Consider the following 144,179-nt stretch of genomic DNA (forward strand, 5'->3'; position numbering starts at 1 on the left):
GCAATGGAAAGATTTTCCTACCCTCGTGGTCAGCGAGTGTCGACTGTGGATACAACTCCAGTTCATACACTCGCTGAACATGAGGGTAGAGTGTACCAGCAGAGGGCAGGTGTCTGTATACAAAGAGTTTAGTTGGCACACCAAGAGGCTAACGAATAAGAATGGGTACTACTCTGAGCAAAATGCCAAAAAAGCGTGGATCTCGGCTTGACACTAACTGCGGCACACAGTATCTATTTTACTGACAAAGGGGTACTAAATCGTTACTTTCAGCTACCTAACTAAACTAAATATTCTTCCCGGCTTGCTTTTTAGGAAAATCTCTAAATTTGCAAGAACTACGAAGACAACGGCTAAAAAAAAAAAAAAAGCAATGGCAAAACCAGCAATCGAATTTGCCTGCTCTCCAGTAGCACGACATCTATGGCAGGCAGACCTGCAGATTGAGCAAGCAGTTTAAAAAACAGAGTATGTCCTATGTATAATTTTTTTTATGCTGCAAAGCAAGCGCTGGAAGGAGGTTTCACGACATTAACGAAATTTCTTGCAATCAGTTGAGAACAAATTACAGCAGTGAACTCCTTGCTCCTGGCATAACGTTTTAGTGTTGCCCATGGAAACTCACATAAATTTGTAAATAAAAACAAAAAAGACTAACCTTCATAAAAAAAAATCTAACTGTGGCAAAGAAAAGTTACCTTGAACAAAACATGTATAATACAGTTGTACAGCGTCCATTTGTGTGCTTAACCAATTTTGAGGCAAATCGGCGACAATGAAAAGAAGACGTTTGAGTACAATTAAGGGAAAGACAGAAAGGATGCATACCTACAACAAAAAAAATTTAGAACGACCACGGGCAGGAAACTTTGGTGAGGCTCTCGGAGCGACTCCCTGATATGGGCCTGCGCAGACCAGAGAACAAGATCGGTCAGAGCTTGCAGCCGTAAGGTGCTTCATACCATGAAGTTACAGAAGCGGGTGCAATTGGAAGCAAAGTGCATTTCATTTCTCTGAAAAACGAAGAGTTTAATAGCTCGTATGCATTCATAAGGTGATACAGTCATGAATGCACAGACTTTTCAATGCAGTGCTATATCACCAACTTGTTAACCATGCCGGGCAACACTAAAAACTGAGAGCATTATTTTAAAGTATCTCAGCTTAAAGTTAACCACGACAGAAGCTTCAAGCCATCCTTGCAAATTCAGTGCACAAAGCAAGCCATGTGACCTTCTAGTTGGACGCCATGGTACGTCTAGCTTATAATCATGTGTCATGCTATTTTAGCTGCAATGGCTTGTAGTGTCAAAAGTGGTCCAGCTTAAAGAGACTAAAAGTATAGACGTTTATGAGTGGGGCCCTCACCTAGTCTGCAGCTACATTGCGAAATAGGACGTTCCAACCGGGATGTTTGCTGCCTGTAACCACACGATCAGCTTGTGCCCAGCGATTGTTCCGAGCTGAATAGATATCCTCGACAGTGCCATTATTTGACAAGCATTTCTATGAATGTTAAACATGATTGACTTACAGAGAGACTCCACCTCAACGACTAATGACTTGGGATACCTAACTGAATACTGATATATCAACTAAATGCAAAACAATTACCTGGCAAGCATTAAATTTTTCAAGAGGCTGGGTCGACTCTGCATTAAGTTGAAGGAGTCGATGCGTAATAGGACAATACAAACAAAAATATGCCTTAGAATTCCTTTTGCACCCCCAAAATGATGTGTTTTTGAAGGTAAGGTACACAATGTTCTTGATTTAGAAAGTGCCTCAGCTGTACAAATGCATATGCAATAAGGGCACTTGCCAAGCCTATTCTACTCAGCTCTGTGCAGGTTAAGCTAAGTTAGAGTATAGAAGTACACGCTCACTGACACCATCAGAAAGGCAGGGAGAAGTCTCCGTTGTTCCACCTCCAGCCCGTCTGCTGCCTTCGATGACGTTTCAGCGCCTGATGAGCCTGGAGCGAGCACATCTGTCCAAAGCGGGGTGAAAAGCACAAGCACGTGCTGGAGCACGCCCAGCCATTCTCTTTTTGTCATCGGCTATACTACATATTTTTAGTAAGACATATTTTTAAGTGAGGAAAAGTACTGCAAATATGCAGTCCACCTTAAAGATAACAACAGTTGCCATTCACCATTTTCCAAGTAAGTGCTCCCACCTATCGTAACATCTACACATATGGTACGTGAGTAGGTTCAGGACTGAGAGGCTAGAAAACGAAGCACTCACAAGGCTTGTCTGGCCCTTCCAACCATGCGGGTACATTCGTTGCAAGTTCCCGATTTGTAGACAAAATGATTTAGAATGAGCAAATCTTGTCTACGCCCGAGGTAGAACATTGAATTGCGATTCCCCCATATTGTGCGAACCATCCTTCAAACTGCGGTACCACCTGCAAATGAACTATGTTGTGCTGCGGCACGCATCCATGCTGCCTGCTTCAGAGGAGAACCACTGCTCCTGTTGAAGACGACATCCCACAGTGTACAGGCAACAATGTTTAACGAACTAAAACAAAATTGATATCATTCAATAGACACAGATAGGCTCACAAAGTGTCGACACCATGATTGTTGTTGTTGGTTTTACTCTTGCATACAAACAAAAGTGACTTTCTCTCTCCTCCGATGTACAGTAAAACCCCCTTATCTTGGTGGCCCCTATTTCTTCTCGAATCGGTCACAGAGGACATAATCACAGCCACTGAATTCCGCAAAATTAAAGGCCACGAAAATTAAAGGGTCGCCAACATTAAGGGGTTTACTGTTCTTCTGAGTGTCACATGATGTTAACATTTCAAGGAGGCTGAAGGTATTGCTTTAAGAAAAAATTGACCTATGAAAAAAAATGTCCTTCTCCAGGTTAGGCACACCGAGGTTCTTTTGCACTACCTATAAGGCGGCAAGTTTGTTTCGGCAGAGCTTTTGGTAAAACGGAGTCACAAAAGCAGTTATACTTGGCGTCAACTATTTTGTGCTGCATTATTAAGCTAGAGTAAATTCCACAGTGTTTCGGCACAGCGCTGTTTGTTGCGAGAGCATATGTGGTTTATTGCTGCATCCCATTTGCATGATCTAGAGACACTAGCGCTGACAGAGTTGGAGCACTCCAAATATTAACAGCCGACTGTAGAAGCATTGAGAGATGCACACATGCAAACTGTGCATTACTTAAAGGTGGATTCGAGCAAAGGTAAAAACAATATCTATACTTACGGCGGCCATACTTGCCTTTCCCAAGACGACCACTTTTCCCTCGGTAGCACCATCCAGTAAGAAGCACCAGCAACACGCCCATGAGACGCCGCCGACTCCTGGATTGAATGACGACCCGCCTGAGGTCTTGGAAGGAGATCCGGAACACTGCTTTAGGTCAGATGTTGTATCTGGTGGGGCAGGGACTAAAAGTAAAAATTAACAAATTTATATGAGGCGCTACATTCCTATAGGATAGCAGTATTTTTTTTAGGCCAGTGCGTTTTAATTAAACACAAATGGTTGGTTTATATGATGAACCAGCAGCCCCTATTTTGCTTAAATGTAACGCAGTGTCTAACGTTACGTCCGACGGAACCCGAAATAAAAATTAAAGTTACGCCCAACGTAACTGTCAAGCATTCGAGTTACGTCCGACGTAACCCAAAATAAAAATTAAAGTTAACATATTTACTCGAAAATAGGTCGAAGCCTATTTGTTGGACCCACCGAAAATAAAAAAAATAAATAGTTCAAATATATGTCGACCTTTTTTTTATTTTTAAAAACGGGGGAAATTTTGGGCAAAAGAAACAAACCTTTATTTACATCACTCTCAGCTAAATCACGGGGCGATGGCAAAAACTTAATCACCGTCAGAACTTCTGGACATGTCATCGTCGTCCGAAGCTTCGTCAGCTTGGTAGACATCCTCGCAAATTCGCAACAATACTTCACTGACACCGTGGTAAAATGGCGACAAGAAGAAACGAAACAAGGTGCGAAGCGACGAAAGACGAACTACAAAGACGCAAGCAAAGCCGCCGTGTCGCCATGAGCAACACGCGAGCCGAGCCGCCTCAAACAAAAGTAACTCCTTTTTTTTTTTTTTTTTTTTTTTTGTGCGCGTTTGCGAGGATGGAGGGCAAAATGCATGGCGCATCGCGTTTCTTTCCTTCCCCGTTGCCCAGCAAGGGGAACGGTAGTGGCTAGAGGCGCGATGGCGAAACCAGGCGAAACAACGCGATGGCGAAACAACCACCTGCCGCCGCGGTTGTTTTCGTGCACCAAAAGCGTTTTGAAACAAGAAGCGGCGCGGCTCTACGGCAACTCCGGCTCGGTGACCCGATAGCTCCATGCCTCCGGTAGGGTCGCAAAATTTGGTCGCGAATGTAGGTCAAAAGTCCTTAATCGCAATTTCCAAAAAAAAAAAAAAAAAAAAAAAAAGGTCGATTTATATTTGAATGAACACGGTAGTCAGCCGCGCGACGAGACACACATTATGACAGCGATTGTTGCGAGCGACCAAGGCGATGAGCGACGTTTTGAGAAGCCCAAGAACCGAGTGGCGCAAGCAGCGAGAGTGAGAAATCTTCGTCGCTCGGCGCCGGCACTCGTAGCTTCTCGCCGTCGCTCGTCTCGTTGATCGCTATATTGCTTACATGCCGTTCAGAAAGGCGCTCTAAGTGCTTACCATTGCATTGGGACCAGCCTCGCATCCAACCGTAACCAGTCTTGACTTTTTTTTTAAAGCCGCCGAGGTAGAAGTTAACATCGTACATACATGCGTCGTTTTCAAGCATGGCTCCTCGTTCATTGCTCGATTTATATTTTCCGTAAATGACAAACCGCAATGAAGCACAATTATTCTAGTTCAAAATTGTTACGAACACTTGGCACGCATGCTTACACTGTAGCGCACCTAACGTAATTTAAAAGTAGAACGAAAACGGGACGAGATTCGCTTACCGCTTCACGGAGACAGACGTCTTCGGATCCTAGGCCTGACGGCCGAACTGGGAAGTCGCCTGCGGTCCGGCGATCGGACGAGTCGAGCCGGCCTGACACAGGTTGACCACGCCTGGTTGAACTATGAGAGGCGCCGTCCAGTTGAGAGCCAGAGACGCAGTAGAAACGGACCGTAAAACATCTGTCCCCCAAAACGCAGAACGAGCCAGCGATGCCAAAACCGCCAAAACCACTACGTCGCCATCTCCGCGACGACCGGAAGCGTGGAAGCCGGAAAGTCAGAAAAGGCGCGACAGCGGAAGCCACCGGGCGGAAGCTTTACGTTTCGGTTTCGCTTTTCTCCGACGCCGGGTTTGCGGCTGGTAGCGACGACGCGAGGGGCCACGAAAAGACGCCGAGTTGGCCGAGTACGAGTCACGGCCCACGATACGAGCAACGGGCCGTTTGCCGCTGTCGACCGGCGATGCGGTATCCGCGGCTTGGTGTCACGATCGGTTTGTTGCCGTGCACGCTGACTCAAAGCTCGAAGTTACGCAGTTCCGTTCCGGCACCAGCCGCACCACTTTTTCCGGTGCATCGCACGTGGAGGCCTTTCGACGCATTTAGTGACCGTAAAGATGGTGCCCGCTGTCTTCGGTGCTGTAGAAGAAGTTGCGAGACGGAAGAAGCATCGAAACCAAGGCGTTTAGGACTCCAGGCCGGGCCGCCGGTTCACTCTGAACGAGAGGCGACATGTGTGCGCACGCTTTGAGGAAGCCTCCGCGTTTCGCCGCGCCAGAACTCGCCGATCGCGACCGTACCCCGAGTCCGAGAGGCTCTTGCGCAGCCGGCAACGGCACCGAGGTAGGAGCTGCTCGTTCTGCGCTACCATGCAGTGCTCAACAGTGCTCGGGGCTCTCGGTGTCGTTCGTGCTTGCACCGATGTCTTTGTGACCCCTTCGGACACGCAAGTCGTACTTCGCAAAGGTTTGGACGGGGCCGCCCACACCGAGCAGCTCCGCTATATTCCGCTTAGTTATGATCACAATAAAAGCTTGCGTTTGTTCTCGGGAAAAAAATTGCGGGACCGCTCTCCGCGCCGCCGACGAGATTGGCCGCCTCCATGTTCTCAGCTGTTCACTCGCTCCCGCAGCGAGCGCCTTCCGATAATCCTCCCCGTTCCAAAATGCGATGCGATCTCCGTTTACATGGGCTGAATGAATGCGCACTCGACATTTCGATCCACCTCTGTCTAGCGACTTTAAGGGCTCATTCACACTGGAAGCGGATCCGCGTTCGCAAGGCGGTTGCGAACGCGGTTGTATAAGGATTCAGTACAATTGCACGCGCGCACGACGACATCAAATGCGCGTGCAATTGCACTGGATCTTTATACAACCGCTTTCGCAACCGCTTCGCGAACGCGGATCCGCTTCCTGTGTGAATGGGGGGTTATGCGATGCGCTTTGCGTATTATGCCGTTTACATGACCGCATATGGAATGCGGCAACTGGATTCAATACGACTAAGTCGCATTCATGTAAACGCGGCTTATGTTCTTTTTCGACATGTATGGTGTATGTAACGATACCGGTGGTAAACGATGGACGTTATGTTGGAAGATGGCGGTCGTCTCTCTGCATGTATGATCTGGATATAACGGTGGTGGTGTGGTATAAGCGTTTTTTGTTGGAAAGATGGCGGTCGCCTACGTCATCGGCCGCAAAATCATACCAGCACACCGAATCATATCGGCAAGCAAACTGGCTGCCAGTATAGACGGACCCGGAGCCATAGCGGTGCCGGTATCTCCAGTTATGCAGAAAGCAGAACCAAACTAGCTGCATACATAATAACAAGAAATTATACTGGTGTCAGACCAGAACTGTACAAGCAGCAGGTTTGTTTCTTGTACGTTTTTCCAATAGGGATACCCCGAGTCCGAGAGGCTCTTGCGCAGCCGGGAACGGCACCGAGGTAGGAGCTGCTCGTTCTGCGCTACCATGCAGTACTCAACAGTGCTCGGGGCTCTCGGTGTCGTTCGTGCTTGCACCGATGTCTTTGTGACCCCTTCGGACACGCAAGTCGTACTTCGCAAAGGTTTGGACGGGGCCGCCCACACCGAGCAGCTCCGCTATATTCTGCTTAGTTATGATCACAATAAAAGCTTGCGTTTGTTCTCGGGAAAAAAATTGCGGGACCGCTCTCCGCGCCGCCGACGAGATTGGCCGCCTCCATGTTCTCAGCTGTTCACTCGCTCCCGCAGCGAGCGCCTTCCGATAATCCTCCCCGTTCCAAAATGCGATCCGATCTCCGTTTACATGGGCTGAATGAATGCGCACTCGACATCTCGATCCACCTCTGTCTAGCGACTTTAATGCGATGCGCTTTGCGCATTATGCCGTTTACATGACCGCATATGGAATGCGGCAACTAAATTCAATACGACTAAGGGCCGGTTGCACCAACGCCGCTTACCTTAACCCAAAGCGGCACTTTCCTAAGCCGGCTTAGCGCCCTAAACCGAGCTTAGGTAAGCACGGGTTTAAATTCCGGTTGCACCAACGTTAAGCCGGCTTTGCAGACGCGCCCCTAGCTAAACGCTGGATTTGCGTAGGGAATCTAGGGACAAACAGAGCAAACTAGGGAACGCTCAGAGCGACGAATACGATTGGCGGAGAGAAATCACGTGATGCAAAAAAAAAAAAAAAAAAAAAAAACTGCCGTAGTAGTTGTTGGCGTCTGCTTTTCGCTGTATTTCTTCGGTGAGTAACAAATTAAAGGTCTCCAAATTCAATCATTTTTTCGTTTAACTTTCAATAACAGAAGTCAAAGCTTTAAATAAACACGAATGCTCTTTACATCTGTGATTGTGTGTTTAATATCGGTTGATAACAGGATATTTTGACAGTGGTAGTAGTTTTCGTGCTCACATTTTGAGGCGAAGGACCCATCGGGGCCCCAAATCTCACCGAACGCGAGAAGGACACTCTACTCGCTACATCGCTGAAGACAAAACATCATGGATATAAGTAGGCAGGTAAGATGACTACTAAAACCAAGTCAAGCCTGAGACCGATGAAGTTCAAAACAGTGACGAACTCGCCACGGCAGCTGCGAAAATGCCCGGAAATCGTCGAATAGAAGTCGTCGAGAGGTCAGGTCACGAGACTTTGCATCGACGGTACTGGTTGCTATCAGCAAGGTGACAGAACTGCACTGTACCGTCGTTGAACATCCGCTGCAGCCTCAAACGGACTTCAGTTTCACACTGTCGAGTTCAGAAAAAAAAAAAAAAAGCTCCGACTAGTACATTACATTGTGCCGATAAGAACGGTCGTCTCTTCGCATCACCTGCCCCAGCCTGCCCCGATACAGCAATGCACGAATCTAACATAGTAGTCGTTACGATTTGTCGTCGCCACGAATGAAAGATATAAAGCAAAATATTCCTAAAAAATCGCGATCACCAAAAAAGTTACGGAGGACACAACAAGGCGCAACTTTCAACTGAATTTTATTGAAAACGTGTTCCGGTATATAGTCTCAACCATCGTCACAATGACAACAAACGACAAAAGTAAAGGGAAAACACCATCACAGAGCACAACTCGGAAACAACAGTATCTCGTTCTCGGGAAACGAATGAAAGATATAAAGCAAAGTATATAAAAAAAATGCGATCACCAAAAAAGTTACAGTTATGGAACGATACAGTTTTCTGAAGCCAAGATTCTACTCGCGAGATAAGGAAAATTCACTGAAGATTGTCTCAAAACTCAGAAAACGAAAGAAATTGAATTTTCGCTGTTTTATTACTTAAAAGCGCCGCAATCTAATGCAAACGGCAGAGGTGTCGACAATCAGCTGATCGCCGAGATCATGTACTGCCACTATTCAACGCGCTGATCAGATTGAAGGATACGCGCTGCAAGTGTAGATAAACAAGGTGGTAATTAACAATACGTTACAGCTATGCGAAAATTAGTAAGTACATACGATTAAGCTCGTTGACAGAAGAACCAACGGGAATACAGACGTGAGCCCCACAGCTCCGTACGTTTCTCGGTTAGGGCTAACACGCCCTGAAAGTGGAGAGCCAACTTGAAAACAGGGGTCGATCAACACTTCACGCGACAATATTTTGCATCCTTGTCACAATCGAAAGTCATTTTGACGAAACTTTCACGCTCATGTAGCCTAAAACACTTTGCACAACCAATTTCGTCCACCGCGTCGACCGTGACAAACCAGCCGCCATGTTTTTAATCCAGGATTAAGAAACAACCAGAAGCAAAGCGCCCAATGTTGAGCGCTTAAGTTAAGCGTAGTTTAGTGCTAGGTTTAGCGATAAGCGAGTTTGGTGCAACCGAACGAAACCGAAACTAAGCTTAAGTTCCCGGCTAAGCTCCGCTTTGCGCTAAGCGACGTTGGTGCAACCGGCCCTAAGTCGCATTCGTGTAAACGCGGCTTATGTTCTTTTTCGACATGTATGGTGTATGTAACGATACCGGTGGTAAACGATGGACGTTTTGTTGGAAGATGGCGGTCGTCTCTCTGCATGTATGATCTGGATATAACGGTGGTGGTGTGGTATAAGCGTTTTTTGTTGGAAAGATGGCGGTCGCCTACGTCCACTTCCGCAAAATCATACCAGCACACCGAATCATATCGGCAAGCAAACTGGCTGCCAGTATAGACAGACCCGGAGCCATAGCGGTGCCGGTATCTCCAGTTATGCAGAAAGCCGAACCAAACTAGCTGCATACGTAATAACAAGAAAGTATGGTGGTGTCATACCCGAACTGTACAAGCAGCAGGTTTGTTTCTTGTACGTTTTTCCAATAGGGTATAGACAATATACACATATGCTTCGTCTTTCTTAAAACATGTATTTACAAAAGAAATTAAGAGTTCATATGCTTATACTAAAAGAAAGAAGAAAACTTAGTTAAATAAATGGAAGAAAGGGGAACGCAACAGTCACCATGTCTTTGAACAACGCGCAACAGCGGGTCTCGTGTCTGGAGCTGTCGTTGTCGGCCCAGGGTTGTGGCTGGCGGTCAGGAGGGGGAGCGGTTGGCTTCCGTCGATGACCAATGGAGTCACGGTACCACGTGCTCTGGCAGTAGGAAACCGGGCAGCGTAGATTTCTATGGGCTGCCCTCGCTGGGATAAGGCTGCTGGTCAGACAGCAGGAGCGAGGGGCCGATTGCTCTGGCCGATGGTGTCTTTCGGATCAGTGCTTCGCACGCTCTCCGTGCACGCACTCCCCATCTCTTCTCTTCTTTGTCGTCTTCCTTTGTCCCTTCGAGCCGATCCATAGGTTGACACAGCCTTTTTCTTTGGCACACTAAGTCACATCATCACCATATGCCTTTAATAAAAAATAAAAATAAAACGGGCACGACTCTTTCTAACCAATTGTGTACTGACATCGGAGAGAAAAGGGAGCAGAGGAGTGGGCTGGGGCATATATATAGGTACCGGGAAAGTTTGCAGTTGAGTGGAGCAGCGAGTCTAAGATTTCTTCACACTGCTGCCTGCGGTGCGGCTCTCGGGTATACTATAAACAGTCTTTCTTTTTTCCTATATTTGGTCTATTCTTGACAGGCATTTGGGCTCCGATCTTTTTTGTGGCTATTTAGGCGACCCTCGCACAAGTTTAAATGGTATTCTGACGTCCAAGTCCGTAATGAAGAAAGCTCACCGCTAAAAAAGTATCAGTAAAAAACTCAGCGAGGGAATACTCAGCGCAATTTTATCCGATGCAGAGCTTTCCCGTCTTTTGACGGGTACAGGCAAACCTCTTCTGGAAATCTGTGACGTACAAAATAAAAAAAAAAACTAATGAAGCTAGGTCAGCTGCTCTGTTTGCTTGTTTGTTTTTTCTCGAAAATGCACGCTACAGATACGTCTTTTTTTTTTTTTTTGGTTGTAAGTTTTTTTGTAATATATACTGGTTTGTCACACGCGAAAATTTCTTCGACTTATTTCGCAATGTCATTGCTGAATTCCGCGGCATAAATCCCTGTCAATTTTACATGAAACACGCGATGCCCGAACAAGTGGTCGGTCCGGTCGAGTCGCCGCGCTGTCGAGTCGCGCGCTCTAACGTCGCGCTCTCTAAAGTCGCGGCGCTCTACTGTCGGCGCTCTAATGTCGTGCGCTCTTGTGTCGTGCGCCCTAGTGTTATACAGCCCAAGACTCAGGACTCGAGCAGGAATCTCGCTCTCCTTTGTGTGACCCCATGAGACTGTATTGCTGCCTTTGCTGGGGTTCATCTAGCGGAAGTACCTATACAAAAAGTAGAAGAAACATATGTGCATCACACTCATTATTCACAAGAAAACTTGTCAACATCCAAAACGACCCATGAAGAAAATTATGCGATAAATGTTTCGGCAACGTTTGCCGAGTCACCGATCGTGGCCAATGTTTCATTGCAAGTTCAATTGTTGGTGAACAGTTATAGGGCATATTACAAACAAACTGCAATTTGGTTTTGTATGAAACTACAACACACAAAACGGCACTCTAATATAGTATGTTGAGGTATCTTTGAACAAAATTCAGGGTGCATGGTGCCTCCTTTAAATACCTGATGTTGAACATGAAATATGTGCACCAAGGAGTGAGCGAACAGTGACTTCCAATTTGTTTGTCTCAAGAACCTGCGACATGTCGAAAAGTAGTGCAATGTTTAGAAGGTCGACTCGAAGCGTGCAGCCAAGATGAAAAAGCAAGATGTAACGATTATCAAAATAAGATCACACCAAAGAGGCTTCGTTGTAGTGAGACAATCTACAATCTAGGCACAGTAATCGGAAGTTAACCGACGTACAGCCGCGATTCACTTTGTGTTGACTGAGGTGAAACATGGCCGACGGGAAGATAAAAAAAAAACGCGTGCCATTTCTTTGACACCATTCGCTATGCGCAGCCAATAGCAGGGCAGCTGGGCGGAGTCACGAAAATCTCACTCACTCGCTAGCGTTACTCAACTTTGATTGGCCCCAGTCGGCACCGCAGATCAGTGGTCGGCACTCATCGTCTCCCCCAGAGGAAAAAAGTACTCGCACAGAGCGGAGTGTCGATCGCGGCTTCCGTAAAGAGAAGCTCCCGTAACACTTCGGCGACTCGTGAGCTTCAAACAACGCCTCTCCGAACGAGCCCGCACATCCAATCCGTCGAACGGTTGCGGCGGCAAGCGCTCCGGAGGCCAGGGGGCTAGAGACTGAATGTCCGAAAGAGACGCGGCGACCTGGTTTCTACGTCAACCTTATTTCGCACATGAGATAATAAGATAGTGAAGCTAGCCGAGTGTGAGCACTGACTGACGTTACGTTGGACTACAGGCAGTTGATATGACATTTGCAACAGAGCACAACTAGCGGCTTTCAACAGGGAACACGTGGGTTCAAATAAGCTGCGATTTCAAAACTCCATGTCTGCTTTCTGTCCTTGGGTGTTTATTTTAATCCGTGTATACCAAGCCACTCAACGCTGCAAGTAATCAAGTCGTGTGTATGTACCTTTCGAAGCGATTGAATGTGTGTTGGTTTTGCTTGGAGCCCACGAGCAAAGAGCGCGACGAACTGTCATCCGTCGGTCGCACGTCGAGGTGCGCCCACTGCGCAGTGAGCATGCTCGGCCAGGTTCGGCGGCTCGGCTGGCTCGGCCACGGCGCAGGCTTGTTCCCTTCCAAATTCGAGCTGGCGCGCGCGCGGGTTGACGATGGAAATTCATCTTCTCAAAAAACGAAACGAGGCTAGAACGTAACGTTTGATGGCGCAAATGCACACATTTTTCAAGTTGTTTTTTTCCAGTATGAATCTCGCGAAACAGGCGACGAAGAGTGGTGGGTGAAATGTGCTCGCATGCTGTCGTGGATCTTATGTACGACGTAGGATTACCCAGAAAGGTGGGTCAATATCGATAAATGTGAGCGTAACAAGCAACTACATGCACGTGACCTGTCAAACCTGTTCACCCTCATTATTTTACCGCGTGAACCGGCATTGTCACGTATCGCGTTCGATATGGGTCCCAACACCGGTAACCTCGTATTGTATATCTTGTTCGATGTTGTGTCCAACACCGATAACTTCGTATTGTATAACGTGTTCGATGTTGTATTCCACCATCGGTAACTTCGTATTGATATCGTATTCGATGTTGTGTCCCAACACCGATAGTTTCTTATTGTATTGCGGCAGGCACGTAGCCAGGATTCTGATTCGGGGGGGGGGGGGGGGCGCCCATGACAAAATGCTCTATAAGGGGGAGGGGGAGAGGAGGCCCCAGCAAAATCAAAGATTTCGGGGGGGGGGGGGGGGAGCAGGGGCCCCATGCTACCCCCCCTCCCCTTCCCCCATAGCTACGTGCCTGTATTGCGATGTTGTGTTGCAACATCGAATTGTATCGCGGTACGTTGAGTTTATCGTTTGCCAATCAACTTTTGTTGCATTACAACAACTGCAATAAACATTTGTTGGAAAACAATCGCTCCAACGAGCACGTCGTTATTGGGCTTTTTCAAAAGGGTCATGATGCAGTAGTGTCTTTAGCTACAGCAGTTGTATTTTTAGAATGTACTTAAACGAACTTCAAGAAAGCTGAAACGGGCGTTTGCTCCAGAGTTCATTCACGCGTGCATGTCAGAGCTTGCTGGACGAAAACTAAAAGTAATGGTAACTATAGCGTCTTTCAAAAAAAAAAAAAGCAATTTTACGCCAGTGCATAGAGTTTATCGGACGTCGTGAAAGGAGAGTCTTCAATCCGCTGACGAGGCTGGATGGAGGAAGGGCTTGCAACGTAAACCGCGCCGCGTTCGGGACGAAAAAACAAACGTTTAATCCATTTTTAGTCGAGAAAATAGACAGACGCATTACACAGCCTAACCAACACGCTGTTTACAAACGAGTCCACTATCACGTGACCTTCAGAGTGTATCCAACCGCTCGATAAGAGTCAGGTGCTTTGTGGGCCGCGCCGACGTTTGCGCTGCTGCGAGGAGGTGAGGAAAAAAATGTCGACCGTCTGCAAGCGCCTCCGCCCTGTCCGCCGGCTTTCTTCCTTCCTACGCGCGGTGCTCGTATTCGCGTGAAACGTTAAAGGGGCACTGAAGTCATTTTTGAAAAAAAGTCGTTTTTGATTTTATATTGTTTAAAGAGTGTTGTTTGCCGAATTTACAAAGTCCTATATTACAAAACCGCCTATTCATCTCAGGGCAAGATAAAAAATGAAAGCCGTTTACAACTCCCAGTAACGCCGAATTAGAGCGCAGCTCTTGAGGAGGAGGATGGAAGGGTACTGAGGGAAAGGTGACTCCCTGAGGTCACGTGACATTAGGCCCCGGGGGGTGTCACTTGACCTCAGGGGGTGTTACGTAAGGGTAACTCTCATAACCCTCGTGACCCTCGTAAGGGTAACCCTTTTGAGGGTAACTAACCCTCGGAACGCTCGTTAGGGTAAAGCTGGTGACCCTCGTGAGGGTAACCCTCGTGAGAGTAACCCTCGCAACCCTGACGAGGGTAAACACCGTGACGTCATTATGGGAAACTACCCATAATGCAACGCGCGGTTACGCCGCTTGCATGCAAGCTTTGCATGCGCGTTGCATGCGCGTTGCATGCAACGCGTGGTTACGCCGACAGCGACGCCGACGCCGACGCCGCTCAAGCCGGAAACGGGCGCTAAAGAGCTGCGCTCTAAAACATGCGGACTCTTTTTTTCTCCCGGACTGCACTGTGTGGACCAACGAAAACCCTACAATACGCGCAGATTCCATATGATTTCATCATAACTCGTCTCGAAGAGAGTCTGATAGGTACGCATTCGGATAAGACTCCTCTTTTTCTCCGCGGTCGAAACCATCGCTTGCAACTCGCCGACAAGCGCGCTTCGTCGACCACTTCACTGGGAAGAAATTTCTTCCGAAAAGGGCATGTCGCGATCTTTGAACACGCTTTTAACGAAGAAATAAACTACGGACGATTGTAATTTTGGATTTGTTGGAATGTTTAGAGCGTTTATATTGAGTTGTCAGCACAAAAAGACGATTTCAGAATTGACTTTAGTGCCCGAGCGCTTCCGCCGCGGTTCATCGTCGTATAGGTGCAACGAATTATAGTTTCTAATCATGCGCCTTCCCCGAAATAATGATTGTTTCGGTGTCTCGAGTGTCCCAACCTACTGCTATATCAACTGGGGCACTAATCTGAACACTTGGCAAAAAAAGTCGGCGAGAAATTCGGCGGATATGATTGGCCGGTGCCAAGGTCAAGCGCGGCGTTGGCCCAATCGCGGCCTCCACATTTCTTGCCGACGTTTTCGCCAAGTGTGCAAGCTTAGGGCCCCTGGGTTATGATGAACTCGCCGATAGATCGCTCGACGTTGTATAAGCAAATATGCGCTCAGATAATGACGGCAAGGTGGCAGCGATAAAGTGGTTTAACGCAACTGGTACGGACAATGGTTGGCGATAAGACATACAATGCGTTCGGCAGATGTAACGGACACGCTAATTACCTTCCTTTATATCGGAAGCGTCCAATATAAAGCTGGCGGTCTTCCAACGCTATTCACTGTTTTGTGGACACCGGGAACGCTTGGGTCAAACATGGCCGACTCTGTGTCGCTCCTCCTTGGAACCGTCGTTTTGCTCGCCCTGGTAAGTTCTTTCCCCCCCCCCCCCTCCCCCCCAGTTTGTTGGCTCGACAATACCCACAAGTTCAACGGGGGGCACTCCCTTGTGGCACTTTTTCTTCTGATCTATACGATTACGACGCAAGCCCCAAAACCTCTGAAGCCGCGCTCACACTGCTAATACGTTATACAAAAAAAAAAGAAAGAAACAAAAAGTCAGTGTGCAGACATTTTTTGGGCGTATTTCTTCCTTGTCTGACGTTAGTGTCGTACAAAAACTGTCCTCAGACATTTTCCAAGTTTGCACGAAGCACAGGTGCTTCGAGGATGCTTGGGGCGTGTCCGCAGATATTTCGGTCATAATGTCTGCGGAGAAACTCCGTGTCCTTTTATGATGTATAAGCAGTGCGACTGCAGCTTCAGTTGGTTGCTGCGAGGGAATGGTAAAGGTAAGGGCGTCGCGAACCTGCCGGGTTCGAGACCAGGTTTGAGTATTTCGAACTTACGAGTTGGACGAAAGTTCGAAGAAAGTTTGACGAAAGTTCGACCGAAGTTCGACTAAAGTTCGGCCGAAGTTCGACTTTTTGTGCGCATGCGCGAAGATTTGAAAACGTACTGAGTCCGCTTGGCGGAGGGGAAGTGTGATATTTGAGACGTATATTGTTTTAATTGAATAAACTAAAGAACTAAAAGTACATACGTTCGCTCGTGTATGGCGTAAACATTTTATAAATTATAAACTAGTAAACAAGCACATTTTTTTTCCGAAATTCGCAATTTTTTAGTGTCGAAGTCGGGTATCACTGTCCATAAGTCAAACTTTGTCATGTCGTTTAGCACCTTAAGCTGTAATGCAAAAAAAAAACAAAAACAACAACATCAAAAAACACGTTTAATCGAAGGAACAGACACAGGAGGGAACGCTAACGCTAGCTGGTTTATTTCTCAAGCACCACATTTCTCAAGCACCACAGAGCCACTCTCAACCGTCTTCTACGCAGAGATCTCCTTCGTTGAAAGCGAAGCAAACTGTCGCTTTTCGAAATGGTCGAAGGTTCGGCGAGCCAGTCAAGTCTCAGTTTCGAAAAAAAAAGTTCGCGACCTTCCTATAGTTATAAGTTCGATTTGCGAGTCTTCTCATCCAAAAGCTTGTCCAAATGCCAGTGGTTTTCGCGTACGACACTACAGAGTGACACTGAGGACAGGTCCAATACTTTTTATAAGCATTGTGTGTTAATCGTAGAGGGCTTCACACACCGCTTAGTTTTTGTGACTAGCGACAACCACCAAAACCGAAACAAACCAAGATATATGCATACGTAGAAAGAAAAAGAGAAGGAAAGATATGTGATGTTTGCGTCGAATTCGACGCGGGCGTGTTGTGAATAAAAAAAAAAAAGAAAAAGAAAAAGAAGACCAGTGGCAGCAAGCTTGATTTTGCTGCACGCAGCTTAGGTTGGCCCCTTCCATAATCCCATTGTAGGCAGTACACATTTTTTCTTTTATTCCACAAAGTTAGTTTGCTCTTTAATTACATGATTGAATACTGTAGACGAGTTTTTTTTTCTTTCCCTGATTATTGGGTAATGCATTAAATGTGTCCTTTTCTCTGTTCACAGGCAATGCAGCAAACCGGTAAGCTTGCATGTTTATTTTGTGAAAAAAAAAAAAAAAGAAAAGCTCGACGCTATTTATTTATTTATTTATTTATTTATTTCAAATACCCTCAGGGCCACGAGGGCACTGCAGAGGGGAGGGGGCAATAGGTATATAAAAGGTAAAAAACAACAAATTCTACGAATGCAAATTCTGTACAACACTAAAATATATAACCGGCCCATGATTTCAATGAGACACGTTTAAGTGGAATGAAATACGAATAAGGGCGCAGGTGAACTGGCGAATATTATGCAATATAAAAAAACCGGAGATACGGAAACAAAAGGGACGGACGCAACATCGGACACAGGAGCTGTATCCGAGAGAAACACCGTCTCGGACACAGCTCAGAGTCGTGTCCGAGATGGTGGCTTTTACGTCCTTTTTGTTTCAGTGTCTCCGCTTTTATTATGTTTCCAAATCGAATTTTGGTTGATTTTATTTCCGCAATAACAATATGGTGATGCCATTGCAGACCGACAATTTTACTGCTATAAATTTTTCGATAAAGTTCCGAATTTCTTTTGAATTTACGAGGGGCGTCCAGTAAATATCCGAACTCTTGCCCCAATAACGCGAACACGAATCTTTTAGGCTTTAACAGTGCATTTGAAAGCGAACATTATACATCTGACACCTGGTGGAAGAAGTTGGAAGTATAAACTGTTTTCTTGGGCTGTTTAATGCAAGATGGCGTCGGATCAGTTGACTCCAGTGCAGGCACTGCGTGCAGTCAAGAAATGTCTGTCGGAAAAAGGCTTAAAACTAGGGCTGGGCGTCGATTAAAAGTTTTAACCCGATTAATCGCCACCCTTTAATCGATTAATTAATCGATTAATCGGTCTCGTTTATTTCATTGCAAAATATTTAAAAAAGTCTTTTTTTTTGCTGAATCTGTGATAAACGGTGCAATGTACAACTTAGATTATGAATTAATCTCGATATAGTTAAGAAGAGCATCAGAGACCTTTCGCTAAATATTACTTTTGCCGCGTGAGGCAAAGATGTTCGTTGATATTCTCTAGAAAGAGCGGCTTCCTTTCATTGTTCACAATAATCTCTACTGCGCTAAACAGACACTCGAACTACGTTGAAATGGCCGGGGACATGCGTAACCTCTGTACTTAATCGGATGCTATAAAAATATCGCCCCTGTACAGTTTACCTTGTTCTAAAATTTGACCTAAAGGTCACCCTTCGTACAGGCGTATTCGTCCACGTCTGCGTTATGGAAGTGTTTAATTTTGAGTTTTTTTTGGTTCGTCTAAATTTTACCGATTAACCAGTTAAAAAATTTAATCGCAATTAAAGCATTAATCGATTAATCGGTAGGTTAATCGATCATTTGCCCAGCCCTACAGTTAAAACCAACACTTCAAATCATCTTCGACTCTCACGTGTGTTCTGAGAACCGACCGTAGCGCGTCCATTGGAGTTTGAATTGTGTAAACGCTTTCATTATTGTGGTATAATGTCTAAAATACTGGTTAGCTCACATGGTTCTTATCAACGAATGCAGCAACCTCATGGGGTGCGATAAGGAGATTTTCACGACTCGCCACACTCTGCATTTCTGGAGCTGTCATGTACCGTTTTACACAAAGGTTAGCGCGGGATCGCAGTCCACAGAAAGACAATTCCTTCCTCTACTCTTACCTCAATCTAAAAGGAAAAAAAAATAAAAGAAGAAAAAACAAACAAACAGGTATTCCAGTATTCCGCTGTGGGCCGTATATGCTTACAAAAAGGTATTAGGTAAGCAATTTTTTTTATTGCGGCGTTCTTGGCTAAGTTGATCAATTTTCTATAATTTGTTTCGTTCGAACGAACACAAGGCAAGAACTGAATATTAGTTATCATTGCTTGCCAACAAAGGATACGCATTAGCAGAAAATTTGGCGTCAATGAAAATTGTCAAAATTTTGTTAAGAAACTTCGTAGTACCCTATTTCGATAAAAAAGAGTTAGAACAAAATAAGAGATGTATTCGTTGGTTTGAGTGTTAAAATCAATATCTTCATTCTATTGTAATCGGTCATGCCCCTAGCTTTCCAACAGTTTTTAAAGATTTGTTTTGTGTATCCTTTACATGTTTTTTTTTACTTACGTGAGAAAGTGAAACAATATATTGCAAATAAAAATCCCGCAAGTACAAGGCGTGCTTTATGATTCTTTGGAACATTTTCTCGAATAGGAGCCGCAGAGACACGTGTCTTCGACTTGCCGAAAAAAATCCAAGAGTTCGTGAACCAACAGTCTAAGGCACACAACGTTCCAGTCATCTGGTGGAGCATGCACGGCGACCACGATCATCTTGTCGAGAACGCCGCAGAGTACAGCAAGTGAGTCAATCTCATGACGCGTCCTTCTACGAGGTAAACACCGAGGAAGAAGAGGAGACGTCAACGCACCGAGCTCTATACCCGTTTTCACCTCAAGGACCGAAGTAAAAAAAGCACGGCACCTCGCGGAGCATTACTAATTTCCCCCTTTATGTTGATAATTAAAACATATGTAGGTAAATTATAGATTAGATATATGTTACCTTATCAAGGCGCGCACGTTCCAAACGCCAAAAGCTTCGCTTTTGCCTCCGACAACCAAATGTCGTAACAACTACTTCGCGCCGCGTATGACTCCAGGTGGCGTTGTGAAGCCTAGCCCTTAAAACACCCCAGTATTTTACTTTTTATTACAGCGGTAGCTGTTAGTGGCCCATCCCCCGGTTGCGCGACGGTGTGAGCGTAAACGAAAAGTTTCCCCGCTAAGTTTGACGGGAAAATTAACGTCACGTGACCTGACGTCATGGCGCCTACGGACAAATTCAGGTTTTCCGCTAAATTTAGCTGAAAAATTGACGTCACGTGACATATCTACGAATTCAGTTTCCCGGCTAAGTTTGACGGGAAAACACATCATGACCTCGCTGCTGCTGTTTGTCGTCCTGTAACCAACGCGCGATTTTTCTTTTTTTTTCTTTTTTTTTTTTTGTGCGGAGGGTTTGTGACATCTTATCCTAATGATCATGCGGACTTAATAGAAAATAGGTAGACGTGTTTCTTTTTTTTAATTTCAATCGGGCTGTATTGTAGTTCGTTCTCGTAGCTGACCAAGTTGATTGGAGGAAGCTGAGACTCTTGGAACTCTGTCGAAATTCCGATGACTTGGAGTTATTTTTTAAGACAATATGTTATGGAACAATGATATGACATATCTTCTAAGTTACGTACATCTCTGAGAATTTTAAACGGGTACAAGCATGTTCTTCCAACAAGTATATAGAAATGTTTTATAGAATTCGTTGATTTATTCTCATTCGTGTTGTTGCGTCTTACAGTTTTGGGCAATGCATGCTTTTCAAATCTTAATAAAATATATTCACTACAAAAAGGACAACAAGAGTAATATCAAACGTTTCTTACTCTCATCTAACATATTCAATATTTAAATTATACATGATCCTTGGCGTACACCGATTATATGATTACTGTTTAACCAATCGAATTGGCGCTCAGTTTTTTTATGTTTCAGCTTTCAGATTTAAAAAGAAAAAGTCAGTAGTACTCATCCAGGCGTTCCCAGACTTGGGAAATTCCTGAATCGAGAACTAATTATCAAATGCAGAGATTAGTTCACACTTTGCCTTTTTTTTTTTATTAAACTACTATTTCAATCGCAATGTAGACATAACCGAACCTTCAAATACTGCATATTCAAAAATGATCCTTTGACTTCTTTCATTGATAATGTGTTTGACGATAATGTGTTTGACTTTATTCTTGTGTCTTGATGCCTGCCTCGCTCCGTCGTATCTGTTAAACCCCTTCGTCAGGCTGCATTTCTGCAGTTTTTTATTCGGCCCCATTCATCGCATGTTATTGTAATGATAAGTGAAATCGTATTGCATCGTATGATGCTTGCAGGCCCATCAGGGACTGATAGTGCCGTGATACGCTCGCGATTACGCCAATTCGCTGATATTGCACCCGACTGACTCTTGGCGCAGCGTTCGAGCCAAATCACGATGTATCACGGCAGACGGATATCTTCGACGTGTTCTGCGAACGGTTGTAGTATCTTCTATTCTTTCTTTTCTTATAAATAACAAAGGGCGGAATGAAGAAAAAAAATATATACTGGCGTTCTTTCTCTAGACCAACTCAAGTCTCTGACGTCACTGCGCATGCGCAGAAGCTTCTGCGGATGCGCAACGCCCACACGTGGTGTGGGCGGATGCGGGCTTGCTTGGAAACATTATGTTGGTGTATACTTCGTTTAACCTTACAGGGGCCTTGCACGGACTTTTTTACTGGTTTTCATTTTGCACCAAACCTGAGCGCACTTAACGTAGAAACTTAATCAAAATTTTCCTTTCTCGAATTTCGTTTTATCTTAAAAGTTATAGGTAAATTAATATTCCAAAAACAAGCAAAAAATAACCTCCTTCATGACGTCCTTGGTTGCTTAAGTGGCCGCAAACTAGAGGAGGGGTAGTGAGCTCAGCGAGCGCTCACGACTGTCGCGCTCCGTGTCGACGGCTGGAAAGGGCGCCACTAAAGCATGCTCTGGTTAAGCTGTATGAAGCGGGCAGCCAGGGCGGCACGCATTGCATTTGCTGCGCGATTAAGCACTAATTCAGCATGACAGTTCATTGGCCACAAACGACAGCAAACACGGGGTAAAGATCAGGTCAGAACGGGAGCCACTTCGCGCTACCATACCGCCAAACGGCCAAACCGCAAGGCATAGCTCCTCGCCGAAGGCCTTCTAAACGCTCGGAACCGATCGGATCCTCCAGTCCATACGACTGCAGCGCCGCCGCGTACATTCAGGACCTTTCTACACTCGCGCCTCGCCGGTGCCTGATCCCACTACACCATTCTAGTACGCGCCGCCTTTTCCACCGCTTGGTGGCGGGGATGTCGAAGAGTAATTTCTTGTTTCTGTACTTCCTAAAGTGCATTTGTTTATTTTCTGATCTAAAATACTGAACAAAAAAGTGAAAGCCGAATTAGAGCGCAGCTGTTGAGGAGGAGTAGGGAAGGGTAGTGAGGGGCGGGTGATGTGACGTCGGGGGGGGGGGGGAGATCACGTGACCTCGGGGAGGGGGGGGGGTCACGTGACCTCAAGATTACGGGGAGGGGCCACGTGACCCCCCCTCCCCGAGGTCACCGAAGGTACCCGAGGTCCTCCCGAGGTCCTCCCGAAAAAACCCGAGGTCCTCCCGAGGTCCTCCCGAAGGAACCCGAGGTGCTCCCGAGGTCCTCCCGAAAAACCCGAGGGCTTCCCGAGGTTCTCCCGAAGGAACCCGAGGCCCTCCCGATGTCTTCCCGCAGGAACCCGAGGTCCTCCGAGGTCCTCCCGAAGGAACCCGAGGTCCTCCCGAGGTGCTCCCGTAGGTACCCGAGGTTCTCCCGAGGTCCTCCCGAAGGAACCCGAGGTCCTTTGGGAAGACCTCGGGTTCCCTCGGAAAAATTTACCCATAAGGCACCGCGCGGTTACGCCGACGCCGACGCCGCTCAAGCCGGAAACGGGCGCCCAAGAGCTGCGCTCTACAACTACTTTTATAAATAATTGAAACGGTTCGCTCCACTTATATTTTGTATTTCGACTAAAAACAAGCTTTTAGCGACTCTGATCAGTAGTAAGGCCAGGACCAAAGACTTCACATATCGCGGGCTTTGGGCACCGCGGGTCGCCCCCGTAGGTGGAGAAGGCCTCTGCGTCGTTCGGTTAAAATATGACGGACTGATATGCAGTTACTCTCTCCGTGCTTGCTGGCTGGCCCGAACCCCAAGAGACGCGGAAACCGCAAAAAAGGTAGACGCTTAAATATGGTTGCAGGGCCCCTTTAAACCAAAACGCAGGTGACGCAACGATCTGCTGAGACTAATCAAAGAGCGTCAAAAAGTGCACCATCAGGGTGCTGGTAATGTGTAGTACGTCTTCTATCATCGCCGAACAAATCGTGTACTGTAAAACTCGCTGACTTGCGCTTTTTACGCTCTTTGATTGGTTCCATCAACTCGTAGCGTCGGAAAAGCATTTGGGATTCTAGTTCGCCTCTTCAGCTGTCCGTCAAGCTTGGCACAATCTATCGGGCACCGGCGCGGCGCCGTTTTCGCTTAATTATTTCCAAAATTCACGTGCCAAGCCTAGAGGTATACTAGTAGGGCTATAAACCGTCATTGAACTATTGGTGGGTAGTTCTACAAAATTCAGGTCTTACCGCAATATTTAGCGGGGAAATGGAACCGATGCACGACTATGCATCAATTAAGGGCTTTCCGCTAAATTCAGCTATCTAGGGACGGACGCACGCTGCCTCGTGATTTAGTGGCTCTGGAAATGCCATCGCATTTAAGAATAACGTTATGTATGAAGCCTAATGTCATAGCTCCACTGATCTTGATCCTAGAGCTAAATAGACGTGACAGTATTTCCGAAATGAGTCCTGGCCTCTGCGCGCGGCGTTCGGGTTGTCCACTGCTCGTGTATTTTTGAATACTCACGTAGATATTACCACGGGGCCTAAGGTAAACTATTTATTGGTCTGCAAACTTGGGCGGTTTTCAGACCGCCGAAATATTTGCGACTCCAGAGCCGTGAATGAAGAGTTTGGTCAATGGGAGGAGCGGGCAGAACCAGGGCGTGCACCGGGCGCAGATTGAGTGCTTGGCATGCTCTTTTGGCCAACCAAACGCGGAAAAGAATCCCCTAGTGGTGGTAGCGATAAACAGTTTTAATAAGAGCATGAAAGTTGAATGTAATAGCTCTTCATGGCTGAAAATATGGTGCACGTGATATTTCGATTCTGATCATGCAAAAAGATGTGAGAAAGGAATGTGTCCCTCGAACTCCGTTTTGCTCGTATATAGTGTGACCACTCGGATGGTAGCTCCAACCGAGTGGTCACACAGATATGACCCTCGGCGCTTGGCGTACGGATTATGTCAATCGTTTCGTTAGTTGCGCTCTTCCACCATCATCTTTGATGACAGTAATTCAAACCAACGTTACTAGACCAAGTCAGTTACGAAACTCTCATAAAGCCTGCTCTGAAAAAGTTACAAGAGTCCGTACTCGGGAACCGGACTAATGGCGATTGCAACTGCGCCATTTCTCCCGCCGCGGCCGCTCGGGGAACAACACGGCTGTTTGTAATTGTTCGGTAGTATCGCATAGGATCAACGTAACTCGATTAACTCAGTTGGCAAACTCCCACGGAGAGGTTGATCCCTTCTTACACACGTCAGTATCCGCTGATAACCCCTAGATTCAGAAATGCTGCTTGACGAGTCATCCTTCTTGCACGCAGCGGCATTATTTTGAGCTGGTGTTGCAAGACGCGCCGCAGCGAGCAAGAAGGTTGGCGCTTCGAACAGCGTTAGCCTGGCTGAGGGGTACGTGATCACGCTCTCCACGGGAGTTCGCCAACTGAGTTGATCGAGTAATGTTGACTAAAACATCACGTGCACCATATTTTCACTCACCGAGAGTTATTCCGACGAACTTATTATTTACGTTTCGCGGTACCACCACCAGGGTATTATTTCAGGCTTCTGGTTGGCCACATTCGAAATTGTGAAAACCGACCTGGAACACTCCCAGCCCGCTTTCGGCCAATGGCGCCTCCTCATCTATCTCTTATACTTCCCAATGAATGAACGAAATTTCTACATATACGGCTCTGGACGACTTTAGCGAAATTGACGGTACCTAGCGGATAGGTCAAAAAGCTGTGGCTGCAGGTTCGCTCACCCGCCTTCTCGACCTAATCGGAGAATCAGGTGTTCACAACGCCTGGTCTAAAGATAAAGCCGTGAAATTAGGTTCAAAAACAGGCGATTAAAATCGACAATAGTTCGCGCCAATATTGAATAGCTGAAATTCCATGCCTTTCTTCAGAGGAAGTGCTGCAATCACCGGGAGGACCGATTGTCACTGCATTGGCGTCAATTGACAGGTACAAGGTGAGCACCAGAGTGGGCCCCTTGCAGTACGGCAGCGTGAGCAAGTCGTCCGTCCTGCCCAAAGTGGTGCACACGGAATGGGCCCACAACAACCAGCCGACCAAACCGATCGTCGTCACCGTGAAGCGGGAAAAGACCCTGACGCACCAGTACTCGTGGCAGACGCAAGACACGTTCACCGTGGGTACCTCGGTCTCCATCGAGGCGGGCCTGCCGGGCGTGGCGGACTTCACCGGCTCGTTCAGCACCACCGTCAGCCTCTCTAACACTGCAGGGCAAGTCCACACCGACGCGGAGAAGTACGCCGTCGATCTGGGCGTCACGGTTCCGCCAATGAAGTCGGCAAAAATTGAGTGGGTCATCACCGATGTCACTCAGGTGGGTAAAAAAAAAAAAAGCAGCGACCTTCATTTTAGAAGTCTTATATTGCACAAAATGCCGCATTTGAGGAACAGTCGTTTGAATTTGTTTAGAAGAAATCTAACAGTCGGTCTAAGGGTGCAGAAGAACATATAGATATAAATATTTATTATCAATTTAGCGGGGAAACTCATTCGGTGCAGTAGTAAAGTAGTAAGCTGGGCGAGTTGGTAAACGTTGAACATGGTTAAAAATTGCGCCCAAAAAGAGGAGGACAAACGAAGAAGGAACACAGAACACAGACAGGCGCGCCTGTCTGTGTTCTGTGTTCCTTCCTAGTTTGTCCTCGTCTTTTTGTGCGCCATTTTTAACCATGTTCATTCGGTGCTTACATCACTTGACATGAATTTTTTGCAGGCAACGCTGCACAAAATCGTAGCGCGATAGGTTAAGAAACCGAATTTTACGGTCGATTTAAACAGCCTGGCCCCTATTTGAGACGGCCCTTATAGAAGTCGACCTGTCGGCGGCCAAAATGGCCCCAGTAAATTAACCCGAGGTGACGCCGAAAAAAAAAAAAAAGAAAAAGCGACGTATTTATGAGGTTATGCGGCCTAAGTAAGTCCCCGGTCGTATATTTACTTAGCTCTGCCGTGTACGAAGTAACTCGCCATGCTTGTGCATTTCACCAACACCAACAACGACGCCAGTAACGTATCTTCCGGATGCAAACGAATGAGGATAGTGGCAGGCACTGTTCATCAACATGGTGGAACGCGGCTTACCGGAAATGAAAAGTCCCTCCATGAAAGCGCCGTATAGCGTTCTTTTTCGGAAGTAGCCTTTTATGGCGACAGCCTGGCGAGCTTTTGCGCAGCGGATTCCCTCGTGTGTTTCTCTTGTCTATGTGAACGTCGTGGTTGGCAAGGTTATTCGCTAAGTTAAACGGAGATATTTCTCCGCCAAATTTAGCGGGAAATTTTAGCCGTGATGTTCACAGTGCCACGTGACGTCATGTGATGCAATGACGTCACCTGACACCATATTTTTCTTAAGGGTTCAAGTTTGCCCTCCTAATTTTGGGCGATGATTCTTTTTGTTTCAGGAAATTCCATGGACTGCCCAAATTGACATAGAAGGCTGGTTCGCTGTCTGGTTCCGGGAAAAGATCAGCGACCACTACCTCTGGTTCTTCGACGTCAGGCTCCTCAACGACCCACTTCTGCAAGAAACCGAAAAGGGAGTGCACTACACCGCCAAGGGCATCTTCAAGGGCGTTTTCGGGAGCGATTCCCAGCTTCGCGTCAGTGAATACGACCTCGGGGCTTATGGTGGGAAACCGACCAAAGTTTACACCATTCCTCTGCCCTCACCACGCCTGCGTAGCAGGTAATTATGTCACACTGCAAATACCATGACAATGCGAATAAAGACGGTTTTAACTTCCGATGCACTTTTTTCCTTCGTAGGTCTATTAAACCGCACTCTTTCTCTTTCGTTCTTGTGTTTTCTGGCATTATATGTTAAAGGTTTTTTACACACAATATGAAAGACCCATTCGCTGAGGCAGTTTATCCGGCAAGGCTAAGCACATTTGGCTATACACGTGAACAACTTTCTGTGGCATTTCAGAAGTGAAGAATGCGCGTGCACAGCTTTTATAAGCGCTCAAGGTGCTTGAACACCCATGTGCCAGTGGCGGAACTAGGGTCAGCGGCACCTAAGGAAGTGGCCTGCTGCGACTTCCCCCCCCCCCCCCCCCCCACTTTCCCCTTTTCACTGCACAGCTGCACCCCCCTGAGCACTGCAACCAGGGCGGTCCAACCTCCCCCGCCCCCTCCTCCCTCCCGGTTGCAATGCTATATAGGGTATACAATGATAAACAAAGAAATGAAGTGGACCTGCAGTGGATCACTCTCTGTCAGATTGGAGCATTTCTTCCATTATTTTAACCAACTTTTTTTACTGAATAAACATGTTGTACAAGGTGGACAGTTCTACTGTGGTTGAAAAAAAGAAAAAAGAAGAAAAGCAAGTATTTTCGGGGACAATTTGCCAGCCACAGCAGATGTCTGGGGTTGCGAAAAAACACAAGGTGTCAAGTAACGGATTTGACGAGTTGAACTTGTCTCTGGATTGAATCACAGTTCTTGGCTGGAAATTTTTGAGTTGCCTTCTGGATTAATTGCTCTGCGTGCTGGCACAGCACTCGCGCGCCTGTTCGGTGAGACCTCGGAGGTACAAAACCGATTGCATACAGTAAAATGTTTTATACACCTTAGTGTGTAAATATCCTATTCCAGGAACTTACAACCATGACTACACAATTCAGCACCCTTATTTTGAGTGATTTATATAAATGAAATAGTAAATATCGAGAATCAAGGTCAGTGTATTATAAGGAAAATCCAACTGAACACATTCGGTCCTTCAAACAAGCAAATGGTATGTCGAAGATTTTTTTTTATCTGCGTGTCTGAAGGACCGGATGTGTTCAGTTGGATTTCCTTTATAAAGGAACAAGCTCCGGAATTCATCTTCACCAGTGAAATTTACACTTCTAGTTGTATGAAGTTTCTAGATTTAAAATTTTAAGCTGCTTCGAAACCAGTGCTGCGATTTCAAAGTTGCCACACGAAAGCAGCGAAAAGAGCAGTAGTATCCTCTCTCCTCAAAAATGCTTTGGGCAAGTAATGTTTTTAGTATGTTCATGAGAGTGTTACTTTTCAAATGTCACGACTGGTTGCTCCAGGTTATAGTTTGTCTCTCCATTCGAGTGTGTTGAAGAGTGTTCTCTTTAATTTTGGATCTGTTACGGTTCCCCGCAAGGAACCTGAGAAGTGGGTGTGCTTGCCTTTTTTCTACCTCTTTTCTCACACCCTCAAAGCTTCGGCAGAGTGCCATGGTATAATGTTGTTTTCAAAAATGATTTCAAGTTAAGTAAGTTCACTCCTTTTTCTGGGGACAAGCATGGTTGCCAAAAAATCATAGAGATCCGGCAACTAATTGTAAGATGGCAGTAGTGTGCGAAATTCTTTTGTGGTGTGGGTTCTGGTATGTAGGTCAAACCGGCCGCTGCCTTAACGGCCGGCTTTTAGAACACAAAAGAACGGTTAACTCCTCTTCGGTCAATTATGAAATTGTAAACCATCTCAATGAATGCAATAATTGTTACTCAGACCGGGCTGAGACGACTGTTGTTAGCAAAGAAAAATATTCATTTAAGGGGGTTATTAAGGAGGCAATAAGGATTACGACCGCCGAGAATTGTATTAGTAGGCCCTCTTTGACTTTGGATTAGGATCGACATGGACGTTCTTGTCTCTCTAGTCTATTGTCTTTTTCCAGCGGGGTGATTTCTTTTAATTTTTTTTTTTAATTTTTTATCACGAAATTGTACCAAACCGTTGCTTGGGTAGACTGTGTCTAATTAAATCATTGTTGTGCTGGTTGTGAGATGGTGTTGTTCTTGTTCTTTTTGCTCCTTGTATTGGTGGTTTTCTACTATGATTTGTAAGAAAAGACAACAATTAATTGACAGCTTGACAGTGCGCCGTCAGTAGCTCCGTCAGATGAAGAGGTTTGTTTTTGCGAGCTAATATAAACAGTGGTGAGTGAACCGTTTCCGCTCCGAAGGTTGTGTGGTGCCTGACATATAAGTAGGTCTTTGATGATGGAATCAGTGTTGGTTACGCTGTTTTGTTTTTTTTTCCTGTTATTTTCACAAATAAAACTTTCGTTGCGAGAACAGCTTCGTCAGGTCCTGTTTGTTGCCTTCACTCCGTCTTCGTCGTTTGGGCGTTTTTCCTCATGTATAACGTTTACCAACTCGCCCAATTCGCTATTTTACAGGAGACCAGTTCTCATACAGGTCACGAGTAACAACGGTGAGTGCGCAGCTCTGAAAGTCATGTGTGGCTCGCCGTAGAAGGGCACTATCACACAAAGCCAATGTGTGGAAACACCAGCACGAACGTCTAGAAAACGTGCATGTCTGTGGAAGAAAGAAACCTCGATATCCTATACTGACCGTTCTTTCCTGTTTTCAAAGGTTAACAAAAGCTTCAGAAAGATTTTCGGGCACCGCGTTGTTGCGCATGCAATTTCGGATTTTCGGAATTTACAGTTTTTCTTTTTAGGTTTTTGGAAGACATTATTAAGTTTTCGAACTTTTTCCTCTTCTTCAGGTTCGTAATATTTTCAGATAGTTCTTCGTTGCCCAGGGACTAAACCAAAGAAAACACTCGCCCGCATTTATTAATTTCGGAGCAATATACCCAATAAGCTTAAGAAATTTAAAAGAAAATTACATATCCACTTTTAGAAAGCTGACGAATTTTAATGATAATAAATTGATATATATTACGCATGATCCAACAGCCTTCATATGGACCGAAGAAAAAAAAATATCGGTGAGCTTTTCTCCGCATTTTCTCGATTCCGGTGAGCTTTTCTCTGCATCCGCCGGTATCGCGGTGTGCTTTTCTCCGGTGAGCTTGCCTCTGGTGAACTTCTCTCCAGGATTCGTTGAAACTTTCCTATTCCATCATTTACCACTCCATTCAGCGTGGCCGTGGATCGGCAGAGATGATGGAGGACACCGTTCGTGGTGCGGGAAAGGGAAAGTATTGGTTAATTATGATAGTAATTTAATATATATATATATATATATATATATATAACTAAGTTTTAGTGTGACATATACAGGGTGTCCCAAAAAAATTTCCAGTTTTAATTACCGCAAAAATAAACTAGGCATCGCCGAACGCTCATCCTCCGCCCAAAGGAAGCGCTGGAGGTCACAACCAGATGCCAAAGTTTCATCCCGATCCCATACCTTATTCAAAAGTTATAAGTTATTTTCTGTAAATTTCAATGGGAAAATGGCGGCCGACGGAGTTTTCGAATACACGGGGCTCTATGGGCACCAGAAACCAAAAACGGGCAAAAATGGGCTTCATTTTTCCATTGAAATTTTCAGAAAATCGTTTATAACTTATGAATAAGGTAGCGGACCGAGCTGAAACTTTGGCATCGGGATGTGACCTCTAGCGCTACGTTTGGGCGGAGAACGAGCGTTCGGAGAAGCCTAGTTTATTTTTGCGGTGAAAAAACCCTGTAAATATTCGTTTGTGACACCTTGTACATTAGAAAGCTCACCCAAAATTGGAACGTTTCTTCTCAGTCTGAAAAAATACAACTTTTACTGCCGGGCTTACTATGAGGCTGTGCTTCGCTGACCCCTAGAATGCCTTCGTGGACCCCCATTTCAAAACCACTGATAAGAACGATCAAAAAATTTCGTCCATACCTTTATGGCCGCCTTTTTACCGTGGTCGCCGATCATAGCGCGTTAGGTTGGCTTGCTAACCTGTCAGAATCCAGAATTGGGAAGTAATCCGTTACTTTTCAAGTAATTTCGTCATTGCCACGTTATTTCCTTCTGGAAGTAATAATTACTTGTTACTTTTCTAAAAATATGAAAATACAACAGAAACTGAAGCAATATGATCGTCCGACCACCCACTCAACCAAAGCTCAAAAACGAGCGGTCGCGCCCATGCATTTTTTTAGTACCGAATGCAACATAAACCGTTCATGCATAAGCTGACAGTGCGCCAAAAAAGTGAAAGCCGTTTACAACTCCCTGTAACGCCGAATGGGAGCGCAGCTCTTGAGGAGGAGGAGGGAAGGGTACTGAGGGGAGGATAGACCCCTCCTCCTCCTCCTCCCCTCATTCTTTAATAGGCTCCGGATGGGTCACCTGACCTCGGGGGAAGGGGGGGGGAGGCCACGTGACCTTGAGGTGACCTTGGGGGTCACGTGACCTTAAGAGGGGTCACGTGACCTGGGGTTCACGTGACCTTGGGGTGACCTTGGTTACGCCGACGGCGACGGCGACGCCGCTCAAGCCACAAACGGGCGCCTGCGAGCTGCGCTCTAAAAAGCTACAGGCACGAGACCGCAGCTTTGAGACGTTACGCTCACGCTTAAAATTCTCGTTTCAAAAGGGAGCTTTCGTAGGTCAGACCTCTGAATCTCCTAGAGGAGGTGGACGCTGCTACTGAGCATGCGCATCGCTAGCTTTCATCTCTGCAGAATTCCAGGAATCATTCCCAATCGCCGTAACCCAGCGGGATGGCGAGTGTGGTGGCAGATTTGGCTGCCTTGTCAGCTTACGGGTGAACGAAGTGCACCTACATTCTTTCTCTTAAATACAATACTTTATTTCTACAAGGACTACCATAATGCGGGCGTATGAGACATGAAAAGTAGTGTAGCAGAACATTTAAAAGAAATCAAAATTATTTCATTGTTTTTTATATATATATGTACGGAAAAGTAACGTGAACGTAATTTGTAATGTCACCTACGATTAAAGTAATCCGTTACTTTTCAGCGAAAGTAATTTGTCACAGTAATACAATACAGCTGAGGCTCGGTAAATTTTAATTTTAATCCATTACATTTTTTTAGTAGCGGGCACAATTCTGCCTTAGGTCGCCTTTCTCGTCAGGGTGTACCCCTCTGCTGTTTGGTGAAGCTCCTGCGAGCGTTTATTCTACCATGCAGCCGGTGCTCTCCGATAGTGTCGATCAGACTTTTTTACACGTTACTGAAAAAATAGTAAGGAATTACATTTACAATTACTCAAGGCTAAATTGTATTTTTTTGCAATTACAATTACCCTCTCATAAAAGTAAGTGGCCGTTACCCCAAAAAGTAATCCGTTACTTTCGTGGCTTTACTTTCAACAATATTTTCCTCAATTAAAAAACAAAACGAAAAAGGTTATTCAAGTTCTTATTGTTGCCACCTGTTCCATTTATTGACCTTGAGTATTTTGAGCAACAGCTGGCTCTCGAAAGTCTTGTCAGACATATTGCGACATTTCTTACTGAAGATGTCGACTGCTACGCTGAACACCATTTGAGCTGAGGCACTGGATGGGTGTTCCATATTGTGCCTCACAAATATTTAATGCTCTGCATTGAGCTTTTTCAGAGAAGCAATGGAAGTACTATTTAGCTCGAAGATAGAGCAAAGCTTCATCGCTGCACCCTTTGCCTTATATTCGAGAGTTTTAGTAGAGTTGGTAACAGTAAAGTGCTAATTAAATAATAAATAAGGTTTGGCGCGATATTCTTTTTTCTTTGGTTCTGAACAGGTCGAGCCTCGGTTGAAACGCAAGTGAATAAGAGTTTCCAATATATAAATATAAGTAATCGAGAAAAAAAAATAGCCAGGACACTCATAACAACAATTAAATAGAACGTTGGTTAAAACAAGGAAATGTAAAGGCACGTTCGCCTCGTGTACCTTTCTTGGTGCCGTTCAAAAACGCACGGAGCACGGACCGACTGCAGTTTACTCCGGTGTACTCAAGATAGACGTCCGCTGATGCCATGGGCAGCAAAGTGTAGAGTACTAAGTAAGCCGCGCTACGGCTCGGCTCGCGAGTTTCACTCTCTCCTCAAGCCCAGAATATCAAGTCTACGTCAGCCACCATTATGTTTTATTTGTAAACATATCTGCTTGAGATAATATGCGTCCTGCTGGGGTAAAAACAGGAAGAGAAAGGAAGATTGCTGCCATTTTCGAAGTGCCCGCAAAAAGCTGACTCACAAAAAGGGTGACGGAGGTGCAGATAACCTGGCTGGAATTCACAAATAAAGTGAGCCAACCCTAGAAGTTGGACTACAAAAAAGTAAGTAGCTTTTAATACTGGGTCAAATAAGGTGAAAGAAGCAGAAAAATACGCTTGTAGCAATGATACCTACGCATATTATCACATTCTTTTTAGTGGATTTTAAGACAGACGGAGGGTTGTCTCGGGTGACATGAAAATCGTCGTAGTCACTATAACCGAGAAGGACATTTTTAATTCTTGTCTGTGCACTTACCGCCTCGAGCTTCTCGAAAAGGCACACAATCTCTAGGTGTCCTCCTCTCCCCGCCCTCGATCAAAAAGAAAAAAAAAAGAAATCAAGAAGGCATTTAAAAGAGCGGATACAACTGCCCCCCCCCCTTTTTTTTTTGTAGAAATGTTTATTTGGATCTTTTAATATCGTTAGGGTGAAAAAAAAAAAAAAACGATTCAGTAGCTTGGTGTTACAAAAAGGGCTTTGCGGAACTGAAGAGTGCCAAGCCTCCCTTTGCGCTGGTCAATTCGCGTGACGGTGTCACTGCCGCTGAACTTTACTAAAATAAAAATGACATTTTTTTAGAAGGGGGGTGCTGGTCCTGAAAAAAAAAATGTAACGGATCACAACGAATCCGTTACGTAAAACATATTAGGGAATTACTTTAAAATTACTCAAGAAAATATGTAATTATTCTGTTACTAAATTACCGATAAATATAAGGGATTAAAATTAATTTCGTTACTTGTGACGGATTACGTACAAGTCTGGTGTCGATATGCCCTGCCCGCGGCAGAGATTTCTCGGGTCAGGAGTTTGACTTGAGTGCGTTCGATGGACACATGCCGTCGGCTAGCAAGCCGCAACTTTCTTTCCATGACGTACGCAGAGGAAGCATGCAACATGACTGCGCATCTCGATTGTTCCGGCCCATGCGCATTTTTTGCGACTGTAGTGCAATAACGCACCTACAAGTCTCACTTCAAACCCGCCGTCGTCCTCTGTGCCGTCAATTTGGTTCTTTCTGACCGCCCCCCCCCCCCCCCCCCCCCCCCCGTGCGGTTTAACGCTGTAAAAATATTGACCTTGTCAAGTATGGATATGTACACGTGGCGCCATCTCACAGCACTGCGGTAGCCCAATTTGATCTTATTGCTCGCCTTAGAACTTCAACTACCAAAAGTAAGGCAACATATTTTTGCAGATTTTGTTCGTACATATCATTGAACGTAAATTGAAAGAGTGAAAAAAAATCGAAGATGGCACTTCTGTAACTGATGTCCGAATTAATCTGCATTTAGTAAAATGACATCATTTGAGAGTTGTTTTCCTTAAAGTTATACCACTAACCAGAACAACAATATTCAGCTCAAAGTGTAACGAGAGGAAATGCTGGCAAAATTTAGAAATCCTAAGACTTATATATATAAAAAAAGAAAAAGAAAAAAAAAACACGCCAAAGAGTTTTAAGATTGCTTAGATGTAGAAATGCAAAAGGCACTATATAGTCCCGGGGGTGAGATTTTTTTTAATAATGTTTCTACGCGTATAAAGTTGTTTCAGCCGGTATTTTATTTGGTGTGCGCGCCGTAGATGCAGACACTGCTGTCGATGTCGAGGCCGTAGATGTAGATGCGGTCACCTCACAGTCCATCGCACGAGGCACACAACGAGCACAGATGAAGTCCGAAGCGCAACTGACGCACCGAAAGCAGCGCGCCACGCCTTCCTTTTGCACACGGCACTCCGGCGGTGACATCACAATCCCCCACTGCGCAGGCACGGCGCCCCCGCCGGCTTCACAGCTTCTGTGACGAAGCATCTGCGTTGCTGTGCTTTTCTTTGTGTTCTATTTCTGTGGCGCTTCGGCTTTGACCTTGAGCGGCGCGCGCTCGATGACGTATTTTTATGGCCATCTTTCGGGCACAGCGGACGCCGCCTTTTCGCGTAATGGGACATATCAGAGTTAAGCATTATTGCGCAATGTGCCGTGTTTGATATTTTTCTTTCTAAACAACGTCGATACTCCGTGGTAAGTACCTTGGGTGAATCCTCCATAAAGTTAATTTGCCAGTAAATATTTCTAGACCCATAGCCACGGCAGTCATTTTAGGGAAGGTGCCCAAAATGCAGCTTTGCGCAATCCGCAGAAAGCGCTTCAAACTTAATCCAGATTCAAATGATGCGATATTGCTTCCGAATTCGAAGCTGCGACACCGTGCACCGCAGCTTCTCCCAACATTTTCTTTTGCCGCACGGGCGACGTTCCAACTGCATAATCGCAAGAAAAATCGTAGCATTTGAATCAGGCTTGAGTGTGCTTTTAATTAATTTTCGTAATGACTTTTTGTTTTCCAAGAAACAACAACAAACGTCCGTTGGGTTTGGTGGACGTTGAGTCAACAAAATATTTTTTTTCATCAAAATTAAAAATGGTCCTCGGACGTGGTCGGCCAAAATTATCGAAAAACACCCAGTTATCTTAAAAAAAAAAAAAAAAAATTAAGCCAACGAACTTGTTAATGTGAATGGTGGACGCGTTCGCAGACGACAAAGTTACCGATGAATTAAACTTGTGGCGCCATTCGGGAGAGGGCGCCACAAGTTGCATTCCTCGATAAAGGGATAATAAACCGAAATTTGGATTAAAAAAAAAAAAAAAAACAATGCTGGAGATGTAGGCGGGACGCTACAATCCCTACAACACTACTAGTAAGGCGATATCTCAAATGGACGGCCGTATTTTTGGAAAATGAAGTCGAGATTGAACCAGGCCGACGAGGTGGGTGACGTCAAGATACCTAGTGTCCTTCTCTCTCCGCTTCGCTCCCTGAAGGCCGCGAGGCGGAGAAGACGCGAGGCCGTTCCCTCTCCTTTTCGGAGCAACATGACGTCAACATTCCTGCCAAATGCGACTCTTTTTAAAAAAAAAAAAAAAAATACGGTCATCCGTTCGAGATATCGCTGTATGAGTGATGTTTTAGTGTTTGTAGCATCCCGTCGCACGCTTTCGCCGCGTGTTTTGGGGAATCCAGATTTCGGTTCAGCATCCCTTTAACTCACTGTCTGCTAACACGTTCGCCGTTGGCTTTGATAAGTTCGTTGGTCTGACGTTTTACAGAAAAATAACTACGCCTTAATATTTCACAAGCTAAAACCAACCCCCTGATTGCACACTTGAAGAAAGTTTGAGATTTCTATATGCAGGTGACGATTTTTTCGGTTCGTTTTACAGCGTGAGGTAGCCACTCCGTATACAGGTAAATCCACGAACACGGCAAAGCTGGTCTTTTAAACCTCCCACAAATTTACAAGAAATGCATAAGGACGACCCCTATGATCATAATTCCGTTACACATGCTAGTAAATAATCTGGGTGGTATGAGTACGGAAGAAGCACAACTGATATCAAGGCTTTAATTTGGGCCTCCGGAGTAGACTTTGGAATGCGATACCTTGGAAGCATTCTGGGAGCCTGCAGACATTCAGTATACGAATGTCTACAGACTTTCACCCTAAAAAGAAGTTATGAATTTGCTGCGTCAGTAGCTTATAAGCCTGATAAGATTCATAAGGTTTCCGCCGTGGAAACACTTGAACAACCAACTAGCGCTGGTCGCCGACATTCGATAAACCTGGCGACACGAACAATCTTCGAGAGTTCCACCGGTTCACAATGCGCTCTTCTGGTGCCAGTTGGTAACTCCCACGCGTAAAATAAAATAACATAAAAATTGCCGAAGGGGTTTCTTCACAAAAAAGCAGGCCTCAGTTTGAAGGCGCTTCTCTTGTCGTCCCAGTATTTGGGAAAAATTAAGGTTGCCCCCAGAAGCGGTTTATAACAAATAACATTAACCGCGTAACAGGTCATACATATTTCCAGCGCTCATCACCATATATGCTCCTATATACTGACAAAGCCTGGCAGATCGCCACGAGAAGCGGCCGCCAAAAGGGAAAATGTGGAGCGGCAGACAAAGGATGAGAAGAGATCCACGTGATTGGCGTCCCGCTGCGGCGAGACGCCGAAACACACTTCTCCCAAGCGAACAAGTGTGTTTCGAGTTCTCGCCGTTGCAAAATTTGTACGCTGACGTCCAAATTCCCCAAGAGATGGCTCTTCGATGCTCTGTGCTACCAGATCCTCGCGCTCCAAATCTGCGACCGGGCACTTTATGGCTCCGTCGTCGAACTGCCAGGCTTTGTGAGTATAGAGGAGGCTATGTCATAACTTAGACCAGGCGAAAAGTGTCGAGTCACTGGCGCCCATATTCCGCAAACAGAGCTTTAATCACTGAAAGGACAGGAAACGCAGGTCGTCTTTTTCGAGTTGACCAGCTATTATACAATCCGAACGGGCTCGTTGCCTTCCGTCATCCTTTGGCAGAGCGTGCATGTTCGAAGATCAAGAGACGCTGAAGTACCATAAAAGGCGGAAAACTTGCGCAGAAGGCGGAACATCTTAAAGACCTTCGTGCCGCTCTTATATCATGCCACTAGCTGAACTTCACATGTCCAGAATGCGTTCCACAGCGCAGTATAAAAGATGGCAGCGTACAGAGGGCAATTAATAGAGGCGTCCCTTGCCCCCGGCAAGTAGCGCGCGTTTGTAATATAATAACACACTCGTAATTTCTTGAAAACAGTGACGGGTAAGGTACTTGCGGAGGCCGATTTATCTGCGAAGACAGCCCTTACAAAGGTCTATGAGTATTCGTTACGTCTGCAAGCACTGTTCTTTGTTTCTGCGCTTAATAGGGCGAGGGCGTAAGCGTTTCACAACTGCCTTCGTCACAGTTTTGTTTGGTTGTGCTCCGTTGAGAAGTTGGGCGCCGCAAGAGGACGAGTCCTCATAGTTCACGGCCGAACCAAGGTGCAGTTGGTGACGGCAGCGAAGGTCTGGGTGTAGGTGAGGTCGCAGAGGGCCGCGTTGTTGTCGTAGCTTATCTCGGCCATCTTGTACTCCGGGTTGATGGACACCTGCGCGGGATATGCGCCCATGCGCGTCGAGGCATGAGGCTCCGTTCTCAGAGAGGGCGGTGCAATATCCTATGTTCACCTACAACCGAGCACTACCAACGCTACGAGTCAATGGGGTCAGCCAAGCCTCTCGTGGTCTTCTTTCAGGGCGCAGCTTTTAGGCTCCCCTTTCCGGCTTGAGCGGCGTCACCGTGGCCATCGGCGCAACCGCGCGGTGCATTATGGAAAATGTCCCATAATGCAACGGGCGGGACCCATGACGTCACACGTGACGTCACGAGGGTCCCGCGCGGTGCATTATGAGACATTTCCCATGATGCATCGTGCGGAAAAGACGAGCGGGAAGGGGAGGATGGGGAGAGGGAGGGAAAGGAGGAGGGGTAGGACGAGGGGGAAAAGGAGGAAAGAGGGGAGGAGGAGGAGAGGAGGGAGGAGGAAGGGGAGCAGGAGGAGAGGAGGGGAGGATGTTGTAGGATGAGGGGAAGAGGGGGAGGTGAAGGAGTAGGAGGAGGAGAAGGGGGAGGGGAGGAGGAGTAACAGGGAGAATGAGGAGGTGAGGAGGAGGTGGGGGGGTGTGCCCTTCCCTAAGTACCCTTCCCTCCTCCTCCTCAAGGGCTGCTCTCTAATTCGGCGTTACAGGGTGTTATAAACGTCTTTCATTTTTTTTTTGTTTCTCGCCTTGTGTTACTCCCAACTGATCCAATCAAATGCGAAGAATGTGTCGCACCTTGCGTTTTTAGTCTCCGCGTTTTTATGTGTTGCGACCAGCGTTGGCACTAACGTGTTACATGTAACGTCGTTACCGGTAGCGCGTTACTTTTCTTGTAATAACATACTCGTTACTTTTTGAAAACAGTAACGGGTAAGGTACTTGCGTTACTTATTAGAGAAGTTTCGTAGATCGTTTTCGCCTTCCTGCAACACTCTCCGCAACCCTCTACGATACCCGGAACTCAACAGTTAAGGCCATTGTCGCGCAGGCTCAATAGTGGTTTCTTCGTTGCGGAGTGATTATCGGAGGGGGAAACGCGGTCTACAAAAACTCCCTATTACTGGTAACGGGTAACGTAACTACGTTACTCGTTACATCTTCCAAAAACCTAAAAAAGGAACACTTAATTTTTATTTCGAGTTTCTATACTTTTAGCTTCTTCCCCTGGCAGATCCCGAGCGCTCCGCGTTAGCGGTCGCTGAGCGGTCGGCTTCCGTGAGCGATTGGTCACGTGATCCACCCCAGTGGCACGCGTTACGGAGCAAATCGAGCGTAAGGCTCCCAGCGCCAATGCTCTCAGAGTGTCTGCCCCCGCTTCTTGGCAGTTTCGGTTCCCACTGGGTTCGGCAGCAGATTGGGCACGGCAGCACTGCCAACATGAGGGCTAACAACCCATTTGTCTTTCTCGTCCAGATCCTGCTTGACATTGTGCTGGTGCCAGTCAACGAGCTGAACATGGGCAGCGATGCTGCGCGCCGCAACACCCCGTTTCCTTCCGTCATCAAGGGAATCGCACCGACGCTAAACGACAGCAAGCATCTATCTTCGAACCTGGAATCAGTCGTTCGTTTTTTATGAACTTTTTTCTTCGACTGTGACATCACCGTTTCGGGCTATAAAACGGCGCAGCGAGACACTCCTCGACATTGGGCACGGCAGCACTGCCAACATGAGGGCTAACAACCCATTCGTCTTTCTCGTCTAGGTAAGCAAACGATTTGGCAAGTCCTAACGTAGCAATCATGTTTGCTTGATTTTTCTGCCGTGCCCACGGTCCTGTTACTTGTGGTTGTGCGATCTGCTTTTCTCTCTGAGAATGCTACTTTTGCTGAGTGGGGATGTCGAGGTCAACCCTGGCCCAGAAACAGGCGCCTTTTTGCAGCAACTGAAAGAAATCGCCCGGGACATACAGGAAATTAAAAATGAAAAGGCTACAACAAATGACAGACTTTCTGCAATCGAGCACAAACTGGAAAGTCTCAGTACGCTTCAGAAGAACGTCAGAGCATGTCGGGAGAGAATAACTGAACTTGACACGACTGTTACAATTATTACCAGAAAGGTAGACGACTTAGAAAATTGAAGTAGACGGTCGAATCTGATTGTCTACGGTATTAAAGAACAAGAGAACGAAAACAGACAGACACCCGAAAGAGTAGTCGTAGGTGAAATTCTCGAGAGAATCCTAAGCGTACAAATAGCAGGCATCGAAAGAATTCACCGCCTCGGGATACAGGGTGACAACAAGATCCGACCAGTCATACTCAGACTACTGGACAGCAGAGATAAATCAAAGATGCTGAAAAACTGCGTCCAACTGAAAGGAACACATTTTTCAATCGGTGAAGGTTTCTCCCGACACGTACAGCAAATACGTAAAAAGCTTTGGGACACACTAAAGCAAACCGAGATAAGCGAGAAAAAGTTTTCTTAACATATGATAAGGTTCGCATAAATGGGCATCTCTATGCGTAGGATGAGATAAAACAAGACATAATTCCCGTGGAAAAAAACGATGTTCCCGACGAAAACTAACCGAAAGCCACATTCTACCATCTAAGCTTACAGTCGTAAATATAAATGCAAGGAGTCTTCAAAATAAAGCATACGCATTGGAGTCCCTTCTCTTAAAATTTAATCCAGACATAGTTACAATCACAGAAACGTGGTTACATCCCTCAATACTTGATAGCGAAATTGTCCCGCCAAATTACATCATTCTGAGATAAGACAGAACGACTAGAGGTGGCGGAGTAACAATACTTCGAAAACGAGGTATCCCCTACGAACATATGCCTGATGTGAAAAATATTGAATCTTTATGGTGCAAAGTGTCATTCGATGAATATTCTGTTGTTGTAGGTGTTGTTTATCGGCCTCCAAACTCCAACCACAAGTGTCTGTACTACTTGTATGATTACATGCAACAACACATTAAAAATCAGACGGTTATTATGGCTCGTGATTTTAATATATCTGAGGTAAACTGGGATTCGCTGCAACTTGGCACTGTTACCTCTGATGCAATATTAGACATGTTATTTGCGTTTAATCAGTCACAAATCGTAAGAGAGCCAACACGGGTGCAGGGAACGTACAGCAGTTTGCTTGACCTTGTATTTCTTAGTCACCACTTCCCCCAGAGGCAAATCGATGTTGAAGTAGTAACGTGCATATCCGACCATAAAGCAGTTATATGAACCACACCTATACGTGCATCTAGATTCTCATACGGCACCATCAAAACTGTACTTGATTTCAACAGTGCCGATGACGCGTGTATATTAACCTACCTTGCCCATAGATTTTATGATTTCCGTGAACTTTGTGATAAGATAGATGTCAGTAGTGACGACATATGGAACGAGTTTAAATCAATTGTCACGCACTGCGTTACACAGTTCGTTCCAAAAAAAAGAAAAAATCACAAGAAAGCACTACCCATGGATCACGCAAGAAATTATCCACCTGAAACGCAAACTCAAGCGGCTAAGGGAATCATCTAAAATACACTCTATCCAGGATAACACCGACTATAAAGCAAAGATTTCAGAGCACTCTAAACTTCTTAAATTAAAAACTACAGAAGCCAAATATAAGTACCATAATGTGACCTTTCACGAGTTCATGGAAACGTCACCTCGGAAATTTTGAAACCACGCTAACCCAAAAAAGTCTCAAATGAATTGTATGAGCTCCATAGAGAAACAAAAAATGGCAGATGAATTTAACAATTATTTTAAGTCGGTATTTACAGCTGATGATGGTAATGACAGTTTAACTCTACCACAACGCAGCACTGCTAAAGAACTTGGAAGCCTAATAGTTACGGAACCAGGCATATTTGCACTTTTACTCAATTTAGACACCGAAAAAGGTAACGGTCCTGACGAAATTCCGAATATGTTTCTTAAAAGATACGCCGAATGGGATAGCAAGTATTTAGTGCTAATTTTTAACAAGTCTCTCTTCCTTCCTTCGGTACCCGCCAAATGGAAAGTTGTGAAAGTAATTCCTATACATAAATCTGGCGATAAGGCTCTAGCTTCAAATTTTAGGCCCATATCACTTACTTGCACCAGCTGCAAACTTCTCGAGCATATTATTCTCAAAGTCATGACATCATTTGTAAGAAATAACAATATCTTGTTCCCACATCAGCATGGATTTAGGAGTGGACTATCGACAGTTACACAGCTAATTGAGATTCTTCACGATTTCACGATGGGCATAAACAACAGAAGTCAGGTAGATGCAGTGTTTTTGGATCTCTCGAAAGCGTTTGATCGCGTTTCCCACGACAAACTGATAATAAAACTTAAACATGTTATGGGCGAAGGACCGATAATTGCATGGATTGAAGACTACTTACGAAATCGTTTCCAATTTGTTTATTACGATGGACAAAGTAAGCGACCAGTTGCTGTAGAGCTAAAACGGAACCTTGCGTCTCACAAGGTTCCGTTTTAGCTCCATTTTTATTTCTTCTTTTCATAAATGACATAGCAGATGGCATTGATAATAACATAAGATTATTCGGTGACGATTGTATCATATATCAAGAAATTAAGAACCAAGATGATCACATCCTACTAAACAAATCTCTCGAAAAGATTTCAGGCTGGTGCGATGACTGGCAAATGATGATTAACAAAGAAAAACAGTCTCCACGAGTTTTACGAGAAAGAAAATTAATGTCTCCCAGTTTCAATATAGCCTTAAAGATGAACCTTTGCATAGAGTCACCGAGTATAAGTGCCTAGGAGTCTTGATAACATCTGATCTTAACTGGAACGCACACGTTAAATATGTATTTAATAAAGCTCTCACGAAAGTATTCTTTCTGAAGAGAACCTTAAAATCTTCGTCCTGTGAAACAAAACTCCTTGCATATGAAACCCTTACATGTCCAGTGCTTGAATACGGAAATATTGCCTGGTTCCCTCACACGAAGATAAACATAAACACATTTGAAAGCCTTCAGAGAAAGGCAATTAGGTTTGTTTATCGCAAGTATTGCCGTTTTGACTCCCCCACAGAGCTTTTGAAAAGAGCAGGTTTAGAGACCATTACTGACCTCGCAACATTAAATCGTCTGAAATTTCTTTACCTTCTTTTACAAGGCGCCTTTAAGGTTGACTCATCCAAGTACGTTTAATTGTCTAACACAAGACCGACTAGACACAAGCACAGCCATACACTTGTTGACTATTCGTTTTATAATAACACTTTTAAACACTCATTTTTTCCCTCTGCCATTAGAATCTGGAATAGCCTTGATGCACACGTGTTCAGTCACGGCACTGTTGAATCATTTATCAATGCAGTCGAAGATGAACTTTTTTCGTAATTATTAGATGATTTGAATGACGAGAAGTGTTGTTCATTTGTTGTTAAATGCCTCACATGTATCGTTTTATTATGTACCAATGGTTGCAATAATCCCTTCGGGGATTGGCAGTATTTTGAAATAAATAAATAAATTGCTATCTTTCCGAAAGAATGAACCCCGGATAGGAAGCACCCCAGATTGTTTACTAGTTGAGTAGTGGTGGTCCCGACGTTAAGACAAAATTTATTTTTCCTTAGTTATATAAACTTGATGATCACCACTATAGTCGGTGACAGGTCAAGAACGAGGTGAAAGCTCCTCCCACCCCTTTCCACTTTAGTAGAGCGAATGCTGAAGGGGAGGTCGCTTTCTCTCCACCGTTCGCTCCGCTGAACTGGAAAGGTGTGGGAGGAACTTTCACTTTTTTCTTGACCTCTCACCGACTATAGAAGTACTTCTACGAGTCGTAGGATGCAATTAAGCACTACCAAACATGTATACCGTAAAGCAATCGTCAGCTCCAAGGGCGACTTCTATCTGCGGAGTATCTGGCGTATTGTCTTCTAATTATTCTAATTACTTTACAGTGACCACACAACAAACAAACGACATGCCTAGCTCTTTATCCGAATAGGCGCGCACAACGTCTTCGGCGTAACGCGATATCTTGGGCCTCTTCGCTGGCAAGACTATACTCGGCAAATAATTCGCGAGTACGTTGCCTCGTCGTCACCCGAGCTAAATCGGTATCTTCGTCACCTTCGTCGCTGTCGCTGCTTTCGCTGTCACGGCGTTTTATTATACCTCCTAAAATTAACTCTAACGATGTCATCGCCGCATTATAGGCTCGGTCGAGTCGGCCATGACGAGATTAACGAAAGAAAGTACAGCAATTGCGAGCCCATCCAGTAGTCGAAACCAAAAAGCTGCGAAACTCCCTCGCTCCTTCGCGGGAACGTTGATGACAAAACTGAAATGTTCCGAGTGACTACAGATCGTAGTCCTCCGAAAAAGGCACCGCGGAGAAGCACTCCGGACCGCTCGAAGCGCTCCACCACTTCCCCACGGATCGGTTGGAGCGGCTCGGCAAGCGTCCAACCGACTTCATATCTACAAGCGGCATAGGGAAAGATTGCTCGCAGCTCGCGAAGGGGACAAGAATCCGCACGTCAAGCGCGCGCCGAGTGCTCGCTATTTGCCAGGGGAAGCATTTTACCTAGTGCCTCTAAATAAGCTACGCTTCAGAATAACGACACTTGGCCATATTGCCCCTTAAATTCATGGTTGCCAGTTATCTGAAGCTTTATCTGAAATCACAGGAAACGCTTTTCCGCCCTCCACAAATGTTTAAAGAGTTTGCGACAGAGTAAGTCAATATTACATGACCTTCCTATCACCGCATCTAATGCTGAGGAAGTCGCACATCTGAATCATAACGATGGGCAGTTGCGTCTGCTCTGCATACGAGCCAAAATGGCGGCGCCCACAACAATGTCGGGGAACGGAAATGGGCGCCTTCTTATAGGCACTAAAAATAATTCTGGCAGCTTTATTTTGTATTCGTTATATGCGAGGTCCAAAATAATGTTTCCATAGTCTAGGGTCGGTCGGATAAGTCTTGTACGTCAGGAGTCGAGTATCTGAAGTGGCTGATTGTAGCGTTTGTGCGAGAAAAGTCGTCTACGGAGTGCGTTAGAGGAAATTAAACTGATTTGTTTATTCCATCTAAGGTCGGAACTGATCCAGAGACCCAGATACTTGAATTCAGTAACTTCTTTATGATATGTTCGCTTATGTGATAGGAAAATGAAAGTGCCTTCTTTTCATTAGTGATGGACATACACGCACTTTTGTCATACTTTATACAAATTTTCCATGTTTCATAACATTTTAAAATATTGTCCAAATCATCATCGAGCTTAATTTTGTCATCAACACACTTGACTTCATTATACAGCACACAATCGTCGGCAAAAAGGCGTATTTTGACAGAAATCTAGTCGGGAATATCGTTGATAAATAGCAAGAACAACAAAGGTGCTAGTACCAACCCCTGGGGGAAGCCAAAGTCCACTGAAAGTAGGGAAGAACACTCATTACTACATAGTATGTCGGTCCTCACAGTGTTTCTTAAAGTGCAAGTCTCTATGGGCAACAATGAAAAAGTGACGTCAGCGGAAGGCAGAGATTTACACTTTGGATTCTAGACTCTTTTCCCAACTGATTACAAGTAGTTTCATGGAGTCAAATAAATGAATTCTAAGCTCAATTCAGCACAGGAGCAGCAACACAAAAATTCTCGGCATAGTCCATTTTTAGACTGCCCGGTCGACCTGCAAACTTGCCTTCCCCTAATGTCACGGCACGGAAAAGCACAGGTAAATTTGAATGTTGGTTTTGGCATCATTCTCACTTGCCGATTTCTCAATAACTATATTGAATTTCGTGATACCAAATCTTATATCGGAAAGGGTAAATACCGGTGATTCCAAAAATATAGTTAGTTGGGGTAGCTAAAGCAAATAGCCCCAGTATCCCTCTAAAAGATTGCGAGAGAGGTGCATTAGTTCGAAATATCGGTGACGCACCTGAATTTCGACGATCTTGCACATGGTGTGGAATGCATGAATCAAATATCCTTTAGCCGGTGGGCAGCACTGACTGCGCCAAGTCTAAATGTCGGGTTACCTTGAAGATGTACTGTCCGTGCGCGACGTCGCTCATGTCGACCCACTGGCAGTCAATGTTGTGGGCGTACGTGTCTGTGCACCCGATGGAGATCCCTTGGTCGCCGTAGTTGGCGCACGAGTAGGTCTTCTCGATTCCCGGCTGGCAGACGTTGTCCTCCAGGCAGAAGCTGGCTTTGTGGCCCTCGGCCACCTTACGGCCTTCCAGGTCCAACACGTCGAAGTGGGCAAACACCTCCATTGAGTGGTAGTGCCTGCAAGCGTTGACGACGCGCCATGGCCCAGTGTAGTGTCATCATGTTATCACCTAAAGCAAGCAGCATATCCAGAACTGTTCTCCGCGCTGCATTCATGATTCTAAGTTACTCTAGTGATTCTAAACGTTTGTACTCTCGCTCACACACACGCCTGCTCGGCGAAGGGAGTGTCTGCGTCTGCTGCCAACCTGCAGCACCTATCCCTACTAACTCTAGAAGTGCTAGAGGCGCTGCCACCCTGTTACCGCCCTCCCCTCAGATGAAGCTTTGCGGGCAGTAGGCGTGGAGGCACCCGCCACATTAGGTCAATTTTCTGGTACTCTCGCCGGCGCCATCCTGGGTGAGTACTTCGCAAATTATCCTAAGACAGCTTTTCTTCACACGAGCTAGATCCACACAGTGCAAAGCTGCAGGACCCGATGTTGCCCGCCGCGCCAGATCGACCTCTTCGCGTTAATCAATGGGTGTCTCCACCCTCGAAGCATAGCTGGCATCGAGGCACCTCATATGTTGAATCGCAGTACATCTCTTGCCCGCACTTCCCCTTCTAGCCAAATAATACACTGATGTCCTTAGCCTTTTTGTGCACACGCGTTTGTAATTGAGTGAGGAATCTGAGTGGAATCTCGGTATTTCAAGTAGCTTCCGGACGTTAGTAAACTTCTGAAAACCCATGAGATTTAGTTAAACATCGACAAGAAAGTGTGTATAGAAAATGGCAAGCATTGCGCCGCGACTGGTGCCCCTTGTGTGCAAGCACGTGAAGCGTTCGTGTGAGCATAGCTTTGGCATTTGCACAGAATCGCCCGCACGAGCAGAGACACGGTGGACTGGCAATAGTCTATAAAACGTTCACAATCGTCCAACCGCGCAAGGGGTGTTTTATCCACCAACACACCGTTTATAATCAATCCCGCGTTTGCCAACACCGGGTGTGGGCATTGCCCTTGCGCGGATATCTGATTCGCCAGAAGCGAGTTATCTGCGCATGCGCATTACCGACAGCAGCACCACGGCAGTGGCACGACGTCAGAGAGTTGAGTTGGTCTACATAGACGTTGCCAATTTGTTGATAACTTGCAATACCGATCCAGTGTACATCATTAAAGTTCCGTAACATGGGCGCGCGTATCTGTGTGCCGCAAGGGACCCACATGTGACAGGAGTGCCACAGCCAGGCGTGCTTGGGCAGGAACGGCTTGAACGTTGTACTTCCGACGTTGGCCACCCGTGCCGTGAACCGCAGTAGCCTTCGACTCTCGTACAGCCAGCCTGAAACAAGAGGGCCTCAAGTTTCTGGGTGGTCCCTAAACTTCGAGTTCAACGAGAGGCGCAAATAAGAAAAAACTTTCAGCCCTTGCACACTGGTGAAAAAGGAAGACCAGCGAAGCTGTACTATGGTGGGAATGATGTAATGGCCGGCCGCAAGTCGGCAAGCCAGAGTGGAAAGCCTGGAAAGGTCGCCGCCGTCTATGAGCGACGGCGGCAACCAGACAACCAACAAGCCGGTTGTCTGGTTGTCGTCGTCCGTCGCTCATAGAAGGCGGTAGCTGTCCAGAGTGCTGTGTCGACATTTCTTCGCTGACAGACACGATATTGGGGAGACTAGCCCTTAAAAGGTGTGCTGTTAAAAATGGAAAGGCACGGCGCAGTTGAGTCTCAACTTGACGCGAGAAAACTTACAGATAATATTTCAGAGTTGTGCAGGGAACGCCGACAGGCTATTGAGAATAATAATTCAGTTGAATATATTATTTTAATTTGCAACGGAATATTTTTCCGCGCGTAATCGGAATAAGAAATAAGTTGTCAAGATAAGATGTACAAATGGTTTCTCAGCCAGGTGTTCTTATTTTTGTCATAATATAGTTTAGCAGAAAAGAAATTAAAGCGGGAAGCCATAACTCAACAGCTTTTTATTGTTTGCGAGCGCGGTTGTGAACAAAATAAATTATCAAATAAAACAATCAAGATTTGTTTTTTCTTGCTGCACCAGAAGACTTTTCTGTATTTATGGCGGAGCACATTGTTGGCACCTGTTTACAGAGCGACCTTAGATGCAGAGCATTATGCAGTGCACGATAATATGCATTCTAAATTAAATTCTTGCTAAGCTTTCTAAACTTGATCTGGGACAATGAGATTACTCTTCATAATGAATATCTCACTAATTCGTGTTCATGAATCTGTGGGCTTCTTAGCCACTACTTTACCGAATGGACAATTTGAGTTTCCACATTAAATGGTCACTGTATTGTAGGTATGACCACGTGGTCTCTTGTATGTGTTCTTTGCATTTGAAAATGATCTCTGGATAGAAAGTGGTTGATAATGATGGTATTGTTGGTTGGACCACTTGATCTCTTGTGAATGGGTATTATATTTATATTTGAAATTGCGTTCACCAAAATATTTCTCTGTAGAACGTGAATGAGAGTGACTGTGTGAGTTTATATAGGTTGCTTGAGAAATAAACCAGTTAGCTGACTCTAATGGTGAATTCCGCTCGCAGATCTCGAGCGCCCCAAAAGCGCTCCATTTGGAGCGCGCATATTCCGCTCGCAGATCTGGCTCAAGTTGGTCATCTTCCGCTCGTAGATCTCTGGCAGCGCCCGTTCCACGGAGCACCCCAAACTCCGCCGAACTTGCTCTGCGGGGTTTCACAGATCTCTCCGGAAGTTGACAAAGCGGCCCACGTGATTTCCGTCTAAATCGGCGGTGCGCATGCGCGGCGAGGTTGGAGAGATCGGCGGGCCGGTCGGGTCGTGGAGTTGGATCTGTTCGGGTGTGTCGGTTGTTTACTCTGGATTGTGACGGCTCGAACGCTTCTACCTCGCGTAGATCAGGGATAAAAAGCCGGGAATGTGGAGCGTGGCAAATCGTAAGTGCTGACGTCTGTGATAGTGAGAGGAAGAACGAGAAAAGGAACGACAGAAAAGCCGGAGGCAGACGCAAGGTTAGGCCTATTCATTCTGCAGCCAGTGATTGTTTACCTTTTTACACCGCATTCCCTCGGCGTTTTCCCGTGAAATAAAGCAAGAAGTGGTTAGGCAACGACCGCGCAAGTGATGGTTTGTTACCTCTGTGTTTATTAAAGTCGTACTACAAATCTGAACTCCACCGCTGGCAATCGCTGTCCGTGCCCCGCCGCTTTAAGGCGGCCGAAAGGTATGTGACGGTGCCGAACACGGACGTCTTCGTTATTTGTGACATGGGCGCCGCGGTACGTATAATCACGCCCGGCTTGTGTCGCGTGTTACTTCTGCAGTTAAGCAGTGACAGTCGTCACTGGTCGTCGGAAAGATCAGCCGGCGTTGGTGGGCTAGTCAAGTTGGAGCAGCGGCCATTTTGTACGGCGGAGGGAGAAGGGGTGGGGAGGGGTGTGGGGGAGGTCGCTCCAAAAATGCAAGCTTATCTTCCCCTCGTCAATTCGGAGCGGGTCCCACAGAGCGGAATTTTCCCTCCCTCGCGGATTTTGGAAAGCGCTCGAGATCTACGAGTGGAATTCACCATAAGACGTTCTCTTATTTTCTTCACCATAGCCTTGGGTGTTAAACGACATGAATGACTTTTTTTTTTGTTTTTGCGGGAGGCGGGAGGCAAGAAAAAAAAAAGGGGGGGGGGGGGGGGAAAGCGGAAGAAGAGAGCACCCGCAAAAAAAAAAAAGAAGAAAAAATCAATATTTATGTTTTGAATTAGAAGCACACTTTGGATTCGCGCTTTGGAATCGACAACCTACCAGAAAGGAGAAAAACTCTCCGCCATTTCCTTCTTTCTCTTCAAGAAAGAGGGAGACCCTCCTCCTTTCTGTGGAGAGTAGCTCAGAGGTCCTCTGTTGTGGAAAGAGGAGGAGAGAAGAGTGCGAGAAGAAATGGAGAGAGGAAAACTGGGAACCGGTATTCTTCCCGGCAGAATACAATTTTGTATAGATTGGCCTTTAACTTAAAATCTGCCTCGCAACGTAAATGTTCCGCGAAAAAAAAAAAATTAAGAAAAAAATATTTTGTGACGTACAAGCGCTTAAAAATGTTTTATGGGTGTTTGGAGTTTCTTTAATAGTTGGAACCAGTGTTCATAAGCAAGTGGACGAAATGGCAAGCTAGATGGTATCATGAGCGGAGCTTACCGGGGTCGCTCTTGAGCGCGTACGCCGATGTGGAGAGGCAGTTCTCCTCCATGGCGCACTGGAGGTAGAGCAGCTGACGATCCTCGAGGTACGCAGATCGTTCGACTTCTTGCTCGTCGATCACAAGGTCGGCCAGCTCTGTTCGCCAACATAGCAGAGACACACGCTTATCACCAACTGGGGGCGGCACGGATCACGTGATATATACAAAAGGTTACTTCCGTAATACGTGATCCAGTAGCAAGAGAAGGCGCTCTTGACGCAAGACTGTTATTATCAATGATAATAACAGTCTTGCAAGTAATGCAAGATTGTTATGACATGCAAGACTGTTATGGCATAGACAATGCAAGTAAAATATTCAGTGCTACGCCCGTAATTGAAAGTAACTAAAAAGCGTTACTGGGTGCCTTCATGTGCGCTTTGCTTAGGGTGGAGACATCTGGCCATTTTGTCCCACACTTTTATTTTTATTTTTTGTTCAGAAGCGCGTGAAAGAGCGTGTCCCTGCACGCGTTTCTGGCGCTGACTGTGCTATGGCGACATTTTGTTTTCGTCGATTTTTTTGTATTTTACCCATGAGCGCGTGCTGTCGGCATCGGGTACTACAAAGGGTGGCATCAGCCTAAACAGAAGGACATTAGACAGTTTTAGTATAGCGTTGCTGGCTCTTACGTACGCAATACGCAATAGTATAGCGTACGCTAAAAATGACCTGCTCAGACCGAATTTAGTTGTGCGTTACGTTTTCGAGTGAACACCGCGCATGATCTTGGTTAAATTTGCTAGAGCCATAGAATTCCGCGTGCTTATAGCGCAACCATGCTCCTGGAAAGAAATATTGAAAAAGAAAAAGTGTCCGATCATTTTATTTCAGATTAAACCAAGCCACAGCTGCCTCGTCAAGCGCGCTTTTCTGCGGGTTACAGAGGCTACGAGTACGAGTGCGCAGCCAAATTCGATCACGGAGCCTCCGTCAGTCGTCCCATGGAAACGGCACCTTTTATCAATGCTATCGCGGAATGAAATTCATGACCCTGATGTCCAGTGCATAGCGAGAACTTCCGCGATTTCTTTTAAAGTCGTTCGTCCGTCGGCGATGAACTGTGGGAATAGGCTTAGCGTTGAGCAGATCGCAGCGTCGACGCACACTGCGAGCGGCGAACATTTCCACTGTGCACTCCTTCAGCTGCAGGGCGATCTGATTCGACCGCGGTAGGTCCCAGAAAGAATCGCCGAGCTGAACACCACGCAATTTCACGTAACACAGAACTACGAAAACACCACGTCGCACTTGCTGCGCCACTCGACGCAACCGCCATCTTGAAACTCGCGCTCTCGTTGGGCCCGAGATCTCTCGAGAGCGTCCCGCAAGGCCCGCTAGCCAGCAACGCAAAATCCCCAGCGTTGCGTGCGTACGCAATACGCTATCCCTTCTATTGCGTTCTGCGCACGCGCACTCACGACCCGCAATCTCCTTGCGTACGCAAAGCTATAGCGTACGGTCCACTAAAACTGTCTATTGAGGCGCCCTAACCACCGAATTCAGAAACCTCACTCCAACTACACTCAAACTGAAGGGCCCTTCCACTTCCTCGAGGAAGGCGGGAGGGCCGGCGCTGGCCAATCGCGAGGACGGATCCGCCGTCGCGATTGGCCAGCGCCGGCCCTTGAGCCTTCCTCGAGGAAGTGGAGAGGCCCTTCAGTTTGAGTGTAGTTTTAGTGAGGTTTCTGAATTCGGCGGTAAGCGTTACGCGTTAGTTCCTCAAAGATTAAGGCGTTTCTGAGATTCGTCACCGTTCTGCAAACGTAACGGAGTACAACATACAAGTTGGTCTGCTTCTCGCGCACCTCGTGTGCTTGTTTAGCTTCAAACGCCCCAAAGTGCTTTTGTTTCCCCCGACCGCTCAATTAATGACGGCGCGTGTTTGGCTGTTTCGTCATCACTCGTTCTCTGCGCCTTCTCTATGTTGCCCTTCGAGTGGCGTGCTTCTCCTCGCGTTCCGATGCGCCGAAGACACATTGGGGAACACTTGCTGGCCGTATACCGTTCTTGTTACTTCCGAATCTAACGACGTTACTTCGGCGTTACTCAAGGATTCAGTATTTTTTGGAGGGGCGATAAGCCGGCTTCATCAAAACGGGAAGAATAATTGTAAATCATTACTTATATCGCTAGTTCTTTACATGCCCGTGAAGTGCTCTAAAGAGCCCCTAAACTCCCACCCTCACCGTCAGTGCACATGACGCCGGCAATGTTGTCTTCGACACCTGGGCAGGTCACTTTCCCCAGCTGGTCGTGCAGGCAGTCCGCCAGGTTCTTCTCGTCGCCGGTGCACTGAATCCCGCTCAGCAGCATCGTCTGGTTACCGCCCCCGAAGAAGTCGCTCTGTCCGACGAAAGAGAGTTGAAAGCCAGTTCACACTGCCTCACGAAATGTTCGATTTATTTCACGTCACTTCCCTTTATTTTTTTAAATACGTCCTTCGAAATATTACACAAAGCGTGGTATTACATAAATAATGCAGAAAAGCCACAGATCTTTATTTTTGAAGGTAATGAGTTGAATTTTTCATGAAAGTTGATGTGCAGGTGATAATACTAATGCTAATACTAATAATAATAATAATATTATTATTATTATTTAATGCAGGTGCTTCAAATACAGCTATATACACATATCGGAACCGTCAAAGCCCTTCAGGCGTGTAGGACTAGTTCCTTACAAATTACTTAAGGCACACTCAAAGCAAGTTAGCATAAACCTTTCAGAGATCTAGAACGCGTGATAGAGAGAAATATATACAAACAGGGCAGTAGTGCACAGCGCACAGAAGTCAAATAAAGTAGAAAACAAAATGAAAACAAAAAAATTAATCGGCACTTTAAAAAATGATGTCTAGGCAAAGAGTTTTTAATTTACATTTCAAAGCTCCTCGAGAACTTCCGTCGAGTAGCACAGAAGGGAGGTTGTTAAAAATATGGGATACATAATAGAGGCAAACGCATTTGTCAAAATGTATTTTGATGCGCGGCGTTTGATACGGCCTCACGTCTCGAAGGGCGCGACAAACAGTGTTGGGGGTCTTAAAAGTGTTATCCCAGTAGTGCCTGAACACTACTGTTTCCAAAAATAGTGATTTAAAAGTTGGTAGCGAGAGGTCATTAAAGAGGTTATCAGATCTCTGGAGACTAGAACCGTAAGCTACACTGCGCAGGATGCCATTCAGTAAGTAGTTCACTTTAGGCTCTAATAGGGCTGTACACTGTCCGAATACAGTTATTCCGTAACGGAGAATACTATAAACAAGGGCGTGCGTCAGAAGTCTTCTTGTTTTGATGGGAAGAAGTATGCGAAGATTATATAAGGTGCACGAAGCGGCTCGTAATTTTCTGAAAATATAGAAGAAGTGAGGAGTTCCATGACAGGTCGCAATCAAAATAAAGTCCCAGATATTTCGTACTGTTCACTTAAAGAATTGGCGCACATTTGCAAGAAACACAGTCTGACGTGTGAAGAAAAATTGGTTTGTCTAAAAGAACCTGTTTCAGTGGACTACGAAAGCACACTAGTTGTGTTTTCTTCGCGTTTACTCTAATGACATTTGTTGAAAACCAGTTCATGAGCCGTAATACATCTGATTGGAGTAGCTCAACAGCCTCATGGTATCGTACATGACTCGACAACAGGACAGTATCGTCAGCGTATTGAAATACTGTGCAGAAGTTGACAGCCTTCGAAAGATTGACATAGATGTTAAAAATAAGAGGCGACAGTATCGAGCCCTGTGGAACACCAGCCTTTAGGGACATTTTCTAACTCCGAGCTCCACATATTGAAACGAGTTGTGTACGATTTGACAAAAAGTTTTCTAGCAGTCTGTAAAAAGGGCCTCTGAAGCCGAGGCTGAACAGCTTATGTAAAAGTACCTTATGTGAGACTCAGTCGGAAGCTTTAGAAACATCTAGAAAGAGTGCACACGTGAAAAGATTATGTTCAAACGCATTATGAAGAACATCGGAAAAGACTTCAAGTAAGGGTTGGGTGCCTTTACCCATAACGAAACCGTACTGTTGGGGAGACGTAAGGTTAAATTCTTCTAAAAACGCTCACATTGTCAGGAAATTGTGTTTTTCTAAAAGTTTCGCCAGTGAAGGCAAGATAGATATAGGGCGGTAGCTTTCGATGCTACTATGATCCCAATTTTTGTATAAAAGACTGACAGTGGCTGTTTTGAGATCTTCTGGAATATTACCTGACGTTATGAAACCGTTCAACATTTTTAGTATCACATGCCTCAATGGTGCATAATTTCTCCGCAAATCAGCCATCCGGACGTCATCGATTCCAGGAGACAAACCCGGCCTGAAACTAAGCAACATACTATGTAAACCTTGCTTTGTAATTTCAGGAAGGAAGGAAGACGCTACATTCACCGAAGTTGCTTTTGAGAGACAAACTTCACTATCGCGTGAAACATTTAAAGTTTTCCCAAAATGTACATTAAACGCATTTGCCGTAGATTGTTTGTTACAAGGGAAATATCTGGCGACCGTCTCGTCGACAGAATGTTTTCCACTGTGGCCTTCTCGTAAATCGTTTACAACAGACCACGTTACACGGGAATCATAACGGGAATCTATTAACTTCTGTTTAATATAGTTACGTTTAGCGGAACAAATTAATGCAGTGACTTTGTTGCGCTCACTTCGGAATTCATTCCGCAGGTCTATGTTATCAAGAGAGCGACGACAACGCGTCCACAATATCTCTTTATACTTAATCGCGGCGATAATGTCATTATTCAACCATATATGTTCTGCACGCCGCTTTCTGATAGTAATTACTTTTTACTGCATCTTGTAAAAGTCTTCTACAGATTAATAAACTTCGTGTGGAGTTCTTGATTTGAATATGTTAGTAAACGTCCCCAATCATAAGAAGAGATTAATTTGTCGAATAATTTCCGATCACCAACCTCTATAGGTCTTGTTTCCGGACAGGCGTGTCTTAGAGGCGTATCGGAAACCAGTTGAACTGCGGTAAAGTAGTGATCTGCCAGTTTCTGCGAAATGACAGCAGACTGAACTGAAAGGCCGTGAGTGCGTATATTCATGTGGTCTAGACAAGCAGAAACAAGGTGTTCATTCAAAGTTTCCTCTCTGGTAGGTGCTTTAATTGTACAGTTGAGACCAAATTCTGAGAGAAGATTCAAGTAGTCACATACGGTTGACTTTGTGGGTTTCAAAGTGTCAAGGTTCATGTCGCCGACTACGCAAAGTTGTTCCTCGGCTTGAAGGTCAGCCAAGCAAGTCAACTAAAAAAGGCGAAGCGCTTTCTGATGGAGGGCGATAGGAGGCGACTAATGTAATAGAGTATACTGAGTTGAAAATTTTGAAAGTGACGGACTCTGCATGAACGAAAGTATTTTTTAACTGTTCTGTACACCATGAATTTTTAACAAAAATCCCAATACCTCCACCTGTCCTGTCAGAGCGATTATAGAAGAATTGCTGATAATCAAGTATTGAGAATTGATAAACAGAGGCAGCTGGTACATTTATCTCCGTTAAGACCCACACGTCGACGAGATCGTACAGGGAATTGGCTATAAGACCGAATTGCTCCCAATACTTCCTTGCACTACGAATATTAGTGTGAAAAATGGTGAACCCGCTAGTTGAGGAGTGAAAATTACACAAGATGGAATTGAAATCATCGCAGTCAAAAAATGTGAAGGTCATGGTTGCTAGGCAATGAGCTCTAAGTCATTGACACAGGTAATGCGAATGAGTGGGGCTCCCTCTGCTCTTTTTGCGTAGATCTTCGCGTTTTTAGTCCAGACATATCGATATTGTTTCACTTTGCTTTTCGCCCGTGCTGTCCAAAAGAGCTCCTTGTTCGTCTGTGTCAAGTTCTCGTTAAAAAAGAGTTTAAGGAGTTTTCGTTCGCGGGCGAGAGTACCCAGTGAGCTACGCAAGCTCAACCAGGGGCCCCTAGCACGCGCAGAGTGAATCCTGACCAACGTAATGGGAATGGTATCACGCGAAGAGGGCAGGCGATGAATGGCCTCAACCTCTGAAGGATGGAAGTTGGAAATGCCGAGTTTTGTGCTTTATCATCAAGCTCAACCGGAAGATCTTCATTGGGTCTGCATGGAAGGCCATGGATCTTAAGGTTAGATCGACGACTAAATTGCTCGGAGTTGTTGAGCTCAGACCTGAGTCGTTGGATCTCCTCTGATTGGATTGAAATGGAGAACTTTAAAGAATTCACCTCTTTCTGTAACTCTGCAACAGTAGCATCCTGCTCAGCCACTTGTTTGAGCAGAGCGTCATACTGAGCTGAACAGAAGGCTACTGACTTAAGCACCTCATTGACAGATTGTTTCACGGCATCAACCGCGGATTTAACGGTGAGCAGCTCATCGACTTTTGCCGGAAGCTTGGCGAGCGAATTTACGCTACTCTTGAGAGAGAGAAGCAAGTCGATTTTTTTTGTTTACCTCGGCTAACTGGGCTGCAAATGACGCGGACTCTGTATGCGAATGCGTTTCCAAGCTTCCTCCTGTCGACTTTGTCACAGAGGTGCGGCACAGATGGCAGAGCCACTGTTCTCGTTTCGCTGAACTCATGGAGTTGAATGTGCTCGCAGCAACACCGGCACATGACTTTCCGAGGTGATAGCTGTTTTCACAACTCGCGCAAATCAGGTATCTCCCATTAACAAGTAAAGGCTCGTGGTATTTGAAACAGTTAGTGGAGGCCATAACAAAACGGAAGGGGTGAAAGAAGCTATGAATATAGGAAAATGCAGATCGACGTTTGCGAGTCATACACTAAAAGAGTAAACAGCATGCCCACCTGCTAAGCGCGAAACAAAGCTGAAATGCGCGTGCATCGTGGAACGGAAGTCGGGCTGTCAAACATCTAATTAGGTCGGTGTTCGAAACGTCCAAGCGTAATCACTGGTAAAAACCACTGATCTCCACTAGAGGGGGCTGGATGGCGCATTGAGCAAACAGGTATGACGCCACCGGAAGTAAGCGGCTTGTCCCGGAAGTGAGCGCTTGACAGGCTTTGTAACCCTTCCGAGTGCTGGTTCGAAAAGCGTCGAGGGCGCTGGATTTTCGCTTGTTCCCTCAAGAGAGCCTGCTTGTTGCGCAGTAAGAGCGCATGCAGACCCGAGAAGTATCATGGGAAGCCATTCAATGTAAACATATTGAGATTCTAGTTGATCGAGTGTGAATATGTCCCAAGTTCAAATGTCTCATTTTCGAAATTTAATCCAGAACGAGAGTATTATAACCCAATCAAAGACACAAAAAAGCATGGTCCAAAATAATGACTGAATGCACTAGGAAGCCCAGCGCACGCCCGACTTCCGGGACAAGCATTGAACTTCCGGTGGCTTCACTTGCGCCAGGCTCGGAGAGCAGCTAAGCGCAAACCTGGCAGAGGCATACACTTTGCTGGTGCTCGAGCCGTGGTAGATGGGGACGATTTAGCAGAGCAAGAGCAGCTACCACGCAGCACACACCAAGGACGGTGCTGATGGTGGCGATTCCGCTGAACAAGGCCGGAAGACTTTACAGCGGCCAGGGGTATGCTCGCCGCCAGCTAAACAGACAAGCTACACCGGCAAAACAGTGATTCGACGACAGCCTTGTACGGTCACCGGGAAAGGCTGTGCATTGATAGTCGGCGTTGATAGTCGGCTTCCGTGCGTTGCAGTGCGTTGATAGTAGGCTTCCGCAAAGGACGGGATGGTCGCTGAATCGCCATCAAGTCTCAGACGGCCGCAGGACGTCGATGGTAAGATGAGACGACGACCGCTGGCTGCATGATTGATAGACACCGATGAAGGTGGATGGGGCCGCAGTCGCGATCTTCAAGGCGGCGAACTCGCAGTCAAGACGGCAAATAGACGCCGCCTTAAGCCCGTGGCGACTCCAGGGCCCGACTTGGGCCACGAACAGTCCGCCGGTAGCACATCAGGTTGAAATTATATGAATAACACTGGAAATATGAAGAACGACCAAAAAAGAGCGACTGCCTTCGGACACTTCTTCTTTTTCTATAATAATAATATAATAATAATAATAATAATAATAATAATAGTCTTTGTTTTATGTGTCCACAAACAGCACAGGGCCTTTTGATGGCTGAACTCTGGTGGGAAAGGCCGCTCCAGTTACAGGCTGCTCGGGGAAAAAATAAACAGAAAAAGGTAGTGGTGCGAGTGCGTGGGCGAGAGATTTGCAATGGGTGACGGGTGTCTTGGGATATCTGTGCAGGAGGAACAATGTAGGGTGCATGGGCAAGCGAAGAATAAAAGAATTGGGGAAATAAACAGAAACCGTTTATGCGGCGACGACAAAAAAGATTAGTTAGATCTGATTCAGCTTTCAGTGATGATATGCTAAGATCGTATGAATATGAAGAATGAATGAACCTAATGGTGCGATTTTGAATTGCTTCGAGAGCGTTAATAAGATAAACTTGATGTGGACTCCAGATGGCGGATGAATATTCTAGCTGAAATCTTAGGAGTGATTTGTAGTCTAGTAATTTTCCGTGTTGAAGGGCGCAGCGTAGGTGACGCTTCAGGAATTCTACGGCTCTGTTTGCAGATGCGATAATGTTAGTGATATGCGAACTGCCATGATAGATTGTTGCAAAGGGTGACACCAAGGTATTTGTGTGAGTCCACTAATTCAACGGGAATTCGAGCAAGAACATAAGCGAAGACATGGCGGCCACATGGCGGCGCTGAAAACGCATGAGTTTACATTTATCAGGGTTAAGTGCCATTAGCCAGCAGTTGCACCATATTGTCACGGCTGGTGACCAAAAATAACAAATAAACAGGAAGAAATAAACGTTTAATGTGGCGAACTTGTGCCAAAAAAAAAAGAATACAAAAGATAATAATAGAGCGTCGCGGGCGTCGAAGTCGGCGTGGTAGCAGAGTCGAACGCTGGGACTAGACTGACTCCGCTCGCCTTGCGGAATCCCTTATGTACTATCGGGGAAAAATGAAATGCGAACAGAGGAGCGCGTGGCTCGCGGTACAGGCTGCGCCACCTGGAAGTGAGCCTAGGAGCGAGGGTGCGTAGCCTACTCCGACGTGATCACGCCCTCCCTTTGCGCTCCCCAAGCTTCAGCAGTGCGCCTCTTAGTGCGCTGAAAGCTATCACCGCTATCTTTGCTGGCTCAGCGCGTGCGGTGCAAAGAAGCTCGCCGCACTCGCCGAGCAGGCAAAGATAGCGGTGTCAGCTTTCAGCGCACTGAGAGGCTCACTGCCGAAGCTGGGGGAGCGCCGATCGAGGGGCGTGAACACGTCGGAGTAGGCCACGCACCCTCGCCCCTAGGCTCACTTCCAGGTGGCGCAGCCTGTACCGCGAGCCACGCGCTCCTCTGTTCGCATTTCATTTTTCCCCGATAGTACCCTCGTGGGTTTCTGGATCGTTCGGCGTAGAAGGTTCGGCGCTTGGAACATTCTAACCTCGAATCAGCAAGACGGTTCTCGAATTCACCAGAACCTTACATTACAGTGTCAACAAAAATGCGCCTCCGCGGCCAGGAATCGAACCCTGGCTTTCAGCGTGGGAAGCAAGCGCGATAACCGTTAGGCCTCGCGCGCGCTGCCTGCTTGGCCAGCTGCGCGCGCGGCATTACTCCCCCCTTTAAAAAGTGCATCGTCCCGATGCAATCTGAAAACAAAACAAATAAAAATAACGGTAAACTAAGAGTCATTTGGAACACATAAGGTCCACAGTCCTATCGAGCGTAGTACGGCTTCAGTCGCACGACGTGGACGACTTCCGGACGTGGAGGGCGGCGTGACGAAGTCCGTGTTCCGTCGGGCATCACTTCGTAGTTCAGATCCCCGAGTCGACGAAGCACTTTGTAGGGTCCAAAGTATCGTTTCAGCAATTTCTCACTGAGGCCGCGGCGACGGATGGGCGTCCATACCCGCACCCTATCTCCGGGCTGGAAGTGGACGTCCCTGCGACGAAGGTTGTAGCGGCCGGCGTCGACGCGTTGCTGGTCTTGAATCAGGAGTCGGGCGAGCTGGCGAACTTCTTCGGCGCGTTGAGCAACCGCCTGGGCGTCGTTGCTCTCGTTGTCAGATGGCTCATGGGGCAGCATGGCGTCCAGCATGGTCGTTACCTTCCGACCATGTACCAGCTGGAAAGGGGTGAATCCAGTGGTCTCTTGAACCGCCGTATTGTAGGCGAACGTGACGTAGGGCAGCACCTCGTCCCACGTCTTGTGCTCTACGTCGACGTACATAGAGATCATATCGGCGATTGTCTTGTTGAGTCGCTCCGTCAGCCCGTTGGTCTGCGGGTGGTAGGCAGTTGTACGACGATGGCTGGTGTGACTGAGTCGGAGGATTTCTTGGGTCAGTTGTGCCACGAAGGATGATCCGCGATCTGTAATCAGAACTTCTGGAGCGCCGTGCCGGAGGACGATGGACTCAATAAAAAACTTGGCAACTTCCACAGCAGTCCCCGAAGGAAGAGCTTTCGTTTCGGCGTACCGCGTGAGATAATCTGTGGCGACGATGATCCAGCGGTTCCCCGACGTCGAAGGCGGAAAAGGACCAAGTAGATCCATTCAGATCTGCTGGAAGGGTGCAGTTGGAGGAGAAATAGGCTGCAGGAGTCCGGCCGGCCTCGTCGGAGGTTTCTTGCGTCGCTGGCACTCGTGGCATGATCGTGTGTACAGGTGGACGGTCTTGGGGAGCTTGGGCCAGTAATACTTTTCACGAATACGGGCCAGTGTCCGGCTGTATCCAAGGTGTCCGGACGTCGGGTCGTCGTGACATGCTTGAAAAATCTCCCCTCGAAGGTCGGTCGGGATTACCAGCAGCCACGGCGAGTTGCTGTCCCCGAAGTTCTCTTTGTAGAGTACACCTTGTCGAATGGCGAAGGTCGGCACGGCTCGTGAGAAAACACGGGGTACGGTACCGCCGCGCCCTTCCAGGTGCTCGATTAAGGCTCGCAGCTCCGGATCGTCTCGTTGACGTCGTGCCATGTCATCGGTGTTCACTGCCCCTAGAAAGCACTCGTCATCATCGTCGTCGCTGCTGCCGGAAGGTGTTTCGACAGGGGCCCTGGACAGGCAGTCAGCGTCGCTGTGCTTGTGTCCTGACTTGTAAACCACAGTCATGTTGAACTCTTGTAGCCGGAGGCTCCATCGAGCGAGGCGTCCTGACGGGTCCTTGAGGTTCGCAAGCCAGCAGAGCGAGTGGTGGTCCGTGACTACGCGGAACGGGCTTCCGTACAAGTACGGACGAAACTTCGTGATTGCCCAGACGACCGCAAGGCATTCTTTCTCAGTCGTGGAGTAATTTCTCTCTGCCTTGGACAGTGTCCGACTTGCGTAGGCGATGACTCGTTCGGTGCCTTCTTGTACTTGAACTAGTACCGCGCCAAGTCCTGCGTTACTTGCGTCAGTGTGAATCTCGGTGTCCGCATCCTGATCAAAATGTCCAAGAACCGGAGGCGTCTGGAGTCGTCGCTTCAGCTCGTCGAATGCCTGCTGCTGTTCCTCGGCCGATTCGAACCTCTCGGCGTCCTTTGTGAGGTTTGTGAGCGGTGCGGAAATCCGTGCGAAATCCCGAACGAAGCGACGATAGTAGGCGCAAAGTCCAAGGAATCTTCGCACGGCCTTTTTGTCTGTCGGCGCTGGAAATGACGCGACGGCGCGAGTCTTCTCAGGGTCTGGGCGCACGCCTTCGTTGCTAACCACATGACCTAGAAACTTCAGTTCGTCATAGGCGAACCGACACTTTGACGGCTTGAGGGTGAGTCCAGCGGTCCGTATGGCTTGAAGAACAGTTCGGAGTCGTCGCAAGTGCTCGTCGAAGTCGCTGGAAAACACCACGACGTCATCGAGGTAGACCAGACAGCTTTGCCACTTCAGTCCTGCCAGTACGGTGTCCATAACACGCTGGAAAGTTGCTGGCGCCGTACATAGTCCGAAGGGCATTACATTGAACTCGTACAGCCCATCCGGCGTGACGAAAGCTGTCTTCTCTCGGTCCCGTTCGTCGACTTCGATCTGCCAGTAGCCGCTCTTCAGGTCCATCGATGAGAAGTATCGAGAGTGGCGCAGCCGGTCTAACGTGTCGTCGATTCGGGGAAGTGGGTAGACGTCTTTCTTTGTCACCGCATTCAGCTGCCCGTAGTCCACGCAGAACCGAAGCGTTCCGTCCTTCTTCTTAACCAGTACGACTGGAGAGGCCCACGGACTGCTTGATGGCTGGATTATGTCGTCGTTCAGCATCTCTTGAACTTGCTCCTGGATCACCTCCCTTTCTTTAACGGAGACTCTGTACGGTGATCGATGCACAGGGCGCGCGTCGTCCTCGGTAATGATGCGGTGCTTCGCAACGGCTGTTTGGCGTACCTTCGACGACGTCGCAAAGCAGTCACGGTATTCGGCGAGGAGGTTAATCAGCTGCCGTCGTTTCGGGTCCGGAAGCTTAGGGTCGATGTCGAGTTGCGCTGGCGACGTACCGTCTTGCTGAGGTGGCGAGGATTCATCAGTAATGGCGGCGATTTCGGCGGAGTTTCGGAGATCCTCGACGTGGCCAACGGCTGCACCTTTTGTGAGGTGTTGCGTTTCATTCCGGAAGTTCGTCACGAGGACCACAGTGCGGCCATCCTGAAGTTCAGCTACTCCTCGTGCGACGCCTATTCCTCTTCCCAGGAGCAACTGGAGGTTACCTTCCAGAAGAACTTCGCTACGGGTAGCTGCATCGGTCACGACGGGTACGACAACACTTGATCGCGGCGGCAGATTCACGTGGTCGGCAGCGAATCGGACTGCGGCTGACGCAGTTTGGAGTTTCTCTGAAGGCGGAACAGGTGTCCGCAGCGTCAATCTGTTTTCTCCAAGGTCGATGACGGCGCCGTATTCACACAAAAAGTCCATGCCGAGAATGACGTCTCTGGAACAGTCTTGTAGAATGACGAATTTCACAGGACACGTCTCGCCGTGAATTTCGACGCGAGCGGTGCACCTTCCGACAGGCGTGATGAGGTGTCCTCCGGCGGTTCGTATCTGCGGTCCATCCCACGGCGTCGTGACTTTTCGAAGGTGGCGAGAGAGCCTCCCACTCAATACTGAGTAGTCTGCCCCGGTGTCAAGGAGTGCCGATGCGTTTTGGCCATCGATAACAACGTTTAGGTTGTTGGACACCGTTGCAGGCGCGTCGATGCAATGCGGGGCGTCGAAAGAGTGGGAGCGCTCCGGCGTTTTTGGAGGCTGTTTGCTTCCGTCGTTTTCGGCAACGTCACCTCCAGGCGTTGCCGCACTCAGTTTTCCCGACGACGCAGGGGAGACAGGCTCTCTCGGCGGGATCGTGACGCTGGGGGGGCTGAACGTCGTGGCGAAGGGGAGCGGGCTTCACGACGGAGAGACGACACTGGGGAGGGCGAACGTAGGAGGTACTCCTCGATGTCGCGAGGGCGTTCGCCGTACCTCGGGCGTGGGTCGTTCGGGTGGAACCCACGCAGGCCCATTTGCCGGTAGGGACAACGACGGTAGATATGGTCGGCCTCCCCGCAGTGGTAGCAGATGGGTCGTCGATCCGCTGTCCTCCACACGTCGGTTTTCCTTGGCGCCTGCTGTTCTCGGCGGTCGTACTGACGTACTTCGTCGTTGCGTCGGGGGTACGCCTGCGTTGATGGGTCTCGTCGTGGCGCCACCGGGTAGTGTTGAGCAGTTGGCGACGGTCCTCGGGCCACTGCGGCGTAGGTCAGCGTCGGCTCATCGGCTGCGGCCACGCTGGCAGGAGTCTCCGGTTGAATTGCGCGCTGAACTTCTTCGCGCACCACCTCGGCTATCGACAGCGAAGCCGGCTGGTTGGCAGCAGGCAGCAGCTTCCTGAGTTCTTCCCGGACGACGTCCCGGATGATGTCGCGGATGTCCGGGATGCTGCAGCTGGACGGCGAGAGGGCAGCGAAGCCGGGAAGTCTCTGGTAGTGTGAGGCCCGTGCGTGAAGGGCACGTTCGATGTTGGTGGCCTCAGTAATGAAACCCTGGACAGTCGTAGGCGGGCTCCGCACGAGGCCCCCGAAGATGTTTTCTTTGACGCCGCGCATTAGGACCCGCAACGTTTTCTCTTCGGGAGCGTTTGGGTCGGCGCGGTTCATGAGGCGGAGAACGTCTTCGACGAAGCTTGTCACGCTCTCGTTTGGCCCTTGGTGTCTTGCTTGAAGGAGTTCTTCGGCACGCTGTCGTCGCTGCTGGTTGGCAAAGGTGCGTCGCAGCTCGGCCTGGAACTCTTCCCACGTCGAAATCGACGCTTCGTGGTTCTCGAACCAGGTGCGCGCCGTGCCTTCCAGAGCGAAGTAGACGTTCTGAAGGCACTGCTCTAGTGTCCACTGGTTATGGCGGGCCACTCGTTCGTAATGCTGTAGCCAATCTTCAACGTCCTCGTGGACCTCCCCGTGGAATGGCGTCGGAGTCCGGGGTGTGACGGGAAGGTATACGACGGCGGCGGCGGACGGGTTCTGCGACGACTGGTAGTCCATCGTCGGCCTCGTTGGCTGCCTGGTCCGGGGTGGCAGAAGTCCGTGTTCCGGGGGTAGACCTTGGGTGTGGCGACTGGATCGGGTCTCGATCTGGTCTTCGCTCGGTCCTCGGGAGGCTGGGTCCGGACTTGCACTGCGGGAACTCCGAGGGGAGCGCTGCACGGGCATGCGGGTACCCCGCACCTCCACCAAAATGTCACGGGTGGTGACCAAAAATAACAAATAAACAGGAAGAAATAAACGTTTAATGTGGCGAACTTGTGCCAAAAATAAAAGAATACAAAGGATAATAATAGAGCGTCGCGGGCGTCGAAGTCGGCGTGGTAGCAGAGTCGAACGCTGGGACTAGACTGACTCCGCTCGCCTTGCGGAATCCCTTATGTACCCTCGTGGGTTTCTGGATCGTTCGGCGTAGAAGGTTCGGCGCGTGGAACATTCTAACCTCGAATCAGCAAGACGGTTATCGAATTCACCAGAACCTTACATTACAGTGTCAACAAAAATGCGCCTCCGCGGCCAGGAATCGAACCCTGGCTTTCAGCGTGGGAAGCAAGCGCGATAACCGTTAGGCCACGCGCGCGCTGCCTGCTTGGCCAGCTGCGCGCGCGGCAATATAACCGAAAGTTGTTAAGATCGTTCTGATGGGAAGTTGGGTCAGCAGTGTTAGTGACCGAGTGATAGATAAAAAAATCATCGGCGAACGTGCGGATAGGGAATGACACGTGTTGCCGTAGTTCATTAATATATATCAGGAACAGAAGCGTACCAAGAGCAGATCCTTGCGGGACATCTAATGTTACTGAGAGGAAATTTTAGGCATCGTTTATAATAAGAGCAGATTGGGAGCGGTTGTTCAGAAATTCTTTGATCCAATTGAAGATATCGGGATTCATATTTAATTGTACAGGTTTTAGTAACAAGCGCTTTTGAGGTGCTTTGTCAAAAGCTTTAGCGAATTCTAAGAAACTGGCGTCAGTCTGGATATCGGAGTCTAGGTCATGAAGGTTATGAAGAAAGATGGCCAGCTGAGTTTCGCAAGAGTAACCTTTACGAAACCCGTGCCGGGACTTATTAAACAAGTTATTTGAGTTGAACAAATGCATGATTTGAGAATAGATTACAAGATTCATGATTTTGCAAGACATGCTTGTTTGAGAAATGGGACAATAATTCAATGGGGAATGTTTGTTGCCTGATTTGTAGATTGGAATAATTTTCCCATTTTCCAGTCAACTGGGATTATGTTTGTGTGAAAGTGATTAAGCAAACAGTAAAGACAAGTATATTGCCGAAATGTGCTTAGTATTCTAAATAAATTTTGAATTAATTTCATCGGCACCGGTTGACGATGACAATTTCATGTTTTCGATCATGGATGTAATGCCGTCGGCTATGAATGTGATGGTGAGCATTGCGGACTGTATAACAGAAGGTTGTATAGGAAATTGAAATTCAGGCTCCGTAGTAAAAACAGATGAGAATTCATTATTAAATATGTTGGCACATTCAGAGTCGTTGACAATCTCTCCTAAATCATTGCTGAGGGTAACCATGTGCGTCTAATGCGGCTTTGTTACTCGCCAGAACTTCCAAGGGTTCAAGGTTAGAATATTAGTCAGTTCAAAACGAAAAACAAAGTTTGCATTTTGAATTGCAGTTATCCTTCTGTCGCATAGTATTCTTTCCACCCACAAGAGCTCGCTCGTAGCTTTGCTGCACAAAAAAGCCGCTTTTTTATTTTCTAGTTTTTTTTCCAGTGTTTTGGTGAATCATGGTTTTAGCGATTGACGCGGAAATCGATTTTGGAATGTATTTATCAGTTCGTTAATTTTGTTTTTAAAAAAACGCAAGCTTTTATAAATAGATCGGTTATAAAAGGTCGTTTCGAAATATCGAAGTAATCTCTTCAACTCTGCATTTATTGCTTCATACTTTTTTTGTCGTACAAGAGAATTGTTTTCTTGTAGGTCGGGGTAAACTGAAAATTGGCATGAATTACTTTATGGTCACTAATTTCTCAGAGGTAAATAATGAAAGACAGGCTCTCCAGATGGCTGGTTAGTATCACATTTAAAACTTTTGCAGAATCTCGTGCTACGCGCGTGGAAGTGGAGACAAGTTTTGATGAATTCCCTTGATTCGGTGCTGCTTACAATTAAGGGTGTCAAATTAGTCCAATCAGTACTCGAAAAATTGAAGTCCCCAAAAAAATAGAATATGTGCGTTAGGGCGTTCGTTCGTAAGTTGGTTTAACATATCATTAAACTTAGGTGAGAAATCGGAATAATAATGTGGTTTTCTATAGCAGATGCGAAGTAGTTTTGATATTGGGACAGCACGACAAATTAGAGATAATATTTTAAGATCGGACTTAATGTTAATGACAGCGCACGAAAGTTGTTCGCTGACGGCAATGAGAACTCCTCCACCTCGTTCTCCTTTACGATCTTCATGACAAAGGTTGAAATTTGGGAAATAATTCAAGACTTCAGCATCGGTGATATCGTTAGTCAACCATGTTTCCGCTAGTATCAGTAAATTACTACCGGACGGCAGTACAACGCTCATCGCCAAGCAAAAAAAGAATGATCCAAATGGTTATCTCGCGGGTTGCACCATCCTAGCAGCAACGCGACGAAGTGTATCGCTACGTTGCACAAATTAAAGTACCGAAATTTTTTCTCCAAACAACATAAAACACAACGTGGATTCGCTTAAAATGTCACAATTAGCGCGTCAGAAACTTACGGGGAAAACATTCTCAGTTTCTTTCTCTGTCCCGCAAATGAACTGCGCCGACAGCCGAGGCGCTACCACCCTGCTGCACGCAAAGCACACACAATCCCGTTGCAAAATAACCACGGCATCATGTAACGTCATGGCGTCACGTGACATAATTGTATTACACGCTGTGACATCACGATGTCAGGTCATGGCCAGCGTTACTGTAATCCGTCTCATCCTACGATAGACTAAAGCCTAATGCAACAGGCCGCCGAGTCCAGTCATGAGCCTGTCAGAAACCATGTGAAATATTTGCTCCGTCAGACGTATCAGTGTGCCAAGATGCGTCATGCGAAGGCGAGTTTTTTGTCTGCTTATCAAACCCTCGCGGCGGCTCCGTCTGCTTGCTGATACTAAAGCATTGTAACAAAGAGAATCCGGGATCAGAAGCAGTGGTCATTGAGAAATGGAGATGGGTCGGATCGAGTGTTCGACCGAGGAGCGTTTGTACAGACTACGCGCGGAAGGTCCAGGTACGTGCACAAAGATTGGATTTGATTGTTATGGCTAAGGGCGAAACGACTTTATGCCAGCGTTGCTTGCGCGCCCTCCAACTTCTCCAAACAGTTGACATGTTTACAAAATATGGCATGAATGTCTATGAAACTAAATACCATGTACCTTTATTTCATTAATATAAAATAGCGCAATATAACAACAAAGAACCATATACGTAAGATTAGTGCTCTTCGTACTCTGCGTATCTGAATTTCTTTCGCGCACTCGTTTGCAAGGTGGATGCAAGCTTTTCTGAGGTAGTTCTCCGCCCGGCAGCCTCCGGGCCCTTGACCATTCTAGGGTGAGACGGAGTGCAGATTAGCTCACTTACGGAACTTTAGTTCCGTAAGTGAGCTAATCTGCTTCCACAAGTATTACCCGCCATTATGGCCCCACGGCTCGCCTCCCGTCGTTCTACACGCCACCGTTTTGAGGATGGCTGCTATGGTAACTACAGTGTATTCTATGGAATGCCTATATTTTGAAGCACAACGTCTAGATGGCGTTTCGCCGTACTCTATGGAACGCAGTTTTAAAAAGAAAATCTGGATGGCGCTCCAAACGACGGTAAATGAATCGAAAGGTGTGAGGGGTGCTAGCAGGTTCAAGGTCCATTTATCGTGTAAGTTTTTTTTAAGTTACACAGTTTATGAAGAAGCTAATTCATATCTGTGTCGCTGGAATGATAATACGCAGCATATAGGTATTAATGCTTGTTTTTAGAAAAAATATATAACAAAAATATGTCATATTTCACAATAGAGAAATAAATACGAATCTAATTTTTTTTACAAAAAAAAATGTTTTCAAAGTATTGAGCAGGTGTCGGGTTGAGCAGCTGGTCTATTGTCTTAATACAGCAGAATTAAAAAAAATACATATAAATACCTTCACTTTATAGGTGACTTCCCAATATCAATTCATTAAATGCGTACCAGTACGGGTAGTACAACCATATAATATGTATGCACATATCCTTTCTTCTATCGTATATAGGTGTTTTTCTTAACTTTATACGTCCCTAGAACCTTGAAGCGCCTTCAGAGCAATCCAGTGCGATTGGAAGGCTGGAACGGCGAGTGCGACATCCACTTGGACCTCACGTCGCCTTCCTCACGACGCCAGGCACTTGTTGTATGGCTAGCAGCTGTCACAGCGTGCTCTGTCAGCACCTCCTTTCCTCTTTGTTACAACAAGGAAAAAAGAGAAAGCTCTGCGCATTTTCACACGCTGCGCAATGTAGTTATTACAATGTTCGCTTGTCGAAGGAAGAAACAATGCTTTTGGCGTTTCAAACGTGTACGTCTTGATATCATAACATAAAACTATAGTCAGTTACAGATTAAGAAACGTTTTCGATGGAAAGGAGGGCTGAGGAGGAGAAAGCAGACGGATGGCAGGAGAGGAAGGAAGGAAACCTCCTCCTCTCTCCAGCGTTCCGCCTGCTTCTTCCTCCCCAGCCTTCCTTTTCCTCGAAAACACCAGTAGGGATATGAAGGGAAAGAGAAGTGACAGAGCAAAGGAGGGGAACAACGTTTCGACCATACGGCCTTCTAACAGATCAAAATGTATACAACATATATACAAAAGTCGGAGAAAACAAGTGACATATGTGACGTCGTGGAGTCGGAAAGGGAGGAGGAAACGTTGACTAGTATAAGATCGGTGGGTCTGTAAGTCAATAAGTGAGGACTTTCGGGAGAGAGGAAAGCTTAGGGTACAGCGCGTAACCACCCTAATTGTCAAGAGAAAAAAGGAGGGAGGAGGAGAGGAGCAAGCGGAGGGGGAATGTCTCATAGCCGAAAGAAATCTTTTATGTTTAGACTGGAGGGGAATTCCGCCTTTACGTTAAAATTAATCCGTTTTCTTCGTTTTCGCCGGAGGTGTGTGCGTGAAACTTAATGAAAACCTGATTTAATGACGTATACTCGCCTGCTGAGTTTGGAATGATTCGTGGAGGAGAAATATTGTGATACGCATGGTGGAGAAGTCATGCTTAGGTTCGCCCACGCTTTCTAGTGTTACAATTCGGTGGTGCTCTCGGAAATGTTCGTGGAGTCGGCGGTCAGTTTTGCCGATATATAATAAGGTTGGACTTAGTGTGCAGGAAATATTGTATATCAAATTAGATTTACAGGTGTGATTGCCTGGGATTCTCATTAGCAAATGGGAAGGAGGGCGGATTTGTTTGCACTTAAGGCATTTCGGGGCGCCGCACGGCATGGCGGGCGTGGTACCGGGGAGCAGAGTCGGAGATTTTATGGACCGGTTGCTAGGTACTAGATGCGAGCGTAAGTTGGGCTGTAGTCGATAGGTTAGGGCGAGTGCTTCAGAAATAACTTTAGAGTCTACGAGGTGGGAAGTGACGTCCACGATTACTTTGCCGAGCCTGGGTATGGAGGGACGGAACGTGAAGATGAAGGGGCTGCACGGTGGTTCATATATTGATCGGGGAAATAGCGCGTCGTGCCGCGAAATGCTAGAGACGCGACTGCTCGCATTGCGCGGAAGGCCGGGTGGATAACTGCGTTCAACATAGAAGGCGGTCATCGCCTTAAGCCGAAGACGAAAATCCATGTCGTCACTGCAAATCCTACGGAGGCCGTAGAATCGTGAGAAGGGAATAGAGTTTATGTGGGGGATCGCGGATGTTTCGAGGACTAGAGAAGGTAACTATGGCTGTCAGTGGGTTTATAGCGCACAAAAATATGGAACTTGTGACCGTCATTAGTGATTTTTAGGTCAAGGAAGTTGACACAGTATTTTTTTCTGCCAGTGATCTAAACTTGAGGGAAGCGTGGGCGTTACATACAGCTTTGGTTAAGGAGTCAACTACAGAAGGGAGGCCAAAACCAAAAATGTCATCAATATAATAACCATGAAATTGTGGGAGCGGGTGTGGGAAGGAATTAAAGCATGAGTGGTCTACGGAGCGGATGAAAAGGTTGGTGGAAAATGGGCCTTTCTTGGCGGCCATCGCTACACCACATTAAAGGACGATTCATTGGTGGATCCATCGGCAATGCGTTAGCATGACCCTCGGGAAACGCCACACACGTCCCTCTATGGGAAACGGTAAAACTTATTCTGTAACAAAGCCAAAAAGAGGCAGCTAAAATTGTAACGCAAAAAGCAAAAAAAAAAAAAGCAAAAACAGAAAAGTGAGAGTCAGCGTTAGCGTTTCCCAAAGGGGGATGTGCTCGACGTCTCCCAAGGGTCATGTTCCCTAAGATCTTCATTTTTTCTTGCACACTCTGTCCAACCTTATTAAGGCGATGTAAATGCGAAAGCATTCTTTAGCTACTTCACCCGGTTTTCGCGACACGGTATCCGGCCTGGAATGCGCCATGCGCGGTGCGGGTATGGGACGCACGGCAGCGCGGCCCCTCCGCTTACGCAGAACACCGCATTTGTAGGCGCCACGCGTGTGCGGACGTAGTTCTGGAGGTCGTCCGAGAGATCGTCTTAGACGTGGTCTTTGGCGTCGTCCTAGAGATCGTCCTCGAAATCGACCTGGAGGTCGTTCTAGATGTCTGACGTCATCCTCGGGGTCGTTCTCCAGCTCGGCCTAGAGATCATCCCTAGAGGTCGCTCTAGACGTCGTCCTAGTAAGCAGATAAACCCTCACCGCGCATGTATCGGTGCGGCAGTACGCACACATTCATATGTGCGCCCAAGCTACGAAGTAATTATCGGTTTGAAATGAGTTAGTTAGTACATGGTCAATGATAGTGGTGTAACAACTTGAACAATAAACGATTTCACAGACGAAGCAATCACTCAATTTTCAAGTAGTGTGCTGCAGTCGCGCTGACGTCAATCATGTCGTCGTAAGATATATCATACAATAAGGTGTTTACTCAAGATTACCGTCGTCTTCTTCAAAGTGAGCTTCGTCGTGAATCTCACGACGAATAGTATCGCAATTCATAGACAACCAACAAAAGTGGTTTCTGCAGTCATATATAGATATGGGAAAAACTGACTGCCGACTCCAAGAACGCTTCCGAAAACACCTCCAACTTGTCACACTAGAAAACGCGGGCCAACTTAAACATGACCTTTCTACACACGTATCTAAACACTTCTCCTCCACGAATCATTTTGAACTCAACGTGCGATTATACGTAATTAAATCAGGCTTCCACACATCCACCTCACGCAAAAGGAAAGAAAACAGATATATTTTTTATTTAAAGAAGGAATTCCCTTTTGGTCTAAACAAAAAAAACTTTCTTTCGGCTATTAGACATTCCGATTTCGTTCGCTCCTTTCCCCCTTTCCATTTTTTTCTCTCTCGATAATCTGGGTGGTCACAGGGGTGCCTACGGCTTTACCCTCGCCCGCATGCCCTCACTCACTGACTCACAGACCTCCCGCATCTTACTTGTCAACTTTTCCTCCTCCCTCTCCAACTCCATGACGCTACAGCTGTCACGTGTTTTCTCCCCCTTTTGTATATCTGTTGTATATATCTTTTGATCTGTCATCTCCCCTTTTGTGTACCGGAAGAGGACCGTTTGGTCTGAAGGTCCTTCCCCTCCTTTCCTCTGGCACTTCTCTTTCATGATATCCCTCGTAATATACTAACACTGCCTGCGAAGCAGAACCACATAGATCTTCCGCGAGGAGCCAGATTTTTTTTACTACGGTTCTTTAGGTGAATACGAGCATAGCATAATCAAAGCCAGTGAGCAGTCTCCCCTCTCACCACGTAACATCATTCGGATGGCGGCAGTCAGCAACATACCTTTTGCCGAATCACCCAACCATCAAAAAGAATACCGGGAACGTAGGTACACACGCAGCGGGTGCTGGCGTCTTCAGCTCTGACTGTGCGAAAACAAAACAAAATCTAAAAGAAATTTTACGCGCATTGTATGGACGCTTTATTTTGCTTATTTACTTCGAGTATCTTTTTTAAGGAAGGCGTGCACGTGCAGCTCGTGTACCGAAGTTTCCAACATTCTCTTTGACGCTTTGGTAATTTAGCGAAAGGTCTATTAGCCCCGCGAGCCCAGCACCAGGCGCACTTCGATGCATTGATTGGACGCGAGGCTCAGCCGAGCGCTGACGCTGCACTCGTGCCCAATCAGCGCTCGATCTCACTGTGATGACGCCAACATGTATATGCACGGGCTTTGCTTATTCTAGGTGGTGTTGGCTCTGCCCGTTAGTAAATATATGTCATGGTGTCTATTTACCTGTATGGCGTCCTGGGCGTAGCCCATGCCGAGCTGCCTGCAGACGACCATGGCCTCGAGGACTCCCCAGCCGTCCCCGCAAACTACGCCCCAGCCGCGCTTGGGGATGTACACCTCCAGGCGGCCCTCCTGCCTGCTGCGGCCACCTGCTAGGCGCACCTTTACGCTGCCTCTGCTCTTGGCCTGCGGAAAGAAGACGTCAGTGTTCGCCATGCAGGCGCCTCTTGTAACTTGCTCTCAATTCAGCCATTTGGGCACGCGTTCAAGATATGATGCACGTTCGATGAACGACCCCCAAACAAGACGATTTCGAACTTTATTAGATAAAGTTTTTTTTTTTTTTTTTTCAGTCTTTGAGCGGTTTGAAAAGTAACAAAGTTTCGTCAGGAACCTTCAAAAAAGTAATTGGTTAATAATGCAGGCAAAATTTCTTCGAAATTTTTACACTCCACGACGGGCGAGGTAGAGGGTATATACGTCGATATATGCTTATTCAAATGACACTCTGCGAATGTCTTTAATAATTGTTACCCCGTGCGAGCTATCCACATTTGAAAGCACTTCGTCGCACGGCAACCAGAGCCGGCAGAAGGAAACATGCGCGGGAAGAATTGGAAGCTTCTACTGGGCTCTTAAATATACTATACGTCAACTATTTTGTGCTACGTTGTCAAGATCAACGTACCTTCCTCAGTAATTTGACTGTGTCAGCTAGTTGCCCGAAAGAATGGGAATGAGAAGCAAGCCGAAGCCTCGGCCACCTGCTCTCGCAGCATGCGTCGGGCTGGCGCAGTGTGGAGCTACGCCAGCCTTGCAATGTGATACACAATATTTGCCGCCAAGTATAAAGTTATCTTCATGGTCTTAATCGGAACGAACTCTTGGCGCGCGTTAGTGAGATCAGTGGTCCAGGACGTCAACGCACCGCGACTCAACCATATAGCGAAGTTTCGAGGATTTAGGTCCATTCCCACCGGTCATTGGTCAGGAATTGGTGAAGTTATCCATCTGCAGTGAAAACATCAGACGCAGGACGCGAACTCCCAGATTATCTAATGAAAAACGTGCAGCAGATGATGTTGGATACAAGAAACAAAAGATTATTATTTTTTTTTTTAATCTTTAACAGGCAAAAAAATATATAGAGCGACCAGTGCAAGCGGGAATGGGAGCATCGGACAAGCGACTCAAAGACCGCGCGCGCTCACCCTGATCTTCTTTTTGGAGACCCATTTGGGGACCGGCGCGGCCGGGGTGGTGACGGGGGCGGCGGTCGCCTCCGGGTCCTTGTCGCAAATGACTCCGGCGGCCTCCTCGCGTCCACAGTCATGAACACCCCATCCGTCGAACTGGCACTCCTCGATGTGCACCTCGTGCCCGTTGCAGTACAGGTTGTCCATGAGGAAAGGCCCTGCGCAGGCAAGTCACGTGGGCCAATGATCAACAAAGCCGATGACGTGTCATTGTTAATTAGTTAATAGGCTATTCGCGACTCCGGCCACTCTCGCGCAAATATGGCAATCCAAAACAGGTATGATTGGGCCTGTGCCATCTCAACGCACAACAACACCCGAGTTTACGCAGGCAGGCATTGAACTCAAAATATAGGGTGGTTCAAGCCACCAGGCTCAATCTAAAATGGACCGTAAAAATCGACGCATGCACGTAGCCATCTAAACTTTTCGTCAAAGGTGTATTTCACAGGTCGGTTTTTTCTTGTAAAATTCCAAAGCGTAGATTTTTGTTAATAAAACATAGGGCCAAGGAACTTGCCAGGGTCTACGACGGGCGGCGACCCAGACGACAGGGTCCAGTAGCGGGGTGTGTTTGGCGTTCGTATTGATAGGTGGCATCGGGAGCAGCGTTTGAAGGTGCAGCCGACCAGCGAAAGATAGCAGACGACACGCAGACGAAATCTGTTGGCAGCAAAAGCGCCGCCGCCGTTACGCAGACGCGTTTTTTTTTTTTAGCTTTAAGTTTTGCTTTTATTGTTCGCATTTATTTTTTAACCAAAGGTACATTCCAAAAAGATTATATTCATTTTAGAAAACCACGGTGGTCGCGAGCCGTCGCGATAAGGAGGTAGCGCCAGCTGTCAATACGAACGCCAAACACACCCCGCTACTGGACCCTGTCGTCTGCGTTGCTGCCCGCCGTAGACACTATAGTGTCTAAGGCGAAGTAAGGCCAAGAAACTTGCTATAGCAAGTTTCTTGGCCTTACTTTTTAGAGAAAAAGAGCTACTTTGTAATTTTACAAGAAAAAACCGATCTGTGAATTCCACCTTTGACGAAAAGTTTAGATTGTTACGTGCAGGCGTTGATTTGCACGGTCCATTTTAGATCGAGCCTGGTGACTTGAGCCACCCTATAGTTTGCCCCGATCTTTAATCACTACGTTCCAAACCTTTGGTGGTGTGTTAACGTAAGTGAGCCTCCAGAAGCACCACACTGATTAACGTTGATAAACGCACGATGTCTGGCTCATACGGTTGCGTAGGTTGTGTTCCGAGCGACCTATACCTCGCTTTACCTTAAAGACGCAGCCGACGCTGCGAGCTGATAGGAACATTCAGATAGCATCAAAAAGGTACCATGATAGCGTTCGTCATGTTTCTGTAAATGCTCTATCATCGCTGAACCAATCATAAACAAAAAGGGCATAGTGGCTCGCGCTTCTGACTCTTCTTAGATTGGTCCCATTAGTTCATAGTGTTTACCGCGTCTGTACTTAAGCTGAAACGAAGTATAGGCAGCACGCTGATACGACAGTAGCGATAGAGGTACCGGAAAAACGGTTCGCTCTAGACAACATGAGAAGCAACGCAAGGCACGCCTAAATTCTTAGGCCATTATGGGTCATGGTTTTTTCTGCGGCCCTTTCACTGATCTCATTTTCGTTGCTTTGGAGACAACCAACGCACCTTCCTCGCTTTATTTCGGCGGCTATCGCGCCAGCCGCCCCCAATATGCAATCACGGAAGCCTCAAGAGTCGAGCTGATTTATTGTTTTATATCGCGAAAGAAACTTTTCCGGCCGGTTCACTGCTTTCTCGCAATTGGCCGTTAGGTTGACTGAAGTCCCGAATCGGTAGCTCGGAAAGGTCATTGTGATGAAACAGATTTGACAAATCGACGTGTCGGCTCGTGCTTTATTTTCATGTTGCACGGCGATGTCCCGGGCCTTCTGAAAAACAGCGTGGTCAGCAACGAGCTGTCACTACAGGTCTGTACACTTTTAACGGCGTACCCTCTATGGCTACCTATAGATGGATGAAACTTCTATTTTAGAAGTTACGAAGTCGTTTTTAAAGGTTTCATGCATTTTCCGTTTCCTTAAAGGTTAAAATGGCGATTTTTTTTTTGTCTAGGATCACGTTTAGTGGTTACGCTGCGACTCTTGTGTTGTAACCTCTAAAATGTAACGTTGGACAAGAACGGGTAACCTTTACACGATCGAAAGGATTGTTTACTTTTGTTTCCTCCCAAAAAGAGAACTTAGAAAGGGAAAGAGGAAGGGAGGGGCCGATACGAGTGAGAGAGGAGGCATAATAAGAGGAGTGAACCCAACCTTTTTAGTTCAACGAATTCCGAAACTATAAAGACGTAACCTCACGTGACCGGACTCCTTGGCGCCATCACTGCCTTCACCGCCGACACTTCGCTTTTGGTGGTTGGTATCGCGGTTGTGGCCGCGCGCGGCTGTCGTGCATCGTTTCGGATCGGAACTCGTCGTCGCTGCTGTTTCATCTGAATTACTCTAAAACGACAAATCTTCACAAGGTATGCTTCACGTTTAGCTAGTGAGAAAAATGTTATACTCGACGCAGGATTAAATCTGCATCACAGCTTCGGTTCAAGTTTCTATACCGAATGTTCTTTATATCCAGCTTGGTTCTGAGTCCGAGTTGAGGTTCCAAAGGCAAGTGTCTGCTCGCGTGGACGTCGGGATCAATGCAGTCAACACCTTTTCGCACATGCACGGAAAACGCTGTACCTTCTCACATTGAGCGACACCTGAAGCAAGCTGGAGCGAAGTACCTCTCGACCAACCAGGTACGAAAGGTTTCAATATTAATTTTGTGCATTTTCTTGTGTGAGATTTCCGTTAAAATGTTTGCTACTTCTGATATATATGATTTATGTAAGTCGAGGCACAAAATCCACATATTGTCAGACCAATATTGATAAACGATCAGCACACCAATGATATGAAAAATTCCACAAGCTTGGTGAGTTAATTTCTGTTTTGTCTGTTCATACCGCAGGCAGAGGTGCCAGACAGGCCCACTTCGTCGGTCCATCACATAAACGCATCAGCTGAGAAGACTGTGATTTACGGCCGAAAACCAGGAGAACGTGTTCCACTCAGTGAAAGCCTTCGTGATCGCACTTCCGCAGCCGTTGATACTGCTCCAAAAACTGTTTTTGCCCAAGGATACTGAACCCCGAGTGTTAATGAACGGAAAGCTGAAAGCGTTGCTGGTTAAGCTGGGACAATGAAGACCTGGGTGAGCTTTGTCGAACATTGCCTTGCATAAAAAGTTCATTCTTTTTGGGACATCGTCGTGAACAGGGCGTTTTAATTTTTATTTGTAATTACTTTAAGGCTTTGACAATAAAGTGAGTAGTTCTCAACATTTGTTGCATTATTTAAGCTGCCCAAGCGCGTATCTTTATGCGGGATGTTCATATTCGCCAATCAGCGAGGCTATGTTAGCGTAAAAATTACAAGGGTCACAAATATAATACCATTGACTATAGTCAACTTTAAATGAGGGCCGATCTTAGGGCGACGGACGTGCTTCGTGTTTAATTTTGTTGCTGAAAGCTATATTCAAGGAGGGGTTAAGTTGACGAAAATGACTTGCAAAAAAGTATACATAAGTAGATACTATATACAGAGCGTATTTTTTATTATTTACGGTGTTTTTAAGAAAAGGAGGTATTGCTACGTGGATGCAGTCTTCGCCGGATTTTTGCGGGGCTCGGCGGACACTAGGTGATGGGATAAACGTCCCATTTTGTTGACTAATTAATTAAAATATGTTGATTGACTTTTGAATTAATGGCTCAATTGGCCATGCCGCAATTGCAGTGATAACGGGACCAATTATTAAAGCCTGACCCAATTTAGACAGTTCACAAAAATAAATTACAACTTTTGAGATATTTTTCGTTTCAAAGTTTGCTTTCTTTGCTTGATTCAAAACCGCTCGCAGAAAGGCGCGCCTGATTATGGTGCGTAGAAGCGTGACGCAGTTTTATCGGCTGCTCGTAACTATCTCGACGGCGTGCCTTTGGAGGACGCGCAATTGTCAAACTTCAGTGATAGTGACGGAGGGACAGAGGTAACTGCGTCACTTTCCTGCTGATTATATTCAGCTTGCGGCCTTGAATTGACCGAAGGCAAAAATTTAACCATGAATAGCTCAAAGATCGTTGTCTATTCACGAATCGCCTCGATTGGGTTAGGCAGTAACCATTACTCACGTTATGACTTCAATTGCAACATGACCAATTAAGCCATTAATTAAAAGGTTAGTTATCAAATTTTGATTAATTAGTGAACATAATGTGAAGTTTATCATCTCATATAATTTCCGCCGACCAAACAAAAATACGGTGAAGACTGCATCCACGTAGGTATTACCACCTTTTCTAAAAACAACTCTAAAGAAAAAAAAAAAAAAAAAAAAGCCCCGACGCAACGGTCGCCCACATATTAAAACCTTACAAAAAAAAAAAAAAAAAAAAAGAAGCGCGTATGTCAGACGCTATCGTAACCTTTATTCAGGAGCTTCCACGTGACCACTGCATAGAGGGTACAGTGTTTGCGGTTACATTGTAACTTCTATATTCAAAGGTACAAATTTGCAAAAACGTACCCTCTGCTAAAGGTTACCCCGCTAAACGTGTATTGTGGGTGCGCGACGAAAAGCACCTGGCAGGATCTACTCGTGCTTCCGCCGTGGCCACACGCAACACATAACCGCGTTGTGTACACTGTAAGCACCATCAAACGTTTTGTCAAATAAAAAAAAATGAAAGTTACAATCACGGTGCATGAGAGGGGCAACGCCCAATCATCGCTATAGCAATAGGACGTCATGAATATAGATGGACGTCAGAAGTTGTCACAATTGTCTTATTCCCATTTCAGATCAATCTTGAAGGTTGATAACATTTTTAGGAAATGTTTCCACCAAGACCTCACTTGCATTCGGACGGAAAGAGAACGCAGTGATGGAAGCGGCATTTGACGTTTTGTAGCAGATTCTGTATCAGGCAAAATATTGGTTTGGAGCAGCCACTGAGGCTTTTGGAGCAGATGCCAACATCTGTTAGCCACACACTTAAACGTGAGAAAGCGATTTCAGCGCTAAATAAATTCATATTTGATAATAATCGAGGCTTCGTCTTTCATACTGGAGCTTATTACTTATTATAATTGATTAACGTAGAAATTTGGGCTAGTTGGTAAGTGGACACCTGTGGTTTCTTCTACTTCGTCATTGTCTTTGCGCTGTTTTGTTTTTATCATATTACTTATTACTTTTTGTAATGAGTATGAATAGGGCACAGAATAAATACAAAGCCTTCTTTTTTAAAAAAAAAAAAAAAGGCTCTGGTCAGAGTAGGTTCCAGCACTGGGCACTAGAAAGTTGTTCAAAAATGAATCATAACGCGATACTTCATTTGGTGTAAAGCCTCTCTCTCCTTCCGCTTCTACACCCGGTAGCTTGTCCTGCAAACACAATTGCTGTAAAAGGTCAGCAAAACAATCAGCATTTCGTCTATCAATAAAACGCATACCCCAAGTTTTATGAAGCTACCAAACACAAGACTCTGATATTATAAACTGCAAAACACTATCACCCACAAATGTGATGAAAATGTACGCTTGTGCTTCCAGAGTGACACTGTTCTTTAACGGCGTTGAAACCAGGGTGAAGTGAAAGGTCGTTGCTCTTTCTATACACGATCTCAACTCTTTTACGTCATGGCGCGGTGGTGGCGCGTCGAGCGCAGTTCCGGTCTGGGGCTGTGGGTGGAAGTCCCTATGCGAGACGTGTATTCCTGTGTTGTTTTGACGGAAACCAGACAAAAACCTGCCTTCTCGTCAAAACGCCGTGACTGGGGCTGTACGAAAAGAGTCGAGAAAGGTTTGAAGGTCAGTTTTTATGTGCTCGGTTCGTCCGAGAATGTGGATATGTGCCGTGAAAAGGGAAACGCAGACACCGTCCAACCACAATTGCTTAGGCGGAAAGCACTGTGGGTTGAATTCACGGATACTTATGCTCGTCAGATTTATTTGTTTTGTTCCAACGTGAACGCTGGAGAACCGTCAAGTTGCGCGGACCACCTGCGGACTACGTTCAGTGCGTCTTCAAGTTAAAACGGCCGCTTGATTGTTCGAACTGTCGTCTGCTCTTTCAAACGTTTCTGCTTGTTGTCTGCTCTTTCAGACGACACAGGCCCGTAGACCAAACGTTGACCCGGTAATTGCGATAAGAAGAAAGTGCAGGCCTTAAAAGACTTGAGGGACTTAAGTTTCAGGATTGCTTGGGGTAAGCAGGCTCGATGTAAACAGTAGATACAAGGAGATGTTGATCATTGTTACCAGTAGCCATCACCGACTTCTTATGCCTGATTCACTTGGTCGGATTCTGCTCGTGATATTCAGTATCGACGTTGACCATCTCAGCTACGGTTCACGCTTTTTGCAGCCCGAGCGACGTCGCGACTGAAAATTGCGAGCGGAATCTCGTCATGCGAATCAGGCTTTAGCGTGCATTCTTTGCGGCGTCCACGTGCAATGATTCGCTGCATGTCACATATTTCACGCGACGTTTTGCGGTGTAGCGAGTAATTTCGCTGAGGCCGCTCAAGTGGTCAGACATTGCCAGGAAGACGTAGAATCAACAATTCCAATGCAAAAAAGGGCAGGGGGACTCACACCGACGCCGACAACATCGCATTGTAATGGTTTGTTTATGGGAGACGGCGAGCTTCTTGCCCACACTTCATCGCGCAAGCGCGGCGCCGGTGGCGTTCGCTAGGCGCGATCCGGTTTGTTTGTAAACATGAGTTGGTGTATATCGACAGCTGCACGGTAACAACCTTGATTACCGTACTTAATCAAACATAGATCCGGTTGTCTTTTCTTGATGTAGCTTTTTTTTTTATGATTAGAGATCCATTTCTAATGAAGACCAAAAAAAGTAGACCTGTAATACTACTGAGCATAATTTCGGAGCCTATCGAGCTAACCCAGGAGCTCCTTCATGTCAGCTGCTGTTCCTAGCACTCTGGTGCAAAGCGGTGAAGCTCGATGCGCGCAAGCGGCACCGAGGCATGCGGCAGACATGATAATCAAGTTCTCTCATCAGGAGTACAAGAATTTGAAGCCAGAATCCCGAAACTTTGTTACGACAAAAAAAGTTCGTAAATTTATATTACGACAAAGTTACGAAATTTTGAGTGTTCCCGAAGCAAAATGTTCGTAAGCTTTGCGTAGGTTAGACGAAATCCGTAACTTATATACGCAAAACGTACGAACATTTTGCTTCGGGAATACTCAAAGGTTCGTAACTTTGTCGCAAGATAAATGTACAAACTTCTTTGTCGTAAGAAAGTTTCTTGAATCAGAGGCCAGATTCACGAAGACCTTCTTAGTTTACGACAACTTAGCTAAGAACTCCGTAAGTTAAGAACATCGTAAGAAGAGGAGAAATCGGTATTCTCGAACGCATTCTTAGGTGAGAGGAGGAAAGCGACCTTGTCGTACGGAAAAACTAAAACTTACCGGTGCTGTTGCAATGGCGACAGCGTCTTCGGCAGCACGAACAACCAATCGGAGAGCTCGGCATTTGTTCGGAGCCGTTCGGAGCACGTGGATTTTTCATAACAAACACAGGCTGCCTTTCTGCCACCGCTTGTCTTGGGTTCGTGTCCGTGCAGTGATATGTCGACGCTAACAGGATTTAAACTCGCCCGAATGCCGAGGCCGGGATGCGTAACCGCCCCCATTGACTGCTAAGAACTCGATCGCTACGAAGTCAACACAACTGTTATCGTTGGTAAAAGACGGCCCGCAGTCGTTTGCAAAGCGACGTAGATGGAAGCAAAATGCCGCGGCGTTTTTCGCGGCCTCGGAAATGCAGGAGCGAGCCGACGTTAAAAAATATACGTTTGAACTACGACAGTCTCAGCAAGAGCCACGTAAATGCCTGTTCACACTACGGAGCGGACGCGCGCGTTTGATCGAAGTGCTGGATTTGCGCTGTTAGACCGCGAAGTGATAACCGCTTCGGGACCGATCCTTTACAATTGCAACTCGATGCTGACGTGACACCCGGCAAAGAAAGGTTGGACCGGCATTGCGACCCACGAACTGTTATAGCGATCGACAGTGAGGTGCAGTCGTGTCAGAATAAAAAATGGAATACTAATAACAAAGTGGACATACCGTGTTGCGAAGGTAATCCCAACAGCGTTTATTTGAGCTCGATATCACACAAAACAGAGACAGAATCGATGAGGGCCCCTTTTCGACGATAGCGTTCGTCACCGTTGCCTCGGAAAACAAGGAGATGACAAGAGGAAGAGATTGACCTCTTAATCTAAGATTGAGGTCAGCGATCAAACTATAATACGGGAAGGGTTCACAAGGGTCGCGCGGGCATATCCATTCAGCACGCCAGCCGGTCGTGGGCAGACGGTCTTCGCCAAAAACCGTCAGAGCATCGCTGCGCCGAGTCAGCGTGCCTGCTAGGCCTATCTGCCGATCAGTCGGAGTCCGTGGAATCGTGGCCCTTGGAGCTTTTCCCGGGTGTCTGTGGATCCAGCGTTCTTGTTCGCTCGTCGTGGTCTGTTTCAAGTACTTTTTACTTTTTTCTTGCTGCTTGAAGTCGGGACGCGCGAGAAGCGCACGTAGAAAAATAAACGTCAGTTGGTTGTCGCGACCAACTGAGCGACGCTGTCGGCCATGCTGATTTGATCGTAAGAAGTGCGTAAGACAACTTCGGGGCTGTCGTAGGATTTTGTCGTAACCTGCGCAAAACTTACGGAAATTTCGTTTCGTTTACCATTTTTTAGACCACCTGAGACTGGGTGGAAGAAACACGACGACGTGAATACGAATTTGTCTTTAAGTTTTGTCTTACGCACATTTTTGGCGTAAGATCGTTTCGTGAATCTGTCCTCTGGCCTCTGGTTCTGTCTTATCACAGTAGCCGCCATCCTACAATTATGCAATGTGTTTTCGCGACTTTTAGCTACTGACGCTGCCTACATCTTACGGAAATTTTAATTTAGAGGATGTCGGCGATCAACCCACCTGCACGGTGGACGAGCAATCTGTATGCTTAATTAATTCAAGGCGCAGCCGATGCTACGAGCCAAGGGGACCAACCAAACATAGTCGAAACGCGACATCATGGCTTTTGTTCATCTTCCTGTACGCGCGTTTTCTTTCATCGTCCAAATTAAGTGCAGAGAATGTCTCTTGACTTGCGCTTTAAATACGTGTGTTCGTGATTGTGTCTGTTCGAGCCTTCCTTTGTGTTCTGACCTAAATTAAACAAACTATACGCTGAGTAGAGACGCTGCGAAATACATATTTGTACCATTTTTATTTTCCCTACTTCTCTGAACATTATAGGCCGACCAATAATAAAATATTTCTAAATTTTGCCTCGCTTAACCCATCGCGGCGCAGATGTGGTGCAATTCTTAGCAAAAGTAGCACTTCGGCGCCAAATGTAGCAGGCTTTCGTTGTTGGCCCAATTTGGGGCAAATGGCGCAGCACTTTCTTCAATGAGTACGCGACTTAACAGCACACGACAAAACAGCAGGGGACAATGCATCACGGTCAAAACAGCACGCATCAAAACAGTACGCGGCAAAAAGGCCAGAGTCAAAATGTGCACATCGACAGAAGAGCACGTGTCAGAACGGTGCAGCCTCAAAACAACTTTGCAGCGGAACAGTGCTCAGGCAGGCTATGTGCATGCTAGCAGGAACGTTATTCGATGCGACTTCAGCGTGCAATAGACCGTTTTCAACCTCAGGTAACATATTGGCGGTCGCTATTTCTTGAGCACGAAGCGTTTGGTTGGATCTGTGTCCGGCGACGAACGCTGGCACGACTCTCGTTGTCGATTGAAACTGAGCCGAGTTCAAGCAGCCCTCGTGTCCAATATATCAGGAGAATGCGACACCCACAAAGGGTGTCAATGAAGAGTTTTGCGTTACACTTTGACGAAACAGTTCGTAATTTGTCAGAGCTCCTCGCGCAGGACTTCTGACTCGACGGTGTATATGTTAGTGATGCAAAACTATCGATATATTGACCATCGATACTATCGATAGTGTTTCCTAAACTATCGATAGTGTGGCAGGACTATCGATCGTAGACTATCGATAGTACTACCAATAGGTTTTGATAGTCGACAATCGATAGTTCTATCGATGGTTTTTTTACTACCAATAGTCAGATTTCTGGCGACTATCGATAGTGCTGTCGATAGTTTTGCATGACTGGAGCGAACTCCGTTGCCGAAAACCACCGCTCGCCTCCCTTCCTCCTCTCTTCGCCGAAACTCCCGTCTTCGTCATCAATGAAAGCTGAACCAAAGTTGGCATGGTAAGTGCTTGGGCTAGTTGGTGTCACATTTGAAAAAATAAAGCGAGAAAAAGAAAAGAGGGGGCGACGCGAACTACTAGTGTCGCAAAACTATCGATAGTAATCCGTCTACAGTGCTATCGATAGGTTTACGATAGTCGACTATCGATAGTTTTCCGATAGTCGATTAACGATAATTTTCAGAGAGTCGACTATCGATAGTACAATCCATAGTGTTTCGATAGTCGACTGTCGATAGTACTATCGACAGTTTTTTTACTATCGATAGTCAGGTTGCTGGCGAGTTTTGATAGTTTTGCACCACTAGTATGTATACACTCATTGATAGTCAATTCCTTATTGTAGGGTGACGCTTTATTCTGTTTTGGATGCCTGGATGGTTCGGTAGTATCGATACTCGTGTGATACTTTGAGGGTGTCGGTGAAAGCTGCATGCCCAGCAGATGTATGTGATACCGCGGCCATGGATTGACAAGCGACAGGGAGGGAGCGTGCGGCCGTGTAAAATACAATCTGGAGTACAAAAATACCTCATGAAATTTCAAATTCAGTTCTTGAATTAATTTGGTTGAAATTCAGCGCCCCGCGTGGCTGAAAAGTGTTGCAAGCAGCCGCACTGTGCACACGCTGATTTCAATATGTTTAGTCGCCTTGCAGGACGATTATATGGCTAAATTGTTTCCCAACATACACGTACATTGGGGAAACAAGTTATAACAATTAACAAAGGTGATTTTTTTTTTGTAGAAATGCATTAGTTTAATAATGTTATTCATCAGCGATTCACAGCTTTAAAAAGAGTTTCTTTTTTTTTTTTTGCGCCACATTTCATTATGTATGTGTAATTTTAACACCGTGTTCTTTTGTCGTGCTATTTTGTATTGGGCTGTTCCAACGTTCTCATGTTTTAACGCTATGTTGTTTTGAAGTTGTGATTTCTTGCCGCCTGTTGTTCTGACCATTCTGTTTTATTGTGTGCTGTTCTCTGATGGTGCCGGGATTACGTGGCATTTTTGAACCTCAAAATAAAAATCCATAATGTAATGTAAATTGGACTCCTGCCAATGAGCAGGCACTCAGCAGCGTTCCCCGAATCTTTGTTTCAAAGCCGGCAGTAGTTTACAGCGTTAAAAAATACTGAAAATGTCGCGACACTATTTTATACGTTTTTTTGTATTTTGTTAAAAACATTTTGCAATTACTTTTTTATGAACGGAGAAGATGGGTTGCTCTACGGCATTTTAGGAGGCTGGGCTCTACGCGGTATACACGCGTGCTATCCGCAGTGAATGCATATTGTTGCGGATAGGAAAGAGTTTCAGCATGGCGGATAGGCGCGTAAGCGCTGTGCGTTTACGTTTAGCGTTACGTGCTTCACGCTGCCCATGCGCGTTGTCGCCATGATTCAATCCGAGACCGCAGTTTGGCTCCGCGCACGCGCAGTGGGGAAGACTCGACGCTAACGCTAAAGCACGCTGCTTGCGTTCACTCGTATGGACGCTTTACACACGCGCCAAATTGCAGCCGCCATTGCTGACCTTCTCTTGTCTTACCGAGATGCCGAGCAACTGAAACGGTAGTTGACGATCCTCTACAAAGGCCGATGCTTTAGAAAAGGACACAGTTGAATCTGATATGGCAATAACCTGGCCTGCTATGGTAATGATAAAGTGAAATAAACGAAATAAGAGGAAACAAAAAACTGACGGTCAGTTATGGCGGCGTCCATGCACAGCTGCTGCAAAGCGTCTATACTGAAACTCACTATTACGACGCTTTGCAGCAGCTGTGTATGGGCGCCGCCATAGGCATCCTGCGTTGCCCAGGAGGCGCTGCGAAAAATGACTTGCTAGGACTTGTTTTGGGTAGTACAAACTTGAGCGACTCAAACTGCCACACATATAGAAGCGTGCCTGCTCTGGCGCGAAACATGAACGAGTGAAATAGAGAAAAAAACGAAAAATGCTAACTAACGCCGTCGAAGCACAATCCAAAGCTGGGACGATAAGAGCGGGAACCAAAAAACGCCGTATCACGCGTCCCAAAGAAACTTAAAGGGGAAGAAAAAATAAAAACGTCGGAACGCCAGATGTTCTAACGTCACCACTGAGAGATGCGAGACGCGTACCCTAGCGGTGGTGGCATGAATCCGGAACATTCGACTGTCTTGAGGCGTTGAATGTAGCCGATTTCGGACACCCAAAGGTTTTTTCCGTTCTTCTGCACTACAGAAAAGGAAGAAAATCACAGCGAAGGCGCCACATTAGTGGGAGTCCCAGCCAGGTAAGCTTGTACTACCCAAAACGAGGGCGCCACAGCTTGTTCAAAGCTTCAGTGCAGGAGGCTCATAGCCGAGCTTCCGTTTATGTTTCCTCTTATTCCGTTTACTCCACTGCATCATTACCACAGCAGGACAGGTTACTGTCATTTTAGTTTCTACTATGTCCTTCTTCTTAGCATGGGCCTTTGTGGAGGCTCGCGAACGCCCACTTCAGTGGCTCGGCATCTGGGTAAGACAAGAGAAGGTCAGCAATGGCTGCTGAAATCTAACGCGTGTGCGAAGCGTCTGTATACGTCCATGTTTCTTTCGCGTTTCTTTTGCGTGCTTTTCGGCTTTTGCAGGCTTTATTGAGTATATATCTAGAACGCAAGGTTTAGTCACTATTTCACCTCTGACAAATCGATATCTAATGGAGCATGTGAAGACTGCAGGTGTGGCAAACGGGCTATGTCGAGTGCTGTAGGTCATATTGTGCGGGGGAGGGAGGGGGGGGGGGGGGCATCTTTTAATGCTGTCCGGCTAACTATAATAGTCAATGGGCTTTGTTCCAAATGCAGGGTGACGCTTCGAGTTAATGGGACAAGTCGAACAGCGCCAAAAGGGCATGTCAATAGTACTTCTTTGTTTATGCTTGGTTTAGAGATGATAGTGTAGCCTTCAAGCTACAGCGAGTACAGGATCGACAAGGAGAGCGGTGCGTTTCGGCACCTCGTGATCGTTGACGCGGGCCACAGGACACGAAGATTCGGGGCGAAATGCTAGATCGACCTTTCTATGCTGGCCGCCCCTTGGAACTTATAACCATTTGTAAATATTAACCTCTACATGTTTGAATAACTACATTTGTCTGCTTTAATAGCTTGGTTGAAAATTTAAGTAACTACATTTATATTTACAATTGTAGATATAAATGTAGGTATATGAACCAAGCTCGCTGCAATAGAATAAGCACGCTAACATGACGAATACCATGATGGTGCTCATTTGACGATATCTGATTGTTCCCATCAGCTCTTAACGTCGGCTGCGTCTGGACTTAAAAAAGCACTAAAGTGGAAAAAAAAATTTTTAAAGGCCTTTTTTATAATTTTAACACAAAATATTTTTTTGTGCACTATTTGAAGCCGTTAGTCTCTTTTTAAGCCCGCCCACAGACGAGTGGGAAAGGGGGGAGGGGTCGTGGGCTTGCTATGGTCCCGGGTGCCGCTGACCCAGTGACGCACGGTTTTGGGGATATTTGTTTACTCGTTCGCAAAATTGAAAAAAAGATGGGTCTGAAAGATGGACCGTCGATGGACCTGAAGAGTGGCTATTGGACGATCGAAGTCGACGAGTGAGACCGTGAGAAGACGGCCATCGTCACGCCCGACGGATTGTATACGAGTTTAAAGTGATGCCTTTTTGACTTTGTACGGCACCCGCAACCTTTTAGCGTGTCATCGACACCGTTCTAGCAGGTTTGAAATGGCAGAGCTGCCATGCCTAGCTGGACGATGTCGTCCTGCTTTTACAAGATTTCGACGAGCACCTGAGACGCCTTCAAACTCGTTATGTGTTTAATTTTCACAATATTACGGGGCAAAGAGTTCCACTCATAAATGACAAGCTCCAACGGGGAGTTGAGAAATTGGTTAGTACGACATTTTTGTGAACGAACTTAATGAGGAAGGTCGAGTTCAGAAAATAAAGAAAAAGCGATAAGAGGGAAGTAATAACCGCTCTTTGATGGGAACATTAAAATAATAAATGTTGCGAATGAACGCGAGACGAGAAACCTTACATCTGTCATCCATGGAGGCGAATTCGCTCTATGCTTTGGGCCGTTAAGCTCGTAGATGGCGAATAGTCTTTAAATATAAAGCGTGCACCCTTGTTTTGAATTCTTTCTGTTTAATTATTAGGATAATCTTAATAAGAAGCCCACGTGACACCAACATACTCAAGCTGAGACCTTACGAATGATTTGAAAGCTTGAACACAAGTTTCGGTAGATGCTGAAACCAATTTTTGTCTAATGATCCCCAATGACGGACTGGCCTTATTTACAATGTAATCAGTGTGTTCATGCCAGCTTAGGTTACCATAAAGAACAACTACCAGCTTTTTATATTTCTTACATTTTTCGAGGGGGGCACCGTTCATTGGGTAATTGCAACACATTGTGGTTTAAGTCGTTGACACAGTCAAACATTTGGTTTTGTTGATGTTAATACGGATTTGCCACTTACTGCACCATGCAAAATATACGATCCCCGTTAATGTGGATACCTCGCTATATGGACAAAGGTTTCGGGGACGAATTGGGTAAGTATACGTATTTTTGTCTCGTCATTAAGGACAACTCGCATTATTGGTGCTATTTGGGGAGAACGGAGGGTCTCCATATTAACCAGACATCGCTGTTATGATGTATTAGAAACGTGTCCAGCACTTAAGGGTGCACAACGCAAACGTCTTGCCGTCAGTAGGCGAAACATTTTGCTTAAGTAACGAAGTTACGATTTCTGGCCGTATTTCGTAAGGGACCTCCCCAGTGTCGAACGTCTAAGATGTCCCCGACAGTCTTCACACGAAACACAGACAGACGGATCGGAGTAACCCTTTGCTTGTACCGTCATTGTCACTAAGCCGCGTGGTATGTAAGCGGATCCCCGGGGAATTCCGCCCTCGTTTCCAAGTCGCGTTACAATTTTATGCAGGACGCGCTCGCAAGGACGCGGCTGGGTACGTGGCGCAAGGCCCTCGCTGCTGACACGGACGCTCGCGCACCCTCTCGCGCTGAGGGGCGGCGTCTGGCGTCACTCGGCAATCCGACTCCTCCGGGGGATGTCCTCACCGAGGGGTTCCAGACGAGGGTCACTGCACGTCCGCCAGCTGAGGTCGCGTCTTGTCGCACGTGACGACGGCCGCGTACATTCAAGGCTAGGGTCCTCCCTTCCTGCCCTGCCCCTCCATGGCGGCTAAATTAATAGACCCTTTCCGAAATTCAGTCTGTCCACTTTATTCACCATCATCATCGAAGAAATGGCATATGTGCCCTACTAATGGCGGCCTTCTGTTTACTGATGAAGGAAGAAATTGAAGATGCTCCTTAGCAGATAATCCGAGGCTTATACATTCGTGACGTTAGCACGATGCGAAGCAGGAATTGAAATCAAGTTTTGCGTAAGCGTTCATTTCTAGCTCGAGCCCAGCCAATCTGTTGATAGCATCAAGATGCTTCAAAGCCCCTTAATTTGTAGAGCTTTATCAAGCCGTGTACGTCGGTTAACGCTTCGTTTTGACTGATTGCAGCTTTGTTTCTGTCGTCACTGAAAGAGAGCGAGAACGGAATGTACAGTAAAGCGCACTGTCGTTTGCCGTTGACTTGCTAAAGTGACGGCGCCCGATAAAAGACGGCAGACTGTATTTTTATTGCCGCCATTAGTACGGCAAAAGTTAAACTGCCTTTATAGCCACTAGATGGCACTAAATTTCGGGAAGGACGTATTGGGCGGACAAGCATGCGGCGCCAAAGTTAGATCGAGAAAATGAAACCCAATTTTTCGGTGCGCAAATATAAACTACGAATCGCAGAGAGCTGAAACTCCATGACAATTTGGCGTTATAGCGGTGGGGATAAAATGCGAAAGTTTGAGTGCAAAACGTTACCCGAATCAAAGAAAAATGTACTGTTCACTATTTAAGCCTAATATTCATCAACCAAACTCTGAAGTTCTGGGCGCCTGTAGTAGTTATGTTAATGAAGAAAACTTGCTAGCAAAAAAGTAAACAATATGTCGTCTTTCGAACTGATAAGATTTTTCACTGCCAAAATAGCTACAGGCGCCCACAATCTCACATTTCGGTTTGATGAATATATGGGTTAGGTGGACGTCGGCTCATAGAGACTTCTTTCTTCTTTTGTATGCTTTTACTCTAGGCAACGTCATGCATTTAATCATCACCACTAGCTTCACATTTCCACGGAGTTTCAGCTTTTTGAGAAGTGTAGTTTAATAACGCCGGCCCTAGAGCCGGGTTTAATTTTTTTCGATCTAATCTAGTAAATATAAAATATGTAGCATGCATATTTACACCAGAGAAGTCAACGCTTCTTGAAATGGCGTTCGATATTTCCCTTGTCGACGGCAATTTAATTTGTGCCCTCACTCTAGTATGGCTGCGAGTCTGGAGATTTTGTCGTGCCTCAAGAAAAAGTGCTTATAAAAATGCAATCCGTCATAACGGCTGTTCATAACGAAACCGACAGAGACGGAAATTGAACTGGTATTGTCTAAGACACGTCAGTGCGAGTTTTCCTCTCGCGTCCATTGAATATCTGAAGAGTACATTGTAGAGCAAATGTGTTTCCGTTTCAAGTAACCATGTATTACTTTATTAGTACAACAACAGGAATTTCGGAGTTTGATCACGAAAACTAGATGGCGATAAGGTCAAGCAAGGTACAAGGCGGTGATAACAAAGTAAGTGAGAGTTTCTGTTTGTTTGATTTTGGGCACTCAAAACCTCCATGTCCTTAAAAGATGGTCCTCACAATGGACTAGGTGCTCGATTAGAGAATTGATACTCTTTTTTTTTTCTCTCTACTCTAAGCGTGTTTTCCTGCTTGAAGGCGCTCGACAGTTTTCAAGACCATACTTAACGCCGGTTTGAGATGATTTGCAGAAAGCGGGTAGAGCTTAGAAAGGTGTCTTTCAAAACAAAATTAAATGGTGTATCACTAAAAAAAAGTGAAAGCCGTTTACAACTTCCTCTAACGCCGAATTGGAGCGCAGCTCTTGAGGAGGAGGAGTGGAAGGTATATATACAAAACTTGAAAGTATAAAACAGAGAGGACGAGGACGAGAACAGGACATCTTTCTTTTGAAAGATGTCCTGTTCACGTCCTCGTCCTCTCTGTTTTATACTTTCAAGTTTTGTATATATTAACCAACACGCTCGTTTTCAATTGTGGAAGGTATATTCCTCCTCCTCCCTCGTGATCATGCATGCTAGTCCTTCTCCCCTCCTGCTCCCCTTCCCTCTCTTCCAAATACTTGTGTAGCTTGTTTCCTGAAAATAAGTCACATGACTTCAGCGGGGTGTCACGTGACCCCCCGGACCATACTAGACAATGAGGGGAGGAGGAGGAGGGGGAGGAAGGCAGAGGTCCCGGGGGTCACGTGACCTCGAGGGGACGGGATCACATGACCTTGGGCGGGCCGTCACGTGACTTCGGCGGGGGGAGGGGTCACCCCCCGGGGTCACGTGACCTTGGCGGGGGAGGAGGGGGAGGAGGAGGAGCGGAGGGGGAGGAGAAGGAGGGGGAGGGGCGACGCCGACGCCAACGCCGACGCCGCACAGGCTGGAAACGGGTCATGTGACCCCCTCCCCCCGAGGTCACGTGACCCACCCGGACCATACTACACAATGAGGGGAGGAGGAGGAGAAGGAGGGGGAGGAGGAGAGGGAGGGGCGCGGTTACGCCGACGGCGACGCCGACGCCGCTCAGACTGGAAACGGGCCCCTAAGAGCTGCGCTCTAAAAACTAAAAAACACGCTACTTTGACTATTTATTTTACCTGCTTAACTGCAACAATTCTTCATTTCTAGCGACGTAGCTGCTACCTTACTGATTTTCAGCGAACTTCAAATGGTGGTCGCAAGTAATGTTATTGTATTGCCACCTTATGCAGTGACCTTAGTCGCAATGGGCATTTTAATGCAACGAAACATAAACTTTTAAAAGCCCATCAAGCAACATTGGCAGTCGTCATTGCCGGAGGCTATAGGTGGCGCAAGCTGCTGCCCGATATAAAGGGTACAACCGTTAGCATCCATCCATCCATTCATACGGAACACGACGCACGTGATTGGATCCGAGTCCTCGACGAACGCTGACGGCGTGAGCAATACATGCTCAGAGGAGGCGAGCAAGCAATGGCGGAGGCGTTGGCGCGGACTTTTGAAAAGGGTTTATTGTCCGCTTTTCTTTAACGGGTTGCATTTTTAGTGTGTGTGTGTGTGTGCGTGTGTGCGTGCGTGTGTGTGTGCGTGTGTGCGTGTGTGCGTGCGTGTGTGCGTACGTGTGTGCGTGCGTGCGTGTGTGCGTGCGTGTGTGTGTGTGTGCGTGCGTGTGTGTGTGTGCGCGTGCGTGCGTGCGTGGGTGTGTGCGCGTGTGTGTGCGTGCGTGTGTGTGTGCGTGCGTGTGTGTGTGTGTGTGTGCGCGCGTGTGTGCGTGCGTGCGTGCGTGCGTGTGCGTGTGTGCGTGTGTGTGTGTGTGTGTGTGTGGGGAATACAAAGGTGTTCTAAATTAAAGGCAGACGTGCACTCCACGCTTTTCACCTTTGCCCGCCTCCACCTTTCTCATATCCTCTACACCTTTTTGCCTTGCTCCAAATTGGCTCCCCTCGCAGGTTGGGAGATGGTAGCGCTAAGAGGATTTCCTTCCCTGGCCTTTAATAAGAGTCGAGACGTCTGAACCGTGATATCAAAACTCACTTAGATGTGTACTATCTTTGTAGACGAAACGTTACGCGCGACAAGAATAAAAACGCTGCGAGGATCAAGTGGACACGGTGTTTCTACCCAGAAAGCTGTGCTGTAGGTTAACCCTGGAATCACAACACTCCCATTTAAGATATGGCCACTATCTTTCCGATTTCCATTCTTTTTTAACACTTACAACAATTATAGCAGAAACTATTTGGTCTACGTGGAAATGGTTGTTTGCAATGCATTTGGGGGGGGGGGGGGGGGGGGGGTGTCTAGTAAAACAGTACTGCATCTAAACTTTTTGACAAATTACCCCAGTACCAAGAAGAATGTTGGGATCGTATGTGACGTGCTGCGCTCGGTCGCTTTATTTTTAATAAATATGCGAAGTAAATGGCTAAAATATGGGCAGAGCCCTACGCTACTGGTCACGAAACGTATATATACGCAAGGCATGGGAGAGCTTGGGACGCGACCACGGGCGGCGCTAGCGTCGACAAGGGGTGTAAGGGCCGTCAATCTAGCCAGCACCGCTGGGAGTCTGGCAACCAGAAAGGGTAGGCCCGTTCACACACTTGCAAGCGAGTACGACCGAATGATACAAGACCGATTTTTAAGCCTCATTCGACCGGATGCGCTGCTGCGGAGCTGATCGTAAGCCGTCACAAGAAGCTAAAAAACCGGTCCTGTCTCAGTCGGTTTACTCAAACGCAAGCGCATGAGCGGGCCTATCGGAATTTCGAACCCTCCCTAAACGAGCCACAGGGCTCGGGTAAACTGTCATCGCACTGACAGCGTTTCTCATTAATGTAAGCGTCTTCAGCTCTGTAACCACAGTCAACTGATCGAACTTTCTCTTTTGTGACAATCTCCGAAATATTATAAGTAATACCTTTTATAGCCTCAAAATGAATTATCAATAGCGCTATCGCCGTTAACTTGAGTGTTGCGAGAAGTGTTAAGTAGAGGAACTCTGAACGTGTGCGCTCAATTGCCCGGCTCTTTTTTGCTTGCAAAAAACACCGTTTGGCTAAAAAAAAAAAAAGAAAGCTTAGTTTTAAGTTTTTCTTTTTTTGGATATAAATAATGACCGGTGCTTGCATACAGTGACCATTTACAGGTGCCAAAAAAAGTCGTTGTACGAGAAATTGTTTGTTAAAAACTGCTTGAAATTGCGAATATGCGGTGGCTGATTGAGAGGGGGCGGGGGGGGGGGGGGGGGGGCAAACGAAAATGCCCTTTTCTGGACAGTCGCGTTTTTTGCGGTAGATTTTCACCCTGTACCAAACCTTGGCCGAAGTTTCGTGACCAGTAGTGTAGTGAAGAACACTTATAACGCTCTGACAGGTCTACGTGCAAGGTGACAATTGTTTCATGTTTTCACATTAGAAATGCTATTGCACAAGTCACGAGACGCCAGCATGCGCTACGTGTGTAAGTACGTTCGCGTCATATTCTTTGGTGATTGCGTAATTTAGCAAAATATCTATGAAGTGCGGCTGCACCATTTCCTACCAAAAACTTCACAAGGCAAGCGCATCGTGGATAGGGGTTCTTGTCCGGGAACTTTTAATTAATGGGAGAAAAAACGGTTTTTATCAGGCTACCTTTTAGTTGGAAGGCCGGTGCCATTAGACACAGTTATTTTCTTGACATAATCTAATCAAAGAGGTGCGTGTTCCTTAATATAAGTTTTCTTTGCATCATGCGGACAGCTTTTTCAAGAATCAGATGTCTTGTAAGTGTGACATGAAATCCGTGATACATTATGGCACTCAAAAACTGTTTGCTTTTTGCACACACAGTTAATACAAACAAAGAAAGCGTTTACAAATGTTCGACTCCGCACGAACAGTTTTGCGACACTACCTTAGAAGTCGCCGATTTTGTGTGTCAACACACTTTGCCAAAACATAAACAAGTCATTTGAAAACGACGATGGCTATTATTGGCAGATGTTTCATTGAGTTACATCAGTGTTTTTTTTGAAAGCAACGAAACACAATTACGTTCTTGTAGACTTGAATTATGCAACTCTAGAACGTTTGCAAGTAATCGCCTTATTGCTGAACATTTCTTTCTAAAATATTACGTATAAGCATATGCGAAGTGTACATCCTTGTGGCCTTTTAGGGAAGGTATTAGAACTAAATACCAAAAAGTACCACCGCTTATTAAAAGATAATTCAAGTTGGCCTCGTTCACTAGTTTAAGTATGGCATTCGTTTCCAGGAACACAGTTTATTGTGAGCATAGGCACCGTTTTACCTTTTCTTTTGAGAACAAGAACCCAGAACGTGATACTAAGTTTCATATATAATATATATTGTTTTTTTTTATATAAAAATATATTGATTAACGGTTGCTTGTCACCACAAATAATGCTACTGCCCCCCCCCCCCCCCCCCCCTTCCTACCTACACAAACTAAAACAACTGGGGATTGGTTAAGTTTTGTCTTGGGATTAAGGTATTTTCTGCTGGTTTCGAATGCCGTTCAAATCGAAAAAAATAATATACAATTTACCGGCATTTTGTAAACCTGCCCGATCAACTTCTTATTCACCGAGAATGTGAATTTAAAAGGTGACATACGGGAGCTCAAATCTAGATTAATTGTCTTGGTTTTTCGCATATTACCTGAGACTAATCAGGTGGTCTGCGTTTCCAAACATTATACAATGCAGCACACCTTCTTGTGACCGCAATATCTGTCCGCCAAAATCTACTCTCTCATCTTGAAGTTGAAAGATTAGAACCTTTACGATGCGCATTTTATAAATATGTAATGCACCAATAAGGCGCGTGTGCTTGTCTTTCTGAGTGTCTAGTGTGTGATTGTTTCTCATCGCTCTCACCGTACAATAAGGAGAGCTAGCGGAAAAACTCGAAAACCTTACGTGTGAAACACAAAGGTCTTTATCCTCGAAGAAAACACTTCCAGTTTCTTAGAACAAGCTTATGCATGTTTAGGAGTCCAAGCTTCGAAAAGAAAGTTTGGCAAACGCGGACAAATTTCGCCGGATTATATCACCTCGATCTTTTAATGAACCTGAACACTGCCCCATTACCTATGTTCGTTTGACCGAAGTGTGCACGTGGTAAGGATCCTGATTGCGCACCGTGAAATATCTCTCATCTCCTCATTAAACGAGGAATGCTCTTTTTCTGGCGGATCTAACTTCTTGAAAACAAAAACAAACCATTCGGTTCCTTTTGGCCCCGGAAGTCCGCGAGCTGTCAACACTTTCCGCAAAGTTTCAAGACCCTATGTACACCATCAAATGGGCGAAGTTCGCGACGCGCGGAGGGAGACGAGCAGAAGCTTTCAACTCACGGAGGGCCTTGCCGAAGTGGCCGTTGGTCGTGACCCTGGACGCGTTGGCGTAGCCCATCATCCTGCACACCACGTCGGCCTCCCTCGAGTCCCACTCGTCGTCGCAGATGGCACCCCAGCGGTTCGCGTGGTAGATCTCCACGTTGCCCCGGCCTTCGTGAGTCGTCACCCTTGTGCCGATCACCAGCCGTAGCTGGCCTTCTTCCACAGCCCATGTCGTTGCCGTCGCCGCCGCGAGCACCAAGAAGGTAGCTATGGACTGTCCAACGGTCATCCTCGACCAGGAAGAACAGTGCAGCCACTTTTCGGATGAAAGTCTGAGCTGGGGATGCGCCGGGACTGGAGGGGTGGGGTGGCCTCGGTGTGGTGTGCAGTCGGCCCGTTCGGACGGCTGGTGCGATCTGTTCTTCTTTCCGGCAGTCCGGTGAGGGGTTTCTTTATGGAAGAGGGTGGGATGGGGAGGGAGGAGGGAGAGGGGAGAGAGGAGGGAGGACGTGGAAGTCTGCCAGGCCGGATTCTTTGGGAGCAGCTGCAGCTGTGTCTTGTCTCTCGGAGGTGTCTCATTAGGGGAGAGTACACAGTGGACCGGCTGGGCTGGCGGGCTCCCCTTGGCCCTTGGGTGTTGGCTTACCAGATGACTGTGCTGTTTTATTGGTTTGCGTTTTCCCACTTTCTGCCTTTTTTCCTCATATCATTTTTTTTAGAGATGGCATTATTATCCCTGGGGTTTGTTTTCAGAACTGAGAAAATGAGAAAATGGATGTTTTATTATTTTTTTTTATTTTAATTTTTTAGGAAGGCATACATTGTGCGTTTATATTGTTGGGAGTGAAACCTACATAGAACTTTTCTTTTGTTGTTGTGAGAGCTGCAGTTCATAGAAGAATCTTCTTTGGGACTAAAAAATGTTTATATAACGTACAATTCAGGAAGTAGTGACGACCAGAAACAAAAAGACGAAAACACTGGACCGTGTGCATTCTCAGCTACAGAAAATCATTTTGGCACTATTTGAGAAAATAGCACGATATGTAATTTTTGGTATCTTCGTTTTTGCAGCCTTCAATATTAAAGATTACAATGGAGACGAATTTTTATCACACAGTTTACTATAGGAATATTTTTTAATCTTCTAAAACACTGCACTAAGGTTATTTGCTTTATAGTAACACTATTACTTCAAGCAGGAATGCTATAATGAAAATATATAAACATTCGGATTTTCAGTGTATAGAATGTTTAATTTTCAAAAAAATTTGTTTAGATGCTTTAATTATGACAACGACGGTTACTAGACACCTCGAGAGTCTAGACCTAACCTTCGTAACTCATCTACATTAAAAGTAAACTTTAAAGACTGAGAAATTTTTCAGTTAGGTCACAGAAAGTACAGTTCAAACTTTTTATCAGACCATCAAAATTGTCGCAGAATCACAATATCGGTAAAAAAAAAACAAAAAAAAACAAAGCCGACAGATTATTGCGGCAGTGCACAGGTGTCGGCTGTCAAAGAACTTGCATCCACAAAAATGATTTTAGACATAAGCACTGATATTGTGTAAAACAACAGCAACAACTGCTGTTTGACGTTTCAATGTGTGTTTAGTGTTTAAAATGCCTCGCTTCAACTGCGGCGGTCCTGAGCCAAGGAAGCAGATTATTTTGTTTTCAAAACTTCAGAATATTTCAGGTGTGTGTGTGTGTGTGTGTTTAAATTTATTTTAAGATATATCGCAAAGACATTTATACTGTGCACGGTAGATTTTAAATAGCTCGTGACTACTACATTTAAAGGGCGGGAGGAAATACACAGCGCCTTCGCGGCCATTGGCGATGTACGTGACCGAAATGCGTCGCTATGGTAATTTTCCACAATCGACCAAACGGTCACCATCTCTTCATAATCGCTGGCAAGATTAGAACGGCAGTGAGGTCCCTTGCCCTGCTTCCAACCATAGCCTCCTCTATATTCACAAAGCCTGGCAGTTCGACGAGGGTGCCATAGAGTGCCCGGTCGCAGATTTGGAGCGCGAAGATCTGGTAGCACAGAGCATCAAAGAGCCATTTATCGGAGAATTTGGACGTCAGCGCACAGCTTTTGCAGAGGCGAAGACCCGAAACACACTTGTTCACTCGGGAGAAGTGTGTTTCGGCGTCTCGCCGCAGCGGGGCGGCAGTTACGTGGCTTTCCTTTCATCCGTTGTCTGCCGCGCCACCTTCTCCATTTCGGCGGCCGCTTCTCGTGGCGATCTGCCAGGCTTTGTCGGTATATAGGAGGCTATGTTCCAACATAAACTTTCTACTTTTGATAACCCCTTCGGCGTCTTTTGCGTCTCAAGTGTGCACGCGCAGCAGAAGCGCGGCTGGAGGCAACGAGCGTGTCCTGGGGAGACCGCGGGTGCATTCGAAAGACACGAAATAAACGGCCTGCCGTTCTCGCCCTTTCAATGACTATTGGTTACGTGCGCTACCTAAAGCGTTGCTGGTGTGGGCTTCCCACGGTTGGCCAAACGCTCACGCCTTTAAATAGCCTCTCCAGGTTAAAATGAATATTTAATAATTTTATAAATCAAAATAAAAAGAATAAAAAACTTAGGACCTTTTAGTGGAAGCCTGCATTAAATTTCAGCTCGCGATTTGAAGAATAAACCATATAAAACGCCTTTCACAATTCCCGTATTGCAACTCACTCAATAAACGAGCCGTGACGTAACATGATCAGGATGCCGTCCTCTTAGGGCTCTCCTTCCTCCGCCCTCCTTGGTACCGCCTGTTATCATCACGTCGGTCGCGTCGCGTCGCTTAATGCACTTCGGGTTCATATTAGCAGCAACAGCACAATGCAAACAAGAGCATAAAGAGAGGGCGCATGTAAGGAAAAAACCAGCGATGTCTTAGAAGTCAGGTTTCTTCTACTTATTTGTAGTAAACAAAACAGCACTACAGTTGGTCCTACTCGCTTGACAGTGTGTGAACCGGCTTTGAGACAAGACCGGTTTTTAAGCCACACCTTACAGCCGGATACGCAGCAACGAAGCCGGTCGTAAGTCGTCACAAAAGGCTCAAAAGCCGGTCTTGTCTCAGTCGCTCGGACTCAAGCGCAAGTGTGTGAACGGGCCTTTAGGTGGTGACCAATAGACAGACTTGTGCCTGTTATTTGAAAAACGTAACGAATTGCAATTACGAATGACCGAGCCTGAAATGGTATGGATTACCGTTAAGAATTACCTTCACTTAAATGGAACGGATTACTTTACTCTTTACGTTAATATTTGCTTTCAAGTTACTTTTCTCGTACACTTATCAAGAAAACAATGGAAACAATTAAAGACTTGAGCGTGTTGGTGATCTACATTGACTTAAAACAAAAGAAACACAAGAGGACAAAACAGAAGACACAGCTTTCTGTGTCGTCTGTTAATTTCGTCCTCTCGTGTGTCTCTTTCGTTTTAAGTCAATGGAAACAATTTTGTTGTTTTCAGAAATGTTCTGCAACACTATTTTCCAATTCTCATACGCCCGGATGATGGTAGTCCTCGTAAAAATAAAATAGTGCATCTCAGAGAAAGAATAAGGGTGCGCTCCATTAACCTGCGAGCTGACAAGGACGGGAAAAATGCAATCACACCCGCCATCCCGCCAGCTTACGACAACCGGACATGATACCTAGAATTATGCAGACAAAGCTAGCGGTGCGCATGCTCAGTAGCAGTGTTTACTTGCGTTAGGAGGTTCGGAGTAAAAAAACCGATCTGCGAAAAATTCCTTTTGAAACGCGCCTTTTAAGCGTGTTTCTAGTAATTCTAGTGACGGGTCATACAAAAAATCCTGTTTTTTTTCATTTATTCTCCTCTTCACCGTGTTTCCTATTTTGTCGAACTTTCTATCTTTATGTTGTTGAATTGCCTGCTCATAATGCTCCAGTTTCCGTATTATGTTAATATTTTTAAAAAGTAAAGAGTAATTAAATTAATCCGTTACCAATATTTGGGACAAAACTACATTACAAATTAACGCCTCAAAAAAGTAACGTGACGATTACACTTATACTTAAAAAAGTAACGGATTACAAGTAATCCGTTACTTGTAACATAATGCCGCGCGCGCAGCTGGCCAAGTAGGCAACGCGCCCGTGGACGTATACGGTTATCGTGCTTGGCTCTCACGCAGAGAACCGAGGTTCGATGCCTCGCCACGGATACGCCTTTTTGTTGTTTCTGTAGTGCCGCGTTCCACTAAATTCGAGAACCCTGTTGCTTAATCGAAGTTAGGATGTTCTACACGCCGAACCTTCTACGCCGATTGTTCCAGAAGCCCACGCGTCTCCACGTGGCGAGCCGAAGGCAGTCTCGCCATAGCGTTCGATTCTGCTGTTTCGCAGCCGTTGACGCCTGCGACGCTAGCCTTTGTCTATTATGTTTGGCGCACAAGTTCGCCCCATTAAACGGTTAGTTTGCATCAATTTTCATAGCCTCAGCAACTGTTATTCGTAACAATATTATTTCCCAAGTGTACCATCAAAGTAGACATCAAAGCCTGAGATTTTATGCAGCGGTTTTCCCAGTTTTCCCAATCGAAGTTCGCAACCTTAGTATGCTGCCAATGTTTTGCTAATTGAGCCACTGAAACCCCAAGCACCACAAGCAGTACGGCCTACAAGTTCGTCTGCTCTTTGCACCACCTCGTGCATTTGTTTACCCTCCGTATGCGTCCAGATTCTCCACCCCCCTCCCCTCTCCCAATCTTGCCCAATTACAACGCGCGTTTGACTGCCTCATCATCGGGCTTTCTTCGTGGTCTCTGTATGTTGCCCGTTGATTGGTGAGCCTCTTCTTAGGTTCCGATGCACCAAACACGGGTTTAGAAACGCTTCTTTTCCACATATTTTTTTAATGTCCCTCACACGTGATGCAGTATTGACTTTTCTTTTCATGTGCTGCCACGCTGACATCCTGGCGAGGCTGCACCTTGGCAAAGAAGCTCTGCTGTGGGTTTGTAGTAAACGAGGTTTTCATTCAGGAGGTTCAGTGGAACTGTAAAAACTAAATTTGGGTAACTGCGCATGCCGGCACAGAGACCATGCAATGCAAGTTCAATACAATTCAGACGGGAGAGGGAAACATTTTCCAGTCTACACCACGGTTTTTGCCCCTTCTGCAACATTTTATTTTCCCGAATATTGACTTGTTCCCAAAGAATCGACGTATTATATTGACATATCTATTCTATGCGTGACGAACCTTGGAGGAAAAAAACAAGTTTCTGCCCAGTACCCAAAGGTAAATGATTATGCGCAGGCTTGTTTGAGCAGCAGACTTTTACATGATACCCAAGCTCCAAGTAGCATGCTGGAAGTGCAGTTACACATGGTGGCATGTGCAACAGTAACTGTCGCAAATGGCAGTAGAAGCACACTCAGCATGTTCCTATGTCCCCACCATTCTCCTTTGGGCCATGGCAAAAAGTTTGGTTTTAGCTATTGCCAGGAATTTCACTCAAAGTTATCTATTTACTGAGTAGCTTGTATGTGCATTGCAGTGGTGAGAGCAAGCGTCGTTCCTAAATAGCGTAGTGTCGGAGCCTTCGCAGCCAATCCGTCTCCAAGCGAAATAATTGATTAGGCTTTACATGCAACATAATCGGTCAGCACTATTGTAGTCCAGTTTTCCTCTTCGTCAGAATATTGAAGCACTGTTTCAAGATAATCAGTCATTCACAAAATCTGCCCAAAACGAACTACCCCCAAGAAAATGTGCTCCCTTTCAAAAATCATGGGAAACTCGCACAGCCTTGAATCGGCTATTTCGATTTCCTTCTGCTTTCTTTGTGCTCTGAAAGCACAAAATGTTACACCGACGTCAACTTCGTTTTTGATTTCTGGATAATTACTACAGATGAACTGTTTGAATCAGCACGCCACAATGCGTCCAGCAGACATTGGGAGCGCCTTATTTTTCGGGCAAAGTCTGTTACAGTTGTTATTTCTGTTTTGGTAATTATTTGTGCCATTCTGATTGTAACAACTGGTTTGCAGCGCGAAGAGCTGGTGATAGGGAACGCAAGCAACTTTAAAACGGCGATACGTGTGGTTTGCGAGTTTTCGTCTAAACAACAAACGAACTACCTTTTATCGGAATCGGTCAGAAGTTATCAATGCTGACTTGATTAATGTCCAGTCGAGGCCTGCGAGGGCCTGATCACCATTTGGAAAGCGTTCTATAATAAACAATAATTTTGTACAGAACGTTCAATTTGTCGAATTATTCAAAAACTCGAATACTACTAATTAAAAAATCAAATCAACATTTTCTTTTGGGAAGTATTCGATTTCATTTTAAAACTCGAAATATTTGAACAAAAAATATCTTCCCTCTGAACGATCAAGAAAAAAGAAAGTTTCTGCGGAAAGTCACGTATGACCGGCGAACCTTTGAGGCAATACAGCGGCACCTCAAAACCGCTTTTTGACCTCTTCTCCTTCCTGCGAAAATGTGAACCTACCGGCAACCTCGTTCATGGTGTGCATTTGCGCGACTGCAGTGCCACGCGTTATCATTTCGCCCGCCGGGTAATTGCTAATTTTGGCAAATATATGGCATGCAAATGATGTCATCTTCTCGTGCTGGTGGTCATTAAGGGTGACTTCTACTTCGGCTTGAGGAGAAAAAATAAACTCGAAGATGAGCAATCAGCGGCAACGCCATCGCAATGGCCAGTGATGTGACTTCAGTGCAAACCATGTATCTCTCTCGTCCATTTGCAAACATCGCACTATGTGGGGTCCCTGTAAGTTAAAAAAAATTGTGTATTTAATATATATAAATCGGGTGATATTTCCACGCGTATCGCTTAAACCTAAATCGATGTATGCAATGGAAGCAGCATCCGCAGCGGCCATTTTGAATTTGGCGGAACATGCGAGATTCAGTTGTGATAAATTTATTTAAATAAATAGTACCCCCGGCTTTCTTATTGGGTTACGCACTTAAAAGAAAACCAAAATAAAAAAAAAAATATTTTCACCTCAACAATTCGTAGTACAACAGGTCCGGCCTCTCGCGGAGCATTACTAATTTCCGCGTCTATGTAGATAATTATGTTATATATAAGTTAATTTTAGTCTATATTAATGTTATCTTATCAAGACGTGCACGTCCCAAGCGCCAAAAGCATCGCTTCCTCTTCCGACAACCTAACTAAAAAGCCACTACAAAGTGTCTTTTTAGTGAGAAGAATAAAATAAGGTTGACTCAGAAATCTGCATTATCAGCGATGCACACTACTGTCATAAAGAAAGCAAAAATATTATCTACCTAGATGAGTGCAAATATTTTTTTGAAATAAACTATAGTGTTCGGGGCTAGGATAGGTATTGCGCTGAGCTACGGGTTAACAGGTTTACTGAACTAACTTCTTCGTAGCTATACTCCCTTTCCTACTTAATATACAACTCTGTCAAAGCTACGGGAGCGTGTGCGTGACTTCATCTTTAGTTTCGTTTCCGTGAAAACGCGTACATAAGATCAACGAGATCGAACCCCATGCTCGCGCCAGGAGCTTTGACAGTGTTGTACATTAACTATGAAACAGAGTATAGCTGTGAATCCGCGCGTGCTCCAAAGTCGACGAAAGCTTTGGTTCAATGCTAATTGATAAAAGCTGAAACTTTACATGTTTTTCCACTGACTGATTTTTTTCTGTTTGTTTTCGCTTTTACCTTTGCAAAACGACGGAACGCTTCACCCAGTTATTCTTTAATTGGGTCCCGGGCATGGAATGATTACGTTACACAAGCTCGCGCGCACACTTACTGTATTTTAGTTAGAAGCTGAATGCCCCGTCGTCACGTTGAGGACCCGACCACCTGACACGGGCGATGCGCGTCATGGGCTTCTGAAGCTGGGGTTTTTAAAAGAAGGGAAAAAAGGCGGGTGTGTTTGCCGCGGGGCATTTGACACGGGGCTTTTGACATTGGGTGCTTTCGTGCATGACCCGTCAGTGCAAACATAGTTTGGACACGCAATGTTTATTGGCGTTGCTTGCCTTAAAAGCCCCGCTGGAACTCGATATTTGTTAGTTGAGTTGCCGGCGCCGTTTCCAATCTCCGCACTACCTTCATTTATTTTCTTTCTCTCTCTGTGAGGTTACTTTTCGTAGGATCATGCATACTGGTCAGGTGAACAGTTTTGTCTGCGTTCATAATTTTGTATTACCCCTATTTTGGAGGGAGAGGGATAAAGAGGTTTTTGCAAGAAAAGAGATATTCTTGTTTGGTCGTATTCACGTTTGACCCCTGATAATATGCGAACTACAATTAAGATGCACACAGTTTAACTATTTTGTATAAATAGTAATCTCTGGTAACCATTGAAAAATAAATATTTATACAAATATGGAAATTGTATTGTCGCAATGAATAGATAACAAACTTGGCTACTTTGACTTTGTGACTCTGTATTTGTGAGTTTATATCTTGTAACACTTTTAGGTTACAACTTTGAAACTTTTTTCATATTTTTCAAGAAAATTTCCATCAAATGGCTTGCATTTTATTTCTGTTACGTGTAAACTAAAAAAGAAAAGACTGCGCTCTTCCGCAGATGTTTTAAGGAGAAGTTTGAACTTGGAAGTTAACGAGAAAAATTTGTTAACTTGGAAGCTCAAACTTTAAAGGTAATTTTCTATTTTCTTTGAATATAGAGCAATTGCTATCCCCCATGATTGTCTTGGTACAATAAAAATGACTTTGACATGATTCCGTCGCGTGTAGCATCCCACGCAAAAGCCCGGTGTCATTAGCCCAACGTTCAATGATCCCGTTTCGTAAACCCCGCGTGCCAAAACCCCCTCTCTCACTGCACCTGTGAGACCTCCGGGTGACCTCAAATGTCTATAATGATTGTTGCAAAGATATGAGGTCCCTTTCCCTCACCATAGAAGATCCCCCTCCCAGAAGTTTCAAGGTCACTTGAAGAAAGTGACAGTATAAATTTATCTCGAAACAAAGGAACAACCGGTGATATGTGTGGAGGTCACTCGCTTTGTTGTACGTCTGTGGGCAGGTGCAGGATCCGGGTACAACTCTGCCGAAGAAAGAATCCTTTTGATTGGCTAGTACTTGAGATGCAAACTTACGGCGGAGGTTTCGTTCTTGGGGACGAACTGAACATCGGGCAGAACCACCTCGCCATCCGACTTTGCAAAATGTTCCCTCTGCTCCTGGTCAGCATTCTCGTCGCCCTGTGTACGGATGCCTGCCCTACGCCCCAAGTCCCCGAAAACGGCAAGTTCGTCTTTCGAGCGCCGACGAGAGCTTTACTGACGCAGACGTCAAGCTACCGAACAGGAACTGCCGTGGTCTACACTTGTGATGCGGGCTTCGATCTAATGGGACCCCAATACCGTCAATGCCACGACGACGGCCTCTGGCACCCCCGAAGCCTGCCCTTCTGCCTCTCCGACGTCACTGGCGGTCTCCCTGCTGTCCAGTCCTCGGCATCCAACGTCGGCGGCGAGGCCTCCTTCGCTGTGGATGGCAACAAGAGCACCTGCACCTCAACCAAAGCTGAGGATTCACCCTGGCTCGCTGTGGACCTAGAGGATGTCTTTCCGATCACCGTGTTCAAGCTGAAATTCCATGACGCGACCACGCCGTCTGTTGTCCACGCCACTGTGCGCGTCGGTAACTCTACCAGGGCTTACGCTCATAACGCTGTCTGCAGCGTCTTCAAGGGTACCCATGTCGGTCAGTCCGTATATCTTCCCTGTCCCGTCGCTGTGCATGGCCGCTACGTCAGCATTCACTTGCACGGCACGGCGTCTTTGTCCGTCTGTGAGTTTGTCGCTTACTCCGAGACGGAACGCTCGGAGAAATCAGTGACGACGGTCGCGTTACAGAGTTTTGACTATATCCACCCTTACGATGTTCTCACGCGTAATGACCTCATAGGCGTCTACATTGCAGTGTCCACCATAATATTTGTTGTTTTCTTGATCAGCGTGTCTGTTTACTGTAAAATTAAGTGTTCTGCTCAGTCTTATGTCCTCGCAGAATTTTCAGTTGTTGGCCATGGCACCTCTGATCCTGGTCGAAATGAAAGCAGAGGTCCCGTAGAAAAGGTGATCTGACTCATTTCCTACACTGCGAGGTTATTTGCATTGTCACACATCTAGTCATGGATTTTTGCGAATATTCTCCATGTCTGTCATCATGCGAGGCTTTCGTTGCCCGCTCTGCGTTTTGTTGTCTAGCATGTGCTATATCAATAAACGTTTTCAAGTCACTGCTAGTCTGAATTTTTCTGTCCTTATTTCTGGGTCTTTCAGGTTCGGATACAATATTACACTGCTACCACCAGCAAATTTATTTCAGTCTGGTCCCGCTCCTGGGTTTATTGGCGACAAAATATTTGGCTGGCGTTTTCTTATGGCTCTCGTCCATGACGTCACTGCTTGAATTTGCCTCGCCTTGACGTCGCGAGTTGTTATCTAGGCTACTTATCATCAGCTGCAAACCACAATTATGGAGTGTGAAAAGAGCACGGTGTAAAGCTCGGGGTCGTCGCGTTCTTAGGCCAACACCTTGGAGAGACGACCGCAGCGACACTTTTGGTCGCGCATGTCGGTAATAGCTAGGTCATATTTAGGGTGTGTATTTTGCGGTTTTAACCGAAAAACACCGATAAACATCCGTCGGTGACGAAAATATAAAATTGGTTAAAACCGAAAAACACCGGTGGTTGGATTTTTTCGTTCTGGTTAAAACCGAAAAACACCGGTCGTGGCATGATTCCGACCTAGCGAAACCTTTTCCCCGTAGAGGTTCGTCAAACGTGTTATCTCGTGGATCCTTCCAGTGTTTATACATGGCTTGCAGGTGGCGTCAGTCCGCCCTCCTTTCTGGAGGTCAAAAGCGTCTAGTGAACGCAGTGAAAGCTAAGCTCTCACACGCCTTTCCCCTATTGTGTCTCCCATGGCCCCCTTTTGTCGAAAAATTAACGCGGTGGAGGGTAGGCTCTCGTGCCCTTTCCCTATTGTGTCTGGTCAAGTGATGTCGGTGCAAGCCACGTATTCAGAGGTTGCTGTGGTTCCTGGAAGACACTGCCAACGTCCGTGTCATACAGGAGCGTGCGTTTTCATAATTGTGGGTTTGAACCGCAAGCAACTGCTGCCATGACGGATGCAAGCCTCTCAAAGTATGCTTGCATCTACTATAATAACCAAGTGTGAGAAAAAGATGCTTCCTAAAAAAGAAGTGTATGAAATATGTGAATAAAATTGGAACTCTCTGTCTGTGATCAATCGCATTTTTTTCCACCGATAATCACCGATTTTAGCCTTGTCGTGAGACGTTCCACCGAAATACACCGGTGTTTTGAAAATAAATAAACACCGAAAAACATCCGCCGATTTTTTTCACAAATAAACACCGGAAAGTACACACCCTAGTCATATTCCATCAGATTTGTGTGCTATCTGCTGTGGCAACTCGAATTTTGCACGCGCGGGGTCAACGTTCTGTGGTATTTTGGAAGCGAAGGGTGCGCGTGTAATCTTTTATTGGCGCCCATAGGTAGTGTTCTCCCATATCATTCCTTCTTTCCAACAGAATGTTGTTCCCAAGTATAGATTGTTTCCAATGAGGGGTAAGACCATTACTTATCTTTAAGGTTCCGCGTTTTCGGTTTTTATTTTTCGAAATTCGGCGTACTTTTTTCGGTGTTTATTTGAAAATTCGATTTTCGTTTTTTTTTTGGTGTATATTTATTCCAAAGTAATTTTACCGTTTTTTTTTTTTTCGAGGGAATATGAAAAAAAGAAAAAAAAAACATCATCGGACACCGGATCAGATGATCCTAGGATTTGTGATATTTGTGATCACTGAAAGAATAACGACACATATACATACGTGGTCTTCGCTTCAACTTCCGTCAGGACACAGCTCAAAATTGACGAATTCGCGGGAATAATCTTGAGCGCGCTTCTTTTTCCTTCCCATTCTGACGACGTGACCGTTTGAGGCGATGACCGAACAGAAACCAGCGGAATGGCAAAAAAAAAAAAAAAAAAAGAAAAAAAAAATATATATATATATATATATATATATATATATATATATATCTATTGTATTTATGTTTTTAACCAAAGGGAGGGTGTTAACAAAGGTATTGACGGCTTTCCTCGGTGTCCTCTGAAGTGCATGAAGCGAAAACACCTTATACTATCCCACATCCGCACTTTTTATTTTTTTTTTATTGATTGTGTGGGGGGGAGATTTGACACACTGAACCCGATAACAGAAAAGACACAGATGTCCCTCGAAGGCCAATCCAAGACCTCTATTGTTGCATGTTGAACCTTAGAAGAGGGCAGTCACGAAGACGTCACACAATGTCGAACTTTCCAACGCGCTCCCTCTCTCTCCCTCCCCCACCCACTTCGACGCGGCCCTAAAAACTGACCTTTTTTGGTTAAAACCGAATTTTAAAAAACGGATTAGACGTACTCTTATTGGTTTTTATCGGTTTAAACCGAAAACGCCGAACCTACAAACTGACCTTTTTTGGTTAAAACCGAATTTCCGAAAATGGATTCGGCGTACTTTTATCGGTTTTTATCGGTTAAACCGAAAACTCCGAACCCTACTTATCTTCGACGGGAAACTAAGTTAGCTATCAAGTGGAATAAATAAAAAAAAAAAAATACCACGTTAGTTTTGGACTCTAATTAGCAGTTCTGATCTTTCATTGTTCCGCCACGATGCCGAAACAGAAAAAGTCATGGCGAGCTCACTTGTGCCTGTGCTGGCTGCAAGAAGACCGTCGGATCTATTCGCCTTGAGATTCGATCGCCACGGCTCATGTGATAAAGAGCATAACTATATCGTAATATCCCGAAAGATGCCCCAGCAACGAAAGGTAAACCACCCCTATTTTTGGCGTGATTTGCTATTTTTTTAGCACCAAAATATAGCCCACTTTTAGTCAGAACTCGCTCTTCGGAATAGTATGTTTATGAAATACGATATGACTATAATTTATATATCAATCATACTTGACATGACGACTCGTGGCTTTACGATCTTGCTTTTAGACGTGCCTGAAAAAAAAATTTCAAGACAGCGATTTTATTTTCAATCTAATCACACGAATGTGAAATGTGTAAAACTAACGAATATTAGATATTCTAGCTGAGATATTGCCATCTTTGCCCGCCTGTAGTTTTGACCTTACGCGCTGACATTTAATCCCGATGCACTCGTAGAATTGACATTTTGTAGCATAGCTGTGCCAGAGATGGCGGCAAGCAAAATTTAATAAATTATTTTATCACACACTAATGAGCACAATCTTTGTGTTTTACTGTTTGTAAGTATTAATACATTTTTCCTGAAAAAGTGTGTTGTACTTTTTGTAAATATTAATGTATTTTTTAAACACACTTAAAACAAAACTTTCGACCTTGAACTCGAACGTCCGAGTGTCCTGCCGAACTGTGACGCAGCGCTCGTGCTTAGTTGGTGTGTGTCATGGCCTTCACAAGGTTGCTTTTTTTTGGCCACCAGCCTCGCTGACTAGCGGCCGACCGAGGCGCCTCCTGCTCACTGCCCTGCTCTTATGCAACAAAGCGTGGAGCCGTTTCTCGCTTGATACGGTTCGACACGTGACCGTTTAAAGAAAAGGACAGGCGCGGGCTTTCTTATCACATACGTTTAAGCAAGAAGAAAACGTCTTAAAGCCTTCTGCTCGTTCATAAGGCTCTCACAAGGCCAGACCGAACACTGTCAAACTGCTGCAAACTGATTTTTACTCACTCTGGCTGAATGCAAAACAGACTGACAAAGGATTGCAGCTCAGACATTTGGACTGCCCATCGTGTTTATTTCAATATATAATACATGTAAGAAACACTGTTTAACTAAAACGAAACAAGGTTGAAAAATAAAGTGGACGGGCCAGTTCCGTCATGTGCCAAACGCTAAACATTATCGCAGAATTTTGAGTCAAATTACACACAGAAGATAAACATGTAAACCAAACGCAGACAAATATTCATGGCAATCAAACAATATATGATTTAGGCAAAACCAACTATGATGAGAGCCTTTTTGTGACTAGTGCGATATCTGTTACATGAAAATGGCGATGAACAGATCGTATGTCAGGATGATAGTATATTGCTAAGAACGCACGATGACTGATCGAGCGAAAATGTCAAGGACATCCACTTAAAATCTACGACAAAGATCAAAGAGCGTGTTGGTGAAATCATCTTGACTCATGTAAAATCTACGCTTTGAAATAGTACCTCGGGAACAGCATGGTGTAAGCTACTCTGGCCAATTACTCAAAGTGTTTTCCTCCAACTGCACGTTTTAGAGCTATTAATATTCAATTATGATGTGATGCTAAGATGGTCGATGATCTTTACAAGTGAACAATATGAGAAGTTGTATGGTAGAGTCATGAAAATTCAGAGCTCTTTGTGGGACTGCAAGCACTGCGGCCACAAAATTCGATGGATTTGAATTCTTTAAATAACTTCCATGAGCTAAATGCATACCGAGCTCAACACAGAGGAAACAAAAAAAAGAAAAGAAACCTTTTGTAAACAGTTCTGTGAAACGTTTTCCTAGGTCCCGAAATAGTTAGGTAGCTAGTCCGAGAACAAGATACACAAAAGGATGATACGCCGCAGTCAGCAAGCCCACAATAGCCGTTCTTCCGAGCGAGTCCGAACGGGAAAACGCTAGGCCTTCACGAGAGACCCGCTAAAAGGAAAACGTATTTATTTTTGCCAGAAGGGAGCATATGAACGTTCGGAAAGCGTAAACATGAACAGCTTCGAGGGCTTCGTCCGTCCTTGGGACTTTCAAGGACAATTCAAGTTTTCCGGTCGCATTTAGAGACCCGGAAGCACCGTGAAAGTTGAGGGGGTGGGGGGACGCCGTTTGACAGACAGGCGTGGTAAGCTTGTCAAGAAGGGGTTCAATGACATTGATAAATTACCCACGAAAAAAGAATAAATATAAAAAAGAGAGGGAAATGGGTTTGAAAATGGAGGTGAACTCTTATTCCGTAGGCTTTTAAGTAAGCTCGTGGACTAAAAGACATAGTATTTTTCTTTCACAAGTCTTCGCAACTTTGAAAGTAAAGTTTTCTAAACACAAGAGAATTGCACATCTCTCCTGCATTACAAAGAAAAAATATGCAAAGAGGACGTGCGGGAAAAAAATATGTGAAGCAATTGCTCTTCTTCGATGTTTGTGTGCAAAATTCATGCGATACAATTGGTCTGTTCTTTTACATGTCTCCAGCACAAAACATTTCTTTACATCAAATTGAAGTACATATTTGAGAGTTTTTTTATACACGCACTTTGACTTCCCATCTGGTTTTGGCGACACTTCGTAAATCACATATCTCGGCTTATTGATTGCATTGTGCTGGTAAGTAAATAGATCTCTTATCCTTGCCGGTTTTATTAATAACGACGCAGATGCACTTGAATCTGCACATCTTTTAAATAATCATAGTGCATCCAAAACACAGTACATGACGTACCCTGGAAAAAATCTTGATAAGAGAATAATCCCAAGTACACTATCCAATGGTGGACCGAGTAGTTCTTACCGTAATACATTTTGGGAAGAGTTGAGTTTGACAAATTGCAAACTACTTTGTAGCAGTGACGATAAAATAACCCAATCACGCTCGTCAGTCGACACCGACCTCTGTACATGACCTCATTCACCTTCTACAGTCGCATGTTTTATACATCAAGTGTTTGTACCGTTTCACAGGAGTACCATGTACGCCGTGCTTTGCTACCATAGCTCACGCACCTGGTGCCATTACGATTCTTACGGGCTGAGCGTACATAAAGCCATTAAGCCAGACGAAGTATTAACATACATGCACTCGCATCAGGCCCGTAATATTATGCACTAAATTTACTTGGTCAATCAGGTGAATCTCCTTCAACCGAGGTATCACGTTTCCTTCGCTCTTTCTCGTGATACTAATAACCCATGGGGAGCCCTGAGGGAAAGCTATAGGGGAGAGTGGGGACGGATGGGATGGTGGAAGGAGTCGGACAATCAATATATTTCTTCAGTGAATAGTTCCACAAAGTAGATGATTGCTAGATTTATGACGCCGCGGTAGCGGTACTTTCAACTGTAATGGCGTATCTGCTTGGTATGGTGTACATGATCTGATTCAGCGGTTGCCACTTCGGCACTCAAAGGTAAGCAGCACACATTTTTTTTATTTCTTATTCTTGAACCAAACGGTTTGGCCAACGGCCGTAGTAAAATAACCTTGAAAAGATATGTTAATAGGTTGCATTCAATAACCGCTATTTTAAGCTTAAGATTTCACCTGGTGCCACAATTGGCAGCTTACCGTGTGCAAGGCAGTTTGGGAGGAATGGGACAGTGAGGTGGTGGGTGGAATGGGACAGTGTCTCAGTTGTCCTCTTCATAAAGATTGGTGCACTGACTTGTAGAGTCATACTAAGGTTTACTTGTAATAATGACTAATCATCTAATTCTAGTTCATATTACATTTAGGCCACCAATAGACCCTTTCCGAAAGTCAGTCTACCCACGCTGTGCAGAACCAGACCCGACGCTCTAATGGTGGCACTGCACAGCTTCTCTACATTAGAAAAACCGAACGTATTTGAAAGCATACAGCAGAAAGAGGAAAATATGGTCCTTTTACGTCACCTTTGGTGAAATCGAGGGTGCTTGATTTAGCCGAGCATGACCTCCTATCACTGTCATTAGAGTGGCAATATTGGAGCTATTGGGACTGCCACAAGGTGACTCTGACCTTCGAAAGGGTCTATCATTCGTTTTGTGTAAAATGTTACCGCACTCTTAATCCCCAGTTTAAAACTACAAGCAACCAGAAGAGAAAAGACGAATGCGATCGGGCTTCAGGTTTGATGAAAACCCGTCTGCCTATCATATTCACTAATACATTTTTATAGCGCAATCTTGCCTGTGTCTCATTCCTGCCTGGGGGGAGGGTGGAATGGGACAGACGCACTTATTCCTTGAAGTTTTACTTTTTTTCTTTTAAATTTCAGAGGAGTTCGCACAACGTGCTGTTTAGCTGATGTGAAAGGTCTTTTACCCTGCATATATGACCATTAAACCCGCTTCTATGCCCCTATTAAACTACACAAAAAATTAGGGCGGGAAAACTGTTTCATTTCTCACCACTCTCTACTGTGAAAGCGCATTGTTATAGTACTGTGAATGATTTGGTTTTTCGAGCAAGCACTCACGTCCAGCCTCTTCTGTCTTAAGAAATTAAACTTTCTACGATGCTGCACAAGAATGGTCATATATTTTTCCGAGCTTTCCGCTGCAGTTTACACAACTCTGGGCGTAGTCGATACAATATACCAAGTAAGGAGTATAACAATAGACTGCGGGGGCAGCACCTGAGGGTGCACGAAAACCGCGCTCATCCAACCATTTCAAAGGTAGACGTCCGTGATCGGCTTCTGCATGTAAACTGAATGATGCTTGCGAGGTGCAGAATTGTACAGAAGCCCAGTGCCAACATGAATTGATAAATGAGTTAATATTAGCTCCGAAATGTTTCAGTGGCACGCCCTTAGGGTTCCTCTCCGTGAGTTCACTACCAGGACTTGCTTCGCTGTAACGTCACGTGCGGTAATTCTGGCTATTTATCATCAGCTGCGAACGACAAGTTCGATGGTGTGTGTAAAAGTACAGTGGAAGCTTGGAGTCATCGTAATCTTAAATATACTCCGTCAAAGTTGACAATCTGACATTACTCTTGATTCCGTCGACGAATAGAAGATGAATCTGGTAAAGACGTCAAAGTGACCGTTTGGGCAATCATGGAAGGCCGAACAGAGTGACGCTTTTGGTCGTGCTCGTCGCCAACAGCAAAATTACCAGTCTTTAACGGATCGTTGATTCAACTGTCCTTCGAACAGGCCTCGAATCATCACCAACCACCGTGCTTTCTCTCGTGCTGCTTGTCGAGGATCACTAGGGTGTTCCTCCCTCTGGTGTGCTTGTAGTGGTGCACGTGCTTGGTGTGGTGATGATGCTTGTGAATGGTGTGCACCCTGCGCAAAAAATGGGTGGGTCCCATCAAAGGACGTTATACGAGTGCCGAAATTTGTGATGGTGTTGTCCAAAAAAGGTCCAAGAGAGTGATGAACAAATTATTGCAGGCATCGCAACGAATACCACGTACTGACGCGTGTCGCGTCTTTGGAGCTTGTTAAATAAGTAAACGCTGATAACAGTCCGATTATGATATTATAAATTTCTATATGTTTTCTAATTTAAGATATTATTTTGAGCACTATACTATTAGTGAACTATTACGTTGTACTACGTCCTGGAACATAATAGTGACTTAGTTATATTAGAAGATGATTTATTCTTCCATTGTCAGGCATTATGTTGAGTTATAACCTTAATCTTACTGCTACGTTGTGCAACATCGCAAACCATTCGTCGTCTATGGGCACGAAAATAAAAATACGATGATTGTGATGATGAGAATGGGGGAGCTGCTTAATTATCTGTAGTTTTAGTTGCAACCAGAAAAGAAAGCTAGAATAGAGTATGATAGGAAAAGTGATAGGGCACTGGAGATTGCGGGTTGTGTCTGGTATAATATAAATATTTTAATTACGCCATCAATATGAACTTCTTTCAAATTGTTTTAAAAGGACCGAGACTGTTCCGGGCGTGCGCTTTAGATATGCCAAACTCGCGACTGCTTTAGGAGGATATTATTTGCTAACTTTCCGGTACATCAGCAGTTTATCCCTATGTAAAAGTACTCCAGAAAGTCGTCCCACTTGCGGGCTTAAAACATACTCTTCGTATTAGACTCGTCAGCATATTAGGCTCTGGAGAAAATCAGTCATCTGCGTTAAATCTTCATTATTTCGAACTCATCGTGTTCCGACCATTGAAAAGCACGGCAAAAAAGCCCAAGTCCGTCTGCTATTACTGGAGTCAGCATGTCAACGAAGCATCTTCTTTACGGAGGAACCCATAAGAATGCAGCGTCTGAAACCAGCAATGGGCAAACGCCATCTTCCAAATGTTGGCTCATGACGTGAACTACACAACGCTAGCCAAAGCATAGAGTTAATAAAGTAGCCTAGAGGCGAAGGCCCCATGCATTCGGCAACTTCGGAACGGCGGGGCATTGAGGCGGACATCGGTGGTCCCAGTTGGTGGTCCAGCAGGTAAAGGTGAGTTAACTGCAATTAAGTGTGCCCATGTAACACGGGCACCCTTAACCGCGGTTAACTCCCATTTAACTGCGGTTACGCGGCACCTCAGTTGCCGCGCAGTACTCTCGAGCAGCTATTTCCGAAGAAGTGAAAAGCGCGCATGCACTTCTTTGATGGGTGCTCAAGATGCTCAAGCGCATGTTCGTCCATAGCTTTCACTGCATAGCCGCAAAATGTTGCCCGCAAGTATAGTGCGCTAACTGTGGCTTAGTGTAACAAGGTTATTAGAGATTATGCCTCCAGTATGCGTTTGTAGTCCTCCGTTGGGCTCTTACTGCGCGTGCCACGAAGTGTTATCAAAGGTAGAAGAAGGCTTTGGCTCGCGCTGAAGCGGAACTTCTACTGCTTTCTTGAACTGTCAACCTCTATAGATTTCAGGTGTCCCAAGGTGCGCGGTGAAATACATATAAACTATTATGACGAGAACAAAGATTTTATAAAAAAAAACAATCATTGAAGGTTGAAATATATATTAAAAGGTTAACAGATTGACATTATCAACGCTTCTAACATTCAAAAGAAGATAACCGATAATAAGAAAACAAACTTACGGCACTTTGTATGGTATCGGCTGAGGCACGGGCACGTATTGCGGGTGGTGATTTTCCTGGTGAAACGGGATCGGGATCGGGATGACCGTCTTGCGTAGAAACGCCCCGGCCAGCAGCGCCTTAAGGATTTTCTTGTGTTTCAGGTGCTTGAACTGCCAGCTGGGCTGCGCCATCAGGCACAGGACCAGCAGCAGGACAGCCCACGCTAACAGGATCCTTCCTGTTTTCGGCGTCGGTGCCATCTTTGTGGTTTTCTGGAAAGAAGTAAGAATCATAAACGTAAGAACAAAAACATATAACCAATGAATGCATTCGTGCAGGGGTGTGCCTGAAGGCTTTTATTTTAATTAGTGGCGTGGGGGTTTTCATTTGAAGTGGAGCGCTACATGATATTGATTTTCCGTGATCTTTTTTTTCGCAAACAGAATATCTTATGTGGGCCATTGTGGGTCGATCATTAAAATTCGGCAGATACGCTTAAGGCTGCTTACGTGTAGGAATGCAAAAGCATTCCTACATGCAGCGCGTTTTGACAAACAGCGCGCCACGTCTTTATATCGCTCACGGCGTTGCGGCGGTGACATCATGCTCCTCCACTGCGCAGGCGCGGGGAACCTTGCCGGCGTCACGACAGTTTCCCTGACGAAGTATTGGGTTGCTGTGCTTTTCTTTGTGTTTTATTTCCGTGGCGCGTCCGCTTTGACCCCGAGCGGCCGCGCCGGCTTCCGTGACGAAGTATCTGGTATGACGCGTCGCAGCCAATTTAGGTGCTGCCGTTTTTCGTGGTTACAGACGCCGCCTGCTCCGCTCAATGGGACAGTTAATGCTTTCGCATTAATAAACATATGAATGTATGATCTGTTATGCGCACCTTCCACGTCATAGACAAAGTTTGGGTACCGCTGCCCAGTTGAGCTAACGAGCGATGGACCGCCTTATATCTTCTACTGTGTTTTTTTTTTAAAGTCTAATGATAGGCACTGGGTAAATAATTGCAATGGCCCAAGCTGACACACGAAGTCAGACCGCACTAACTGTGTTAAAGAGATGCTGAACTGAAATTTGGATATCGCAAAATGGCGGCCCGTTCGTAGCCGTCCCGTGGAACGGGACGCTAAGAAATTCAAAACATTTCTCATACATCGATATCTCAAACGAATGACTGTGTGTTTGAAAAATAAGGGCGCGACTGAGTGAGGGAACGGACGCACGATTCTCTTGGAACAGTCCCAACCCAGGTTTGAGTTTGGCGGAATTCGACTTTTTTAAACTTTCAATTTGAGGTTCGACAAAGGTTAGATAAAATTGGACTTTTGTGCACATGTGCGAAAATGACAAACAAAACAAAAAACAGTTGACTCCACCTGGCGGAGGAAAACTGCAATATTTGTTGGGTGTATTGGAATCACTGGCTGGCATTACTTACTAACAAAAGCCTTAAAAGCGCCTATTTTCGCTTTTATAAGATGTAAACATCGGTAACCATTTTATCAAATGTAAAATAAAGTACTTTCTAAGTTATTTGTATCCCAAAACTCGAAATATTTGTATAGAAGCCGGGCAACAGTGTCCATACGTCGAACTTCTTCGAACTTTAGTAAAAGGTCAAAAGTTCGTCGCACCTGTCGACCTTACGGTTCGACGTCAAAATCGAGGTTCTACAAAAGTTCGCGACATTTCTCGTCAAGAATGAGGGGAAGCGCCCTCGCTTCTATCCTCCTCGCTTCGGTTCACCCGGCTCGAGGGGACAAAGCGAAAAGGAGAGGGAATGAAAATCGTGACGCACCATGCCCGTCGGCCTCCTCGGCTCCGTTCAGTCGCGCACTTCTTTCATAAAAAGACGGCCATCCATTAGAGATATCGCGGTATGATTGATATTTTTGGGGGTTTTGCAGTGTCCTGCCTATCGCTGCGGCCTTGTTTTGTGAGCTCCGAATTTCGTTTCAGCGTCCCTTTGACTGCGGTGCCACTGCGCATACATCATACAAAAGATAGTATACAGACACTGTTTAAGGGGTGCTTCTTCCTCTAGGGCGCCCTTGTCATATTGTTCATAGAAAACTGTCTGTAGGCATATTCAAAGTATGCAGGGAGCAAAGGTGCTTCGAGCTTTGCTTGGGGTGTGTCCGCAGGCAGATAATTATGCGATCATGTTTGCGAAGAAACTCCGTGCCTTTAGAACGATGCACGAGCAGCACGACCGCGGCTTTAAAGGGATACTACAACGAAATCTCGGCGCTTATTTTTTTGTCTATATGCGTTCAAAGAACCAGTATCACATCGAACACACCAATATCTTGTTAAAAAAGACACGAAAAGGAATTTTAAAACTAATTAAATGATTAGCGAAGAGCACCTGGTGGATGTCGCTAACGCCTCGTTTGTAATGCCAGTAAGGAACCTGGACAGGTATAGTGACGATAACTGACTCACTTCCGGTCACAACGAGAGAAAAGCTGAAGGGGAAACTCCCCTCTCCCCGAGAATTTCTTTTGCGTGACCCAGAAGTCGGCTATTGTCCCCCTACAATATTATAGAAGATGAAACCGTCACTCAATATTTGACCAAAAGCAGCCGCTTCGGTGGCTGGAACGACTTGGACATCCTCTCGACGTAAGCCTCGCCGCACCTTTGCTCGTCCCGCGACGAACTACGCCATGATTGCGGCAGATGTCACGTGCTCTCCGCTGGCTGCTGTCGGAGCGCTTGGCAGGGTGGGCCGTTTATAACGAAGAATGCAGCCATCAGGCTCAAAATACAAAACCCGCGATAGTCAATTACGAATATTGTGGATCATATTCAACCTATTTTTTAAACACGACGGGTATATTTCAAATTTCATTGAAGTATTCCTCTAAAGGGACACTTTAACGAAATTTAAAATATACCCGTCGCGTTCAAACATAGGTTGAATGTGATCCACAATATCCGTAAATGACAATCATACGTTTGTATTTTAAGCCTGGTGGCTTCGAATACAAACGTATTTTTCTAAAGGAACATAAATATTTAAAAAAAAAAATCTTTTTTTTTTTTCTTTTTTTTGAGCAATATTTACGTTGCTAGACGCAATTTAGGTTCAGAATGTGGAACTCGCAGCCCGCTAGGCCCCACCCCGTGCTTAAAAGGTGCTTGAATCTTTCATTGGCTGGAGAGATGATCTGCGTGTGAAAGGTTCGTTGTAAATTTGTATCTCTGTGCTGTAATAGCATATTAATCAACTTCTTTATGGTTGAGAAGCAAATAATCTAGATAGAGTCATTATTGTTTAAAAAAAAATATCCCGAGTGTGCCCCTCCGTTTCGGTGTCAAGCGATAACAAACATGGCTGCCGGCGTCTGCGAAGTGCTAAACGAGCGCAGCTCGTTCAGAATCTTGTAGACGCCCTAATTTAGAGACGCCGCACTCCGCAGACGCCGCAGACGCCGCGCACTAAAAATGTACGTCAATTTTTATGAGAGCGGGTCACTCATAAGGGCATGTCGTTTTGAGTTCACAGGCGTGTCTACAGGAACATCTCATAAACCGACATAGTTCGCAGCAAGCAACTGTCGCAAGTGCGCGCCATCGTAAGCGCTGTGCAGATGCTTGTTTTTTGTAGCAGGACTGGCCTAACCCTATAGCGTCCCACATTCGCTATTTTGGTCGATCTGGCTTCGTTTCTTCCTTTGTGCGTATTGATGCTGAATAAAGATGCTGGTTCCCGTAAAAGCGGGCCCGCTGCTCTGTGCATTATGCAACCGTCGGGATTGCAACAATGGGTTCAATACCGAGAAGATACCCACACAAGAAAGCATTTGCGAGCCAATTGGCTGGAGGCAGTCGGGTGTTCGGCTCGCATCAAGTTAGTACAGGTATATTAACGTCATTTCGCTTCGAAAGGTAAGTAGCTATAAAGTTTTGCAGTGCTCCTGGCTTGCCCAAGCTAATGAGTTAAGGTCACTTTTTATGAGTGCGTCATGACGCTCTCTCACCTTGCTCGCGGATGCCATGTGAAAAAAATAACAAGAACATAAAAGCTCAAATGACAGCATATTCATTTCATTGCTTTTTTTAGTCCTGTCGGTCACTTTTTTCGCACATCGACTGACGCTGACAGTCACTTCCATTGAAGCGTCGCTTGCGATTAATGGAACGCTAGAACACCGCTTTCACGGTCGAGTCTTGCGAGCGCCGTAAAAGTTTTTAGACGGGGTCGGAATAGCAGACGGACGAAGGCGAAAAGGGACGCCGACGCGTCCTTCGGGCACGGCAGATGACGATAGACGGTGGTGAAATAGCAGACGATGCCGGATACTGCAGCGCGTCTGCTCGCTCAATGATGCTCCGTTCACGATAACTTGGCGAATTGTGGAGGCTACGGCCCCCGTGACCCAATAAGAGTGTCGGAGCGAGGCGCGTGAGATCACGTCACGGGACCATTCGCGTCACTGCGCCAAATGCGAGGCCCGGAGGAACCGACTGTCGTCTGCTGGCCAAGAGTCGTCTGGTGCGAAACCAACTTACTTCGGATTCGTAACGCCCACCGCCTCAACGTTGTCGTCCGTTAGAGTAACGAGCTCTTCGGGAACGATTCATGAGACAACTATATACGCTGAATTTATCTCCGAATCTGCAGCGGGTTCTAATACCAGGGCGATGTTTTGAGCTGAAGCGGTCGATTACACGGACGCAATTGTTCAAACGTTGTTGAAAAGCCATGCTCTCGGAAAAGTGTTAGTCCGTAACAAGTATTGTTGAAAAGTAACATGATTTCACCTTTCTTCCTGGTCGTGTAGTGTTGAGGTCAGAAGAGTCTGACGGTAACGCTGACACCACTAAAAGAAAATGAAGCCTATAGAGCTACTTGTTCTCGCGGACGGCACTTTTGCTGTGGCGGTAACGAGGCCTCCGTGGCCTCGGCCATGAGTGTTGTCACGTGCTCTGCTCCGACGCTGTTATTGGGTCGTGGGGGAGGGGGGGGGGGGGGGGCGCAGCCTCCACAAATCGCCAAGTTATCTTGACACGCAGTATAGCAGGTGTATAGACGCCAGACTGGACGCGCCGGATATCAAAAAAGAGAGACACCATGGCTTGTTTGCGTGTTCGGCCGAGCAGCCAAGCCAATCCAGTAGTAATGGGCGGGGAAAATGATTTGTGGGCGGGGCTTAGAGCGGGTCGTTATCTCCACATAAATTACGTATGCACAATATTGTTTTAAATACTTGCGTGGAAATTTATTTTTCAAATAAGCATTAATTTTTTTAGTGTTCCTTCAGATCTTGCCTACCGATAAGGATGAAATACTGGGGCAAGTATAGTCGGGCTCCAGGCGTGCCGGAGTTTGTGCACAGGCAAACACGTTTCTACGATGGCACAGAGAAGAAGTACAATGGGCCGGTCATTATGTTCCACTGACCCCTCAATGCTATAAGTTTCTTAAATTATCCGTGGGCCAGGAGGTTCATGTTGCACTCTGCGGTGGTAGCCAGGCCGCCAGGAAGGTATGGGACGCTGCAGGTCGTACTCCTACTCATTCATAAGCACAGGCAGGCCCTTACGACCCGGAGATTCATGTTTCAACGAGGGCTCTCCTGAAGATGAATAATTTGAATGCAAGCGAGCGCTGACTTTATTTTCATGCAGTACTGAGATTCACTACTTCGTTAACGAGGTGATCGAAACCCAAACCATGCCACTTCTCTCCATGGCCAAACAGGTCCGACAATGCAGCGCGTGCAGTGTTGCGTGCAGGAACTTTTGGAAGTAAAGTCAAACTGCTTTAACAACCGTGCATGTCGCACGCCGGATTGAAATATTTCTCGCCGAATTCACGCGAATTTTTCAAGGTGTTATTTTTAACCGATCTTGATGAAACTATTTCAGTATTATTAACATATAGACCTGGTTCATAAGTAGATCAGAGACGCTGATCAGCGCCAAAATATCATCTCAGAGTTCCGGTGCAGCTCATTTACGCAAAGTCACTACTATCAATTTGCGGGTTACTTTTTTTTTGTATATAGTTACGGGCTATAATTAAGCTACTATACTCCTTTCACCCTTAAGCTGAGAATTCAGCCAACGCTACAAGCACGAGAGCTCGAGGTCGCTGCTTTGACGGGTTCTTTCGCGTAACGAGCGGGTATGCTGCACTCTCCGGTGGACAAGCACTCGCGCCAGAAATCCACGTCTCAAAGCCAGGAGCGCGGGCTAGCTCACGCTTGTAGCTTTTGCTGCAGTCTCAGCTTAAGGGTGAACAAATTAGAAAGTCACTAACCAAGTAAGAACAGCGGGGAACCTCTTTCGAGCGATCGGCCTCCAGCGCGCGCTCGTCGCCTTCCACCGTGCTTTGGCTGCACGTGCACTCTCAAGGCTTGCGAGACGCCGAAACGCTATCGAGGTATAGGAAGCGTGTGTTGGAGGAGGGCGACAGCTGAAGCTCCTCCCTGTCGTTCACAGCTTGTCGGTGCCTACACACTATTGCCAAACAAGCGGCACGAGTGCAGTGTGGGCGCTGGGACCTCGCGGTATAGCTTCGCCTTTACAATGAATGGATTAGATGGTGCGCTCTGCGGACTGTGAGCTAATTGGAGCCGTGAGGTTCGATACATGCTTCATTCAAGGGGACGGCACGAGCTTCTGCTGCCAACATAGCTACCACATTGACACTATTCTCAACTCGCTCTGCTCGTTGTGCTTTATAGAAATCTGACAATTGTGAAATTAATGAATTTGTTGTGTTTATAATCAACTCTTCCATACTAATGCGGAGATTTTGATCCGGAAGTATATGCAAAGTTGAACTCTCAAAACTACTTTTCTTCTTTAATTGTTTAAAAAAAGGTAAAACTACAGTTTTCGTTCTCAAGGGGGTAGCTCACGCAAAAAGAAAACAACAACAACAAAAAACGAGGTGGTAATTTTAAGTTTAGAATTGGGGAAACAATCGGATAGATAACTCGTAACGTATTTTCTACTACTACTTCGTTTTTGTATATAACTGTTAGAAGAACTCTTTTAAATGACTAAGCAACGCGGCGTCATCTACAAAGATAGCGCTGTAAGGTTCAACAAATTGGCATTGTTAAATATTGAAAAGGTATGGTAATCAATATACATCGTTTCAGGCTAATATTGATTCCTGAAATATTTAAACGCATCTGAACTTGACCTTACTTGGCTTCCGCGGTCCCCAGGAGCGTGCAACAACTTTTTTGGTGGCTTGTCCCACAGGTAGCCCTTTTGTTCTGTGGGATGACCGTGGTCCCTCCTTTTATAAAATGCGCGTTCGCCCCTTTCCCCCCTCGACCGCTCTTTCCTTTTGCCGAAGAATCGGATCACGTCAGAGCCGGGATCAACAAAGTGTGAAGCCTCCAGTAGTTGCTTTCCTGGAACAGCAAGGTTTCCTACAGGGAAGCTGGACGAACCCACGGATCAGCAGACGCGGAAGCATTGTCCAAAACTCTTGGCAGACGGCGGCGGCGTGGATTCATGGTTTTTCTGCTTTTGTAAATAGAAACGAATTCGGAGCAGGAGCAACAACATGAGCACGCGAAGAGAGGCAAGGGGGGATAAGGTTAGCCTTTCATTGGAATCCGCATCTCTCTTCCTTTGTTGGGGGTGGCGCATCTAGAGAGCGGTGGATGAGGCAGTGGCCGTGGTGGCAGCACTGGGACGGCGATTGACTGCATCGCTCTTAGCTCTTAAGATGACAGTATGGTGGAAACTTAGTATTTGTTGCACCGGTCGTACGCCAATCTTGTGCCACGGGATTAGGCTTCTGCCCATAACCACGTGCAGAGAGCGGAGTCGAGCGATAGAAAGGGGGCTGCTGATTGGTCTGGCCAGCAAGTAGTTTACCCCGCACTGTCAGCGACGGGGTGAACGGACCATAGGAGCGCCATTGCTCGGCGGTGCATGACGTTTGCTCGAGAAAATGGAGGTCGCCCCGTTTAGATGGGGTACGCCGTTACGCTCCGCGGAGAGGGAAGCGTGCGCTGCTTTCACGACCAATGTCACCCTGGGTCATCCGCCGCTACTTCCCTGTCTGGTCGTGCGGATAGGTGACAAATTTTTAGCTCTGCACCTAACGCCATCACAAAATACTTTCTTTTTTTTTTAGTGTGGTTGCGTGTTCGTCGCATAACGAGAGATAAAAATCATAGAAAGAGTTGCACCTGTACATATATTATCGGTAAGTTTATTTATATTTCTTTTTCTGCCTCAAAATTAGCATCGGACGGTTCGCGTCGCAAATTGTGAAGCAAGCACACGCGCGAAGTTGTATAGCGGTCGCAAAAATGATCTTTTCAAATATTTCATTCCGCTTTGCCAGTTAAAAGATTTCAAACTTCCTTCATAGGCTGAAAACAATGCACTTATTTGTAACAGGATAGCTTGCTGGGCTGGTTGGTTGAACGACATAATGGGAAACAACGCAAAAAGGACGGGACACAAAGTAGAAGGACACAGGAGTTACGCTGACTAACAACGAAAGGTTTACTAGAACGTCCACGCGCGCACAGTGGCACGCGCAAGCACAAACTCTTTTTTCTCTTTCCAAAGAGATAAATTCTAATAAAGAAAGAAACTTTGAAAAATATGAGAATGCAGGAAAAGAAACTCATATAGCGGCACTAGAAGCACGTTGCGAAACGCGTGACCAAAATAAATAATAAAAATTCTGACAGCGGCACGAGAAAACGAAAAGATCATGCGCTGCGTACACTCCACGTTCGCACCACGTGCACACTGCGTTCAGGACACAAATTAGTCATTTACAGATCGCATGTGACAGTATACTAAGGACGGTCACAATTGAGACATCGCAATTCCCTGTTGGTCAGATGCACTGACGTGACACTAATGCAGTGATCTGGTTCACAGACAAGTATACGCGCCGCTTCCATGACCTCTCTCTCCAACTTGCCCCTCATGACAACACAAAGGTAGTGGAACGCATAAGTGACATGATTTCTTTTTTTATAGACGTCATTTTAAGGTAGAACGATTTCCCGCTGCTTTTGTTATGACGTGACATTATGAGCCTCGCGACATTGTGACGCCACGCGACACCCGGACTTCACATGACATCACCACGTCACGTGATTCCCTAGAGTCACGTGACACTGTGACGCCACAGAGTCACATGATCTTACACCACGTCAAGTGGTTACGTGACGTCATGAAACACCATTACCAGACGTCGTGACGTCACGTCACTTGCCGCTGTGACGTCGGGTGACACTGCAACGTGACATAGTGACGTTGTGTGACATAATGTGATGGGACACCATAACGTGGTGTGATGTCACTGTTGTGTGGACTGTGACGGCTTTATACAGGGTGTTTTTAAGCTTTACAGACTTCTAAAGGGGCGGTATAAGCTACGCTAATGCGGTCTTGCAAGTGAATTATACGGCAAGGGAAACATAGTATAGGGGGCTTTGTATTTGCGATTGTAACCAGAAGTTTATATTTACTCATTAAACAGTAGCCTAACAAATTTTAGGTAATTATTTATTTATTTATTTATTTGAAATACTATCGGTCCTACACAGGACCAAGATAGGAGTAGATTTTTTACAACACAAAAAAAAGAAATACACACCCTCAAAATGCACAGATTAATAACACGAATTTAACACAATGATGAAATGACAACTCTAGGTACTGCTGTCAGAAATCTCTGAAATAAGGGAACTAAACTCTTCTCGAGTTTCAGCGGTAACAACATGTGCGGGTAGCTTGTTCCATTCTCGCGCTGTTTGTAAGAAGAACAAATACCTAAAACAGTCCTTAGAAAACTTCCGCCCTTCCACATACCGAGCATGCTTGCTGCGGGTTATACGCGACATGCTCTCCTTAATATACTGTTGCTTATTTACTAGAACCAAGTTATTCATTATGTTATAAAAAAGGTTAAGCCGCTTCTGCCTCCTCCGCACCTGAAGGAGGGGTAGATTTGCCCTTTTATAAAGAGGTGACACAGAGTCCAGCCGTCTATAGCTAGAAAAAACAAAACGTAACGCACGCCGTTGAACTTGCTCCAGATTTGATATAAGATATTTAACATGCGGGTCCCAGACTTCACATGCGTATTCTAATAAAGGCCTTATTAGCATCTTGTATGCTGTGAGTTTTGTTTCTGGGGAAGCGAGTTTAAGAGTGCGCCTGATGTACCCTAATCTTTTGTTAGCTTTTCCGATTATATTGCTAACGTGCGGAGTCCAACTTAGGTTTGAGGCCATTGTAAGACCAAGGTATCTAAACTCTGACACTCGGCTTAAGGCTTTTCCTTGCAGCATATACATATACTCTAACGGCTGTCGTTTATGAGTGATCGTCATACATACTGTCTTGTCTAAGTTTATCGACATTTGCCACTTAACACACCATTCATTGATCTGAGACAAATATTCATTTAGCATAATTTGATCATTAATGGACGTCACTTCAGTATAAATAATACAATCGTCGGCAAATAATCTGGCTTTTACAGGTGAATCTTGGATAAGGTCATTAACAAAAACCAAAAACAGCAGGGGACCCAGGACAGAACCCTGTGGAACACCCGAGTTCACATCACATTCGTCCGAGCTAACCCCATCAATACTTACAAACTGTCGACGATCATTTAGAAAGGCCTCAATCCACCGAACAATCTTATTATCTCCCAAGATGGAAATCAATTTAATTAAGAGCTTTCTATGATTAACTTTGTCGAACGCCTTCTTAAAGTCTAAAAATATGATGTCTGTTTGTCCCTTACGATCCGATACCTCACAAAAATAATGCATGGTTTCTACTAGTTGCGTGACCGTTGACAGCCCCTTGCGGAAACCGTGCTGGTACTGGCTGAGAACGTTATTCGATAAAAGAAATTGCCGGATATGTTTAGGAACGATATGCTCAAGAACTTTGCACGATTTAGACGTTAGCGCGATAGGTCTATAATTGCATACTGACATAGCATCTCCACTTTTCAGTATTGGAATTATCTTACTGAGTTTCCAGTCATAGGGTACAGTGCTAGTCATAATCGACTTATTAAAAATTAAGTGCAGATACATTGCCGTCCACTCTGCATATCGCTTTAGAAAAGAATTTGGAATTCATGTTCATGTTCATGAAGACTGTTCATGAAGATTAGCCCCTACTGGCGATTTTCATCGCAAGTCTTTGAACCTACTTTCACGGCTTCGTGTCTCGATCTCTAGACACTGAATGTTGGATTCGCTCGAGAAGGCTTGGGAGCGAACCTGCCGCCACAACTGCTAGGTGACGTCCATTTTGTAGGAGTCGCACTATGAGCGCCCTAAAACAGCGGTAGGAAGTCAGATTTGCGGCGCGAAATTAGGTCTAATCTTGTTAAATGCGAGCGATATCAGAGCCTTACCGTACTTGTACGTCAGGAAGGTGTAAGTCAGCAAATCTTCATTGTGAAGCCGATCATCCAGGAGCTAAGGAGCGCCATCCACACACCGCAGTGACACCATCGCTGAAAGTTGAGAATAAATCACATCCGCTGACCACATTGGCAGAGTTTTCACGGATTCTTTTAGAAACAAATGTGTAAAGCCCAATAACAATACCCTGTACATTCAGAAAACCCTTGCAAAGTGTTTTTCAAAGGCCTCCTTACCGTGCCCGCAAAAGGAGGAGCGCAAAGAGGCTAGGCATTTAGAACGCCTTTGTGAAATGCCAGAGACAGCTAATTGTTTTCTGCATCTCCTAGGTTGCTCTCCACTCGCTGGCAGAGCGTTTAGATCTAACCCAGAAAGAGAACGTCGCTCATGTTTTTATGTTTTTCGCCAGGGTGGCCAGTTCCGCTTATTATAAGCGGATTTAGGCTTCTTTTTTCACCGAGTCGCTGGTGGATTTTTCCAGTCGCTTGTCGTGTTTTTTGGGCTTATTTGCGCTTTTCTTTTTGTCGCAAATAATGTTATTTTATGGTTCGTCATGCACATTGACAGCGCGTTTGTCGTTAAAAACGCTAAAAACAGCATGACCGTTTGTCGCCGCGGTTAGGTGGCGCAAGCTACCGTGCGTCACAAAGTACAAAAACAATTACTATCCATTCACAAATGTTTTAGCGTTTTGCCCATCTTGCCTGTCGGCAGTCGGGGTCGTCGTGTCTTGCCATTGTATTTTGCGCAAAATGGCTTCGAAGTTGTCGAAGTATGGCAAAAGATATTTTGAGAGATTTTTATCGTCTCCGGCAAAAGACCAGTCACCGGAGACGATAAAAAAGCAGCGTGCAAATGCGAGATCCGCGCTCATCATGCCGACCTCATTCAGCACATGTCAAAAAAAAAAAAAAAAAACACGTGACGAACTCTTGGCCACAGTCCAGTGCACGTTTGACCAGCATGGCCTTCACCAACTCGTCGCCTCCAAGGACGATACCAGAACTGGAGCTCAAGCTGGAATTTTATAGGGAGGCTCAATAGCAGGTTACTCAGCGTGCCATGCCACTATCCGGCGGGTGGTGGCATGGCACGCTGACTTTGTATTTGAGCGAGTTCGCCTTCGTATTTGAGCCAGTTCTCTTTCTGATTTTATTATTAATAAACTATTTTCAAGAATGCGTACATTTATTGAACTTCCGCTTATTTTGGGCTTCTTCACGAAGGTCACGTCACTTTTTTGTGCTTGGTTGGAGACGACTATTTGGTTAATCACTCGGCCGCATCTGGCCACCCTGATCTTACCAGTGTATCGAGTGGTTTTGTGTTTTCACAACAGCCACCTCGAATGTAAAAGTGATAACGCGGATCGGAGACCCACACGTTTCGTGCAGCGTGGATCAAGGTCGATCTGAATGATTAAAAATTGCTATCAATGGCTCTGACCACTCTGATCGCGTCAATAAATATTACTGGACACTATTCATTCACTCTCTTTGCTTGCTTTCGTGATTGCCCGAATTTTAATTGCGAGGTTGATTTCTTTTCTTTTAGATAGCCGGCGAAAATAAATTTATCGCTTAAAAATATTCAATGTGAGCGGAGCATTTGCGTTGACAGCCCGGTCATTTATAAGCCGTCTTGGCTCACTAAATATTTTTAATTTACGTTTGATTAGACTGTGGTTTACGTAGAGCAGATGCTGGGAGAACGTGAGAGCGTCTGTTTTCCGGGAGAGAGGCGTTCGCCCCTTCTCCGACCATCGTCGGAGGCGAGGCCATCTTCGCCTGGTGGATTCGGAGGCAAAACGTCTCCGCACGAACGCTGGCGTGCTCCGGCGAAAATTTAGGCCATTGCTCCAAAAACGGCGATTGGGAATCGCCATTAGAAAGAAACTATTTTTGGAATTATTCGATTCGTAGAAAGGGAACTTAGGTATTCTTCCATTCTGAGTGCGCGAGAAAAAAACAAACAAACAAACAAACACAGCGAAAGTTGCGTGAAACGATTCATAATATATATATATATATATATACATTTTTTTTTTTTATGTCCGCTACTGCTAATTATATTCGTATTCACCTCCAAGAACCTCAAGAACCGTAGTAAAAAAAGTCCGGCTCGTCGTGCAGCGTTCATAATTTCCACCTTCATACCTTGAAGCAAGATATAGGTAGGTGCATCCTGGATTATCTTTATGTTATTTTATCACTGTGTACGCGTCTCAAACGCTAAAAGCATCGTTTCTTTTTTTAACGACCAAATGATGCCTGAACTACTTAACACAGCGCATGAATAATGCGGAAAACTGAAATTTTCGCTTAAAGGGCACTGACAGGTCAAAATCATGTCCTTTTTTTTATCTTTATTATCCGAAATTATTGAAAACGATGGCTGTACAGTAGCCTTAAAATGCGAAACGTAGAAACTCAGTATTTGTGAAGTAAAAAAGAAAAAAAAATCCATTTCCAAAAGCCGAATTTGAAGTTCCCTCGAAACCCATGCCAGTGCAGTACCGTCAAAGATCGAGTAGTTCTGTAACTCGAGTTTCTCTCGCGCCTCTGAACCGTCCCGATCGGAAGTGACGTGTTCTCCCGCGCCCCGCGATCCACCGCGCTACTCGGTGCGTGCCGCCAATCGCTGTGCGCAGACGACGCTTCATTTACGAGTTCGAAGTTCTTTTAGGACCCTGTCAGCGATCTCCGATTCTTTGAAATGGCGCGAGGCCGAAGGGGACGCGCAGTGGACTATTGGGAGCGACGTGATGGGCCTTGTCACGCCGGTGCTGCGTGAAAGGCTGCCACGGCAGAGTCACAACCGAAGCTGCGGTGCACAGACGGGAAAACCCAGTTGCCGGGCGCCGCCTTATTGTCCGAGGGAGGATAAAAAGCAGGAACGACCTCCCTTCCGGTTTTCGATTTTTGATATTTTGAAAGAAGGGGCGTGGTGCGTTCGCAATTGCGTTAAAAAAGAAAAAAAAGATGTTTTACAAGTGCCGTTATTAAATATTATAGAAATGTGGCCTACGAAGCTTTTAAACGTCATAATCGATTACGTCACAAATAAAACAAAACAAAAGAAAAAAATAAGCAAACCCGCGCGCGTGTGTATTTTTTTTTTTTTTTTTTTGCGTTATGGTATTTTTTGCGTGTTTATGACTACAATTTGCATCATTTTAGATAAAAAATATTACGACCTTTAGGGTGTCAATATAGGAGTACATCGATCGAGCCCGTAGTAACCGCCAGCACCTACAATTTTCATTTTGACAGTGTGAACGACTGATATCTTTGAGTATTTGCTAGATCGTGTTTGCCCAGCTCGGCCAATGCACACTAATGTGGCCATAGTCGGCCCATCTTTTGGGTAGAGATATTATCTCTAGTTATCATAGTAACATGGTGGACAGCGCTGTGGCGGCGGGTTGCCATAAAAATAGCCGCGGGTCTAGTACACTGTACCATGGGTGATATTTCGTGTTTGATTGAAGTTGTTCGATCAAGCAGATTCTTGAAACTCAGTGGATGTTACGGAGGAAGGTCAATTATGCCGTCATGTTGTGCGGCGCGCTGTTCTAAACGCCACGATCGCGAAAAGACATGAACTTACCATCGTTCAGTATTCAGTGTTTTGTGGCTATTCTGACGCGCAGAGATACGTTCTTTGAACAATATTTATTTCTTCCCAAGGTTTTCACGAAGTCGGCCCGCGACCCTTCAGCTGTAGGTGGAAAACGTGTACTCTATCTAACGGGCGGTAGATTGCGCCACCAAACTACTATGGTGTGGTTAGAGATAATATAATTCCACCAAAAAGATGGCAGACCGGGGCCGCATTCGAGGAGCGGGCAAACGCGATCCAGCAAATAGTCATGGACATGAGTAGTGTCAACGGGCATTATATAACTATGTTTCAGCTGGCAATAGAACAACCGTTTAAAATGCGCGAGAGAGTGCATAAGACAACACAACTTAATGCTGGAACACGTGCGAAAAATAAACAAAAATAGCACGAAATTGAGAACACGCGTAAATAGTTCTCTGCTAACTCTGCGATATTAGGACAGTAATTGCCGGTAAATAAAAATATGGTTTCGTTAAAAGGATGTATGAAATTTCTGCGCGAGAAACACCAGCCCGGGTTTTTTTTTTTAACATAGTGTGGAACTATTTTTTTTTGTTTAAATATTCTTGAGGTTTTTTATGGTTTTTACACATCTGTTTTCGCCTGTAAGTCTGATTCATATGGTGCGAGTTTACTCGTAATTTAAAGAATGCGACGTCTTTTTTGTTTTGTTTTTTGTTTTTATTTTGTCGCCCAAACGACGTTGACCCTGTGAAATTGCAAGGAAAATCGCACAGTGTGAATCGGGCATCACTTGAAAACCGAAATATAACTAAACGTGTCTCTAAAAAACTGACACACTTTTCGGAGGCAGTAATAAAAGGCAAGAAAACAATTGAACGGTTTCGGCATCAGATATCTCAAGAACAAACAAGGTCTACTAAACTGCACCCTCGCTCTGACATTGGCGGTGTTTTTCGTCCCGACGGTCCGCGTTCAATAAATTCGTTCCCGCTTGCTTTCCGTGTTGCCCAACACAATACTCCCAGTGTTGTTCTAAAACCGCTACTGGCTCGAATCTTAACGCGTTCTGTGGCAGGCTCCCGGAGTAGCAATTGCGACCTTCGTTTCACGCCTCGGGTAGGTGGAGCGTAGCAATTTTCTGGGGGCTACGAACAGAGTACCGGGAAAGTGAGCCGCAAAATGCGTGAAGTTTCGTGGAAGCTGCGCCATGTGCAATTTGGTGCTCGGTTCGGTAAGCACGATGTCGCGCTACACCCAGCTTGCTTCGAACACCGATGGGCCATATTTTACTCACTTCCCGAATAAAGCAGTAGTTCTACCGCTTTTAAGATTAAGTTTGTCTTTTCTTCTTCTTTCTTTTTTTTGTGGCGACGTTTTATTGTGTTGTCGGGCGAAAATATTGGATTACCACAAATGAGAGGCTGTGAGCAGGATGGGTGTTTACTGCTGAATATCACAAAATGGCTCGTAAAAAAAAACAAACATCAGTTACTCTCTAAAGATGCAAATTTATTAGCTGAAGCTGCAACCCTAATCCCATAAGCCCAACCAAGCCACACTCGCATGAACACATTGCAACAAAGGAAATCGAGGAGTAATGCTCTGCAGGAAAACAGCTTTGGTCAGTGACACCTCGGCAAAAGTACGAGCGCGACCCTAACAAGAGTGAGGTCGCATGACAGGAAAAAAGTGCCGATAACTATCCTATAATCGCAAACTTCATGAAACACAAAGTGTTGGGGTTAAAAGATGCATGTCTAAGGAACTTGCACATTCAACAATATAGGCACACAAACACCGCGACTATGTTGTGATCATTCCCGTGGCCAATTTCCTCTCACCGACGCAGCAAGAGGTGCATGTTTGCGCTTGAACCAATCATGGGTAGTATCGCGATACTGTAACTAGTTTTTTTTTTTTGTGACTTCTAACTTAACTTGATACTTTTTTTTAAGTAACTGTAACAATAAGTTAAATGTTCTTTTTTTAAAAGTAACTTAAAAGTATCTGCAAAAATACATACATATACTTTTCACAAAAAAAAAAAAAAATCTATTTTGTGAACACTACAGCTGGAACTCAAGGACTGAAATTTTTTTTCGTCGGAGCAAAGTGCCGAAGCAGAGAGCATAATGTTTCTACTTCTTTTTTGTTTTTACTTTTTTTTTTGATCGCGCGGAAAGAGCATATAGCATTTGCTTTAATTTAATCTTTTTGTGCGTGACTCTATCGTCCCGTCTTCACCTTTTGCAGCTTCATCGAACGCCCCCACCCCTTCTGCCAAGCGACAGAGCCACCTAGCGGAAACACGCGACCCGTAGACACCTAACGGTGTACTATTTAACGACAAACAAGAGCTTGTGTCGTGCGACGATAATATTTTATATCCCATAAAGTGAAATGAAAGTTGTCTGAGAGTTCCAGGTAAAGATAAATCATAGTCATTTTGTGTTAACATCAATGTCTTCAAATATAAAAAAAAAACGAAATTATTTTGAAAAGAATTAAGTTACTAGGACGAGGTAACTGTAACTGTAACGCGTTACTTTTATTTTTAAGTAACTGCAACTAACTTAAATACATTTCTGACAAACTATCTGTAACTGTAATTAATTACTTTTTAAAACGTAACTTACCCAAGACCGCCTTGAACGGATTATCGTACAGCGAGGTTGGTCATGTATCGCGTTAGCCCGACTGAAAATGCGATCACCGAAGCGAGGGTACTGTATTATAAAACTGGAGTACTATACCCGTTTTTAGCTCAAGAAAAAAAAAAAAAAAAGTTTTGCGCATTGTTCATACGCGCCGCTAAGTAGTTCTTACGAGATTTGATTGTCGGAGGAAAAAAGATGTGCTTTTGGTGTTTGGAACTTGTACGTCGTGATATGATAACATATATCCAATTTAAAATGCACGTGCATATATCTTAATTTTCCACATAAAGGCGGAACTTCGTAATGCTCCGCAAGGAGCCGGACTTTTTTTACTTTGGTTCTTGAGTTGAAAACGGGTATAGTCTCAGTGGATGTTCTCGAGGGTGCCAACCACGAAATGCACGCAGTGAGCTGGCACGGCATTCGGCGTAGGTCGATCTGCGTTCACTTGGCTTCGCCGTTGTGGCGTTTTCGCTCGCTCCCCGTAACAGCAACATCGTAATTGTTTGGTTATTCGCTCTCTCTTCTGATATGTAGCGACGAGAAGAAAAAGGTACTTAATGCATCACGCGTAGGTGTGGAAGAATACACGACGACGTGAGCAATGATGGTACGGAGACAATAGCGAGTTTTAGTAGACTGTAGGGAGTTTTCGTAGACCGCGCTGCCCCCTCCGCTAAGCGTTCCGCAACGAAGAAGTTGCTACTGCGCCTGCGCGCCGATAGCCTTGACTGTGGAGTTCCCGCTATCGTAGCGGGTTGCGGAGGGCCTTGCGGGACGGCGAAAATGATCTACGAAAACTCCCTAATATTTCCCCCTCCGCTAAGCCCCTCCGCTACCCGGAACTCTACAGCCAACGCCATCGGCGCGCAGGCGCGATGGCGGTTTCTTCGTAGCGGAGGCTTAGCGGAGGGGGAAACACGGTCTACTAAAAGTGACAAGTGCTGATTGTTGGGAACATGGTTGCGCTTTGAAGACAGGGACATAGGAAGAACATACACCACAGAGCGCTCTGTGCATGGTGTCTGTTCTTCCTATGTCCCTGTCTTCAAAGCGCAATCATGTTTTCTAACCTAGTAAAACTCCCTATTAGCAGACAACCTAGCGAAACCGAAACTACTCGTTGACAGTCTCCTGCTCCCAGAGTTCACCGGAATAGCTAGGGGCTTTTGCATACTGCAAAATAGCAGCTTTGCCGCTCGGCGTCGCTTCCCCGCTCCGCGAATGTAGACAGCGTACGGCTATCTTGCATTTACCAAAGGCAACCTCTTAGAGCGTTGCTGACGCTGGGTGGCAGCGTACTGAAGGCACGTTTTCTGCTCGTTCGCCGCCATTCACCGAATCGTTTTTTCTTTTTTTTTAACATTGCCTAAATGGTCGTACTTGCCTTTGAAAACGTGTGAACATTTGTACGAAAGCGCAGCACCGCAGAAAAAGGGCCTAATCGTCGAACGCAAGTCTCGCCGGTCTCGCGGCGTGATCCAAACTTACTTGCCACACTGAAGTGCTGCGTCTTCGTGCCTTCGCAAATTTAGATACCTATCAAGAACCGACGCCGCCGTGGCAATGTTTTGAAGGTGTGCAACGCGTATTTGCATCATATATCAGCCACGGAGTTCTGAATCGTCCCGTTGTTCCGGCGAGTTTCTATCAATAAAGGAAACAAAATCAACGGTTGCTATTATGCACTATAACCATGGACGCACAAATAGACCAAAACTGTGGGACAAGGAAGGTTTTCGAACACAAAATATAAAACTGCGCGATCGAAATGCGGCCCATGTGGTGAGGTGTAATCTTTTGCCCTCGGAACCGCCGTACTCACCTCCACTTTCTTCCGTCGCCACTGGACCAAGCTTGTTTCTTGACTGCGAATGCTGCAAGTTACGAATACACTCGTCAAAGTGAAGTGGAACGCTGCTCCAGAGGCACATGCGTCTTCACCCACGTTGCACTCGCGAAGCACATGCACACGGCGTCGATTCTTGACCGATACCCAAGCGTGCGAAGGCAGAGAGACGCAACACTTCGGCATGACGAGAATTTAGTTCGACGAGTTGCGCCTTTTTCTCTGCGGTGCTGCGCTTTTCTAAAAAAAAAAAAAAAAAAAAAATGATTCCACATGTTATCAAAGGCAACTACAACCTTTTACACAAGGTTTTGAAAAAAAGTTTTCTGCAAATGACGGCGAACAAGCAGGAGACGTGTCTTCAGCACGCTGTCGCCCAGCCTCTGCAACGCTCCAAAAGGTCAACTTTGGTACGCGCAGAAAAGCGGCCGATCAGAGTGGACGCGTCGCGAACGAGCTCCCGCTTTTTAGCCCCTTTTTGACCTTTTCTTTGGTTTCTTCGAGCTTTTTCTTGCTACCGGTCTTTTCGGCACGGTGAGCGTACCCTGTGGACCCTTTTGTGCACGATGTAGGCGTGGTTTTGGACTGTTTCGCCCAAACCTTCTTCCTGCACGGTGCGGGAGGGAGCTAAGCCTACTTCCCATGCACCGGGAAAGCGTCGGCGGCGTTCGTGCGCCCCCTTCCACCGGGTGCCTATGGATACAGCTCCGATGAGTGGTACTGCGAGCTCTGAGATCACCAAGCGCCAGCCTACCGATGAAGGATGGACGGCGATCGTCTGCGGTAATATTAACCGCACCGTGGAAGAATCCATGGCGGCCCGGGCTACGAAGAACGAAGCCTCCGTACCGAAGAAACAGGATGGCGACGCTGCCTCGGCTCCTGCCATCAAGAAGCGGTCCACCCCTGCCAAGAGACGGAAGGGTAAGAGGACGATCCCTCTTCCTCCTCTTCCTATGGGGTTTAAAGTCACGTTCTGACCCCGGGGACTCGACTTTTCCCAAGTTTCTGCAGCCGACGTCCTGTCAGCCGTTGTCTCGCAGCTCGGCCTGTCGCCGCGCGAAGTCTGCTCTCTCGACAAGTTTCGCATCAACCCGCGCAGTAACACGATCACGGTCAGCACGCCGGACGAGGACAGGCAGCTAGCCTACCTGCAAATTCGGTCACTGGTGATCGGCGGTAAGACGCACGAGGTCACGACTCACATGGCCACTCCAAACGGCTCGACGCGAATAGTCGTACCGAAGGCCCTCTCCTTCGAAGGAACCGAGGATGCAAAAGACATCCTGCTCGACTGCATAGAGCAGAACCCGCACTGGCAGGTACTCGCAGCACGACGGATGGGCAAGTCACGAGCGCTACTGGTTACCATATGAGGCAAGAGGATCCCGACATACCTCTGCTTCAATGGGTTCACTCTCTCCTGTTTCCCGTACAGAGATAGAATCGAGGCCTGCGTCAACTGTAGACGAACTGGTCACCGGGCCGACGTGTGTCCCATGCCACCCCAGAGCAGATGCCACCGCTGCGGAGCCCAACACCCGTCGCAAAACGAAGATGGCTCGCACTACGAGTGCCAGCCCCTGTGCGCCATCTGCGGGGGCAGGCACATCACGGCCTCCAAAGAATGCTGTCATCGCTATGTTCGCCGCCCTGAAGGTCGCAGACCAGCGCCGACGGAGCCTGACAAGCAACGACGGCGGTCCCGCAGGTCCCGCTCGCGAGACAGCAATGGCGGACAGCGAGGTTACCGAGCACGCAGCCGCTCGGTCTCTTTCCCTCCCCTGGAGGGCAGAGGCCGAAGCGCTTCCAGGAATCGAAGTGTCTCGAAGAATCGCAAGCCCAAGGAAGACAGGGCGGCTTGGGCATCTGCATCTGCGGCTGGTGCTGAGTCCGCGCTGGTCAAGGAACTACGACGGCAGATCTCCGACCTTCAACAACAACTAACGGGAGTGTGCGTCCCCAAACCGACCACTTCAGCGCAAACTACGCTCCTGCGGCCTCCGCCCCGAACGCCACCCGCAACCAACCTTTAAGATACGCCGCTTAACCCCAAAACGTCACCTACCCACGTAGTACAGGAACCGCTCTTGGAACCGGGGCCGGTCCCCGAAAGAAACCTCGCAAGCGCCAGGCCTCCAAGGCTGCGCCACCTCCACTAACAGAGAGAGATATCGAAATAGACGATGACACCTGCAGCGTGGTCAGCTCTGCGACTGTCCTCGCCCTCGAACAGCGACTGGAAGCTCGTCAGGAAGCATTCACACAACGCATGGAATCCCGGCAGACCGCTCTCGAACAGGCGATCGAGGAAATCCGGCACACCCAGCAGCAAATGCAGCAACAGATGCTCCAAATGCAACAGCAGATACCACAGATCCTGCAAGCACTCCCGCTTATCCAGGAACAGCTACGCAAACTCCAGCTCCAACATGACTAGGCGCCGGCAACGGCAGCAGCAACCCCTGCGAGTGTGGCAGTGGAACTGCAGGGGTCTCAGTCGCAAGAGGGGAAACCTGCAGCTCCATATTCGCAACGCCGAGCACATGCCTGATGTTCTCGCCTTCCAAAAATCGCACGATGGCGTCCATTTGTCGGGTTACGTTCGCTTCGAGGTCCCCGTCGAGGCAGCAGTGAGAGGGCCGCGCGCATCGAAACCTGTTCATACTTTCGTCCGAAGAGGCATACCCACGATACAACACGAACCCGTAGTTGACAACGTGCCGCACATTCTGCTCGAACTTCTGCCCAGGCGCAAAGAGCAGCGCCGCGTCTTTCTACTCAACGTTTACAGCCCCCCGAAGGATCAATCGAAGGCTGTGGCTAGTATCCTCGCAGAAGTTCTCCGCGTCGCCAAAGACACCCCCCTGCTCGTCGTGGGCGACTTCAATGCCAACCACGCTGAATGGGGGCACCTACACACTCTTCCTAAGGCCGTGTCCCTCCAGGAGTGTGTAGACGAGCACGACTACACTATCTTAAATGATTTCCGCTATCCCACCCGCACTGGGAACAGCGTCTCTAAAAGTACGTCGCCCGACCTCTCCATGACGAGAATGATTGGTGAAGTGTCGTGGAGGAACATCGGGTTTTCCCTCGGCAGCGACCACTATGTGCTCGAGATGCTCATGCCGTTTGAGGGAATCTCGGCCCCCGCAAAACGCAAAGTCCTGGTCACGGATTGGGACGCTTTTCGCCGCAACAGGGATGCGTCGGCTCCGACCACCATCGAAGACCTCTGCGGTTGGACCGACGATCTCCTATCGAGCGCGGAGTTGGTGAGCGTCGAGAGCGACGCCTCTTCGACCTCGGGAGTCAGCGACTCCAAACTCGAGCACATGTGGCAAGCCCACCGCAGTCTTCAGGCCAGGTGGCAAGCACAGGCGAGACGGAACGGAAAGCTCCGCAAGCGCATAGCTCGGCTGGAAAGAGACATCGAGATTTATGCGGACCAGCTAGATCGGTAGCAATGGGGACAGGTGTGTGACGGTCTCAACGGTAACCTCCATCGCAAGGACACTTGGTCGCTGCTCAGACATTTGATGGATCCCACGACCACCAAAACGACGCAGCGGACCGACCTCTCCAAGGTCCTTCACTCACACGGGGGCAGTACGGCGGACCTCATGGAGGAACTTCGTAACACCTACACTCTCAAGAAAAAAGGGTGTCAAAAGGTGTATTCTTACACCCTTTGTCCCATATAATACACCCGAGAATTTCAATTCGACGTACAGTGCCTTACAGTCGAACAGAGGGCCCGAAATTTTACGAGGGGCTTGATAGCCGTGTGGTACAACATTTTAAATAGCTAAAGTACGTATCAAAGACCACATAGAGAAAACACCGAGTTTTTATAGTAGGGCCAAGAAAACCCGGATTCTTTTTTTCGTGTTCAGTAAAGCGTACATTAGCTATTTTAATAAGTTGTACCACACGGCTATCAAGCCCCTCGTAAAATTTCGGGCCGTCTCTTCGACTGTAGGGCGCTGTATGTCAAATTGAAGTTTTGGGGTGTATTATGTGGGACAAAGGGTGTAAGAATACACCTTTTGACACCCTTTTTTCTTGAGAGTGTACATTCCTGCTTCCACAGAGCATGAAGAGGCCTTCCTCTCGTACACCGGGTCACCAAACCCCGAGCTCGACGATGACATAATCGAGGCCGAGGTTCGGAGCGCGATGGAACAACTACGCGCGAGATCGGCGCCGGGCTCCGACAGGATTACGAACAAGATGCTCCGGAACTTGGACGACCGTTCGGTGACGGCACTAACGGCCCTCTTCAACGAGGTGTGGCGAACGGGATCGGTGCACCCTACACTGTTAGCAAAAATAACACGCCCAGACGTGTAAACCGTTGTCCCATAGCGGACACGTCGAAACGTGTTCGTTTTACACGGAGCCATCTGTGTTTTTCGTCTACACATGAGGTGCTGTGTAAAGTTAACACGCTACACCGTGTTTGCCTTCCGAGAAGCACGGTTCAACGTGTTCCTTATGAAACATGGCGGCCAGCAGCCGAGAACAGGCGAGGGACGAGCCCAGCCAGCCGCGCCTTTCAGCCGAACTGAAAGCATACAGGACGCGTTCGTTCTCGTTCGATGTCTTTTATGCACAGTAAACAGTCTCCGAGCGGCGGACGTAGCTACGTGCAAAGGTACCTACGTGCATCGTCGGCGGTCGGTGGCGTCGGCAGCTACGACAAAACCGCTAGACAAAAACAAAAACAAAAAAAAAACGAATATTGAACTTACATGGATAAATAGCTCAAGCGAACTCTTGTAATCGGGCGGTAACTTGCGCCACCTAGGGCCGGTTGCACCAACGTCGCTTAGCGCAAAGCGGAGCTTAGCCGGGAACTTAAGCTTAGTTTCGGTTTCGTTCGGTTGCACCAAACTCGCTTATCGCTAAACCTAGCGCTAAACTACGCTTAACTTAAGCGCCCAACATTGGGCGCTTTGCTTCTGGTTGTTTCTTAATCCTGGATTAAAAACATGGCGGCTGGTTTGTGGCGGTCGACGCGGTGGACGAAATCGGCTGTGCAAAGTGTTTTAGGCTACATCAGCGTGAAAGTCTCGACAAAATGACTTTCGATTGTGACAAGGATGCAAAATATTGTCGTGTGAAGTGTTTATCGACCCCTGTTTTCAAGTTGGCTCTCCACTTTCAGGGCGTGTTAGCCCTAACCGAGAAACGTACGGAGCTGTGGGGCTCACGTCTGTATTCCCGTTGGTTCTTCTGTCAACGAGCTTATTCGTATGTACTTACTTATTTTTGCATAGCTGTAACGTATTGTTATTTACCACCTTGTTTATTTACACTTGCAGCGCGTATCCTTCAATCTGATCAGCGCGTTGAATAGTGGCAGTACATGATCTCGGCGATCAGCTGATTGTCGACACCTCTGCCGTTTGCATTAGATTGCGGCGCTTTTAAGTAATAAAACCGCGAAAATTCAATTTCTTTCGTTTTCTGAGTTTTGAGACGATCTTCAGTGAATTTTCCTTATCTCGCGAGTAGAATCTTGGCTTCAGAAAACTGTATCGTTCCATAACTGTAACTTTTTTGGTGATCGCATTTTTTTTATATACTTTGCTTTATATCTTTCATTCGTTTCCCGAGAACGAGATACTGTTGTTTCCGAGTTGTGCTCTGTGATGGTGTTTTCCCTTTACTTTTGTCGTTTGTTGTCATTGTGACGATGGTTGAGACTATATACCGGAACACGTTTTCAATAAAAATCAGTTGAAAGTTGCGCCTTGTTGTGTCCTCCGTAACTTTTTTGGTGATCGCGATTTTTTAGAAATATTTTGCTTTATATCTTTCATTCGTGGTGACGACAAATCGTAACGACTACTATGTTAGATTCGTTCATTGCTGTATCGGGGCAGGCTGGGCAGGTGATGCGAAGAGACGACCGTTCTTATCGGCACGATGTAATGTACTAGTGGGAGTTTTTTTTTTTTTTTTTTTCTGAACTCGACAGTGTGAAACTGAAGTTCGTTTGAGGCTGCAGCGGATGTTCAACGACGGTACAGTGCAGTTCTGTCACCTTGCTGATAGCAACGAGTACCGTCGATGCAAGGACTCTTGACCTGACCTCTCGACGACTTCTATTCGAAGGTTTCCGGGCATTTTCGCAGCTGCCGTGGCGAGTTCGTCACTGTTTTGAACTTCATCGGTCTCAGGCTTGACTTAGTTTTAGTAGTCACCTTACCTGCCTACTTATATCCATGATGTTTTGTCTTTAGCGATGTAGCGAGTAGAGTGTCCTTCTCGCGTTCGGTGAGATTTGGGGCCCCCGATGGCTCCTTCGCCTCAAAATGTGAGCACGAAAACTACTACCACTGTCAAAATATCCTGTTATCAACCGATATTAAACACACAATCAAAGATGTAAAGAGCATTCGTGTTTATTTGAAGCTTTGACTTCTGTTATTGAAAGTTAAACGAAAAAATGATTGAATTTGGAGGCCTTTAATTTGTTGCTCACCGAAGAAATACAGCGAAAAGCAGACGCCGACGACGACTACTACGGCAGTTTTTCTTTTTTTTTTTTTTTTGTTTACATCACGTGATTCCTCTCCGCCAATCGTATTCGTCGCTTTGAGCGTTCCCTAGTTTGCTCTGTTTGTCCCTAGATTCCCTACGCAAATCCAGCGTTTAGCTAGGGGCGCGTCTGTAAAGCCGGCTTAACGTTGGTGCAACCGGAATTTAAACCCGTGCTTAACTAAGCTCGGTTTAGGGCGCTAAGCCGGCTTAGAAAAGCGCCGCTTTGGGTTAAGATAAGCGGCGTTGGTGCAACCGGCCCCTAGTGCGATTTCTAGCAACCAATGAAAAAAAAAAGCAGGAGTCGGTTAATACGCTGGGAACTATCACGAGTAGACGCTACTCTACATACATCACAGACAACACGAGCACCACGTAGCACACAGCAGCGACACATACACAAACACAACACCGACACTACGCCCGACACTTCCTACTAACAACGGACTCTCCCCGCGGCGTATATATGCTTGACATACACGGGTGAGCTCTTTGGTCGCTGACCGTTACCGATTTATAGAAGAAGACACAAAACACGGCACAATGGACAGCCGTATGTAAGAACTGTTTGCATTTAAAAAGTATGGAGGCAAAATCTGTAAAATTAGTCCTTTGCGAAAAACAGCGATGTACTAACAATAAATCTTAAACCGGCCATGAAAATGTTCAAATTTTTGTTATTTTCATGCTCGACCAGTGTTATGAGCAGTCCGACTCGCTTGAATCAGATAGAAAAACAAATGATTGGGATTTTATCAGTACGTATTCAATAATCAATGGAAATTATACTTGCGCAAGGCATTTTTTATATATATTATTGTGAAGGACATCCGCCCAACACTTCACTTCCGCTAGTTGTAGTACGCGTACGGGAGCAGACGCCTTCACTTTTGGGGC

At 46.0% G+C, this 144,179-nt stretch overlaps 2 protein-coding genes and 1 long non-coding RNA gene across 3 annotated transcripts; 2 read left to right on the top strand and 1 right to left on the bottom strand.

The window, feature by feature from the left end:
- Nucleotides 1–15,500: 15,500 nt before the first annotated feature.
- On the top strand, nt 15,501–27,034 carry LOC8030686 (aerolysin-like protein). Its single transcript, XM_029979622.4, is given in 6 exon segments — nt 15,501–15,618; nt 17,213–17,228; nt 19,447–19,594; nt 25,219–25,603; nt 26,691–26,965; nt 26,967–27,034. Coding segments are annotated over 6 exon segments (912 nt in total). The 5' UTR covers nt 15,501–15,567; the 3' UTR covers nt 27,004–27,034.
- Nucleotides 27,035–37,497: 10,463 nt separating this feature from the next.
- Nucleotides 37,498–97,796, bottom strand: LOC8030685 (lysyl oxidase homolog 2). The gene is made up of 8 exons (XM_029979612.3): nt 97,388–97,796; nt 74,852–75,054; nt 73,644–73,826; nt 52,835–52,991; nt 50,603–50,740; nt 47,631–47,748; nt 46,221–46,473; nt 37,498–38,208 (listed from the first exon to the last, which is right to left on the bottom strand). Exons 1-8 carry the CDS (start codon nt 97,659–97,661, stop codon nt 38,086–38,088), a joined length of 1,449 nt encoding a protein of 482 aa, XP_029835472.2. The 5' UTR covers nt 97,662–97,796; the 3' UTR covers nt 37,498–38,085.
- LOC120837575 lies at nt 68,329–78,215 on the top strand. The gene is made up of 5 exons (XR_005714931.1): nt 68,329–68,414; nt 73,666–73,841; nt 76,841–76,868; nt 77,533–77,698; nt 77,911–78,215. It is a non-coding gene; the product is annotated as an uncharacterized LOC120837575 (long non-coding RNA).
- Nucleotides 97,797–144,179: the final 46,383 nt, after the last annotated feature.

This window comes from Ixodes scapularis, unplaced genomic scaffold (genome assembly GCF_016920785.2).
Source record: "Ixodes scapularis isolate PalLabHiFi unplaced genomic scaffold, ASM1692078v2 PGA_scaffold3__209_contigs__length_174095766, whole genome shotgun sequence".
Lineage (NCBI taxonomy): Eukaryota > Metazoa > Arthropoda > Arachnida > Ixodida > Ixodidae > Ixodes > Ixodes scapularis.

Excerpts from the sequence above, each read along its gene's own strand:
- LOC8030685 (XM_029979612.3), bottom strand. The coding sequence starts at position 97,661 with ATGACCGTTGGACAGTCCATAGCTACCTTCTTGGTGCTCGCGGCGGCG. Across the intron at positions 52,992-73,643 it reads ACGCCCAGGACGCCATACAG|AGCGACTTCTTCGGGGGCGG; the intron begins GTAAATAGACAC and ends TTCGTCGGACAG. Across the intron at positions 46,474-47,630 it reads CTGTGGCACTCCTGTCACAT|GCACTACCACTCAATGGAGG; the intron begins GTGGGTCCCTTG and ends CAACGCTTGCAG.